The following is a 141,876-nucleotide window of genomic DNA, read 5'->3' on the forward strand; positions in this document are numbered from 1 at the left end:
GAATGATAACTTTCCCATCATTTTTTTTAAGTGGCAGGGCTATTTAACTCCACATTCCTGTGGCTCTGTGACATACAGGACTTTATTCCTCCTGCCCAAATTAGTTTATATAGGAGCATCTGGATGTGCTTCAGAGGCATATAAATTTATCTGCCTCCCCAAACATTTCAGAAGTCTCCATGGCAAAACTCCAAGGAGCCGCATAATTCACATTTGAGTTTTAGGGGATACTTGTCTCCCTCTGTTGTTTTAACAAAGATGACTGAGCTCTTAACAAAAGCAGGATCACACTAGGTTACTGTAAGGCGATGGTTCTGTGAGTGGATCCCACATCAACATCAATATTATCCGGGGCTTTGCTACAAAGGCAAATTACTGAGCCCTAACCCCAAGGTTACTGAATTACTAACTAGTGGCCAGGGCATCAGTGATCTGTGCTTTAACAAGCCCTTCAAACGTGGTTATCAGATGTAATCCCTGGTTCAATCACTGACATTATCATGATTATTCAGTTCACTAGTTTATCAAGTTACTTCTTGTCTATCACCACATCCAATTTTTCCTTTTTACTATGTTTTCTGAGGTTGATTGTGGCTCAGATTGTCTCAGGGCCTCCTGGACTACTGAAAACTAAAACAAAACAAAACAAAAACTGGCTTCTGGAGCAGGACTAAATCATCAGACTGATCTTTTCAAAGCAATACAGAACCCTGTATGTCACTTTCAGAGGTTTTCCAGTTCTTATCCTTTAGTCCCACATTATTGGAAGGCTATATTGTTATTTTTGTAGAGACAGAAAGATGGGCTACCTTTCCTCACCTATCATAAGGTTTACAGCTGACATTTCTGTAACCAAAGGTAGGCAAACAAGAGAAAAGCATAACAAATATATTTTATCAAATTTTAAGTGACATTAACAGCATTCAAAAATGAAGACAAAGGTCAAGGAAGAGTTTGTATTTATATTTCAATTCAATGAATAATGGACAAGCATCTAGAAATATGATGAGACTAAAGGATATGACTTAGTGATAGTAACTGAAAGAGAAAACCAGCAAGGCCTGTGTGTTCAGATTCTTCTAGGCCTCTTCCTCCTAGGTAGAGCAAAGAAACTATCAGAGTGACGGTCCTTAAGAGAGAAAGGAAAAAGGAGATGGTGAAGTTTGTAAAATTTATGTTGTGCTTTGGGGAAGAATTCTACTCTTTATTCACGACTGCACAATCTGCCCTAGGTGCTTTCCCCTTTCCTTTCAACACTTCCCATCCACAGGAACATTTGCTTATCTTTTTCTTCAATAAAATCTTTTTTAAGTGAACTTTTTCCAAATTTTTTATTGTGATTAAGTGGTTACATAATTTCCTAAATTTCATTCAATAAAATCTTGCCATTTTACTTCTCCTTGTGCTCCATGGACTCATTCTTCAAGGTCATGGAGACAAAAGACCCAATCCAGGTGTTGCAGTTTTTCAGTATCACTTTGAACTGATGGACAGTGAAGAGGACTTCAAAGTTTTTCTCTGACCGCTTGTCCCTGGTCTCCTCCTGCCCCTTCTTAAGAAACAAGAACTCCTCTTTCCCAAGGCAAGCAGGCCATAAAGTAGGCTCATGGTGATCATGCCTGCAATCCTAGCTATTTGGGAGATGATCAGGAGAATCATGGTTGGAGGACAACCTAGGCAAAAAGTTATTGAGTCTTTATCTCAACCCATAAAAAAGTTGGGTACGTAAGAACAGACCTCAGGACCAATGGAATAGAATTGAAAACCCAGAAATGAACCTACAGACCTATAGCCATCTAATCTTCAATAAGGGAGCTAAAACAATAGAATGGAAGAAAGACAGCCTCTTCAGTAAATGGTGCTGGCAAAACTGGTTAACTACATGTAGAAAACTAAAGCTAGATCCTTATATATCACCCTGCACCAGAATCAACTCCAAATGGATCAAAGACCTTGAACTCAAAGCAGACACTCTGAAAACATTACAGGATGGAATAGGAGAAACCCTGGGTCTCCTTGGCTCAGGCCGAAATTTTCTGAATAGAGACCCGGAAACACAACAAATCAAAGAAAGGTTGGACAAATGGGATTGTATAAGGTTGCAGAGCTTCTGCAGGGCAAATGACATAGCTAGCAAGATCAATAGAAAGCTCACGGACTGGGAGAAGATCTTTACTAGCCATACAACGGACAAGGGTCTCATATCTAAAATATACTTGGAACTCAAAAAATTAAACCACCCAACAACAAATCCTCAAAGAAACAACTGCCCAATAAGTAAGTGGGCGAAAGACTTAAAGAGAAGCTTCTCTGAAGAAGAAAGAAGGATGGCCAATAGACACATGAAGAAATGTTCAACATCCCTAGCCATAAAAGAAATGCAAATCAAAACAACATTGAGATATCACCTCACTCCAGTTAGAACAGTAAAAATCAAGAACTCTAACAACAACAGATGCTGGAGGGGATGTGGACAGAAAGGAACCTTACTTCATTGTTGGTGGGAATGTAAACTTGTTCAACCACTTTGGAAAGCAGTATGGAGGTTCCTCAAAAGACTTCACATAGAACTCCCCTATGACCCAGCAATCCCACTTTTGGGCATTTACCCTAATGTTTACAAAAAAGACCACACTAAAGCTACCAGCACAACTATGTTTATTGCAGCATTATTTACCATAGCTAAGATATGGAACCAACCCAGATGCCCCTCAGTAGACGAATGGATCAAGAAAATGTGATATATATACACAATGGAATTCTATGCCTCCATCAGAAAGAATGACATTTCCCCATTTGTTAGGAAATGGAAAGGCTTGGAAAAAATTATATTTAGTGAAGTAAGCCAGGCCCAAAGAAACGTAGGTCCCATGGTTTCCCTTATTTGCAATATCTAGTATAGGTATGAGTCAAGCGGAAAAAGTCAGAGAATGTGATGTTAGGAAAACGAACCCTCAAATATGTATTTTAATGTTTTTGTTTCTTTCATGCATGTGTTTCTAACGCATTTATAAGGTTATTTCTTTGTTGCTTTGTATGTCCCTCCCCCACAGTGTAACCCCCGCTTTCACTATATTTGATGTCAGTACAACATGTGGAGGAGATGGGGACAAACAAGTCGTTTAAGGATTCAGGTGGACCTGTTGCAACAATGAGAAGTACAAAATGTCATGTCAAAACCAGCTTTACAATGTCGGTGTGGGGGGGGAGGGGGGGTATGATTGGGTGGGGGGAGGGGGGAGGCTGGGAAGGGAGGTGAAGGGTAAACAAAGGAGGAGGCTGCAATGCTTGGTAAGAAATGTATGCATTATCCTGCCCATGTAATTGTAACCCCTCTGTACAGTATGTTCTCAAATAAAATAAAATAAAATTTAAAAAAAAAAAAAAAGTTGGGTATGGTGGTATGAGTCTGCTACCTCATCTGTTCATTGTTTTTTGTTTGGTTGGTTGGTCTTGCCATTCATGGGGCTTGAACTCAGGGCCTGGGCACTGTCCCTGAGTTTCTTTTGCTCAGGGCTAGCACTCTACTACTTGCGCCACCTCTGGTATTTTCTGTTTATATGGTACTAAGGAATCAAACTCAGGGCTTCATGCATGCTAGGCAAGCACTCTACCACTAAGCCACCAGATTGTTTCCTTCCCAGATTGTTTTTGAGGTCTGATTATTTACCTATGATTTGTACAAAATGTTTAGTTTCCTCCTTTATCTGGCTTTAATTCTCCAAACTAATACTTTCCAAACATTTTCAACTGTCTACTCTTTAGAAAAAGTTCCATCCTATTCTACAGAGCTGCTGTGATGGGAATCAAACCCAAGGCCTCACACCTAGCCCTAGCTCTATAGCTTTCTATTTTGTTACTAGTACCAGGGCTTGCTTTTCTTTTTTCTTTTTTTTTTAACTCATGGCTAGAACTCTATCACTTGAACCACACCTCTAGTCCAGATCTTTTTGCTCAGATGGAGTCTTGCAGACTTTTCTGACTGAGCTGGCTTTGAACCATGACCCTCATGAGATTTCAGCCTCCTGCATAGCTAGGATTATAAATTGACCAATACTGCCTGGCAGTTCTTAATAATCCTCTTCCTTCTAGGACTATGTATTTTAATCTCATTCTAGCCTGATGTTTTTGTTTGTCTTCCAGTCATGGGGCTTGAACTCTAGGCCTGGGCACTGTCCCTTGAGCTCTTCAGCTCAAGATGAGCACTCTACCACTCCAGCCACAGTGCTACTTCCAAGCCTGGTGGATTTTTGTTTTGGGTTTTTTTGTTTTTGTTATTCCAGTCATAGGGCCGGTGGGCTGTCACTGAGCTTTTTCTTTTTTTGTCAGTCATGGGCTTGAACTCTGGGCCTGAATGCTGTCCCTCAGCTCTTCAGCTCAAGGCAAGCGCTCTACCACTTGAGCCACAGCTCCACTTCCCATTTTCTGTTGGCTAATTGGAAATAAGAGTCTCAGAGAATTTCCTTCCTTGTCTGGCTTCAAACCTCAACCCTCAATTCTCAGGCTCCTGAGTCGCTAGGATTATAGGCATGAGCCACCATTGCCTGTTTGAACAGATACCTGCAAAAGACTCCCATGAGAACCATGTTAACCTTTCATGATTCAGGATTCACTAGAAAGTAGATCCAGTTTATTTTTGGGGGGGGGGGGCTGAACTCTGGGCCTGGGCGCTGTCCCTCAGCTCTTCAGCTCAAGGCTAGCGCTCTACTACTTGAGCCACAGCGCCACTTCCAGCTTTTTTCTTTTTGCTTATGTGGTACTGAGGAATTGAACCCAGGGCATCAGGCATGCAAGGCAAGCGCTCTACCACTGAGCCACCTTCCCAGACCCATAGATCCAGTTTAATCCCAAGAGTCCAGGTGGCCCTTATTAGCCAATGACTCTATTAACTTAACTGGTCACTACTCAGCCACCAAGATTCCAATTCAGGACTGGATGGGTCTAGAACAGGTAACCAAGTATACTGTTATCACCTTAAGTGCTCAGCAGTGCTGTCTGCCAACATTCTTTTTTTTTGTCGGTCGTGGGGCTTGAACTCTAGGCCTGGACGCTGTCCCTCAGCTCTTCAGCTCAAGGCTAGTGCTCTGCTATTTAAGCCACAGTGCCACTTCCAGCCTTTTCTGTTTATGTGGTGCCGAGGAATTGAACCCAGGGCATCATGCATGCGAGGCAAGCACTCTACTACTGAGCCATCTTCCCAGCCCCTGCTGACAGGTTTTGAGGCAGGATAGGTGAGTATATGTCACAAAATTGAGGAAACATTAAAAAAAATCAGAAAGGAATTAAGCCAGAATTAGGAACTAAGACTAAAAGTTAATACAGCAGCAAGGTTAATCTTGTTTAGTACTACTGGAGTTTGAACTCAGTGCCTAGTCCTTGCTTGGCAAGTACTCTGCCGCTGAGCCACACTTCCAGCTCTAAGGTTAATCTTTTTTTTTAAGTACATGAATAGATTCCTCTCATTATCCTCTTTTCCTTTTATTTTATTTCTGGAAGTACTGGAGTTTGAACTCACAATGTCACATTTGCTAGGCAACCGTTCTGCCATTGAGCCCATGCCTCCTCCAGCCTTTTAAAAATTTTATTGATTTCTCAACCTTTTAAAAATGGTTATTGTTATTTTAACACTACTGGGTTTTAACTTTGACACTCATGCTTGATCAATTTGCATGCCTGGCTGGCATTCTACCATTTAAGCCATGCCTCCAGCTCTGCTTTTTGGTGGTTATTTGCTCCAGATCTCAGCTTCCTGAGTAGCTAAGAATACAAGCATGAGCCACTGGCACCTTGCTTTGCTGGTTACTTTTTTAAAATGTTACTATAAAGATGATGTACAGTGGTGTTACAGTTACCTAAGTCTCATGATGAATACATTTCTTTTTTGACAGTGTCCCCGTTTTCCTCCATTTTCCTCTGTCTCTCCCAGGTTTTCACTCCCATCCCCACCCACAAGTTGTATTTTCAACATAGTGTCTAGTGAGTACCACTGCTGCATTTGTCCACCCTTTGACCCTGGACTGAGATCCATCTATTTTAGATTTCTTCTAATTAGTGGGCTGATAGGCATACACTATCACATTCAGCTTCCCTCTGTTGAGGGAAGGAGGCTTTCTGAGTTTTATGCTTGGCTGATCTAGAACTGCAATCCTCCCAATCTCAGTCTCCCATGTTAGCTTAGGATAACAGGTATACATCACCTCATGTAACTAGTGGTTGAATACGGTTCTTGTGAACTTTTCTTCTTGGGCTGGCCTTGAATCACGGTCCTCCCAGTCTCAGTCTTCCAAATACCTAGGATTCTAGGTGTGAGCCACCAGCACCTAGCTTTCCTTTCCTTTATATAGTAATATCCGTAAGTGAGTAATGAATTCTGAGAATTAAAAATATTTGAGGTAGTGATTCTTTAATCAGAAAGAATGCTAAAGTTATATGTGTGTGTGTGTATTTTTTTCAACTGATGCCTATGTCACACAGTCTTTTATTGTAAAGTCAACCAAGTTTCAATGTCTCTGTGCTTGGGTGATAACATCAGTATGTTAACATAGCAGGATAATTTTTTTTGGGGAGGGGGGGGTACGGTCGTGGGGCCTGAACTCTGGGCCTGGGCACTATCCCTCAGTTCTTCAGCTCAAGGCTAGCACTCTACCACCTGAGCCACAGTGCCACTTCCGGCTTTGATAATTTTTTTTTAAACTGGTGGATTACCATTTTTTTCCCCTGGGTCTGAGACTAAGACTCAAACTCAGTACCTGCTACTTTCGCTCACTGGGTAGCGCTCTACCAACTGAGCCATACCTCCAACCTAGATTATCAATTTTGTAGGAAAAGGTTAAAGGAATTCCCCATCTTATTTATAAATACTCCTTAAAAAAGGACTATGAAGCCTTTAGTTTTCTTCTCTTGCATGTCAGAGTGTTTGTTTTTTCCCTTTTTTTCCTCTCTCCTTGGTTAATTTTGCTTTGCTAATAATCTTTGATGGCCCTCTACCTTGCAAGTCTTTTACAAATGCCCTCAAAAGTCTTTCAGTAGTTACATCCAAGAACCTTGCATCTAGAGAAGAGATTTTTAATAGGGGAGTGGAGCTGAAGATCCCCCTCTTATACTGGGACACTTCTTCTCCCAAACTGTTTTTGGTGGCAGTTTCAGTCAACAGGGGGAGGGAAAGTAGAGGATGGAACTTTAATGAATGCTGGATTGCCTGGCACTGGTGGCTCACGCCTGCAATCCCAGCTACTCAGGAGGCTAAGATCTGAGGATCGTGGGTCAAAGCCAGCCCTGGGCAGGAAAGTCCATGGGACTTTTATCTCCAATAAGCCACCAGAAAACCAGAAGTGACGCTGTAGCTCAAGTGGTAGAGTACTCACCTTGAGCTGAAGAGCTCAGGGACAGCACCCAGCACTAGAGTTCAAGACCCATGATCAACAGAAAAAGAAAAGAAAGAAACACTGAATCTTCAAGAAGGGTTCTAAATGGCTAACTGGGGGCTGAGATCCTGGCTCAACTGCTTCTTTACCTACCATGTAGCTGACTGGGCCTAAATTCAAAATGGAGTCAAGTAGCTACCGGCCAACTAGGAGTTACACCTGTACTGTATTCCTGGAATAACCACAAGTTGAACTTTGCAGCTCTTCCCCAGGCAGGTTTTTCAACTAACACACTCTGGCGAAATCCCTTTTGCCACCTGTGGTCAAATTTATTTTGAAGTTTTTTTCCTTTATTGTGGTACTGGGAACTACAACCTCTATCACTTATGTATACCTCAAGCCCTGCAATCAAATTTAAATGTTAATGAATTAGGACTGAGTATTTTCTGGCTTTCCTCTTTCCTTTGGACCAGAATGGAAAGCCAGGCAAGGAATTTCTCTGTATAAGCCAGTCTTTTTCTTTTTTTCATACTTAGGAGCATACTTTTGTATGAAGGCTCTTTCTGATTTGCAAACTTAAAAAAAAATACAGCCTTCCTTTCTGTCAAATTGTTTCCTCATTAATTTTGTTAATAGTGTACTTTAAACTATCTTTTATGTTAAACATATAGGAAGGGGGTAAAGGAGTGCTGGGAGAGTGAGAGGGTGAGGCTGATTGGAATACATTGAGCACATGGGTGGAAATATCAGTGAGCCACTCCCTTCACTCCCTACTTGTATGATTAATATATGCTAATAAAAATGTAAAAACTCAATAAGCATAATGAAACCTCTTTCTCTGAGTTCTGTGAGCTGTTTCAGCAAATTAGTAGGAGTGGGGTTGAAACTTACAGCTGGCCTCCTAAGTTGCAGGTAGTCTTGTGGGACTGAGTTTTTAAGCTGTGGAATCTGACACTACTTCTGGATAGTGTCAGAACTAAATTACTTGTTGGTATGTAGCTAGAAAAGCTTCACATTTGGTTAGAAGAATGTTCTGAGTTGCGAGTTTAGGAGAAGAAACAAATTTGTTTACTTTTTCCTACTTCCTGTCTTTTTTTTTTTTTCCTTTTTGTCAGTCGTGGGGCTTGAACTCTGGGCTTGGGTGCTGTCCATGCGCTCTTCAGCTCAAGGCTAACACTCTACCGCTTGAGCCACAGCGCCACCTCCGGTTTTCTAGTGGTTTTATTGGAGATAAGAGTCTCACAGACTTTCCTGCCCGGGCTGGCTTTGAACCGTGATCCTCAGATCTCAACCTCCTGAGTAGCTAGGATTACAGGTGTGAGCCACCAGCGCCCGCCTACTCCCTGTCTTTATAAAAAATTAATAATTACCAAAGAATTGCCTTTCTTCTCCTACCATGGAAGACATCAGAATGCTCTGTCTGAAATGGACTGTCACTAGATGGACACTGCATCTACAGACACAGTGATAGCGGCATCCTGACCTTGGACTGACCAGCTTCCAGGTCTGTGAAAAATAAATATCTTAAGTTTTTCACATGGAAATTTCCTGACTGGGAACAGATTGGTATATTTGCTTTAAAAAGCTCAAGAGAATCTTCCTTTCTTTTGCACTGAAGCCTTGAACTTCCCCTCTTCTTTGTTAAGTTGGTATATAATAATTTTTTTTTTTTTTAGTCAATTGTGGGGCTTGAATTCAGGACCTAGAGGCTGTGTCCTTGAGTTCTTTCACTCAAGGCTAGTGATCTAACACTTTAAGCCACAGCTCCACATCTGGTTTTCTGGTGATTAATTGGAGATGTCTCATGGACTTTACTGCCCGGGCTGGCTTTGAACCACGATTCTCAGATCTCAGCATCCTAGGTAGCTAGGATTACAGGCATGAACCATTGCCCAGCTATAATACAGTTTTATCTTTGGCTATAAGACAGTTATTTATTGTTGAGAAACTCCAAGTTGGTAAGCAAACTTCTCTATTAAACTATCTATGATCAGTTAGTTCACAGACCTCTACCCACTAGAGTTACATGGCTAAGGAAAAGATTTCCTCCTAACAATGCTTACTCCTAGTAGCTCCTTAAAAGTAACTTGGTAGTGTTTTTTTTGTTTGTTTTTGTTTTTGTTGGTCATGGGGCTCGAACTCTGGGCGGGGGCGCTGTCCCTCAGCTCTTTAGCTCAAGGCTAGCGCTCTATCACTTGTGTCACAGCGCCACTTCTGGCTTCTTCTGCTTATGTGGTGCTGAGGAATTGAACCCAGGGCCTCATTCATGCAAGGGAAGCACCCTACCACTGAGCCACCTTCCCAGCAACTTGATATACTCATGTCCAGATATTCTTCTGATATAATTAGAAACATGGACCCAGGCAGAGACCTTAAAAATTCCACAGATGGGCTGGGAATGTGGCTTAGTGGTAGAGTGCTTGCCTAACATGCATGAAGCCCTGGGCTCCATTCCTCAGCACCACATAAGCAGTGATAGAGTGCTAGCTTTGAGCGAAAGAAGCTCAGCAACAGTGCCCAGGCCCCTAGTTCAAGCCCCAGGACTGGCCAAAGGAAAAAAAAAAGAAGAAAAGAAAAGAAAAAAGCTCCACAGACAATACTAGTTTGCAGCCAAGGTAGAGAATCCTATACTAGAAATGATCATTCAGGCCTCTCAAAGTTTAATGTCCAAGGAAACCATATGAGGATCTTTTTAAAACTCATATTCTAAGACTGGAAGTCTAGGTAAAACCCAAGGATAATTTTAAGCAGATGCTGCTCTACTCACCTGACTTTAGGCAGGATCCTTTCCCCTTCCCTTTTAAATCTTCAGACAAATAGTAACACTAGAGTGAAGTAAAGAGACTGGGTCTTAGCAATATGCCTTGAAGCAATATGCCTTGTCCTTATAGCCAACTTGGTGCCTGGCTGTGTGGAGGGGGTTTTCTATACAGCTCCGAAAAACCCTAGAGGTAATAGAGGACATTCTTTGGATTACAAATGTGTTTTAAGTTGTTGAGTTGTTAAGCTTTCTTCCCTTAGATTACTGGCACTTGATTTCCCCTGATTATTTCCTTAGATCGTTTGCTTTGCTTATATTTAATACCTTTATTAGATTTGTGTTGTCATTTGGTTTTCTTTGCTTATGTATAACACTTAGGTTAGGATAAATTCCTCACAGCTTATATGGTTTTGGCCTAAATAAGCTTTGTGCTAGCTGCATTCACAGCTGCTGGTCTTTGAGAAAAGAGTGCACCAGCAGTCTACCGGCTCTCCAATAGACTCCCAATTCAGCCTCTTAAGTGGTGAATTGTCTGTTTCTTATGAGTGAGTTCCCTTACAAGAGTGACTTCTTTCCTAGGCTATGCAGCTGTGGCTTGATCAAAATCATTAAGCTGACCTAAGATTGTTTACATTTTCAAGTTCTCTGCTCTGGGTAGAGCAAAGGGTAATTTGGGTGGACAAAAAAGGCCCAGTAGTAATGAAGGTCAGGCCTTTTTTTTTTTTTGGGTCCTGTCGTGGGGCCTGAACTCTGGGCCTGGGCGCTGTCCCTCAGCTCTTCAGCTCAAGGCTAGTGCTCTACCACAGCGCCACTTCCGGCTTTTTGCTTATGTGGTGCTGAGGAATCGAACCCAGGGCCTCAAGCATGCAAGGCAAGCACTCTACCACTGAGCCACCTTCCCAGCCCTGAAGGTCAGACTTTATTCACAGGTTTTTAGGGCCCCTGTCCTACAGTGGTGCATGCTATCATTAGGCTATCATTAGGCATCTGACTATGGCTTCAAGGTTACCTAAGGTAGCTCATGCATACGTGAGCTACAGTCACAGTTCTCAGGATATGCATCACCAGTGTCTTCAAAAGTTCCCCCTGACTGAACCTGAATCTATTTGTCAAATCTACCGTCACTAAGTTGGATCCATCTTTTCTTTCTTTTTTTTTTTTAATGCTGATCCTAGGTCTTGAACTCAGGGCCTTGCAATCTTGCTTGGCTTATTTGCTTAAGATTGGTGCTTTACCACTTAAGCCACAGTCACACTCCTGGTTTTTTGCTGGCTAATTGGGAATAAGAATCTCATGACTTTGTTGCTAGGGCTGGATTTGAATCATGATCCTCAAATCTCAGCTTCCTGAGTAGGTAGGATTACAGTGATGCCCAGTTATATCTTTTTATTGACACATTAAATAAGCAGATCTAGTGGAGGCTCAGTAATTGCTGCCATTTTGATGTAGTGCTGACTGGAAATGTCATTTTGAAATAACTGTAACAATTATTGTAAAATGAAAATATTGGTGTCTTCAGCCAGTGACAAAAAATTGCAAGAGTTTCTAATTTTGGTTTTCTGCATTCATATTCCAAAGAAATGTTAAATTTCAAGTAGAAGTTGATGACACTAAAAGATTCTCTCCATGAAGCTTAAGAATTCAAAGATTATAGGTTTTCACAAACCATTGACAGTATTTATTTTTGAGCGATGACACTATAGATGGCTAAAACCTCCTTCTTTCCTGTATTTTTCAGATTTTCTATAAGCAGATGTCACTTGTATAATTATAACAGACTTTAAGAGAAGTTTATTACTTGGCTAGATTCAAAACAGAAATAAAATAATACTTAAAAAATATTAGAGGGGGGCTGGGAAGGTGGCTCAGTGGTAGAGCGCTTGCCTTGCATGCTCAAGCCCCTGGGTTCGATTCCTCAGCACCACATAAGAAAAAAAGCCGGAAGTGGCACTGTAGCTCAAGTGGTAGAGCGCTAGCCTTGAGCTGAAGAGCTGAGGGACAGCACCCAGGCCCAGAGTTCAGGCCTCATGACTGGACCCCAAAAAAAAAATATTAGAGGGGAGGGATGAGGGTGGGAGAGATGGAAAGAGGGAGGAGCTACCTTTGTGAAAATAAAGAAACTGGGATCATCCCTCTAATGCTGCCTCAGAGCTAACTATCATGCAATCGTTTTAACCGACCACACATAGTTCTTAGGTCAGAAGTTGGAAGGGGAACCCTCAAGCTATAACTCACAGGTTTTATAACTTTATTGTCCACACCTTTGCATCTGTGGCTGTTGCTTCTGTCCCAGCCAGTACTTATCTGCTTACTCTATGATTCTATTTTTGGGTTGGGAGAGAGGCATAAAAACTCCAGGAGTTTACCCCTAACCTACCCACTGCAACTTACAATTTAAAACATGCACCAGCTTCTCTGCCTTTTGATTCCTCCAATAAGCCAACCTTGGTGTTTTGCTTTTCTTGGCACTTCTGGCAGAAAAACAAACAAAAAAGCCAGTCTGGGAATGTGGCTTAATGGTAGAGTGCTTGCCTAGCATGCATGAAACCATGGGCTCAATTCCTCAGTACCACATACACAGAAAAAGGCCAGAAGTGGTGCTGAGGCTCAAGTAGTAGAGTGCTAGCTTTGAACAACAGAAGCTCAGGAACAGTGCCCAGGCCCTGAGTTCAAGCCTCAGGACTGGCACGCGCGCGCGCGCGCGCGCGCACACACACACACACACACACACACACACACACACACAGCACCTCCCATGCCAGTATGGTGCCTCATCTCTGTAATTCCGGTGACCTCAGAGATTGACTGAAGTGTCCAGTCCATCCCGGCCAGACAGCTGATTATGGCCAAGAACAGTATTTTTATTTCCATATCGTTTCCCTCTACAAGAAAAAAAAACTACTTGAGGGCACAGACATTGTCAATATTCGCAGCACCTCAAACTCCCTTGCACAGTGGATGAGTGAAGGAAAAGTTTGGGGTTCGCGATGGCTTAGTAACAGAAATTAGTTTGTTGAGTGAAAGCATACTCCTTAGGAATCTCAGTAGATAATCACTGCCCCTGGTCCAGAAGAGCTCCCTAAGAACTTAATGCCCTAACGCCAAGCACAGCGCTCCGTGCGCTCCGTGCGCTCCGTGCGTGACTGCGGCTGCGCAGCCCGCAGTGTGGGCGGGGCCTACACCCTTCCGGAAGCGGGTCGGGAACCAGCGAGAGTAGGGCGGGAGTCGCGAGTGGGCTAGAGCGGCACGGGCACGGCGGGAGCCGGCCGGTCATGGAGGACGAGAAGAGCTTCACAGATCTTTGCGGCGGCCGCCTGGCCTTGCAGCGTCGTTACTACTCGCCGTACTGCCGGGAGTTCTGCCTCAGCTGCCCTCGGCTCTCGTTGCGCTCACTCACGGCTGTCACCTGCGCGGTGTGGTTGGTGGCCTACGGGCTCTTCAGCCTCTTTGAGGTAATGGCGGGCGGCCCCTGCTGGCTGGGCTCTGGAAGGTTCTCAGGTCTGAGCCTCTCATCGCCGTGGAGCCCGGGGGCGTGGCCTTGCGGGGGCGTGGCTTCGCCGGGCCCGGGGCGTGGCCTCGCGGTGTTGAGGGTCAGCGCTTGGCTCTGGAGTTAGAAGTGTTCCCTCCTGGACGTGCGTTCTCTCCGCGGGCCGCGGCCCCGCTCTGCGGCGCCAGCCGGAGCACATCTGGTTCCTGCTCCGGAGGACTCCGGAGACCTGCTCGTGCACCGTCCACCTCCAGCCCCTCCAGCACCTCCTTCCCCCACCCTGTCCCTGCGAACGAACCTACACCCTTCCAGAAACCGTTGTTGGTTTTTGCTTCCACAAGTGTGTGTGCATAGACACATTTGTATTTTTCTTCATCTGTCTTTTCGAGGCAGTTTAACTCTTCCCTCCTCTCAATCCCCTTTCCCAATTTCAAGCGAACTCTCGAAAAAAATTGGGAAATTTTATTTATATTTCTATTTTCTTTCTTTTTTTTTTTTTTGTGGGTTGTGGGGGCTTGAACTCAGGGTTCAAGCTGGGAACTGTACCACTTTGAGCCCCACTTCCCATTTCCTAGGGGTTAATTCCTGCCTGGGCTGGCTGCGAACCGCTATCCCCAGATCTCAGCTAGGATTACAGGCCTGAGCCACCAGCACCCGGCAGGAAATTTTTGACACGAGTGGTTTCTATGTTCATCTTCCAGAATCATTCCCATTTTCTCAGAGCCTCAATGTTCACATCCCTGAAAGATGGAATTAATGCTTTTAGGTTAACTGTCTTCGACATTTTATTATAGTATAGCTAACCCAGCAAGTCAGGTGCTTAGATACCCAGCGTGGGGATTCTCATTCTCATTCTAATTCAGCAAGTTTATTGCTATATACACCTGGCAGTGCAGGTCCAACAATGACAGACACCAAGGTGGTGGGCCAGAGGGCTTAGAGGAGTCTGACTAGAGTTAGATCAAGGAGATTCTCTGGTCAGTACAAAAAATAATGAAGGGAGAGGGAGGATTTGGGGAGGTAGTGAGGGAAGGGATGGTAGGGGAAAAACAAAGGAGGAGGTAACAATGCTCAATAGGAAATGTACTCATTACCTTACTCATATAACCATAACCCCTCTGTACAGTATCTTTACAATAAAACATATATACTAAAAAAAAAAAAACTAAAGAAAATAATATGAGACACCTCTTGGCTTCAAGAAATAAGGCCCAGAAATACTGAATTTTATGGATTCTGGGTCATTGATGATTTTTTTCTCTGTGTTAAACCTTCTAAATAACAGCTTCTCAAGAAAAGAAACACACCAATAAAATAACACATTTCAACTTTAGAAATGTTAAAAGGTTGTAAATACACCTTAGACTCAAGAGAATACATAATAACTACCATTGTCCTTGCCCATGTAATTGTAACCACTCTGTACGGTATTTTCACAATAAAAAAATAACTACCATTGTGTGTGTATGTATGCATGGACATATGTGTATTACATGCATTACAGGTATGTATACACATACGTGTAACTAAAACCAGGGCCCTTGCTAGGCAAGCCCTCTAACACTGATTCTACCTTCAACCTAGCCATCATTTTTTTTTTTTTTTTCTGTTCCTGAGCTTCTTTTGTTCAAGGCTAGAACTCTATCACTTGAGCCACAGCACCACTTCTGGCTTTTTCTGTTTATGTAGTACTGAGTAATTGAACCCAGGGCTTCATGCATGCTAGGCAAGCTCTCTACCACTAAGCCACATTACCAGCCCTTAGCTTCTGTTTTTTGTTTTTTTAAAGCCCTTAACACATCATTTCATCAATGTGATGAAGTTTGTCTCGTCTGCAGACCCTTCAACCACCACATCTTATTGGTTAGGGTTGTGTCATCTCCTTATTTCTGAGCCAATCAGGATTCATTCCAAGTGATTTAGGAAGAGGCAAACAGTAGCATCTGCTACTGTGCTAAATAAGCACATCACAATTGTTTGGCTTATGATTTTGTGCCGTAAGTTCTGTGAAAGGTGTATGTGAGGAAAAAATCTGAGACCTTAATTTGCAATTTTGGAAGAAAAATGTCTGAGACTGGTGTGATGGTAGACATTTTGCTGGAGCCTCTACCCAGATCTCCTTGTTAGTAGTATGTTTCCATTTCACTATATGCTTCCACAGCACTTAACCTGCCCAAGTAAAAGTGGTTTCTTCTTTTTCAATGCATGTTACCTTCACTTTAGCTCACAGCAGACCAGAGACCTTTTTCAGAATTGTTTAGTTGACTTAGCATACAGCACAAATACCTTAATGCTCATATCTGGCTCTTTTCAGAACAGCATGATCCTTTCCGCTGCCATCTTCATCACCCTCTTAGGCCTACTTGGTTACCTCCATTTTGTGAAGATTGATCAAGAGACTTTGTTAATCATTGGTTCCCTTGGCATCCAGATGACTTCATATTATGCCTCTGGCAAAGAAAGTACCACCTTCATAGAAATGGGCAAAGTCAAAGACATTGTCATTAACGAGGCTATTTACATGGTAAGTATTTAAGTGGTATGTATCTCAGGCCTTTATGAGGGGGCCCAAAGGGTGTTCCAGGATCTAAACTGAATCTAATACCTCAAGTATTTGATATCACAGGATTAAGTACTCAACCCACTGTTGCAGTACTTGTGTTTGTTTTTTGTTGGACATGTCTAAACTGTAACAAGTGAAACTTATGTTGAAAAGATAAGTCACTGTATAATTGTGCTTCACTTAGTGATAATATGTGTTCCAAGAAATACATTGTTGGCTAATTTCCTCATTATGTAGACATCATAGCACACACTGACAAAACAAAAGTCTTGGTGCATACATGAATCACTCAGCCGTGGCCTCTTGCAGTGTCTGAAGTTGCCACCATCATAGGATGGTGTAGGATGCCTCAAGCTTTCTATGTGGTCCAGGCTGGCTTCCAATTTGAGATTGTTCTATTCCGTCTCCTGGGTGCTGCAATTGCAGAAGTATGCTAACTTGCCTGGCTAACAAATATATAAACACACACATACATACACATATATATTTTGTGTGCTGGTACTGGACCTTGAACTCAAGACCTTCTGCTATTGTTTAGCTTTTTGTTTACATAAGGTGAGCAATCTACCACTTGAACTACACTTTCACTTACAACTTTGTAGTTGTTAATTGGAGATAAGAGTCTCATGGGCAGGCACTGGTGACTCACCCCTCTAATCCTGGCTACTCAAGAGGCTGAGATCTGAGGATTGTAGTTCAAAGCCAGGCCAGGCAGAAAAGCCCCTGTGAGACTTTTTTTTTTTGCCAGTCCTGGGGCTTGAACTCAGAGCCTGGGCACTGTCCCTGAGCATTTTTTTTTGGGGGGGGGGGGCGGGGTGTCAGTCATGGGACTTGAACTCTGGGCCTGAACACTGTCCCTCAGCTCTTTAGCTCAAGGCTAGGACTCTACCACTTGAGCCACTACGTCACTTCCAGTTTTCTGAGCGATATATTGGAGATCAGAGTCTCACAGACTTTCCTGCCCCTGGCTGGCTTTGACCTCGATCCTCAGATCTCAACCTCCTGAGTAGCTAAGATTACAGGTGTGAGCCACCAGCGCCTGGCTCCCTGAGCATTTTTTATTCAAGATTAGTACTCTACAACTTGAGTCTCAGCACCACGTCTAGCTTTTTCTGTTTGTGTAGTACTGAGGAATCAAACACAGGTCTTCATGCATGCTAGGCAAGCATCTACCACTAAGCCACATTCCCAGCCCCCTGTGAGATCTTCAAGAAACCACTCAGAAACCAAAAATTGTAGAACGCTAGCCTTGAGCACAAAGAGGCTCAGGTTACACCTAGGCCTTGAGTTCAAGACCTACAACTGACCAAAAAAAAAAAAAAAAAGAAGAGTTTCGTGGACTTTTCTGCACAGGCTAGCTTTGAACTGCTATTTTCATACCTCAGCCTTCTGAGTAGCTAGGATTATAGATGTGAGCCACTAGTGCCTGGTGGGCTTTGTGCTTTTGCATAGCTTTCTCTGCTCAAATCTGGCATGCTTTACCACTTGAGCTCCATTTCCACTTTTGGCTTTTTACTGGTTAATTGGAAATAAGAGTCCCACAAGGTTATCTTCCTAGGCTTTGAACTGTGATTCTCAGAACTCAGCCTTCTGAGTAGCTAGTATTACAGGCATGAATCATGAGCCACTGGTGGCTGGCTTCATATGTTCCACTTTTATATATAACATAGTTTAGTGGATTTTCCTTTTTTGTGTGGCTGTCCTAGGGTGTGAACTCAGGGCCTGGGAACTCAAGGTACTGTCCCTGAGCTTCTTCGCTCAAGGTTGGCACTCTAGTGTTGAGCCACAATTCCACTTCTGGTTTTCTTGTAGTTTAGTGGAGATAAGAGTCTCATGGACTTTCCTGTTGGGGCTGGCTTCAAACTCTGATTGTTAGATTTCAGCCTTTTGAATAGCTAGTATTACAGATGTGAGCCATTGGCACTCTACTCCAGGGTTTTTTGTTGTTGTTTTTTCTTTTTGGTGGTTAGAGATAGGAGTCTCATGGAATTTCCTGCTTGGGCTGGCTTCAAACCACAGTCCTCAGATCTTAGCCTCTTTAGTAGCTAGGGTTACAGGTGTGAGCCAGTAACACCTAGCTGCATAGTAGATTTATTATACCATCAATACAACATGCAAAATACATTGATACCTTGATACCACTAGACAATAATCATTCTTCAGCTTCATTCAGCTTGATTATAATCTCACAGGACACTAATATATGTAGTCAATCATTGACCAGAACATTGTTCAGCTGTATGCATGACTACTTTTAAAGAATTAGGTTTTCAAGGATAAGGAACAAGCATTGCAACTTTCTTTTCTTTCTTTCTTTTTTTTTTTTTCCAGTCATGGGGCCTGAACTCTGGGCCTGGGCACTGTCCCTCAGCTCTTCACCTCAAGGCTAGCGCTCTACCACTGGAGCCAAGCACCACTTCCAGCTTTTTCTGCTTATGTGGTGCTGAGGAATCGAACCCAGGGCCTCATGCATGCAAGGCAAGCACTCTACCACTGAGCCACCTTCCCAGCTCCTTTCTTTCTTTCTTTTTTTTTTTTGGGTCCAGTTGTGGGGCCTGAACTCTGGGCCTGGGCGCTGTCCCTCAGCTCTTCAGCTCAAGGCTAGCGCTCTACCACTTGAGCCACAGCGCCACTTCCGGCTTTTTTCTTTTTGCTTATGTGGAGCTGAGGAATCGAACCCAGGGCCTCAGGCATGCAAGGCAAGCACTCTACCACTGAGCCACCTTCCCAGCCCTTGCAACTTTATTTTCTAACCCAGCTTAAAAATCAACTGTTTTTACTCCTTTTCTCTTACTATTTTTGTTGTTGTTGTTTGTGCTGGTCCTGGGGCTTGCACTCAGGACCTGGATGCCATTCCTTTACTATATTAGCCAGAAAGTTCCACTTTTAGCTTTTTCTTGATTAGCTGGAGATGATAGTCTCACAGATCTCAGCCTCCTGAGTAGCTGGAATTACAAGCATGAGCCACCAGCACTCAGCTTTTTCTGTCTTGTAAAGGACAAGCCTATACTTCTCAATAGATTCAAGAGGTACTAAATACTAAGAATAAAATTTTAAAAAAGCAAAAAACCCAACTAACTATACTTCTCCTCTACTTCAAAATATCAAGTATTAGGCTGGGAATGTGGCTTAGTGGTACAGTGCTTGCCTAGCAGGCATAAAGCCATGGGTTTAATTCCTCAGTACCACATACACAAAAAAGGCCAGACGTGGTGCTGAGGCTCAAGTGGTAGAGTGCTAGCCTTGAGCTGAAGAGCTGAGGGACAGCATTCAGGCCCAGAGTTCAAGCCCCATGACTGACCAAAAAAAAAAAGAAAAAAATAATACAACTTGTGCTGGTGGCTCATGCCTAATAATTCTAGCTACTCAGGAGGCTAAGATGTGAGGATCAGAGCCATCCCCAGCAAACAAATCTGAGAGACTCTTACCTCCAGTTAACCAGCAAAATATGCTGGACTGAAGACATGGCTCAAGTGGTAGAGCACCAGCCATTAGCAATCAAGCTGAGTGGAAACTTGAGCTCCTTGAGTTCAGCCTCAGTACTGACCCTCTCTCCCTCTCTCTCCATCTCTCTCTCTCTTTCTCTTTCACACACACACAGAATGAAAAAAGAACAAAAGAAGTTTCACTTAGATCTGTTATTTTTTATTTATTTTTTTTTGCAGCAGAAGGTGATTTACTACCTTTGCATTTTATTGAAGGATCCTGTGGAACCACATAGAATATCCCAAGTAGTACCTGTCTTCCAGGTGAGCACAGAGTACTTTTTCCTTTCTCCAGGGAAATCTCTCCCTTTTCCTCTTGTGTATATCTACTGCCTCTATGATCAGTAGGAATGCAAACTTCTCCTTGTCAGAGTCTTGGAAGGTAACCTGACAATTTCTGTGAGCATTAGGATTTTAGCTATTTTAAGACAAGTTTCTCTGTAGTAAAGATAGGCTTTCAAATGTATTAGTGATATATGCAAATTTCAGAGAAGAAAATAGACATATAACAACTTCTGTCTACAAGTCATGTTCATCTGCTAGTCTTAACTGCCAGTCCACTAATATAGTTAGTTGGGCATGTATTATATGTTGTTTGTCTTGCATTTAAAACTATTTAACATGCATCTTTTACACCAAGACTGTTGTACTTACTATTATAATCACATTGTGTTTGACCCATATAAAAAGTAGTTATTTTTTTGGTTGGTCATGGGGCTTGAACTCTGGGCTTGGGCACTGTCCTTGAGCTCTTCAGCTCAAGGTGAGCACTCTACTGCTTGAGCCATAGCCCCACTTCCGGTTTTCTACTGAAGATAAGAGTCTCACGGACTTTGCTGCCTGGGCTGGCTTTGAACCTCGATCCTCAGATCTCAGCCTCCTGAGTAGTTAGGATTATATGCGTGAGCCACCTGTGCCTGGCTAAAAGTAGTCACTTTCTAAATCATGCCCAGGTTATTTTTCTGTTTAGCTCTTATGAAGAAACATTTGTGTAAACACATGGTTATAAATTTCTTTTTTATTGTAAAGGAGATGTACAGAGGGGTTTCAGTTAAATAAGTAAGGTAATGAGTACATTTCTTTCTTTTTGTTGGTTGTGGGGCTTGAACTGTGGGCCTGGGTGCTGTCCCTGAGTGCTTCAGTTCAAGGCGAGTACTCTAACCTTGAGCCACAGCACCACTTCCAGTTTTCTGGTGGTCAGTTGGAGATAAGAGTGTCACAGATAAGACTAGTTTTAGCCAGGTGCTGGTGGATCACACATGTAATCTTAGCTACTCAGGAGGCTGAGATCTGAGGATCACAATTCAAAGTCAGCCCAGTCAGGAAAGCCTATGAAACTTATCTTCAATAAATTACCCAAAGAAACCAGAAGTAGAGCTGTGGCTTAAGTGCTAAAAGCACCAGCCTTGAACAAAAGAAACTAAGGCCCTGAGTTCAAGTCCTACAACTGGCAAATAAATTAAATAGGTAAATATATAAATACTTTCCAGGTAGATAGTTGTTCACAAAAAATTTAGGATTTTGGGGCTGGGAAGGTAGCTCAGTGGTAGAGCACTTGCCTTGCATGCATGAGGCCCTGGGTTCGATTCCTCAGCACCACATAAGCAAAAAGAAAAAAAAGCCGGAAGTGGTGCTGTGGCTCAAGTGGTAGAGTGCTAGCCTTGAGCTGAAGAGCTGAGGGACAGCGCCCAGGCCCAGAGTTCAGGCCCCACGACCGGACCCCCCCAAAACAAAACAAAACAAAAGATTTAGGATTTTGAATTATGTTCATAAATAGATAGTTGTTCAAAAAGATTTAGGATTTTGAATTACGTTCATAAATACTTTGTTAAAGCTTATAGATTTCAATAGTGTATCAGATTGGGCTGTAGATCCTAGACAGCTTTAGCATCTCTGGGATTTGTTCTTGTTTTTCTGTAGTCTTCACTAATACTGGATTTAGCTATTTGTTTTGAAATTAGTATTTATCTTACTGATAAGCTTTTCATATTCCTTTGTAATCTATATTGTAACCCGTCAGTACTCCCTCGGGTTTTGCTATCCATCATCTTTATGTTACTCGTAAAAATTCTTTGTATATTTTGAGTAATAAATTTTTATTAAATGTATTTTCCAGATATAATTTCTATGGTGTTTCTTTTAATTTTGGTTATTTTTTTTTTTTTTTTTTTTGTCGGTTGTGGGGCTTGAACTCTGGGCCTGGGCGCTGTCCCTCAGCTCTTCAGCTCAAGGCGAGCACTCTACCACTTGAGCTACAGCGCCACTTCCGGTTTTCCGGTGGTTTATTGGAGATAGGAGTCTCACGGTCTCTCCTGCCCGGGCTAGCTTTGAACCGCGATCCTCAGATCTCAGCCTCTTCAGTAGCTAGGATTACAGGCGTGAGCCACCAGCGCCTGGCTGGTTAATTTTTTTTTAACTTATATATTAAACTCCCTGTCTCTAAGGTCTATCCACAACCTGTGGCACTTCTCAGGACTAAAAAGCTATCTTTTTTTTTTTTTTTTGCCAGTCCTGGGGCTTGAACTCAGGGCCTGGGTGCTGTCCCTGAGTTTCTTTTGCTCAAGGCTAGCATGATACCACTTGAGCCACAGTGCCACTTCCAGCTTTTTCTGTTTATGTGGTACTCAGGAATCGAATCCAGGGCTTCGTGCATGCTAGGCAAGCACTCTAAGCCATCCTAAGCCACATTCCCAGCCCCAAAAAGCTATCTTTTAATTTCCCATCTTCTGTAATTTATAGGCTGGGCCTGGTTGGGAGTCCTTCTAGCAGGTTGCTTTCTAGCTTGACTGCTTTGTCTCTAGTGAAATTTGTACCACGTAGGATGCCTTGATGTGGGCAAGAGATTGAGATTTCATGTGGGTGCAGCACCACTAAGCACTCTTACGTTCACCTTGATTCTGCATTTTTTCTTTTTGGAATTCAGAGTGCCAAGCCCCGGCTGGACTGCTTGATTGAAGTGTACAGAAGCTGCCAGGAGATTCTGGCACACCAGAAAGCCACACCAACAAGCCCATGAGTCCCAGCATGCAGAAGGCCAGTACTGTCTTCCATGGGGGATGTCTCCCAAGCCATGGTGGCTGGTTTGTTTTCTCTACAGTAAAGCAGTAGGTGGATGGGCCTAGGATCCACCATGCACTGGATCTCAGAGCTGTAGAGCAGGTGACTGGAATTTGATGCAAGTATTTCTGTGTACTCTGGTGTTCCCCCAGTAAAGGTGTACTTTACTAACCAATGAGAGAACTTGAGAATTTTGACATTTCGAAAGTGATGTTACAGCTGGGCACTGGTGGCTCACACCTATAATCCTAGCTACTCAGGAAGCTGATATCCGAGGACTGTGATTTCTTGCCCAGTGAGGGCAGGAAAGTCTGTGAGACTCTCATCTCCAGTTAACCACCAGAAGACTGGAAATGGAGCTGTGGCTCAAAGTGGTATAGTGCTAACCTCGAGCAAAAAGCTCAGGGACAGAGCCCAGGCCGAGTTCAAGCCCCACTACTGACCAAAAAAAAAAAAAAGTGGTGTCAGCAAAGAGCACTTTGTAAAATTTTGTAAGCGCATTGAACATTGTGTTGAAATTTGTGACAAACTGGTATCAAACCTCATGAGAAAGTTATGATTCCCCTCTATAATAGAATATACCTCTGTATAAAAAGGCAAAAAAGTCAAAGTTTCCAGGTGTGGGTTGACAGAATAAACAGCCTACAAAATACTAGCCTCTGCCCATGTGCTTCTTCCTTCCTGTACAGGGTTAACATAAAATGACTTTTGTTTTTTGGTGGCCATCCTAGGCTTGAACTCAGGGTTTACATGCTGTCCCTGAGCTGTTTTGTTCTACCACTTGAGCCACAGCTTTGCTCCCAGCTTTTTGGTTCTTAATTGCAGATAAAAGTCTCATGGAGGGACTGGGAAGGTGGCTCAGTGGTAGAGTGCTTGCCTGGCATGCCTGAGGCCCTGGGTTCGATTCCTCAGCACCACATAAGAAAAAGAAAAAAGCCGGAAGTGGCACTGTGGCTCAAGTGGTAGAGTGCTAGCCTTGAGCTGAAGAGCTGAGAGACAGCGCCCAGGCCCAGAGTTCAGGCCGCATGACTTGACCCCCCCAAAAAAAAAAAAGTCTCATGGACTTTCCTACTCTAGCTGGCTTTTAACCACAATTCTTAGCTTCCTGAGTAGCTAGGATTACAGGTGTGAGCCACTAGTATCCAGTAACTTTTTTTTTTTTTTTTTTTAAGTAGTGGTACAGGGATTTCAATTCAAAATACCAGTTTATAAGATGAAAACTTTTTTTTTTTTTTTTTTTTTTGGTCAGTCATGGGTTTTGAACTGGGGCCTGAGGGCTGTTCCTACCTTTTCAGCTCAAGGCTAGCACTCTACGACTTGAGCACAGTGCCACTTCCGGTTTTCTAGTGGTTAATTAGAGATAAGAGTCTCACGGACTTTGCTGCCCAGGCTGCTCTGAACTGAGATCCTCAGATCTCAGCCTCCTAAGTAGCCAGGATTACAGGTATAAGCCCGATGCCCGGCTGATGAAAACTCTATAATAAACTATTTATTTTCCTAAACACACACAATTATCTAGTTCATAGACAGGTGCTTTTTATTGACAAATATGATCACAGCATTTCAGTTATGGATATCAAGTACATTAATACTCTTCTGCTACTTAGCATTTTCTGTTATTTAAAATTTTGCTTTTGCCAAGAGGATAAAATAAAATTTGAGACAGAAATTTGGTTTCTGTTTCCAGACATGGAACCATCTTGTTAAAAGAGAAACTAAATTATAGAAACCTTTGTTCCTAAGGCAGTTTCTTCTATATTAAACTATTAAACTAAGAGAAGATTCCTGAAGCGTCAGGGAAAACAGAGATGGTGAGGGAAATAGCTTCACCCCAAATTCAGTGTAAACAGGCTCCATCCATACTCATTTCTTACAACTTTATTTTTAAGAAAAAATGCCTTGGCAGATATTATCCTTACTCAGAATATCAGCAGAGCTATGCAGTCTCTGCCTTGTCCATCAGTCCTGCAGAGGTTTATGGGAGTCCATGGTACTTTTGATGTGTGACTTGTTTGAGGTAGAATTGTCTCTGCCAGACCCCCTCTCCTTGGGAGATTGAGAAGTGGGGACAAATGGGAAAACCCAACTGCCTTGCAAAGTCAAGTTCCATTAAGAGGCTGGCTCACACCCCTTTCACCATGCTTGTCAGCTTTAAAGGGGAAGCTTATAGCAGCTGAAGTTTCAGGTAAACTAGTTCCAGCCTTGTAGTTTTTATAGACACATACACACACACGCACGCACGCACGCTCTCTCAAGTAAACTAGTTCTAGCCTTGTAGTTTTTGTAGACACACACGCACATGCACACACGTGCTCGCTCTCTCTCTCTCTCTCTCGCTCTCGCTCCCCCTCTCTCTCCTCTCCCTCAATTGGAGTTAAAGGCTTGGTTCTTGAATTCTCCTGCTAAGCCTACGTTTTTATCATAGTATTGATAAATGGTGACTGCCTTAGAGCTATGAAATAAAAACTCAAGTTTTTCAGTGTTGGAAAATCAGAGTTTGCACTCTTTTGTTCTTTTTTTGTAAAGGAGGGTAGAAGCAAAGTTCATTTCCTCCTACCCCTCCTCAATCAGAACGTCTGAGTGGATGAGGATACATTGTTTTCAGAAGGCAAGCATGAAACTAACTTTGTACTTCATAGACTATAACAGATATCACATACATATGTCCAACCTCATTCCCAGTGGAAGTTTTTCAGAAGTTCCAAGGGTCTCCTATATTTCTGTGTCTTCAGTGGCCTCATAGGAGCAAAAGACAGAGAGCATTTGCTTGATCTTCTAGACAGTGACCACCTCGTCCTTCAGTAGTAAGCACAGCCTTCATTAAGATGAGACAGAGCGACATCAGACTAGACCTATTCCTCCCTTGTCCAAGTAGAGTGTGGTGCTAGGTTCAGCTCACAGTCCAGTGTAAGCAAAGAGCATAAGTCTTAGGCAGGGATAGTATGTCCCTTGTAAAGATCAGCGCTGCTCCCAGAAGGGGCACTCACCCGTACAGGGGGAAGGGTAGGCCTTTTCCTCCAGTCTTGCCAGTATCTTTCCCACTTGGGAAAGGAAGTCCAGTTTTAGTGAGTTGAAGGCATTTGTCAGAGTTCAGGTGAGTTAGAAATTTCAGATCTTTTTCTGTTGGGATATTCAGAAAACTTCAAGTATAAATCCTCACATAAGGATCATATAAAAATTTATATATCTATATATGGGCTCCTCTGAGCATATCAGTGCCAAAGCCCCAAATGCAACCCTGCTACTCTTAGCAGTGCTGGGTCTTGTCTAAGTCAAGAAGCAGGGAGTGTCCAGAGTCAGATTTCTTGTGAAACAATTAGTGGTTTTTACACTGGGTCTGGAGTTTCATATATTGGGCTCTAAAACATAAGGTGCCTAGAGATAAAGGCTTCACAGACCCTACAATATACATTTTACACAGGGGGGTAAGTTAGATCCATTACAGTAGTAGTATATCCAGGACATACATCTCGATCCCAGAGACACCAGTGCTGGTGGAGAAATGGATTGGAGAAATCTTCATAGCAATGTTGGCCCTTTAGTAGTGCAGGAAACGGAAGCAAAGAACTGGCGTCCGTCTAGTTCCCATGGCTGGTGGGCTGTGGGTGGGTTGGCAGGTGGATTCACAGTTGCAGAGCAGTGATTCATATAACTAGCCATGATGAAAGTGGCTTCTGCAATCTAAGGAGGTCAGAGAAGAGCTAGCTTAGGTTCAAGCACTGGCTTTCCCACTGGCTCTTATATTGAGAACAGGATTGTTCTGGGCTTCAACTTCTTTCTCTTAAATACTCACCTGGCAGGCAATGTCCAAAGGAGATCACTGTGGGGATTCAGGGTCTCAGTGAAATGGGTCTCTCTTTTTTTTTTGGGTCCGGTTGTGGGGTCTGAACTCTGGGCCTGGGCGCTATCCCTCAGCTCTTCAGCTCAAGACTAGTGCTCTACCACTTGAGCCACAGCGCCACTTCCGGCTTTTATCTTTTTTGGTGCTGAGGAATCGAACCCAGGGCCTCAGGCTTGCAAGGCAAGCACTCTACCACTGAGCCACCTTCCCAGCCCCAAACGGGTCTCTTTTTATCTAGAGGCCCTCTGAAATGCATACTACCCTCCCAGGAAAAAAAGGAACAGCAGTGACTGTCCCAGAGTTAGTTTCCTCCCAGTGACACCGAGTTACTTTGCCACCTGAACCATTTGGGATGATTATAATATAAAGAGAAAGGTTTCATTTCGGGCCAAGTTTCTTCTAAGTTCATCACATCACACCAGAACACAGTAAAATGGCACACCTTGGGAGCAGCCATCCGAAAGATCAACTTCTCAATGTGGCCTTTTCCAGAGCTCTGGTCAGGTGCAGATCTAGTCACAAGCATGAAGTCGTCCCTGCAGCCGCCGAAGGTAGTCACAGAAGAATACGGGTAAGTGATGTGCACTTGCTGTGGAAAGAGAGAGTGAGCTCTGGGTAACTTCTGTCTCTTCTAAGCACAGGAGGCTTTAACCATGATGGGAGAACCCTGAAGTCATAGTTTGGGGATACACATTGTAAATGTTGGTAAGCTGTGTCTGGTCTAGAAGACAGCCCTCATTGGAAATGGGAACTAGGGTCACCTTGCTCAGGCCTTTGAGTCTAGAGAGGAGAGAGCACAATATCGTTCAGGAGGAGGAAGGGTGAGAGCCTTCCTTCCTCCTTCCATACCATAGTATGGTGGTCCAGGATGCTAACACTGTCCTCATTCACAGCAATCCACACCAGAGTGTTCTCCTTGGAAGACAGCTGGGCAGGCTGCAGAAATGGGCCAGAGAGATCAAAACAAAAGAATAACAACCAGGGTTGTAACAGCAATCTAAAAGACCTCTTCTCTACCCAAATGACTGGCAGGGAGAGAGTAGACAGGTCCTTTTCCTGAAGCTTCTCCTAAACTCCCGGACCAAGTGGTGCTCTACTTGGTAAGCACTCCTGTACTTTTTCTTCATAGCACTTTTTTTTTTTTTTTTAACGGTCCTGGGGCTTGAAATCTAGGCCTGGGCTTTGTCCCTCAGCTCTTCAGTTCAAGGCTAGCACTCTCTCACTTGACTACAGTGCCACTTCCAGCCTTTTCCATTTGTGTGGTGCTGAGGAATTCAACCCAGGGCCTCATGCATGCGAGGCAAGCACTCTACCACTGAGCCACCTTCCCAGCCCCTTCATAGCACTTGTGACTATTTAAAACATGCATATTAGAGCTGGGGAATAGCTTAGTGGAACACTATATGCTCAGCATACTCAAGGCTCCAGTTTGATCCCCAGCAACCCCCTAAAAAAAAAAAATGACAAAAATAACACATGTATGGTTAAGATTAATGAGCACCTCCTTGATTCAATAGGAAGTTACATGCAGATGGGTACTGGGTCTGGTTTGTTCACTTCTTATAACCTCAAACTAGCAGTAGACATAGTAGGAGCTCAACTGTTTGTTAGACGAATGAATGAATGTCCATTGCCTGATCTGCAGTTTCAGCAAACGAAACTATGACCCAGCTTAATGTCTGTGATTATAATGTCTGGTCACAGGATAATCTCTGTGATTATATGTAAAGTTCATGCATACCCAACACCTGTGAGGAAAAGTTCCAACTGAAATGACTATTGGTCTCCTGGCCTTCATGCAGAGGTGAAATTAACTCTTGCCTGAGTAGTTTGTGTGGCATGCTAAGTCAGCAGAAACGAATTTGTTTCAGTTATATATTGTTCAGTCTTTCAAAGTTTTTTAAAAAAAAGCACTGTTGGAAGGGTATTATTTCAAGTCTGAATCCCCATGTGTGAGTAAGCTGATCATCTCTTTTCAGGAATAGCACTAACAAGTCAATAAAAAGAAAACATGAAGATAATTAATGAATTACAACTCTGTTCTGGACCATAGAAATCTGGAGTAGGCCAGAAATGAATGGAGAGATGGCGACCCCTGGTGGTTGGTAGTGTGCATGTGACCAGCTGGAGAGGGAAAATTTAGGGCATTCTGAAGGCTCCTTCCACTGGCACTCACCTGAGCAGCAAAGAGCTTAGCACCAAAGAAAGGCCATTTCCGGGCCACAGTCAGGTAGATGCGGATGCACTCAGGAGAGGAGCAGCCTTGCAGTGCTGCCCACTTTGTGGTCAGCATATCTGCCAGGTGCCTGGCCGGGCAGATGGAGAGAAATGATGCCAGTGAAGTGCCAACATGTTTCCATGACATCTCTGAGGCTTCCCCATGAAGATTCCACCCAGACATTGCAGCCTACCTACCTCAGCTGTTCAGGGGGAGCCCCAAGTCTGTAGCGCCTTGGGTAGAACCTGTCTAGGACCTGGGAGAGGAGATGCTGAACCTTGGCAGGAGGTGTGCCCCCGGCACCTGGCAGGATAGGCTTCTCAAAGTCCCCATATTCTACCTGTGGTAGAAGCACATGAGAAGTCATGAGTCTGGGGGTTGATGGAACTGGTGGGTACAGTTGGGGAGGCGAATCAAACAGTTACTTTCTTTAAAAAAAAAAAACAACAACAGAGCACATCTTTATCCATAGTTTCTTTTTTCTTTTCTTTTTTGTCAATTATGAACTCTGGGCCTGGGCACTGCCCCTCAGCTTTTCAGCTCAAGGCTAGTGCTCTACCACTTGAGCCACAGCGCCACTTCTGGCCTTTTCTGTTTATGTGGTGCTGAGGAATCGAACCCAGGGCCTCATGCATGCAAGGCAAGCCCTCTACCACTGAGCCACCTTCCCAGCCCTTATCCCTAGTTTCATAGACATCAGAGAAAGAATCTTAGGGTCTTACAGTATTAGAAGGTTTAGACCAACTTCTATTTGCAGATGAAGACAAATCCTTATCTAAAGACAGTGTGGCAGATGAAGGAAATCAGTGGAACTTCTAGCTTCCAATCCAAAAACAAGCTGGGCGCTGGTGGCTCACGCCTGTAATCCTAGCTACTCAGGAGGCTGAGATCTGAGGATCGCGGTTCAAAGCCAGCCCGGGCAGGAGAGACCGTGAGACTCCTATCTCCAATAAACCACCAGAAAACTGGAAGTGGCGCTGTAGCTCAAGTGGTAGAGCGCTCGCCTTGAGCTGAAGAGCTGAGGGACAGCGCCCAGGCCCAGAGTTAAAGCCCCACAACCGACAAAAAAAAAACAAAAAACCAATCCAAAAACAGAGGCTACAGGATGGAAGAGGCCACAGGTCCAAGACAACAGCCTGGCATTTGTAGTCAGACACCTGGCTTGACCCCAGCTTTGCCATTTAGCAGCTTCTTTTCTGGTCAAGTTATTTAAATTCTGAGCTTCAGTTTTCCTCATCTAAGCTAGAGTGAAGGCTCCATGGGAAAAGATATATGAAATACTTCACACAGGGCCTACTATAGAGTATTCATGCTAATGATTATAATTATGAAGATCCACAATTACTATTTTTCCTCTCCAGCAGGTAGATCCAGACTCTTACGGGAATCATGGAGGTATCCCAAATACCTCTGGCAAGATGGCCAAGGCAAGTCGAAGTCTGATTATGTATTCCTCCTAACTCTGCTTAAAACGTTGGATGGTTCTTAAGTTTTATCACACAAGTTAAGGAATAAACGTTATCAAAGTATCCTTCTTATTACAACCTTCTGGAGGCAGGCAGGGAAGCAGTTTTCAGTACAAAGAAAACTAGATACAGCACAGTCAAGTGAAGTAACTTGGTTAAGACCTCATGTTAGAAAAAAGAACTCAAACCCAGATCTGGATTCTCAGTCTGATATTCTGCACACAGCCTATATCTGCAGTGGGTGAGGAGTTCTGCAGTGTGAGGAAGCAGTTGCTCTCTGTATAACAGGGACGCTGTATAACAGTAAGGACACCCTCTCCTGAGGACAGAGGATATGAAGAACTTCTGTTTCAGGCCAAAGGAGGAGTAGTTCTAACTGGAGTCCCACGAGGTCATCCTGACCCTCCCACTTCCTGCACAGACACAACCTTACCTGGGCCATCAGGGCAGCCATCTCTAGAGCCAGTTCCTTGTTCACTGGAAATCTCCCTGCTACAATCTCTCCATTGGTTTGAGAAGCAAGCAGCAGCCTCTCTCTTTCTGTTTCCCCTTTGATTTGACTCCGAAAGTACAGCCTTTAGGAAGAGAGCAAGAATAAGCTGTCTCAGCTGGGATTCCAGACAGCGATAGGTTTTTGATGGATAGCTATCTTAATTTCTAAAGAAACTAGTTTTTTATACCATTTGCAAACCTATTTTCTATCACCCTAGAAGCTTGTGACCAAGTGTGACACATAGCAGTTGCACATCATACGGATCTCATGTCCATAGCAACACGTGTCTAAGCCAGGCGCCAGTGGCTCACGCCTGTAATCCTAGCTACTCAGGAGGCTGAGATCTGAGGATCACGGTTCAAAGCCAGCCTGAGCAGCAAAGTCTGTGAGACTCTTTATCTCCAATAAACCACTAGAAAGCCAGAAGTGGCACTGTGGCTTAAGCGATAGAGCGTTTGCCTTGAGGTGAAGAGCTAAGGGATAGTGCCCAACCCCAGAGTTCAAGCCCCACGACCGACCAAAAAAAAAAAAAAAAAGTGTGTCTAAGCTGGACACTGGTGGCTCATGCCTGTAATCCTAGCTACTCAGAAGGGTGAGATCTGAGGATCTTAGTTTTTCAAAGCCAGCCCGGGCAAAAAACTCCATGAGACTTTAATCTCCAATAAACCACTCAGAAAACTGGAAGTGGTGCTGTGGCTCAAGTGGTAGAGTACTCGCCTTGAGCTGAAGAATTCCAGGTCAGCACCCAGGCCCCGAGTTCAAACCCCATGACGGACCAAAAAAAAAAGTGTGTCTACTTGTATATTTCTAAAATGGGTGCATAAGAGGTATTTATTCCTTAGCCTTGCACACTCAAAAATCGTATTCTTATGATAACATGCAGCCCTCCATGAGGCTTGTGTGTTTTCTTGGCAAGTGTCTATACACACTTGTACACACAGTGGATGCTAGGAGGCTAGACAGGAAGCCTAACTTGCCCAGTGTCTCAACAGAAGGTCAGGAGAGGTCAAGCAGGGCCAGCCAGGACCCCAGCTGATGGCCCCTATTCAGAGTGGCATTGATGAGCCCCTCTGCCATTCAGATAGGGGGGCAGTGAGATGGCACCCAGACAAACCCTCATTTTTGCCCCACCCCTGAAGCACACTAGACCTGTTCTTGTACATCAGCTTCACCACGCGTGTCCCACCCTCAGACTTTCCAGGGTGTAGCTCCTTCAGGGCCTGTTCCCACTTAGAGATGGCATCGCAGATCTTGAAGAAGAAAAGGAGAAAGTAAGGAAAGCCTCTCCGGAGGGGAGTAAGGCAGAGGCAAGCTGGACTTGGATGGTGGTGATTGTGGTTTCTCCTATTGGAAGACTGCCTTGCAGGGCCTCACACACCTGGGTCTCAAGATGACTACCACTCGCTCCCCCACAGATGGTAGGCAATGCCCTGAATGTAGTGAGCTGGAAAGCAGGGAATGCCCTGGGAGGAAGAGAAAAGGTAGCTGCCCCGGGGGACAGGAAGGCCCCAATGAAAATCTAAGGCCTCATATCACTGGTTCAATTCTACCAGCTACATTTCTCCTTTCAATACATATACCCAGAGGCCTACTGTGTAACAAAGCCTGACAGATGCCTAGACATTTACAAGACATACAGTACAGTTTTCCTAAACAATGGTGAAAGACTAGAAGCCTTTGTCTTGGTGCAGTAAAGAAAGCAGATACTAGAGCCTATGTGTCTATCAAATGGAGCACATTCCCAGACGCTTAACCCCTGTCGCACTAACCCAGACCACAATATATGTCAGGGCCTTCACTTACATAGGTACTATGAGGGCCTCCCTCCTAAACCATGGGTGGGCCTATAAGCAGAGCACAGGCCCTTGCGGATGGAGTGAAAAGTGGAGTGCTGGCGCGCATGGCACCATGGGTTTAGGCTGTAGCTGTCCACCTATGAATGGGAAGATGAAACTGGTGGCAGGCTCAGTGGGGCCTCCCTGTCCCTGTACTGAACTGGGAAGAAGCTCTATTGAATGCTGCAAACTGCAAGGAAGCAGGGCTGGGGAGATCACATGCAGCTTTGCTCTGCTTGTGCATACATTTTAGGATGGCCTGGTAAGTATCCTGCCTGGGCTTAGTGCCAATGCGGCTGCTGAACAGACAGGTACCTGCCAGATGGGCTTTGCCCCTACCACCTATATCCCTCAGCCAGGAGGCAGCCAAGCAGGCAGGCTGTCACCTTGACACTCCCCTGCAGGTAGTGTTCCAGGTCCCTGCCGGAAGGATCGTCTGTGAAGAGGGCAAAGCCAGAGTGGGATGACCTCCTCATGCCTGTCTCCTGGTTGAGCCGCTGGAGGAACTCATCAACTGTAGAAGAGCCATCAAAACCAACCACCTGGTGGGAAAGAGATGATCTGACCTGGAGCAAACTTCTTGGGGAACTCACTAGGGATCGGGGAGGGGTCTCAGTAGAGCAGGTAGAAAGATGCAAGGTGAATACAAACGAGAGAAAGACGACACTGGGCTTCTACACTGACATGCCAGGGCCAGTTCTAAGGAATCTGAGCCTGCCAGCTGTTACTGGAACCAGACAGAGGCTTGTCAATCATCTGGGGGCTCTGCCTTGTTCCACTTCCTTAGTGTTTCAAGCTCCCTTGTTCATGCACTGGGTTCAAAAGACTCACTTCCAAGGCATCAAACAGCAAAACATTTTTAGGACTCACGTTTCCTTCTCCCTACACAATTATACTACCTACTACCCCAATCCTAGGCTCATCCTTTTTGCTGATTTTCCTATTAAAAATCTGAAAGCTGGCCTAGTGTGGTGGTACATGCCTGTAATGTCAGCTACATGAGAGGCATAGGTCTGAGGGTAGGCCTGGGCAAAAAAGAAAAACAAAATAGCCAGGTGCTCATTACTGTAACCGTAGCTTCTCAGGGGGCTGACATCTGAGAACTGAGGTTCAAAGTCAGCCCAGGCAAGAAGTTCTTGAGAGTCTTATTTCCAATTAACCACCAAAAAGCCAGAAATGGAGCTGGAGTTCAAGTGGTAGAGTACTAGCTTTGAGCAAAAAAAATCTCAAGGCCCTGAGTTCAAGCCCCAAGACCAGCAAAAAATAAATAGAATCTAAGGTTGTATGCTAAAAATAAGCAAAAAGAGCTAGGGGTATGAACCTAAGTTCACACCTGTCTAGCAGGTGTGAGGCCCTGAGTTCAAGCCCCAGCACCACTAACAAAATAACCAAACCTCCTGTAAGCAACTGTTACCTGACTAAAGGTGTTCTCCTATGGACAATGACAGAAGACTTGGGCAGGGGACACTCCCCGCCTCCTTACTTGGTAAGTCCCGTTAGCAAAGTGCACAGGGATGCTGAAGGGCAACGAGTGGTGGAAGGGGTTCCGCAGCAGGATGGACACCACCTCCATGCGCGATGGCCTGGCCTCCCGCTCCCCGGTCTGCAGCGTCCGCTCCACTGCCCGCTGGCAGTAGGTGGCATACTGGCCAGTTTCGTTTCTAAGAAGACAGGAAGGAAGAAGGAAACCCCAGGGACTCTGCTCCTCCCCACCTCTTTAGTGTCTGGGATGTGCACCCAGACTTAGTGGGGCCTGAAACTAGCTGTGTGGTTGTAGGAAAAAGCCTTGAGTGTTCATTCATCACCATTGATGACCAATTGCAGCAGACTGCTGGCACAAAATGCCTTTCAGGAAGATAGGGCTGCAGAGAAGGAACATTGGGGGACAATTTGGGGGTAATATCCCTTCACATTAGAGCCCTCACAAAACACCCAAGGCTTAGGGTACACAGAAGCCGAAACATGTGCAGATCTCTACTTGCTCATACATGCACACAGTGTGTAATGAAGTCTCCCACCCTGAGCCATCTCAGAGGGGAGGAGCAGTCTACTCAATCCAACCCCTCTTTAAATCATGCCGCAATCAGCAGCACCAGAGGGGCAGAGGAAACGCGTTCACTCACCTGGGATCTGCGTGGCGTTGGAGCTGCTGTTTGACATACCAGAGGAAATGATGCTGAGGCAGGAAGAGTGGGGCACACAGCGCCAGAAGCTGCCAGCACTGCCAGGGGACACAGGCAGCGTGTCCTAAGTGCTGGGTCTGTACCCCTGCCCCTGCAGCTCTGAGCACACCAGAGCCCCCACCCAAGATGGCACCTTGCTCACGCTGTGTCCAGAAATAACCATCAGCCTGACTGTGCAGGGGCAGGTAGGCTGCGGCTGAACGAAGGCAGCTTGGAGTATGGAGACTGCCTGCTGGCTTGGCTCAGAATATAACCTGCTTAGGCACCTTCTTCTACCTTCCCTACCTCCTGGGCAGCCCTTGCCAATGGTTTTGTGTCGCTGTCCTGTCTCCAGGGAATGCCCACCTGCATGAGAGAGTACTTCTGAGGTGGGCGGCAGCTGATCTGCTTCATGAGCTGGCAGTAGATCTCGCTCTGCAGCTCAGCGTGAACCAGGCAGACCTGTAGCGCTGTCTGGGCCAGTGACACGTGGTAGTCCACGGAGGCAGCTTCCACAGGCACGTTGATGAAGAGCTGGCAGGACTGGGAGGAAAACCACAGTGGACACAGGCACACAGCCCTAGGCGATTACCCTGATGTGGAATGGGAATGGGGTCTTTGGCCCCAAGTGGAGCCTCAAAGCTGTTCACTGATGGGCAGTCCTTTCTAAGAGGAAGCACTGTGGCTACTTGTAAGACTAGAAGGGGTTACTTGGGGATAGACTCTTTCAGTTTTGTCCTCCTCACCACTTTAGGCCATACTGGAGTTTTGAACCTAGGTACAGGCATTTGAACTCAGGGACTTGCACATACTTGATAGGTACTGTGACCACGTGAGCATACCTCCAGCTCTACTTCTTGCTGATTATTTGGATATGGAATCTAGTGAGCTTTTCTGTTTGGACTGACCTTAAACTTACTATCCTCTAGATCTTAGCCTACATAGTAGCTAGGATTACAGATATAAACCAGCTGCACTGGGTTTTACTCCTCTTTAAATGTTCTGTTACATAAGCAAGACATAAGCTTGCCTATGAACAACCATTTTTTTTTCTTTTTAGACAAGGTCTTATTTTTAGCCCTGATTGGCCTGGTACTGCAATCCTCTTGCTTCAGTCTCATGAGTGCTGGGTTTCTAAGGCACGTGTCTCTAGAAAGTTTTTTTTTTTTTTTTTTTTGTCAGTCATGGGGCTTGAACTCTGGACCTGGACGCTGTCCCTCAGCTCTTCAGCTCAAGGCTACTGCTCTACCACTTGAGCCACAGCACCATTTCTGACTTTTTCTGCTTATGTGGTGCTAAGGAATCGAACCCAGGGCCTCATGCAATGCAAGGCAAGCGCTCTACCACTGAGCCACCTTCCCAGCCCAAAAGTTCATCTTAAAAAAAAAAAAAAAAAAATAGAAAAAAAAATTTTTTTTTTTGGATCCAGTCATGGGGCTGAACTCTGGGCCTGGGCGCTGCCCCTCAGCTCTTCAGCTCAAGGCTAGCGCTCTACCACTTGAGCCACAGCGCCACTTCCGGCTTTTTTCTTTTTGCTTATGTCGTGCTGAGGAATCGAACCCAGGGCCTCATGCATGCAAGGCAAGCACTCTACCACTGAGCCACCTTCCCAGCCCAGAAACAAAATTTTTTTAAGCACAAAGTAGATTCTAAAATAGACCAGAGTCTCTGGGGATGCAGAAGCAATATAAACCTGGCCTTTCCTACTATTATTTTAGGAGGAGGGCAACTCAGGGAAGAGTTTTCTCTGGCATTTCCCAGGGCAAGTGACAGCCTCTCCCTATCTGCAGGGATTTTACATTTCTGCCACAAGGAAGTTGTGGGGACCCCGTGGCTCTTCTCCCTTGCTCCCTGAGCCAGCCCTGTGTGCTTCTCCCTAGTTAGGTCTCTTTCACCCATGCATCACCATGGTAGGCTAAAACTGCTCCAGACAAAGCCTAGGCACATGGTGTGTGCGCCACCAGTGGGTGGGCCTGGGACCCTCTCCCACTTTACCTTGAAGAGCTTGAGGGCTTCCGTCTGCAGGGCCTCAGAGGGCAGGGTTGTGAGGGAGGTACAGAGCCCATCTCTGCTATAGCACAGCATGGGGTGCCTCCAGAGCGGGGAATCTACACAGAGCAGTGGGAGTTATTAGGAAGGAGGAGCTCACTTCCCACCCCCCACATCCCAACTTTGATTTGTGGGAGGGGCAGTGTTTAACCCCTGAGGAAACTGTGGGGTATCTGGTTGTGCAGTCACGGGTGTGACTGCGCAGGAAGGCAGCCACTGCTCTACAATGGAGCTGCAACAGCGGGTAAGTGAGCAAGGTTATGGGTGTGTGCATAAGGCCTTCCCTTACGGTGCCAGGTCTGGTTGGAGGAATATAAACATCAGCCTGCCTGAAACAGGGAAGCCTTGGAGCAGTAATAAAGTGTTGAGAGTGGTATGTGACTGTAGTTAGTTCCTGAGAACCCTGAGAATCAGCAGCAAAATAAATGACACCCCCCCCCCCCCCGAAAACAAAAAACAAAAAACAAAAACACCACAGGCTTAGGTTAGCCTTTGCAAACTTTGGCCTCCTTTATTGATTAACAAACTCTTAACTATAGATTAACCACATACCTTTTCCCCCTAGTCCTCTGCCCAGCCAGAAAAGCTGCTAGTTGAACAGAGTAAAACATTTACCCAGGTTGTGGGAAAAATCTGTTTCCCAGACAGACTCCCCCGATAACCGCGATCCCCTCAAGGTCGTGGCCAGGATAGAGGGGCCCAGAGTGGGATGGGAGCCCCCCTTTGCAGCTTAGATGTGTTTCACAGCTTCTGGTATAGTAGAGTTTCCTCCTGAAAGTCATGCAGCGATGGCCTTACCTGGGTTTCCCTCATCATCCATCAGTTTCCCAATGAGCTGCTCATAGACAGTGCCCACCTTGGCACTGCTGCCACCTGCAGCCACTGTGAGGTGGTACAGCCATGTTTCCTAGAGAAGGAAAAGCCGTCACGTGTGGGCGTGGGGAAAGGTAGAGGCAAGAGTAGGGATTGGGACTGGGGTGTAGCTCGGTGGTAGTGTGCCTGCATAGCATGTTCGTGGGCCTGGATTCTATCACAGCACTGAAAAAAAAAAAGTCTACAATCTTTTGTTTTTTTTGTCAGTTGTGGGGCTCGAACTCGGCCTGGACACTGTCCCTGAGCTCTTCAGCTCAAGGCTAGCACTCTGCCACTTAAGCCACAGTGCCACTTCCAGTTTTCTGGTGGTTAACTGAAGAGTCTCATGGACTTTCTTTCCCGGGAGGGCTTTGAAGCGTGACCTCAGATCTGACTCCTGAGTAGCTAGGATTATAGGCGTGAGCCAGGCTAAAGTCTAAATCTTAAGGTAGGTGTGGTGGTACATACCCTGTAATCCCAGCATTCCAGAAGCTGAGGCAGAAAAATCGTGAATTACAAGCTAGCAAGAAACTAACTCAAAACCAAAAAGGGTAAGTTTCAGCTAAGTTTTTCTTTCTTTCTTTTCTTTCCTTTTTTTTTGCCAGTCCTGGGGCTTGTACTCGGGGCCTGGGCACTGTCTGTGAGCTTCTTTTGTTTAAGGTTAGCACTCTACCACTTGAGCTACAATGCCACTTCCAGCCTTTTGTTTATGAGGAATTGAATTCAGGGCTTCATACATGCTAGGCAAGAATTCTACCACTAAGCCACATTCCTAGCCCATGGTTCAGCTAGTTTGATTGGCATAAGTCAATGCCACAGAATCTAAGGGGTAAGATTAGGGATCAATATGAACCCAATTTTCCAAGTTTTTGGCTTTATTTCATGGCCCCAGTGCAGGGATACTAGTCACCCAGGACTGAATTCAACAGAAGGAAATACTTCATTCAGTGAACATTAGCTAGTGTCCAAGAGGGGAATATATTTGTTAGGGAAGCTCAGAGGAAAGAGAGAAGGGAATTCCAGAACATTGGTCCAGGCCTGGCCAAGGAGACCCAGTGTCTTCCCTTACCTTTTCCTGCTTGGTGCCTATGAGGAGGTAGGTGGGGCTGTGCTCTGGGGGGTGGATCACCAGGGTGCAGTGGGAAGAGAGCAACCGCCCTGTTCCTCCAGCCTCATAGTCCTCGTCTGAGTCGCAAGATCGATCTACTTCCTCTATGCGAGCATCCCGCACCGGCAGCTGGCCCAGGGGTCGCTGTGGACATGAGCCTTCCATGAATGGGACAGCTAAGGGGTTAGGGGAGGCTTTATAGGGCTGGGGGTCATGGATGTAGCCAGAACACTGGATGAGGAGGTGGAGGCTATAGCATTGTGGCCAGACCAGGAGCAGAGTGAAGCCCTCTTGAGAAGCACCCACAAACCACATAGGCCATGCTCACTGACCTTGTGGGGTCTAGTAGAAGAGAAGGTGGAGCTGGGGACTGTCATCAGGACACAGAGCCACAGTGACAAGGTTTGGGGGAAGCAGAAAGGTGCAGTGAGGAAACTGAGGAAGTACCTTGTCTTCGTGGCTCCGGTAATAGTAGAAGGTTTTCCCCACCAGAGCACACCAGACCAGTTTAGAGTGGCCATGCTTTACCTGGAAGATAAGAAATGAACTAGAACCAGGAGTTTCCCAAAATAAATCTGAGGCTGGCAAAGAGAAGCCCTGGGAGATAGTCAAAACTCAGGTCCTTAGTAGAGATGCCATTCAAACTCCTTACCCAATGGAAGAACCCCTGTCGCAGACTGCTACAGTATCTGCAATATGGTACCCCAAAACCTTTGGGCTCTGTGGTGATCTGTTCATATTCCTAGAGGAGGACAATTGCATGCCTCTCGGGGAATATGAACATGTGAAGAACTTTCTAGCTGGCAGAGCCAGTTTCTGGGAGGCTGCCAGGTTCATCAGCGCTGTGGCTAGGTGACGTCCTTCAGCAACTATCCATTAAGAGGGCACGGAGACCACACATAGGCAGAGAAGAAGGTCGTGAACAGAATGAAGGAGGAAGCAGAGGCAGTGAGCACTGAGCCTGCACAGCACAAGTTGACTGTGGTCCTGATGGGGTGTGGTCTCATACATGTATTTCCTTGTTAACTTCCCTTTTTTGTACTCTGCAAGCAGAAGAGCCCTAACTAAAATGTCTGTGGGCTACTACATGTATTTGGATGGTGGGGAATACTGCTTGTATTTGAATGGCAGCGAGACTCACATCACCTGGGTCCCTTCTTTCTACTGCTAATCCTGAGAGGTGATGGTTCGATGTGGAAGTGATTCCTAATGACTATAAAGTGGGTAAAAAACGTTCGCTTCTCTTCTGCCTTGAGAACTGGGGTCCTGATCTGTGCTTATGGAATCTCCATCATCACCTTGCATGGTCAGACATGTGTGAGAAAGTTCCTGGAAGAAAGGGGCTAGCCCACTAGCCCTCAGCACTCCCATGTTGGCTCCCCACCCCCGCCCCAGTCCCCACTTCTACCCTGTACCTTGGTCAGCCAGCCCTTCACAGTGGGCTTAGTGCCCCGATGTGGCAGGGCCGCAGGCCCAGTGGCCTGAACCTTCAACAGGCTCTGGAGAACCCGGATCCATTCTTCCAACATGCTGGGTGAATCCGCCGTCAAGTAGAAGATTTTCTTTTCAGAGATGAGCTGTCCAGGGTCAGGGATTGGGGCCAGAGGCAGCAATCAGGCTCAGAGGTGCCACAAATCCCTACAGTCCTTAGGCCTTCCTTCCTCCTACCCCACTCTTCCCTCCCATCACTTCTTCCTTCGTTCCTCCCTTCACATTCAGTCTCCTCTCTTCCATGCGTGCGTGCACACACAGACACAGACACAGACACAGACACACACACACACACATCCTTTCCTGCACATTCATTTTTGGCCCGTCTTTGTCCCAGCCATAGTCATATCCAAACACCAGCACCTTATCTATCTAACAGCTAAGAGCAGACTCACCTGGAAAGTCTGAGCACCCTCCCCTCGAATGATCTGGCAATGGGAATTCAGATCCACTTGACCTTGAGGTTTCTTGATGACATCACTCTGTAAAGAAAGAAACGTGGAGGAAAGCCTTGGATGTGGCGGCTTCTCAAAGTCTCACCCTCCTGAGAGTAGTTTTTCACTGTTATTACTTTCCAGTATTACTGTAGACACCACTAATTGGTGATGACATTTTTCTCATGGAGGAATACAGATCTGGAATCCTTAACATGAAGTTGGAGACAGCTTGGGCAGAAAAGTTGATGAGATCCTTATCTCCAATTAGCCTCCAAGAAGCCTGGAAGTGGATCTGTGGCTCAAATAGCAGAACATTAGCCTTGAGCAAAAAAAAATAAGTGCCAATGCCCAGGCTGAGTTCGCTCTAGTATGGCACTAAATGGATGGAAGGATGGACAGATGGATAGCTAGCTAGCTAGATGGATGCATAAATAGGATACATGGATGGATGACTAGATGGATGGATGCATATATAGGATAGATGGATGGCTAGATAGATGGTAGATATGTAGATGGCTAGATAGATGGATGGATAGATACATGGATAGGATGGATAGAAGGTAGATAGATAGATAGTGACAGTTCTCCAGCTCTGTCAAAGCAGATCCAACAGGTAAGACTGAGAGATAGAGATAGATAGATAGATAGATAGATAGATAGATAGATAGATAGATAGATAGATAGACAGACAGACAGACAGATAGATACATAGATAGAGACAGTTCTTCAGCTCTGTCAAAGCAGATCTAACAGGTAAGATAGATAGACAGACAGACAGATAGATAGATAGAACGTGACAGTTCTTCAGCTCTATCTATCTTACCAACAGGTAAGATAGATAGACAGACAGACAGATAGATAGATAGATAGAACAAGGCAGTTCTTCAGCTCTGTCAAATCAGATTCAACAGGTAAGACTCCTTAATTTCAGAGAGGGGAGGAGGCCATGAAGTTGTCTGTTAGAACAATATAGATAAGGTGAGGACTGCCTGGGAACAATCTTTTTTTTTTTTTGGTCCAGTCGTGGGGCTTCAACTCTGGGCCTGGGCGCTGTCCCTCAGCTCTTCAGCTCAAGGCTAGCACTCTACCACTCAAGCCACAGCGCCACTTCCGGCTTTTTGCTTATGTGGTGCTGAGGAATCGAACCCAGGGCCTCCGGCTTGCAAGGCAAGCACTCTACCACTGAGCCACCTTCCCAGCCCATGGGAACAATCTTTTTTTAATATGAGCAAGCAGAAGAAGAAAATGGCTTCTGAAGGAAGAAAAAATGCCTAGAGCTGCCCTGACTGCCACTGCCTTATTTCACTGTGAGTCCATGAAATGTGAGGACGCAGTCAAATCCTGGGTGGCTCAGAGCCTCCAATCCAGTGAGGCTGCCTCTCACTTGTCATACTACCCCTCTCTCCCCCAACCTAGCCCCTGGCATGCAGTGCTGCATGCAGTGCTGGGCCTTCATGAAGACAGACTGGGAAGGGCGTGTCTCACCGGGGACTTGTAGTACAGAATCTGTCCCTGTCTCAGGACAAACCAGCGCCTCTTCCACGTCTTTACCCGGCTCCCCATTTTCAGCAGGTAGCCTGACTTCTCCAGTGACTCCTGAAGGATGAAGGGAATAGAAGAGGGAATAGAAAGGGGAAATCATCACAAAATGGCTGGGGAAAATAGCACCTCACCCACCATGAGTGGGTGGCAGATCAAGAGCTACAAGGGGACAGATTGGCTAGTGAGAGCATCAGGGAAGACGCAGAATTTGGTTGGTCTTTGACAGAAAGGTCAGCTTCTTCAAAGACCACCTTCAGGTGGGTGCTAGTGACTCCCGTCTGTAATCCTAGCTACTCAGGAAGCTGAGATCTGAGGATCGTGGTTCAAATGCCAGCCTGGGCAGGAAAGTTCTTGAGACTCTTATCTCTAATTAAGCCCCAGAAAACCGGAAGTGGTGCTGTGGCTTAAGTAGTAGAGCACTAGCCTTGAGCTGAAAAGCTCAGGCACAGCACCCAAGCCCAGAGTTCAAACTCTACAACCGACAAAAGAAAAAGTACACAGGGCAATAATCCCAAGAAGACCCAGAAGTACAGAAGTGCACCAAAGACAGCGCTTGGCACCATAAAGCTCAACTGTATGTGTTCCCTGTAAGCAGCAGCCAAAGGTCAGTGTGGCGATACACAAGGCAGCGGAGGCAAACCCCTCATGGGCTTCCTCTTTCCTCTCTCTGACAGCTGGGATACCCCAGCCATCATTTAGCCTCTCTGGCCACATCATCCCCTCCCCAGGTAGCCTCTGCCGCAGCTCTGCTTCCCCTGTACCCACTGCATCCTGCCCAGGCATGGAACCGTGTCCCTTGCTCACCGTGCCTAGGCCCAGCCCATCGGTGGAGTACGATGAGGTGCGCTGCAGTTTGTGCTCGGGCTCTGAGTAGTCACTGTCCAGGGAGCAGGCATCAGGGGGAATGGCATAGTCACCCTCGGAGCTCAGTGACGACATGGAGACCCCTGGCCACAGGAGAAGGAATCAAGGCCCAGGCCCTTTTTCACTTCTCGACTGCCACAGCCAGAGAGTAATGTAGGGCCTTCATCATCCACCCAGGATCCCTAAATCTGGCACTGCTGGGGATCATACAGGGGCCCCATCTACAAACGTCCACAATTCTGCTCCCCTTCCCTGTACCTCTTTTGATGGCCCGAGGGCTGCCGAGTCCGCTGGTCTTCTTGCACTCAGAGCAGGGGACAGACATCCGGAAACTCGCCTGAGAGCTGCAGTCATCGTCAGACCCAGAGGACTCATCCACAAAGGGTACACTGCTGATCTGCGTGGCTCTCTGCATGACAAGAACCCTCCCTACTGCAGCTCAGGCTGCAAAACAAATGCTCTGCCACCCAACCGTTTATCCCTGACTCCAAATTGCCAGGGTGTGGCCCACACAGCCTGTCTTAAACAGTGTACGTCCCTACGCAACCATCCATCAGTACCTTGGGCACCCCTCTCTGCCACAATCTTCTGTAGTGCTCAATGAGCTCTCCCATCTAGACTGAACCCTGGCCAGCTGTGACCCTTAACTCCCTCCACTCTAGAGGACCAGTCAGCCCTAACAGGGACCAAGTGTGAGACAGGAGCTTTTCACATGTGTGGGGACAGCCAGGTGCTGGTGGCTCAGAGCTGTAATCCTGGCTACTCAGCAGGCTGAGATCTGAGGAGCATGGTTAGAATCCAGCCCGACAGGAAAAGTCCATGAGACTCTTATTTCCAATTAACTACCAGAAAGCTGGAAGTGTGGAGCTGTGGCTCAAAGTGGTGGAGCGCTAGCCTTGAGTAAGGGTTTAGGGACACCATCTGGGCCCCAAGTTCAAGCCCTACAACTGACAAAAAAAAAAAAAAAATTGCAACTTGTAAACATATAAAAAGACTAATTATACAAAAGCTGGCGAGAGTACTGTGAGAGGGAAAGGGACCAAGTGCAGTGTGACTGTATGTATGTACGCATTTTGTATATTGCTGGAGAAAAAAATAGATAGGGTCTACTGAAACTACATTCCCAACCTACCAAGTGCTTTTAAAAAGTAATTTGGCAGGGGCTGGGAAGGTGGCTCAGTGGTAGAGCGCCTGCCTTGGCATGCCTGAAGCCCTGGGTTCAATTCCTTAGCACCACATAAGCAAAAAGAAAAAAAAAAAAAAGCCAGAAGTGGCACTGTGGCTCAAGTGGTAGAGTGCTAGCCTTGAGCTGAAGAGCTGAGGGACAGCGCCCAGGCCCAGAGTTCGGCAGTAGCTACATAACTCACCCAGAATTCCACCCCTAGAACAAGTACACGCACAATGATGCCCAACGCAACATTTATTTCTAAGAAAGGGACATAAACTATTATAAATCAGTAAAGGAATGTTTAAGGTAGCTAACTTACACTTGGGTACTATACAGTCAAGTGAGGAGGAGGAGGAAGAGGAGGAGGAGAAAGAGGAAGCACGGAAAACCTGACAACATACAGAATGATGCGTACATGGTCCCTTTGTATGCATGTGCATGTATCTACACGCGTGTGAGAGTAAGAAGGAAACAGAGGGAAGGAGGAAGGGGAGGGAGAGAGGAAAGGAGGGAAAAAGGAAGAGAGAGAGGAGTGGAAGAATGAGAACAAAGAGAAACTAGCACAAATGCATATTTTGTAAATGCATCTGTAGATGCATCGGAGGGTCTTATGGAATAAATAACAACCATTATGGCAATTGCTCTTGGAGTTAAGAATTAGGAAAAAGCAATGTAAAAGGAAATTTCATTTCTGATTTTTTCTTCTATGAAAAGTCCTTTCAGGGGCTGGGAAGGTGGCTCAGTGGTAGAGTGCTTGCCTTGAATGCCTGAGGCCCTGGGTTAGATTCCTCAGCACCACATAAGCAAAAAGAAAAAAGCCAGAAGTGGCGCCGTGGCTCAAGTGGTAGAGCGCTAGTCTTGAGCTGAGGGACAGTATCCAGGCCCAGAGTTCAGGCCCCACAACCAGATCCCCTCCCCCCCCAAAAAAAAAGAAAAGTTCTTTCAAGCTTTACTATTATGTTGTAAAAACCAGGAAGAAGATTAGATGTGTAGTTTAGGCCCTAGGTTTGATCTTTAGCACTGTAACGACAGAAACTAACAGAAAGAAAAAAGTATGAAAACATTATGTTGGGGGCTGGGAAGGTGGCTCAGTGGTAGAGCACTTGCCTTGCATGTATGAGGCCCTGGGTTCAATTCCTCAGCGCCACACAAGCAAAAAGAAAAAAGCCAGAAGTGGTGCTGTGGCTCAAGTGGTAGAGCACTAGCCTTGAGCTGAAGAGCTGAGGGATAGTGTCCAGGCCCAATTTCAGGCCCCTCAACCGGACCCCCACCCCCCCAACCCCAAAAAAGAAAACATTATGTTGCAATTCTATTTTAACTGAAAAAAAAAAATACAATGGGCCAGAGTGTAGTTCAAGTGGTAGAGTGCCTGCCTGGATAGCAAGAGGGCTTAAGGAATTCAAACCCCGACTTCTCCCCACAAAATAGCAATGCCAGTTATATGTGTGTGGTGGCGGGGGGGGGGGGGGGGGGGGAGGTTGTATGTGTTTAAACATAAGTAAACAATTCTGAAGAAAGGAGCTCCACCATAGAACCTGGGGGTATCAAGATAAAAGAAAGGATGGGGAGTTGAGGTAGAATAGGTATAGGTTTAATTTGGTTTCACCCATATTCATTCTGACTCAATTTTTTTTTTTCCTTTGCTGGTCCTGGGGCTTGAACTCAGGGACTGAGCGCTGTCCCTGAGCTCTTTTGCTCAAGGCTAGTGCTCCACCACTTGAGCTACAGCTCCACTTCTGGCTTGTTAGTGGTTAGACTTTTCTGCCTGGGTTGACTTTGAACTGCAATCCTCAGATCTGAGCCTCTTGAGTAGCTTTTTGTATGTGCAGGATATTTGCAATAAAAGCTAGAAATGATCAACAGAATGACACGTGGTAGACTGAGCTCCTGGATCAGGATCGCTGTGCCAGATGCCTTACCATCCTACCTCCACCCTGGTCACCGTGTGCTGGGTCAGGGGCCTTTTCTGATGGGGACATTCCCTCTTGGCATGGCAGTTTCTTACCCCTTTCAGTGCTGTGTAGACAGGCACAGTGACATTCTTGTAGACAAGGCCAGAGAAGGATCCAGGAGAAGCCAGGGCAGGAGGACTGGAAGCTGCGGGGGAAGGAGAGGGTGGCTTACCCCCCTCAGGAGAGGGTGTCAGGAGGCAGATGAAAAGTCTTCCTCCTTCCTCCCTCCTTTCTGGGTCCCCTTGACTGTGTGTGACCATGAAACCCATGCAGTAAAGGGCCCACTGCAACAGAACCTTGCCCTTTAACTACTTTCTCCGCTACGAGGCTTACACTGTGCCCCTCTTGCTGAGGTGCCCACAGGCTCCTGCCACCGTAGGGATACTGTGGCTGGCTGCTGACTTTATTTTCGTCAGTTGTGGGGCTTGAACTCTGGGCCTGGCACTGTCCCTCAGCTCTTCAGCTCAAGGTGAGCACTCTTACCACTTGAGCCACAGCACCACTTCCAGTTTTCTGAGTGGTTTATTGGAGATGAGAGTCTCATGGACTTTCCTGCCTGTGCTGGCTTTGAACTGTGATCCTAAGATCTCAGTCTTCTGAGTAGCTAGGATTACAGGTGTGAGCACTGGTACCTGGCTTGGTGACTTTTTCTTTATTGGTCATGGGGCTTGACCTCAGGGCCTAGGAGCTGTCCTTGAGCTCTTTTGCTTTGAGCCACAACTCCACTTCTGGTTTTTCTTTTTTTTTAGTGGTTTATTGGAAATAAGAGTCTCACAAGGACTTTTCTGCCCAGATTGGCTTCAAACCACAATCTTCAGATCTCAGCATCCTGAGTAGCTAGGATTACAGGCGTGAACCATGTCACCTGGCTTTTTTTTTTTAATAGGCAATGCTTCATGAATTTGTATATCCATCATGCACAGGGGCCATGCTCATCTTCTGTGTTGTTTCAGTTTTAGTATATGTGTTGCCAAAGTGAGCAGAAGGCTCTTGGCCACTGAGCAAGGTTCGTGTGAATCGGAGCACTTGGGGCTGCTCTCACGCACAGCCCTGGCCCTGCAGAAGGGACGCACACATGACCTTGCTTGGCAAGGTCCTTCTCCGCTCTGTGACTGGCTATAATCCCAATACTTCCCCTAAGCAAGAAAGATGAGCTGGCTGTGCACTACTTCCTTAATATTCCTAGAAAACTAAGGCAGCTTGAAGGCAGCTCTGGCTGTATTATTTTGCCTGAACTGCTCGCGCTGGGGAAGGGAACCAGTGCCAGGCCCACCACGGGTGGTCGGGCCCTTGGACTCACCACAGCAGGTGGCATTACTTCGAGGAGACACATCTGACAGCTGCATGCCTGATGTGGCCACTGCGTAGATCCGGCTCTCCTGGAATGAAAGGTGCCAGAAAGTCATGACCCAGGGCTGTACCCACACCCAAGATGGACCAGTTACTGGCTAGCAGACTTCAGGCAAGATCCTTCATTTCTAAGTCTGATTTTTCTCAGTGCTACAATAAAACTGACCTTTCAGTAGGCTGCTGTGGAATCAAATGAATTAACTAAAGTAAACATTAACACCTGGAGCTTAATCCACACCCAGCAGATACTCAGTCTCTCAGTAGCCTTCACTCTTTCCCTTGGGACAAAGGAAGTTGATAAGACAGTAATCTGTTTTTTTCCAAATCTTTCCCATTTTAGACCCCAGGTCTTAATCCTGAAGTTGGGAGTGGTGAGAATGAAGTCAGAGCCACAGGTGAGGTGTGTGTTCTTTTTTTTTTTTGGGGGGGGGGGGGAGGGAGGCGGGTGTGGTGGCTGTTGTGGGGCTTGAACTCTGGGCCTGGGTGCTGTCCCTCAGCTCTTCAGTTCAAGGTGAGCCACAGAGTTCATTTGAGCCACAGAGCCACTTCTGGTTTTCTAAGTGGTTTATTGGAGATAAACAGTCTCACGTACTTTCCTGCCCTTTTGAACCACGATCCTCAGATCTCAGCCTCCTGAGTAGCCCGGTGTGTGTTTTCTTTTATAAGCTATTTGGAAACCAGGATACACTGTCTTTTTTCTCTGTATCAGTCTTGGGGTTTGAACTCAGGGTCCCTGAGCTTCTTTTTGCTCAAGGCTAGCACTCTAGCACTGAGCTACATCTCCACTTCTGGCTTTTTTGGAGTAGTTTATGGGAGATAAGAGTCTCATGAACTTCTCAGCCCAGGCTGGCTTCAAACTGTGATCCTTAGATCTCAGTCTCCAGAGTACCTAGTATTACAGGGGTGAGCTACCAGTGCCCAGTTTACATTTATTTTTTATTTTTTGGTCGGTCATGGAGCTTGAACTCTGGTTTGGGTGCTGTCCCTCAGCACCCAAAGTTAGTACTCTACCACTTGAGCCACAGTGCCAATTCCAGTTTTCTGGTAGTTAATTGGAGATAAGAGTCTTATGGACTTTCCTGCCTAGGCTGGCTTTGAACCGCGATCCTAAGATCTTAGCCTCTTGAGTAGCTAGGATTACAGGCCTGAGCCACCAGCGCCTGGCTACGTTGTCTTTTTATGGTAACCACGTCACATCAATGTTAAGGTTTGGAGCTAACCTGCAAAGCCTGAGAGGAATCCAGAACTCCAGAGGTGAAAGACGCTTCTGCAGAGAATGCCAGACCCAAGCATATCCCCGGGAGCATTGCTCCAACAACCCAAAGGCTTCATCTAGACTGTTCCAGATCAGTTTGCTCTACTGAACCAACAGGGAAAACAAAGGCCCACTCAGGTGACTGCTGAGTCACAGGGCTGACTAGGTCAGCCAGGCTGGCCCAGGAAGGCAACTGGGGGTCAGCCAGGCTGGGACACAGGGATGGAAGGCAGTGGGGTGAGATCGTAGCAAGGGGATGCTCATAGCACTGAGACAGCCGGGGAAATAAATAATAAGAGGCAGAGATCACCAGATAGAGGGCAAGACAAGAGGGCAGAGACAGGGACAGGGGGTAGAGGCTGCTGTTGCTGCTGCTGCAGGACAGATCCATCCATGGAGTGTACACATAAAATAGATTATTTCTGCCCATCTCGGTCAGGGAATTAAACAAAGGCCAAGCTCCTAACTCCACGAAGGAAATGAATGAAACCCAAGCCTGAAGGACTGAGGTTAAACAAAAGATAGCACTGTTTGACAAAAGGGTATGAATGTCTATCACGCAAGGTGGTTTCAAGGATAAAGAGAAAGGCTGTACCAATCAGAATATCTGCCTCCCTCATTTCCCAGGTTGAAAAATATCCTTCTATGGATTTCTCAGGCTTTGTTTTTTTCCCCCTGATGGCTACAGGCCGGCCTTTCTGGCCCACTGCCTTCTCAAGGCTCCTGTTAGACAGGAGTGAATCTTCCCCAGGGGCCTTTAGATGAGCAGCAGTGTCTTTATTTCCCTCAGGAGGGGGGTTACAGAGTTGAAAACAAAGACAAATTCCCCTTAAACCACACTGGCTGATTGTTGGGGTACTTAGGACCCAGCTGACAGTAGAAAGACGTCATACCCCCATCTTCAGAGCACAGCTTATGTGTCACATGGCCTATCCTTTGAGACAATGTCTCATTATGTTGCCTGTAGCATTACTAGACCAAGTGATCCTCCCCCCTCAGCCTCCTGAGGGCCTGGGACTACAGGTACCCCCTAACAGCATGCCTGGCGGAAGCATTTTATCTGTGTAGCTTCTCAACTCTCCTGCCCACATACAACTTAAGAAACACAAACAATAGCCGGGCACCAGTGGCTCACTCCTGTAATCCTATCTACTCAGGAGGCTGAGATCTGGGGATCACGGTTCAAAGCCAGCCCGGGCAGGAAAGTCCGTGAGACTCTTATCTCCAATAAACCACTAGAAACCTGGAAGTGGCTCTGTGGCTCAAACAGTAGAGCGCTCGCCTTGAGCTGAAGAGCGCAGGGACAGCGCCCAAGCCCAGAGTTCAAGCCCCACGACCGATCAAAAAAAAAAAAAGATACACAAACAAAATGCCAGAGCCGCACTGTTACCACAGTGGATGGCTTTACTGGGGCAAAGTGGCAGATAAAAAGTTCACTTTTTGGCAAACAGATGCTGAGCCCCTTTCTGCTACAACTCTTATCCAAATGCGCCCTCACTCCACCTTGGCCTTGCAGCTCCAGAGCATGTGAAGAACACAGCAAGGAGCCATTGCCTGAAGGACGGCTGGTGTCAGGGGCACCGCTGTTTCCTGTCTAATCTTCCTTCCAGCCCAGCTCTACACTCCTCGGTCTCTAGCCTTACAGACAGTCTCATAGAGACCCAGAAGTTCCCCCCATGGGTGTAGCTCATGAGCCTAGGCTTGGAGCCTCCCTGAACCAACACTTCAAAGGGAGCCCCTGGAAGATGCTACTAAAGTCAGGAGTCTCCCAAGCCGTGCTGTGGGGAGGTAATCCCATCATGGGATGCCCCAGTCCCTCTGCTGTCAGAAGCAGTGCTGCATCGGTGCATGGCAGCATTCAATCTGACTTGAGTAAGAGAATGCCATCTGAGCCGGGTGCCGGTGGCTCATGCCTATAATCCAAGGTACTCAGGAGGCTGAGATCTGAAGATCAAGGTTCAAAGCCAGCTTGGAAAAAGTCCCTGAGACTCTTATCTCCAATTAGTCATCAAAAAGCCAGAAGTAAAGCTGTGGCTTAAGTAGAGCACGAGCCTTGAGCCTTGAGCCCTGAGCCCTGAGTTCAAAGCCCAGGATGGGGAGGGGTGGGGAAGGGAGGGAAAGAGGAAAAGGGAGGTAGGGAGGGGGAGGGAGAGAGAGAGAGAGAGAGAGATGCGATCTGCAGTGGCCATAACCCCATAAGCAAGGACACTAGAGCTGGGCTTCAAAGCAGCAGGACCTGAACTAGAAGCCACTAACTACTACAGAACCTTGGGCCAGAGGCTAAACTGTACAGGCAGCACAGCTGAGGGTCTTTGAGACGTGGTGGGCTCTGTGTGAAGCCCTTTGAACCCTCCCATCATCCTCACTGCTGTGGGATGTTGACATCCACCTCATTTTTATTCTAGCTTTTTTTTTTTAATCACAGAAAATATCAGGCCATAAGTAGAGAACAGTGCGGAGACTGACTGGACCCGTCTTGCAGCAAGCACTGTGCTCACATACCGTCCATGTGCTTCCATCTGCACCCCATCTCCTCCCTCCCATGTCATTCACTATGAAGCAGTCCCCCCAGACCTCACAGCACTTTATCATGTTATACGTAAATATATATTATATAATATATATATCCAACACTTATGTAGCATCTGCCACTTGCCACTAACCTATTTAATCATCCTAACAATCCAACTGTCACTAGGACCCTCATTTTACAGACTTGGAAACTGAGGCACAGAGGCTTAGTTACTTGCTCAGGGTCACAGAGTTAACAATTAAACCCAGTGACATGATCCTGGAACCTGTGTTCTTAACCCCTACACATACAAGAAAATGTCACAAGGCACTCAGCTTGGTGGGTGGTAAGCACTTAGACGTTTCAGTCAGCCACCATTTACACCTTCAGATTCTGGCTCTGCTCCTCACCAACAGGTGGGCTGGGCAGGCTCTATGGTACAGGCCTCTAAGACCCAAAGCCAGGCTGCCAGGCCCACCTAGGCTCAGCTCATGGATACTAGCAAGGGACCGTGTGCCCATCTTTGGTTCTGCTTCCAGCCCGGCCCCTGGTCACCTCTTACCCAGGATGGAAACCTATGCAGGGGGGGTGTGGGTGGTTTGTTCCTCAGCCCCCCTTCTTGTAGCTCAGCTCCAGTGGTCTTCAGGCTCTCTCTTTCTTTCTCCTTCCCTGCTGAAGTCGGTTCCTCCATCTCCATCTTCTCTGGTTCTTCCTGGAGCCGAGCTTGGGCCTCCAGCTTGGAAAGCCTAGAAGGGTGGAGAGCTGACAGGGCCCCGATCTCGATGCTCACCACCTGGTCAAAATGTCCAGGGCCCACCTGGGGCTGGCTATGGTGCCTTTTAGCCACCTGGATACTGTCTCGAGGGGTGCTAGGAGCCCGAACCTTTGGCAGTGTCAGGCTACTGCCAGGGCCTCCTTCCCTGGCCGAGTTCTTGGTGCCAGGAAGTGTCCCTCCTTGAGCAGTGACCAGAACCTCCCTCCAGAAGGCTGAGCCATGTCTGGGGGTGCTAGGCTTCATGCACAGCTGGCTGGGAGGTGCCTCTCTTCCCAGATGGAGTTGAAGGGTCTTGCTTTCTACTACTTCCCCAGGTTGGGCCACACTGGAGCTAGAATCCTCAGGGCTGCTGGTTTCAGACAAAGGGTCCTTGTTCTGCAAGGCTCCCGAAGAAGGTGCAGACACAGTTGCCTTTAAATCCTGGGCCTGGGGAACAATGTCCTGCCCCACAGGCTGGTCTCCTGGCCCTGAAGGGACAGAATCCTGCTCTGCAGTTCCTTCAGAGGCCCCTAGCAGCTTCCCCGTAGGTGCCATCCGAAGAGCTGTGATGGAGGAAAACACAGGCATACTGACATGCGACTCCACTGAGCCCCATTCCTGTTGTGTACACCTATATGTGGCCTGCTTACCTTCTAGATCATGCTGAAGTGCTCCCACCTGTTCTAGAAGGTGCTGATTACAGCTCTTGAGGTGCTGATTCTCCATCTCCAGCTGGACAAAAAGAAAATGAAGATTTAAGGGGCTGAGGATGGAGCTCAGTGGCAGAATGCTTGACTAGCCTGCCGGAGTCTGGATCTGATCTCCAACTTCAAAAACCAATAGCTCTGAGCTGGGAAGGTGGCTCAGTGGTAGACTGTTTGCCTCACTTGCATGAGGCCCTGGATTGATTCCTTAGCACCACATAAGCAGAAAAAGCTGGAAGTGGTGCTGTGCTAGCCTTGAGCTGAAGAGCTGAGGGACAGCGCCCAGGCCCAGAGTTCAGGCCCCACAACCAACAACAACAACAACAAAAAGAGAGGCGGGGAAGGGGGGGAGGAAAGACAAATGGACACCAGCAACACCAGAAGCTCACACCTGTAATCCTAGCTACTCAGGAGACTGGGATCTGAGGATCATGGTTCAAAGACAGCCTGAGCAGGAAAATCCACGCCCACAGGACTCTTATCTCCAATTAACCAGAAGAAAGAAGAAGAAAGAAGCAGCAGCAGCAGCAACAGCAGCTGGAAGTGGAGCTGTGGCTCAAGTAGTAGAGTGCTAGCTTTGAGCAAAAAAGTTCAGGGACGATGCCTGAGCTGTGATTTCAAGACTCAGGATTGGCGTAAGAATACAAAACAAAACAAAACAAAGAAACGTCAACAAATAGTCAGTTTAAAGTAACCTGTACCTGGATGTTCAGATACCTAACTCAAAACAAGCCTAAAACCCAAAAGTGTTTAACAAATAATACTTGGTACCCTCATCTCATCAATCCTAGTGCTAACCTTCCTGAGAAGTCCTGACCTTGTCTTCCTCGTTCTAGCTGGCACTGGCTGGCATAGAATCTTATTTGGCGTCCTGCACTTATTTTTCTAGTGGTTTTTTGTTTGTTTTTGGTCGTCCGTCATGGGTCTTGAACTCTGGACCTGAGCACTGTCCCTCAGCTCTTCAGCTTAAGGAGAGCGTTCTACCACTCCAGCCATAACACCACTTCCGGCTTTGTGGTGGTTTATTGGAGATAAGAGTTTCACAGCCTTTTCTGCCCGGGCTGGCTTTGAACTGTGATCCTCAGATCTCAGCCTCCTGAGTAGCTACAGCCGTTGGCACCCAGCTTAGTTATTAAAAAAAAAAAAAGGTATGTGTGTGTGTGAATGCCCCATGATTTGGATACATCTTTACTTTCAATCTTTTTTTTGGAAAATTGTGAAACATAACATGTATACAGAAAACTGCATCCCACACATCAACAAATGGCTTAACAAATGACTCTGAAATGACTACTCCCACGACCACCACCCAGGCTAGATAACAGCCCGCCAGTGCTCCAGGTAACGGGCTGACTCACCCTTCATAAGCACAGTTTGCCACTCACTTCCTTGTTTCCTGGGTCTTATCTCTCTGTTGTACATTGTTACATATTAATTTAATTGTGCCCACTTTTGAACTAGGTAAGTAGAATTACACAAAGTGTGCTTCTCTAAGTCTGGCTTCTTTCTCTTCACATAATGACCATGAGACCCATCTTTATAGCAGCTGTACGGGTTTAAACTAAACTCGTACACGTGTGTATGTGTGCGTGTGTGCGTGTGTGCGTGTGTGCGTGTGTGCGTGTGTGCGTGTGTGCGTGTGTGTGTGTGTGTGTGTGTGTGTGTGTGTGTGTGTGTGTGTGTGTGTGTGTGTGTGTGTACTCAGGGCCTGAGCACTGTCCCTGAGCTCTTGTGCTCCAGGCTAGTGCTCTACCACTTGACCCACAGCTCCACTTTCTAATAGATATCTGATAAAGATAACAGATAATTACAGATGAGAGTCTCAGCGACTTTACTGCCCAGGCTGGCTTTGAACCATGATCCTCAAGTCTCAGCCTCCTGAGGAACTAGGATAACAGGCGTGAGTCCTGGTGGCCAGCTACCCTAGCACACTTTTACTGAGCACCTTTTAACAAGGGCCCAATATAGCTGTGGGAAAATGGAGGAAAGGAAGTGGTGCTGTAGCTCAAGTGGTAGAGCGCTCGCCTTGAGCTGAAGAGCTGAGGGACAGCGCCCAGGCCCAGAGTTCAAGGCCCACGACCGACCAAAAAAAAAAAAGAAAAGAGGTGGGATGTGGCTCAAGTGATAGAGAACCTGCCTAGCAAGTGAAAATGGAGGTAAATGGTTAGTTCTATCCCTAGAAACATATAGTTTAGCAAGTGACCTGAGATATATATTTAAAGAAGGGGAGGCAAAATGAGCCAATACTCTCCTGCGGGAGTGAACTCAGAAGGCCAGAGTAAGAGCTGCATGTTTAACCTTTCCCAAACTACGACTCTCTTACTTTTAGTTTAGAAAGAGGCTGGCTTAGCAGTGATGAAGTACAAAAGTACATAGACAGAGAGGAAAGGGGGAACAGGGGCTACCTGGAACTGGCATGAGGGATGGACTGAGTCAGCATTGGACAGACAGTTTCTTCCGGGATGATGAAAAGCTATGAAAATAGTAGTGTGATAGTTGTATAACACTATGTGTGCATTTAGCAGCAATGACAGAACTGTACACTTGCCCTGGGTTCCATTCCTTAGTATGACATAAATAGAAAAAGGCACAAGTGGCGCCATGGCTCAAGTGGTAGAGTGCTAGCCTTGAGAAGCTCAAGAGAAGCTCAAGTTCAGTGCCTAGGCCCTGAATTCAAGCTCCAAACTGGCAATATATATATTAATTTGCAGGCTGGCTGCTGCTAGTGGCTCATGCCTGTGATCCTAGCTACTCTGAAGCCTAAATTTGAGGACTGTTGTTCAAAGCCAGCCCAGGCAGGAAAAATAGCTACAGTTGCAATGGCAGATTTCATGTATATTTTACTCAAATCCAGCACAAAGTTAGTCTGGAACTCAAGGAAACTGACCAAGTCAAAAGGAATGAGAAAGTAAAGCCAGGGGTATCAGTGAAGAACAAATATTAACAAAGTGAAGCCCAGCAAGTCCCTGGTATGGAAGAAGACAGGAAATTCTGGGGATCGGGGCAACCCAAGCAATACCCCAGGGCAGCACCCCCCAGAATAAGGCTTCAACTCACTTCTGCTAACTTCAGGGTCACCCACTCCTTGATCTTTGCAGCTTTTTCTTGAACAATTTTTGCTTCCTCAGCCCTCATCTGCTTCTGCAAGAAAGAGAAGGCCTTTAGTTAATTATAGCAGTCACTAGAAGAGTGAAGAATCAGAGGTGGGAAGCCAGAAAAAGGAACATCAAATGACTGAATGAGGGAGTCCCAATGGGGGGAAATCTTGCTGTGAATTAAATAATATTTTCTAAAACTATTATTGCCAGGTGGATGGTGCACACATCTGTAATCCTAGCACTCAAGAGACCAAGGCAGGAATTGCAGAGTTCAAGACAAGCCAGCTTCTGTGTCAAGAAAAAAATCAAAACAAAACAAAAAACCTTAAAAGAAACCAACAAAACACAGTTAAAAGTGAAAAGGGCATAATACAGATCCCCCGCAAAACATGAAGGAAAAGGTAATTAATCATCACTATCAATTACTGTATGATGCATACACACAAAAGAATTCATTAAACAAAATCAAAAGCTGGACATAGTGGTGTATGTTTGTAGTTCCAGTCACACAGGAGGCTGAGAGGGGAGGACCACTGAAGCCCAAGACCAGTCTGGGCAACAAAGGAAAAACCTGTTTCAAAAAAACACAAAAACAAAACAGTTGGTCCGGTAGCTCACACCTGTAATCCTAGCTACTCTGGATGCTGAGACCTGAGGATCACCACTCAAAGCCAGCCCAGGAAAGAAAGTCTATGAGAGGGGCTGGGAAGGTAGCTCAGTGGTAGAGAGCTTGCCTTGCATGCCTGAGTCCCTGGGTTCGATTCCTCAGCACCACATAAGCAAAAAATAAAAAAGCCGGAAGTGGCACTGTGGCTCAAGCGGTAAGCGCTAGCCTTGAGCTGAAGAGCTAAGGGACAGCACCCAGGCCCAGAGTTCAGGCCCCATGACCGGACCCCCCCCAAAAAAGAAAGTCTATGAGATTCTTATCTCCAATTAACCACTCAGAAAACCGAGAGCCACCGTGGCTCAAGTAGTAGAGCCCCAGCTTGAGCTGAAGAGCTCCCAAGCCCAAGCCCCACGACCGACAAACAAAAAAAAAAAAAAAACAAGGCTGGCGTGTGATTCAAGTGATAAGGCACTTGCCTAGTCAGCACAGGTCTTGAGAGTTCAAACCCCAGAAATGTTCTCTACCCTCCAACTGAAGAAGAATTTACAATACAAATGACACACATGCAAAGGGATATTTCAAATGAGCAACTGCTGAACATATGCAAAGGATATGAATCAACAATCAACAGGAAAAGAAGCCCATGAAAAGCTGAACAACCTCAATCCTAATTTTAAACAGACTGATAAAAACAAGACACCATTTCCCTCTAACAGCCTAACACAACTTCCAAGTTTGATATTATCCCAAACTGTCAAGAATGTGGAGAGTGAGTCCCCTTGTACAAAATGGCAAAGTCTTTGGGGGAAAGGATAGGTTGATAGCCACCAACATTTTTTGTTGTTGTTGTTGGTCATGGGGCTTGAACTCTGGGCCTGGGCGCTGTCCCTCAGCTCTTCAGCTCAAGGCTAGCGCTCTCCCACTTGAGCCACAGCACCACTTCTGGTTTTCTGGTGGTTCATTGGAGATAAAGAGTCTCATAGACTTTCCTGCCTGGATGGCTTTGAACCGTGATCCTCAGATCTCAGCCTCCTGAGTAGCTAGGATTATAGGCGTGAGCCACTGGTGCCGGCCCAACATTTTTTTTTTTAATTTAATTTTAATTTATTTTTTGTTGGTTGTGGGGCTTGAACTCTGGGCCTGGACACTGTCCCTCAGCAATTCAGCTCAAGGCTAGCACTCTACCATTTGAGCCACAGTGCCACTTCCGGCTTTTTTTTTCCTGCGTATGTGGTTCTGAGGAATCGAACCCAGAGCCTCATGCATGCAAGGCAAGCGCTCTACCACTGAGCCACCTTCCCAGCCCTAGTAGGTTTATATCTAAATAAAGCAAGGGCTGGAGGTATAGGTCCATGGTACAGCAACTGCCTAGCATGCTACCCCATCCGAGTGGCCTGGGATAAAATGAAATGGGCTTTGATCCTATACATGATGCTTATTTGCTGTGAGACATTAGTCAGGAAAGCTATTTCCTCTGTGTGCCTCTATAATGGGGAAAAAGGAAACCTCTTTGCTGAGCTATTCTGAAGAAGAAATGAGTGAACAGTGTACGCCTAACATCCAGGCATCAGCCAGCTCTACAAAAGCAGCTAGACTCTCAGGCTGAGGATGTTCCCAAAGTTCTCTTAGGAGCAAATTCCAATGCTGGACAGTGGGTTTTCCTAGGCTCTGACACACTCAGGAGGGTAAGTCTCAAATACCAGAAGGGGGCAACATTCATTTCTGCTTGTTCAGGTTCATTGAGAAACTTCGGCCAACCAGCTGACCAAGGAAGATCTTCCAGCCTTGCAGCTCCAGTCACACTACAGTCAAGTATCAAACAGCACATGCTGATGGGGCACAAGGCCAGCACAGAGAAAGAAAGGCTCTCCTTACAAAGCACCAACTATGGGCTGGGAAGGTGGCTCAGTGGTAGAGCGCTTGCCTTGCATGCATAAGGCCCTGGGTTCGATTCCTCAGCACCACATAAGCAGAAAAAATACAAAAGCTGGAAGTGGCGCTGTGGCTCAAGTGGTAGAGTGCTAGCCTTGAGCTGAAGTGCTGAGGGACAGCGCTCAGGCCCAGAGTTTAGACCCCATGACCGGACGCAAAAAAAAGCACCAACCATGTGTCTAATATTATATGCAGATTATCTATTAAATCCCCCCAATCAATAGATTTTTATAACCTCTATTGTATAGCTGTGTAAAATGATAACCAGCCATTTAAACAATGTGCCCAGTGAGAGAAGAGATAAAGGTAGGATTCAGACCCAGATCAGCCTGTCTCCAAGGTGCTTTACCTCTATAGCCCTTGTCTGGCTTCTAGTGAACAGATGTGAGGGAAAAAAGGCTTCTCACTAATCAAGACCCCATGTGAAAGAACAGGGTCATGGTAGTGAGCTCCCCACCACTTCAGGGCTCAAGCAGAGGGGCTTGAGAAGTGAGGTCAACTGGCGCCAATGCTGAAAGGGGATTGGTGCTCTATTGTACACATTAACCCTTACCTGTTTCTCCAGCTGTGCCTCCAGCTGGCAGATGAGCTCATCTTTGCTTTGCATGGCTTTCAGCAATTCTTGGTACTTGCAGTGCAGGCTGCCTGTGGAGTCCACGTTCTTTAGATTGGACAATTTTACCTTCTCTTCCATCATACCCACCTGAAAAGGACAGAGAGGTCTCACATCACTCATAAGGTGTATGCAATGGTCAGTAACAGAGGTGGGGCTGCCCCCAGATGTAACACACTATGACTTCCAGGCAGAGCACTTGTTCAGGGCAATCTGGGCCAATTGAAGGAAGCATTTATCTGGGCAAAAGGAACTGAAAACACAAAAACTCCTTTTGGCTATTCTGGGATGGAGGCACAGCTCAAGTGCACTTGGCTGGGAAGCACAAGACTCAAGTTCATACCTCAGTATCGCCAAATAATAATGATAATACGTTAACTATTCATCATTATTTTAATTAATATTAAAAATTCCTGCTTTGGCCTGCTGGCTTAGCTCTTGTTGATTATTCTAAGAAAGAGGAAATGCTTTAAGAGGAGGAATTTTTGAAATGCTAAGGTTTTGTCTAAACTGGTTGGTCCAAAGGGAAGAGAAATTAAGACTCACTTGAATTGTTCAACAAAGCAGAAGAGGGTGTGAGTATGTTTTGAAGAGGAATTAAGACACACCTCAGATTGTTCCAGTAGTACAGGGTGTGAGTTTTGTTTTGAGATTGCTTAAGTACTATTACTTTTATCTCAAAGTCTTTTAACAGTCACTTTATAATTACTTGAAACTGTTATCCCGTGCTGGGAAGGTGGTTCAGTGGTACAGTGCTTGCCTTGCATGCATGAGGCCCTCGGTTTGATTCCTCAGCACCACATAAGCAGAAAAAGCGGGAAGTAGGGCTGAGGTTCAAGTGGTAGAGCGCTGGTCTACAGCTGAAAAGCTGAGGGACAGCGCCCATGCCCAGAGTTGACGCCCCACAACCGACAAAAAAACAAAAAGTAAAACTGTTTATCAGTTTTTCCAGCTTCTTCAAACTTGCCAATCATGAGCAGATTGTGAACCTGAGCTCAGCCAATCCAAGCAGAAGGGTGGGGCCTGTTGTATTAGGGATAAAAAGGGAGCAGCCTGTCTGCTCTGTGTGCTCGCTTGCCAGATTTTTGGCAGATGGCACACTCTTCTGAAGTAAGTTTTGCCTTGCTGAGTTCCTTCCAGGACTGTTTCCTTATTCCATATGACACCCCAACATTCTGAGCCATTTCTAACATTAATATCATCATCAAGGCTAGGACTCTACCATTTTGAGCCATAGCACCACTTTTGGTTTTCTGGTGGTTAATTACAGATAAAATGTCACAGATTTTCCTGCCCAGGCTGGCTTTTGAACTGTGATCCTCAGATCTCAGCATTCCGAGTAGCTAGGATGTATAGGCATTAGCCACCAGAGCCTGGCAATTTAATATTTATTTGTTATTTTATTTTTTGTCAGTTGTGTGGCTTGAACTTGATGCCTGGGCATTGTCCCTAAGCTCTTTTGCTCAAGGCTACTATGTGTCCTATAGGTTCTAACTATAAGATAGGAGAGTCTTATTTATCATGGACCGGTGAATGGCTATGGAAGCACACTCACAGTTGAACCCTTCAATGGATGAGAACCATGCATGGAATCAAATGGGACTGCAGACCTAATTTGTTCCTGTAGCATAGCATGGCCCATTTGGACTAATGCACCCCCTCGTTAAACCAAGCCTACCCAAACATGCCTACATTGCCACAGAAAGCTCTTTGTACATCTACCTGTTCAGGTCTTACATGCAACTGATGGATTTCCTGGTCTCAGAAGACCAGATCATCTCCCCCTCCTCCCCATACTCTCTTGTCAATCTCCCACCCCCAGACCCTGTTACCTGGGTCTCTGCATTTTCTGCTCTCTGCTCCGCCTCCAGCAGCCTCTGCTCCAGCTCCTGCATCTGCTCAGCCGGGGAAGTAAAGATGTAGGTACCATAACCCAACTGTGACTACACCATAAGGGCCATCAAGCAAAGGGTCAGTCAGACTTTACACTCAAGCCAGGATTCCGCTTGTCAACACAACTGGCTCCAAGGTACCAGGGTAAAAGAATCTCATGGTGGCACTGGGAATGTGGCTTAGTGGTAGAGTGCTTGTCTAGCATGCATGAATCCTTGGGTTCAATTCCTCAGTACCACATAAACAGAAAAGCCAGAAGTGGCACTGTGGCTCAAATGGTAGAGTGCTAGCCTTGAGCAAAAGAAGCTCAGGTACAGTGCCCTGGCCCTGAGTTAAAACCCCAGGACTGGCAAAAAAAAAGAAGCAGCTGGGCACCGGTGGCTCACGCCTGTATTCCTAGCTACTCAGCAGGCTGAGATCTGAGGATCGTGGTTCAAAGCCAGCCTGGACAGGAAAGTCCATGAAACTCTTATCTCCAAAAAATCACTAGAAAACCAGAAGTGGTGCTGTGGCTCAAGTGGTAGAGCACTCGCCTTGAGCTGAAGAGCGCAAGGACAGCGCCCAAGTCCAGAGTTCAAGCCCCATGACCGAATAAAAAAAAAAAAAAGGATTCTCATGGTTATTTAATTCTCAGCTCCCTGATCCTGGGTTTATGAGTCAAGTGAAGAGCCATGGCTGCTGTCTTTGATGCTGATGAATGCAAGTCTAGGTTTTCTGTCCTTTTGTAGGATGGCTCTTGTTTACATACAAGCCTGCCTTGTATCATCCACACAGAATATCTCCCTGTTTGGGGACACATAACATTCATATCACCTTATTTAGTTTAATTTAAAAAAATAGAAAAAGAGACTGAAGTCTACTTTTTAGTGCCAGGAACCAAAGTGAACCTAAGGTCTTGAGCATACTAAGTATATTCTCTGTTACTAAACCATCCCTCGCTGCTACATTAAAAACAAACGAACAACCAACAACAACGACAAAAACCCAAGACAAGCACTGATGGCTCATGCCTATAATCCAGCTACTCAAGAGGTTTAGATCTGAGGGTTGTGGTTCAAAGCCAGCCCGTGCAAGAGAGTCCATGAGACTCTTATTTCCAATTATCCACCAGAAAACTGGAAACAGAGCTGTGGCTCAAAATGGTACAGCACTCACCTTGAGCAAAAGAGCTTGGGAACAGCACCCAGGCCCTAAATTCAACCCCACAACTGACCAAACAACAACAACAACAAAAAAAAACCCCACAATAACCCTGTCTTGGGGCTAGGTACAGCATATTGGCACAGCATTTGAATCCCTGGCACCACACATCTCTATCACCACAATCAAACAAAAAAAAACAAGCCAGGTGCTGGTGGCTCACACCTGTAATCCTAACTACCCAGTAGGCAGAGATCTGAGGACTGTGGTTCAAAGCCAGCCTGGCAGGAAAGTCCATGAGACTCTTATCTCCAATTAACCACCAGAAAACAGGAAGTGGCACTGTGGCTCAAGTGGCAGGATGCTAGCCTTGAGTTGAAGAGCTAAGGATCAGCGCCTAGGCCCAAAGTTCAAGCCCCATGACTGGAAAAAAGAAAATCAAATCTACCTAAGTGATATGGCAGCATATCACTTAGATCTAAGGAGCTAGGTAATTCTGGAATCTTACATCAAGTGGCTGAAGCAAAGGGACAGAGGCTCACAAAAGACAGTATAGGGCTGGGAAGGTGGCTCAGTGGTAGAGCGCTTGCCTCGCATGCATGAGGCCCTGGGTTCGATTCCTCAGCACCATATAACCAAAATAAAAAGCCGGAAGTGGCGCTGTGGCTCAAGTGGTAGAGTGCTAGTCTTGAGCTGAAGAACTGAGGCACAGAGCCCAGGCCCAGAGTTCAGGCCCCATGAACAGACCCAAAAAAAAAAGATCATATATAAGCTATAGCCTAAGGCTACATGGAGTATAGGTTAGAGATCGGCTCCCATCTTCCCCTGTCATGGCACCATTATTCCTTACCCAAACTGCACATCAGTAACTAAAGCTAAAGGCTCTGAATAGGCAGGGCAAATCCGCGTAGTCAGCTCTCAGGTGATGCTACATATTTCCTCACCTAACTCATCTTTTTTTTTTTTTTTTTCCCGTCAGTCCTGGGGCTTGAACTTAGGGCCTGGGCACTGTTCATGAGCTTCTTCTGCTCAAGGCTAGCATTCTACTACTTGAGCCACAGTACCACTTCTGGCTTTTTCTGTTTATGTGGTACTAAGGAATTGAACCCAGGGCTTCATGCATGTTAGGCAAGCGCTCTACCATTAAGCCACATTCCCAGATCTCCCCTAACTCATCTTATTCCTGGGAAACCTGTCTTCCCTATACATATACTTGAAGCATATCCCAATCTTATCTTCCAGAACGGGAGACAGGACCAGTCACCCCAACCCACACACTCTCCCTCAAATGGAATGGGTACTGAGAAGCTATGTGTCTCTCCAATCCTAGAAAGAAGAAAAAAAAATGGACAAGGAAAAGACGCCCTGATAAAAGACGCCCTAAATTATGAACTAGCTTCTGTGTAACATTCTTTTCACTGTCTAGCAGCAGCCTTGGGGCCCCTTCTCTTCTATCTTTTACCCAAGGAAAGCAAATTTCAACTAGGAAATTTAGACACTGGGACAGAAAAAGAACTGCTTAATACACTGTACATTTTTAGGCTAAAGAGAGATGGTTGAACAGTTGGAGAAAAAGCCAGATCCACACAGGACAAGTAGACAAGGGAGGGGCTAGCTACCACTAGAATATTTTCAAGTGTGTCCAAGCTGAAATGCTAGTTTTTGAGTGCTCAGCATTGTTTTTTCCTTCGGTGGTGGGGCTTGAACTCAGGGCCTGGGTGGCTGTCCCTGAGACTTCTGCTTAAGTTTAATGCTCTATTACTTTGAGCGTCAGCTCCACTTCTGGTTTTCAGGTGGATAATTGGAGATAAGAATCTCATGGACTTTCCTGCCAGGGCTGGTTTCAAACCAAGACTCTTAGATCTCAGCCTCCTGAGTAACTAGGATTATAGGCCTGAGCCTCTGATGCCCAGATCAACTTGTTCTTTTAATTCCAGCAGATACTGTTTTCACTTGAGTAGACCTTTCTTCTCCATACTTGCTTAAAGAGCCATTCATGGAGCTCTGAGAACTGGGACTACAGGCAGTCCATTCCTTACTTTTGTTCTGTTCCTCCTCTCAGAAAGTTCCCTAGGACCATGTCCTTAGCTGTTCTGTTAGTGCATGGGTCTGGAGCGACATGCCAGCCAAGGATTTCGGGCTCAGGCAGCTGACAATCTACTTTCACCCTGTTGAAAGTTGAGACTCATAAGTTGTCCTAGAACTGGCTGCAGCCACCTGATGAAAGGCCCTTGGCATGGATCTGGTATTCCACCTCCTTGTGTATGGCTCCTTGTTACAGGCAGTGAAGCTGTGAAATATCAGCCCTATATCAACAAGAGCAAAGGGCAGTCTCCTGCACCCTGGTACAACTCTGCTGGGCCCCGCAGCAGCCAGAGCTAAGAACTACATCATCCTGGGTCTCAAATGTTCCTTTGGAAAGAGGATTCAAGCCAGGCCTGGGGATCCACACCTATAATCCCAGCAATCAAAGCAGAGAATCATGAGTTTGATATTAGCTTGAGCTACAAAGCAAGAAGCTGTCTCAGAGCTCTAAGGGCTGGTAAGGTAGTTTAGTGGCAGAACACATGCCTAGAATGTGCAAGGCCTGTGTTCCATACTCAGTACCAAAAAAAAAAAAAAAAGAGAGGACTCAACATTCTTATCACTGCCTGGCATCTATTGGACAGAATGGTACAGGAAAGAGCCAAGCTTCTGAAGCCTGGCTAATTCCTCCACAGTGTGACTTCATACAAATTCCAGAATCTCTTCTGTTAGAGAAAACAACAGCCCTTACCTCCTAGGGTTGTTAAGGTTACCCAAGATGCCCACTAGTGTAATGTACATGACCTAGAATAGCAATGTAGATAGAAGTTGTTCGCTGGTGTTTCCTGATACAAAAGTTGTACTCAGGAGAGCAGTTTACCAGGACAGTATGACATTCACTTGTCCCAGCATCATTAGTAACAAAATTACTTTTTTCATCTTCTCTTCAGTTTACTGGTTAGAACTCACCTATATACAGAAAGAATGGCTTTAAGCCAGACGCTGTCAACTTTGAGCCTAGAGGGTTGTCTTATAAGACCTACATAGAGCCAGGTGCTGGCAGCTCATGCCTATAATCCTAGCTACTCAGGAGGCTGAGATCTGAGGATCATAGTTCAAAGCCAGCCCAGGCAGGAAAGTCCATGAGACTCTTATCTTCAATTAACTACCAGAAAACCAAAAGTGGTGCTGTGGCTCAAGTGGTAGAGCTCTGGTCTTGAGCTGAAGAGCTGAGGGACAGCACCTAGGCCCAGAGTTCAAGCCCCATGATGGACCAAAAAAAAAAAGGAGCAGGTAGCCTATACTTATAGCTATATGTCAGCTTTTAAGGAGCATTAACTCACTGAAAATTTCCTAACAAAGGGCATTATTATCGCTATTACAGAGATCAAGAAACTGAAGCAGGCTAGGCTCTGGTGGCTCATGCCTGTAATCCTAGCTACTCAGGAGGCTGAGATCTGAGGATTATGGTTCAAAGCCAGCCTGGGCATGAAAGTCTGTGAGACTCTTATCTCCAATTAACCACCAGAAAACCAGAAGTGGCACTCTGGCTCAAAGTGGTAAAGCCTTGAGCAAAAGAGCTCAGGGACAGTGCCCAGGCCTAGGCCCTGAGTTCAAGCCTTATAACTGACAAAACAAAAAGAAGGAAATTTAACTTTACTTGACTTACATAACTGTAACTTCTCTGTGTATCATCTTGATAACAACAATTAAAAAAAAAAGAGCAAGAGAGAAACTGAAGCAGACAGGAAAGGTAACCTGCTCAAGGTCATACAGCTAGTAAGATTCAGAGCCAGAGATGGATGCTTATGACTCACACCTGAAATCTTAGCTACTAAGAGTTGAGATCCAACAGATCAAAGTTGAAAGCCAGCACGGGAAAAAAAGTCTACAAGACTCCATCTATAAAATATGAACCAGAAAAGGCCAGGCTAGAGATGTGGCTCAAGTATTAAAGAGAACCCAGCAAAGCAAGCAAACCAAGAAAGCACGAGGCCCTTGAAATCAAACACTGGTACTTGCCCTCCCCCTCCCCCCCCAAAAAAGATTCAGAACTAGGATTCAAACTCAGATCAAAGAGTTCCAGACTCCATGCTATTTAGACACAAGCTATATTGTCTATCACGCCCAAATTTCACATGTCACATAAAAATCTACTCCATAAACATTACTCTCTGGAAGAATCTATTTACCTGATCACACTAGGGTTACATTTTCTCCTTCCAGTAAGTGGCTTCAGTATGTCCTCTCCAGTTTTCCTCTCAAGAAGCTCACTTGCCTATTTCCTATGAGCATTTTGAGTGTGCTGGATTCTAAATGGTTCTAACTCTGTTGAAATCAAAGACAATGGCTTTCTTTTCTTCTTTCAGTGGCGGTACTGAAGTCTGAGCTCAGGGTCTTACGTTTGCTGGCAGGTTTGCTCTACCAGTTGAACATATCCAGCCCCTTAAAAGTCAAGGGTTTTAATATTTGCTCTAGCAGACCTTCGGCTCACTTGAAATCACATACTCATTTTCAAATGGCAAAACACACAACTGTGGAACTGGAGTAAGAAATAACTGACTCTTCTAAACAACAGGAAATGCTGTTTTTGCAGGGTTTAAACAAACAAACAAACAAAACTACACACAGGCTGGGGGTTATACTTCAGTGGGAGAGAATTTGCTAGCACATGCAAAGCCCTAGGCTCCAGCCCACACACTGAAAAGAAGTTACATAAACTTAAATGTACTGGAAGTATTTTTTGACGTTTTCTTGTTAAAGGTTGTTTTTAAGACCACTTCACTAAATACTTAAAAAAAAAACAACTTTAATTCTCATTTCTTTAGACTTATAACAGCTGGCTGTTCCCCATGACGTATTCTCATCTTCTTGCTCATAAGCAGATCACCCATAGTGCAGCACGTAACTATTTAAAATAAAGATGACACTTCCCAACCTCCTTTGAAGCTAAGTATAACATGTGACTGAGATTGGGTCAGTGAGAACACAACCGAAGGAATATATGGTGCGTGTGGGTATGGATTTCAAGGGGGAAATGGTAATGTGGGTATCAAGGTGAACCATCTTCAGATACCGAGAACATCATCCTGGAGCCGGACTGATAAGACAGGAGCAGTTATAATAGAAAGAAAGAAACATCTACCTGGCAAAGCCGTTATTTTGGATTCTTTCCTACAACAGTAGCTGGGAACTACAAGCGGTGTGACATCACGCCCTTATATACCTTTTATTTAGGCTGGGCCCTTTAGTAGTCCTGCCTTCATACAGAAGATAGAGTTTCAACTCAGATCGCCATTTAGCCAAATGTTATATCTGACTTCACAACTGTAAAAGCTCCAACTTTATTCCTTGTATTAAAAGAAGGCGGGGCACAGCCCTTCCTCCCTCGGATTAGTCTCATTTTTCCCTCTTCAATTTGCCCTGAGAAATCCTCTGGCTTTTTTTTTCAACACTCATCTCTTCACTTAGAAGGATATTTTCTTTTTTTTTTTTTTTTTGTCGGTCATGGGGCTTGAACGCTGGGCCTGGGCTCTGTCCCTCAGCTCTTCAGCTCAAGGCGAGTGCTCTACCACTTGAGCCACAGTGCCACTTCCAGTTTTCTGGTGTTTTTTTTTTTTTTTATTGGAGATAGGAGTCTCACTGTCTCTCCTGCCCGGGCTGGCTTTGAACCTTGAGCCTCAGATCTCAGCCTCCTGAGTAGCTAGGATTACAGGCGTGAGCCACCAGCGCCCGGCTAGAAGGATATTTTAAATAACTAATTCCGGTTTTGTACAGAAGTCTGTCCCTTCATGTTTCAGACCACCTAGCCCAAATGGATTCCTTCCTTCCTTCCCTTTTCTTCCTTCACCGTGTCTCCCCCAATATCATAACTTACGGTATTAAGCTCAAACTTTATAGTGTACAAAATCATTCTCTGGGAGCTTGTTGTGCTTAGTGGCACCCAGTTATTTGCAGCACCCTGAAGATTTGGATCAAGAGGACTGGAGTAGCTCGGGAACATATACACACTTGAACAAGCAGCATGTCATGTGATTCTGAACACACTTTGACAACTGCAGCCCTTCTTCTAAGGTGGATGAATTCTTCCATTGTCACATATCCACAGGAACCCTGCACTGTCCAACACACTAAGAGAACAATGCCAACTGACTCAGGGGTCAAGAGTTCCTAGTTTAGGCTAGTCCACAGCCTTGCCCCAATTATTGAAACGGCCACTGACTTGCCTTCCTGATTTTGAGGTTGTACAACTGTCAATAAAACAGACTTTCTTAATGAACACATGAATTGGAAAGGAGCTGAGCTTTACCTTTGTACTGTGAGAGAAAAATTAACTGGGAAAAATAATAATATAATCAAAATGAGAGCGACCTGGGGGTGAGAATACCCTCATAAAATTCAATGTATATCCTACAAAATTAAGAATATTGAGCCAGGCGCCTATAATCCTAGCTACTCAGGAGGCTGAGATCTGAGGATCGTGGCTTGAAACCAGCCCAGGCAGAAAAGTCCCCATGAGACTCTTATCTCCAACTAACCACTCAAGAGCTGGAAGTGACACTGTGATTCAAGCGGTAGAGTGCTAGCCTGGAGTACAGAGAGGCTCAGGGGCAGCACCCAGGCCCCGAGTTCAAGCCCCACAACTGGCAAAAAAAGAAAATTGGGAGAAGGGGTGGGATTGGGATAGATGGGTGGAAATGATGAAAGGGGTAACACTGATCAAGATTCAATATATTCATACGTTGCTTTGTTCAATGGCAACTCCTTTGTACAACTACTTAATGTTTTAAAACAAATTAAAATAAAAGGTTGAGTTACTCAAAGTAAACATATATACATATGTGCGTGCGCGCGCGCACGCGCACACACACACACACACACACACACAAATATACTTTATCTCAAAGGCAAAACAAGCAAGACAGGTGCTGGTGTCTAACATTTGTAACCCTAAACTACTCAGAAGGCTGAGATCTGAGGATCATGGTTTGAAGCCAAACTAGGCAAGGAAGGCTATGAGACTCTTAGCTCCAATTAACCACTAAAAAGCAAGAAATGGAGCTATGGCTCAAGTGGTAGAACCTAGGCCCTGTGTTTAAGCCCCCCAAATGGCAGACACATTAAAAAAGAAAAAAAGAAAACAAAAACAAAAGAGGAGGGCTGGGGGTATAGAGTTCAGCCCTAAAAAGGTAACATAGGGCCAAGATTGATACCATTCTTTGATTTGGCATATGAAAAGCAGAACAGACAGAAATGCCAAATTAAAGCTTAGTAAGTTGTTCAGAATTTAATCCTTAAACCAAGAATCTACCTTGTGTTTCATGCCACATGAAACCACGGAAAATTATCTCATTGAAAGTTTACTTTCCCCAGCTCTGCCTCCCTGACTGCAGCCTGCTGCTAACTCCTGCAATGATCCTTGCTACTCACCTTGTCAGCCAGCAGCTCCCTAATCTTGCTGGCCTGCAGACGGAACCGGAAGAGCTGTGTTTCCAGGGTCAGGCAGCGTTTCTGCCAGTCTACACTGGCCCGGGTCTCTACCTGGACTTCCGCCATGATGGAATCAACTTCTGGATATTGCTCTAAACTCTAAGAATCAGCACACAGAGGGAGGAAAAGATAAATCAGTGTGTGTGGAGCAATTATTTGGGGAAAACAGGAAGAGGAGGAGACCAAAGAAGGACCTAGAAAGCAGTTGGGGAAAGGAGGAAGTCACTGTTCTCTCCAGGTGGTCTTCCATCTTTCTCAGCCCAGTGTGTTCCGTTCCTACAGTAAGTAGCTGAATAAGCTCAGGAAGTTGGTCTCCTTTGCAGACTGGAGAAGGGCTCGTGCCTATAATTCTAGCCACTCAGGAGACTGAGATCTGAGAATCAAGGTTCAAAGCTAGCTCTGGAAAGAAGGTCCATGAGCCTATTATTTCCAATTAACCACCTAAAGGCTGGAAGTAGAGTTGTGCCTCAAGTGGTACAACATTAGCTTGGAGCAAAAAGCTATGCAAGAGCCCTGAGTTCAAGCCCCAGTACTGGAACCAAAAAAAAAAAAAGTAGGACTTGTTTTCCATTCAATTATCCACTCAACAACAATTTATATACCACTGTGTAAACACTAGAGATGCAAATGTAGAGAGGTCCCACCTTTGAGTTCTCAAGGAATTTTAATGTCCTTTGCTAGAGATACATATGATGTATAGGCAAAATGATAAACTGTCTGAGATCTGCTTATTCTATGGTAAAAAAAGGGAAAATACGTATCAACTAAGATTTGTCAAACTGTTGGGTTAGAGGATACATATGAGATACACTTAGCACTGAAAATTTTATAGACAAAAAGGGAAGCATTCAAATTCCACAAAGAATGAGGTAAATTATTAAGAATGAGAAAAAATATATATAAAAATTTTAAGCCAGGCGTTGGTGGCTCACGCCTGCACTAGCTACTCCTAGCTACTCAGGAGGCTGAGATCTGAGGATTGCAGTTCAAAGCCAGTTCAAAGCCAGCCTGGGCAGGAAAGTCCATGAGACTTTTTTTTTTTTGGGTCGGTCGTGGGGCCTGAACTCTGGGCCTGGGTGCTGTCCCTGAGCTCTTCAGCTCAAGGCTAGCACTCTACCACTTAAGCCACAGTGCCACTTCTGGCCTTTTCTGTTTATGTGGTGCTGAGGAATCGAACCCAGGGCCTCATGTATGTGAGGCAAGCATTCTACCTCTTAGCTACCTTCCCAGCCCTCCATGAGACTCATCTCCAATTAAGCACCAGAAACCCGGAAGTGGTGCTGTGGCTCAAGTGGTAGAGTGCTTGCTTTGAGCTAAAGAGCTCAGGGACAGTGCCCAGGCCCCACAAATGAAAAAAAAAAATTTAAGAAACTTTAACATTGGGGCTGGGAAGTTGGCTCAGTGGTAGAGCGCTTGCCTTGCATGCCTGAGGCCCTGGGTTCGATTCCTCAGCACCACATAAGCAAAAAGAAAAAAGCCGGAAGTGGTGCTGTGGCTCAAGTGGTAGAGCGCTAGCCTTGAGCTGAAGAGCTGAGGGACAGTGCCCAGGCCCAGAGTTCAGGCCCCACGACCGGACCCAAAAACAAAAACAAAAAACAAAAAAAAGAAACTTTAACATTAAAGTAAATCTATATCTCACATTTTCTAAGGCATCCAGGGCTCAAATATTCTGTCACTACAAACAATAAGCACAGACACTTAATATGTGTCCTGTTTTTTGTCTTCCTTTAAAAATAGTCAGTAGACCTGGCCCAACAATTAAACTACTGATGGGTCTAGTGTCTGATTCTTTCAACTCTGAGCTCCTCAGAAAACTGGGTACATGATCTCAGTCCAGAACCATCATCCTGAACAATGCAAGCATTGTGACCTCTCAGCCATCCCTACCTCAAAAAGACTGGGACCAACTGGAACGGGAAGGAAGACAAAGACTAAAACAAAACATGACCTTCTCTGAGCTAAGATCACAGCTGAGAAGACAAAACAGAACCTTGTAGGGCTTCCACAGAAGCTGGGAGGCTTCACGTTTGACTTTCTTTGTCTTCTGGGCAAACTTCTGCTTTTCCTCCCATCCTCCCATCAATAGAAAAAGTAGCACACCAGAGACTGGGATTTGAAACCCAACTCAAGCTAAGAATTAACCAATAAAAGCACCCAAAGTAAAACCAAAGGCTGGGGAAAAGAAACACATTTGAGTTTCATTAATTTCGTTTTTCTTTCCCTCTTACTGATTGAGATTCCCCCGGACAGAGCAAAACCTCAAATTATTAAAACTTCCAGGGATTTTGGAAATAAAACATTTTTTTTTTTTTTGATCGGTCGTGGGGCTTGAACTCTGGGCCTGGGCGCTGTCCCTCAGCTCTTCAGCTCAAGGCGAGCGCTCTACCACTTGAGCTACAGCGCCACTTCCGGTTTTCTGGTAGTTTATTGGAGATAGGAGTCTCTCAGTCTTTCCTGCACGGGCTGGCTTTGAACCGCGATCCTCAGATCTCAGCCTCCTGAGTAGCTAGGATTACAGGCGTGAGCTACCAACGCCCGGCTTTATTTTTATTTCTGATATCAGAAATGTTATTTGGTATTTGAGCTTACACCTAGACTTCAGGTGTAAGGAAGTGATATCATGGTTCTGGACTAACCAGTGGGCGGGCTAATCCTATCCCTGCCTCTGCTTCAGGCATGTTGGCAAGCTCCTCAGGAGGCTGAGACTGGTGCTAGGCTTGCCTCAGCTTGTAAGGGGAGCTAAGAGGTTTGGAAGAAGATCTAGAGCAAGGTGCATACTGCCAAACCTCAGGCCCCGAGGCCATTCCGGCAGAAGCAGGTGTTTGGAGCAACATGAATGTTAAAGGAAGGTACTAGTAAACTGAACCTCATTACTTAAGTGATCTTGCACTTGTTCCTCCCCAAACCAAGATGTGCAAGGATGAGCACAAATGAATGCCTGACTCTTAACGTTCCAAAGCAAGGCAACAAGTGTCATTATCCTCTAGACAGAAGACAGGGCAGTTATTTGCAATAATCAGATGAGATAACTCATCGTGTGTGTGTGTGTGTGTGTGTGTGTGTGTGTGTGTGTGTGTGTGTGTGTGTGTGTGTGTGTGTGTGAGAGAGAGAGAGAGAGAGAGCAAGCGAGCGAGAGAGAGCTGAAGTATAGCAGGGCTAAATCAAGAACCTTGACCTCCTAACATCTAGGAGAATCCTGTTTCCCTGGAGGCTTCAGTTGTAGTGGTAGATCTCTCAGTCTACCAGGCCTGCCTAACACAAATACATCATTAATGGGAAAAATAGATGGGGCAGGCTGGGGATGTGGCCCAGTGGTGGAGCCCTTACTTATGCACACAAAGCCCCAGGTATGATCCCCAACACAGGGGAGGAAACAAAGTTATGGGGTCTCTTACTATCTGATTCTCTGGCACCGTTATATCCATGTGATGAGAATGTTTGTAACTCCCACTTGCTAAGGATGGACCATCGCTTCGTCTGCTTTGTGTGTGTGTGTTTGTGTGCACGTGCGCGTGGGCCCAGCATGCACCAGGCCTAGGACTTGACCTGGGACTTGAGTGTTGTCCCTGAGTTTTTCTTTTTTTTCCTCAAAGCTAGTGCGCTACCACTTTAGACACAGCTCCACTCCTAGCTTTTGGGTGGTTAATTGGAGGAAATAATCTCATGGATAGCTGAGGAATGGCTCAGGCCTATAATCTTAAGTACTCAGAGGCTGAGATTTGAGGATCATGGTTCAAAGCCAGCCCAGGCAGGAAAGTCTCTGAGACTCTTATCTCCAATTAACCACCAGAAAACCGGAAGTGGTGCTGTGGCTCAAAGTGGTAAAGCACTAGCCTTGAGCTGAAGAGCTCAGGACCAGCACCCAGGCCCAGAGTTCAAGCCCCACGACCAACAGAAAAAAAAAAAAAAAAAGAGACAGTCTCATGGACTTTCTGCCCAGACTGGCTTGGAACCATGACCCTCAAATCTCAGCCTCCTGAGTAGCTAGGATTATAGACATATGCCATCGCTGCCCGGCTGCGACCTCATCTTAATGCTGGCTCTTCTAAAAGGAGACTGACCATCTGGCCAATTGTTGGAAAGAAACAGCTCTGGGCATTCCTTCTGGAGCTGGAGCTGGAGCTGGGAGGAGGGTACACGCACACATAGGGGTACAACTCATCTCCCTTCAATCTCAGCACCATCATCTGATCAAGCCGATGACATGGACTTCACCTCTACTCAGTGTGAGCATCAGAGCTAAGAAAAAGTGGGCATGGTTCAGGCCTTGGGAGGACCCAAATACCAAAAGAAGGGGCCAGGACAGCAAGGTATAGCACACCTGAACAATGAAAACAAGAAAGAATAACAGCGTTAACAATTAAGATCTGGCACCAAACATCTTGGGCTTGAACCCTGGCTAAGGCACTATATAAAAATAACCTTATGCCCTAAAATGATTTGTTTAACTTGTCTGGTCCTCTGTTGCATCTTGAAATTAAGATAAATAATACTTGAAAGATGAAGGCAATAATATCAGGTTAATCCATATGACAATTAACTGTTTTTGTTGTTTTGTTTTACTTTCAAAAATGGCACTTTCAGAGCTAATAATATAAGCTCAGTGCTTGTATAGCACACATGCATCAGGTTCAAGCCCAGCACAGTAAAAGAAAAAAGAAAAAGGAAGGAAGGAAGGAAAGAAAGAAGGAAGGAAGGAAGGTAGGTAGGAAGATAAGTTGGGGGGAAGGGGAAGAAAGAGAAGAGAGAGAAAGAGAAAAGGAAGGGAAGAGAAGAGAAGGAAGATGGGAGTAAGGAGAGAACAGTGTGTGGTAGTATACACTGTAATCTCAGCATTGGGGAGGCTAAGGTAGGATCAAGACTTTAAGCCTGGAACACAAAGTAAACTTGAGCTCAGCCCTGCTGCACAACAAGACCTCTCAAGATAAGTAAATTAACTTAAAAAGGGGAAAAAAGAAAGAAACAAGAGAGAGAAAAAAGATAAGGAAGTTAGTTCACAGATCACACCATACATATTTCCTTGAACATTAGAGATATTACAAAACCCTGGTCCCTAGTAAGCAGGGAATGTGACCACTACTATTACATCAACAAATAATCATAGTAGTACCCCAGACCTATGACTCACAGATGTGTGCTCACCATGAACTCCACCTTAGAGAGAAGCAAATGTTAAAAATAACATATATTTACTTTTGACTATTGAATGAAAGGATATAAGGTTCAAAACTCCTTCCTATCTCGTACTAAAGCCATAGCTCTCCTGGGGTGGGGGTTGTGTCTTTTCTGAGAGATGGAATGTAAACATTCAAACACATCACACATACACAGACAGACACACACACACACACACAATGAGACACTACACAAACTGACACTACAAAAATAGGGCTTAAAGATCTTCCTAGTAAATACCTATCTTTGCCACACTTTCCCTCCAAGGTTTTGTTTTGTTTTTTGTCGGTCGTGGGGCCTGAACTCTGGGCCTGGGTGCTGTCCCTCAGCTCTTCAGCTCAAGGCCAGTGCTCCACCACTTGAGCCACAGAGCCACTTCTGGCTTTTTCTGTTTATGTGGTGCTAAGGAATAGAACTCAGGGCCTCCTGCATGTGAGGCAAGCACTCTACCACTGAGCCACTTCCCCCAGCCCGCTCCAAGGTTTTTAAGAACTCTATTTTATTATGTGGCTATTACGCGATCTGACTCAAGGATCCAGTATATTGGTAATAATTGAGTCGTTTCCATTTCCATCCTTTTGCTAAGACGAACAATGCCGCAATGAATATTTAATGAAAATACATACTTCATATACATAAGAGTATACCTGAAGGATAGCCCTGAAATGGAATTGTAGGGTTAAGTGAGACAGATTTTTTTTTTAAGTAACCTCCCCTGAGGCTATCCTAATTCCCACTTCAACCTGCCCAGAGAGCCTACTTCTCCACCTCAGAGGTCACTTTTGACCTAGCTTTTGATAGAAGACATGACAGCCCACGGGCCTGCAAGAGGGTGAAGGAACACCAGCCTGCCGTGAAGTTGCCCAAGACTCGGGCAAAGGAATCCTGGCAGCTTAACATCACAGTGAATAAAGCATTGTCCAATCACTAAGGACCACAGAGTACAGCACGCGGATAAACAGCCTGGTAAAGATAAGAAGAATAGAAAGAGGATTGCACGGAGGGTGAGGGAAATGGGAGGGACCCGCTTCCTTTCCATATTTGGTGACGTCTGAAGAGGGTAGAAGGGGCACCCCGGTTTTGTTTTGTTTTTTTCTTTTTCAGCTCAACTGTCAGTTTTAACAAGCTGGGGCTCATACATAAGGTGCGCTTCCTTCTAATCCGGGCCCAGTAGGTCCTCTCTGGGCCGATGGAAGGTGGACAGAACCCATTAGGAATTCCGAAGGTTTACTTGGGAGACTAGCCTCTTCCACTCTGCCTCCATGACCTTGGGCAAGTCACAACTCTTCAGTCCTACGTTCCTCCTTCGTAAGGTGGAGATCATACGAATAATAGGAATGTGGCCCGGCACACTAGCCAGTGAATGCAGTGTAAAGTGATGTTAGCAGTCGGGTACATGACCAATCTTCCACCGAAAAAAGAATCCAGACACTGGGGGGGGGGGGGGGGGGGGTTGGGGGGGTTACTACAGAGACTAACAGTAAAAGCTTAGGAAGACAACCTGACGAAGAGGGGGGAAGGGGGGCCTTAGCTCCTCGAGGCGGGGCCGGGTCTTCACAGCCTCTACCACCACAGCCTGCCCCCCACCACCACCCCAGGGGCCCAGGGAGCGGTCCCGGGCCCTTGGGGACCGAGTCCTCTCCAGGGCTCCTAGGTGGTCACTGGGCTCCCGATCTGTTTCTTTTTCTGCTCGCCTGACCCACAAGGGCTCCTGAGAGAAACATCCAGAAAACTCCGTAGACACAAGCTAGGATAAAGTGGGGAGGGGGGAGGGCAGAGGCAGCCGGGACGAGGTGGCCGCCGGCACGTCCGTCCCGTCCGTCCCCGGGGCTCTTCCCGACTGGATCGAGCCGGTCCCCAAGGGCAGGTCCTCCCCGGGAAGGCAGGCGCGGCTCGCGGTCGGTGCGGGGCGCCCGGGGCCCCCGGCTCCCCAAGCCCGCCCCGCGGCTCGCCCGCGATCGCCCACTTCCAGATGGGTCGGCACCTGTTGGAGGTGCGGGGCGGAGACTCGGTCTCCGGGTCACCCTGCCGAACGCCCTCTCTCGCGTCCCCCAGCTGCTCACCTTCCGCGAGCTTCGGGGGTCCCCAGGGCGCCCCGCGCGCGCCGCCTTCGCCGCCGTCCCGGGCGGCCGCTGGGTCTCGGCTCCCCGGCCGCCGGGGTCGCGGTGGGCGGGGCGGGAGCAGCTGCAGCCCCGGAGCGGGGGCGGGGTGGGGGGCGCGCGCTGCGGGCACAAAGCGCAGCCCCGCCGGCGGCGCCCGCCTCCCCGCCGCGCTCCGCCCGCCTCCCCGCCCCGCCGCTCCCGCCCGCTCCTTAAAGGCCGAGCCCCGGGCGCCGCTCCGCGGGCAGCGCACCGCCAGGCGCAGGAAATGACCTCAGCGGGCCCCGGCCGCCCTCATCTGCGCACCGCGGGGCTCCGGCCCCAGCCGGCCGGACGGCTGCGGGGGATCGGGCGGGCGGGGGGCCGGGGGGGATGGTGGTGGAGGCGTTCCCCGGGCTCAGCCGCCCCCCTTGCTGCCGCGGGAAGCGGTGGGGGATTCTCCCCCCAGTCCCTCCCCCTGAAGATGGTTCCGCCTTTGGCCACCTGTAGGAATGTAACGCCCGGACCTTTGCAGCCAAGCTCTGGCCCGGCGTGGGGAGCTCCGAGGAGAAACGAAAAGGGAAAAAACCCACACGCAGAAAGTGAGCCTGGAATCCTAGCTACTCGGGAGGCTGAAATCTGAGGATCGCGGTTCAAAGCCAGCCCGGGCAGTAGAGTCCTTGAGACTCTTATCCCCAGCAAGCCGGAAGTGGTGCTGTGCTAGCTTTGAGCAGAAAAGCTCAGGGACAGCGTCCAGGCCCTGAGTTCCAGCCCCAGGACTCATGCATCTGCGGGATGCGTGCACACACACGTACCCAGCACACACAAATTCAGAAAAGGAAAAGCAGCTCTTTGCCTCAGTTCTGTAGGCTTAACTAACAGTCAGGACCTGTACAGAGGCAAACACAAGGCCACTTTCTCTGTGGGAGTTGAAAGATTAACTCCAGGCACTAGAGAAAAGTCCCTGGACCCACCCCAGGTTTGACTCCGAATTTCTGGGGGCGGGGCTTGGAAATTACCTGAGAACAAGCTCCCCAGGCCATCCTCATGCACAAAATTGAGAACCCACAGCTCTGAGGAAAGCTCTCAGACTGGGCCACATCCAAAGACTGAACTTGGGAATGGCTTGATGGCTCCCCATTCTTTGGGACACTGCCCTCAGCCACCCATCTGTCCTCTTGAACCGTTGAAAAGCAACCTCTGGAAGCCCAAAGGTAAATCCTCCAGATTCTTTTAAGGGGAGAGGTTCATTCATTCACTTTGAATGTCAAGTAACCATGATCACAGTATAAACTTCACATAATAGTGAAAAAGAAGTCTCTTTCCAGTTTTGTCCCTCTTCCAAGGTTTTGTTTGTTTGTTTTGGTCAGTCATGGGGCTTGAACTCAGGGCCTGGGCGCTGTCCCTGAGCCTCATTGTGCTCAAGGCTAGCGCTCTACCACTTGAGCCACCGCACCAGCCCTTTCTGTGTATAAGGTACTGAAGAATTGACCCCAGGGCTTCATGCATGCTAGGCAAGCACCCTTCCATTAAGCTACATTCCCAACCCTCTTCCAGTTTTTGTGTGTATTCTTTCAAGTTATCTTATATATACATAAGTATATGTGTGTGTGTTCATGTTTGTGTATTTACATCTACCCTTGTACCCTTAAGTAATCGGCCCCAGCTTTTTTTCTAAACATTAGCATTCGTTAACTCTGTATCTAATGACATATTACTGCACTTGCTTTTTAAAATGTTTGAAATAATATTTAAGATGTTTCTAGACTTAGCCTCTTCTATATCTTGATATGATGACTACCTTTCTACATACTTCTTGGTCCATATGTGTCACTGCCTTCATTGCTAGCTCAAAATCAATGCAAATTTTCAATTCCTATAGAAGCTACCACTTAGCCCTCACCAACCTACACTTGTATCATGTGTTCTAATACCCTTTGCTTGCAATCTAGCCCAAGGAAGTGATTGAGCACAAAGAACAAACCTTTTAAAAGGGAAAGCCAAATAAATGAATGTGTGAGAGGATTTTAAAACATAAAGTATGCAGAAAGCCCCTGTCTTGGACTGTTGGTGTGTCTCAATAGTGCCTCTCCAGGAGACCTTGGTTCCAGTTCTGTAACTTGGGCAAGTTTTCTTACCCTAGGACTTCTTACTCTAGGACTGAGTTCCTGTGATCTCTTCCCTCCCTTCCTTTTCCCTTCTCTTCCCTCCACTGTTTGAGACAGGGCTTCTCTGTGTTTCCCCAGCTGGCTTTGATCTTGCTAAGCCCAGGCTGGCCTGGAACTCCAGATTTTCTGGCCTGAGTGCTGAGATTACACATGTGCTCCACCACACCAGCTGATTCCCTGTCTTTAATGTGAGAATCACAGTCATCTCTGCGACTGAAGATTAATCAGATCATAGTTACATAAATTTTAGGATCCAATAACTGCTTAATAAGTGGTACCTATTTTTCTCCTTTCAACTTTTTCACTTTGAAATTTACAAAAGTTGAAAAAATGACCTATTAAGCACATTTAACATTTTCCCACATTTCTACTTCCTCCCACGTGTGCTCATATACATGTATATTTCCTGGGCTACTTTAAAATTAATTGTTCACATCATGCTGAATATTTCATCACATGCTTCCCAGGAACAAGGAGGATCCTTGTATATTACCACAGTTAGGAAGTTTAACATCTAGTATTACAGGAGTCGTACTCAAACTTCCCCAGTTTCCACCAGTGAATGAATGGCTAGAGAAGAATGGGCTCATCAGGGTTCCAGGGAAGGGTGATTCTCAAAGTCAGGACTACTTCAGGGCAGAATAGTTTGTAATCTAACATAGGGGTTGTCCCACCAGCCATGTTTGCGGAGACTGCCTCCTTTATCTGATTCCAGTCACCCTCTAATGGCATCAAATGGAATGGTCCTGCTGCTTCCTTTCCAAGGGTCCTCTGATTGGGTTTCTGATGTTCCACATGTTCCATTGGTCCCAACAAACAGAAGCAGTTTTCTGGCATTACGGAGGCCTATATCCTGGGTCACGCATTACCACGAGCCCCCACCCCAACCCATCCCAGCAATAACTCTGTGGGCGTGGACGCTGTCCCTGAGCTCTTCAGCTCAAAGCCAGTGCTCTACTGCTTGAGCCAAGCGCCACTTCCAGTTTTGTGAGTGGTTTATTGGAGATAAGAGTCTCACGGCCTTTCTTACCTGGGCTGGCTTTGAATTGAGATCCTCAGATCTCAGTCTCCTGAGTAGGATTACAGGTGTGAGCCACTAGCACCTGGCTTCAGACATTGTCTTCTTTCCACAATTTTCCCTTTTTTTTTTTTTTTTTTTTAATGCTATTGGAGTTTGAACTCAGCGCTTCATGATTGCTAAGCAACCACTCTACTGCTTGAGCCATATTCCCAACCCATTTTGCTTGGTTATTTTTGAGATGGGTTTTTTGTTTCATTTTGTTAGTCAGGTACTAGCCTATTTATGCTTCCTATGTAGCTAGAATGACAGGCACCCCATAGCTATTGGTTGATGGAGGGTCCCACAAAAATTTTGCCTGTTTCAAACTTTGGCCCTTTAGTTCTCTACCTTCTGAGGGAAGGGAGAGGAAGATTACAGGTGTGGGAGTCACTACACCTGCCAATCTTTAGGTCTTAAGGCATAAGGTTTCAATTGATCTGAGACTAAGGATCCAACTTTGGTCACCGGCCAGATTCAGACAAGAACATCAGGTGACATTGTTGCTCACTCCTCAGATTCTCCTTCATCTATCCACCCATCCATGGTAACTGACTGTTTTTTTTTGTTTTTCGGTCTGGTCGTAGGGCCTGAACTCTGGGCCTGGGTGCTGTCCCTCAGCTCTTCAGCTCAAGGCTAGCGCTCTACCACTTGAGCCACAGTGCCACTTCCGGCTTTTTTCTTTTTGCTTATGTGGTGCTGAGGAATTGAACCCAGGGTCTCAGGCATGCAAGGCAAGCACTCTACCACTGAGCCATCTTCCCAGCCCCGATGGTAACTGACTTTGAAGTTGTTCCAAGTACTCTGCAAGATGCCCCTGCCTATCAGTTTAGAAGAGCTTCATGCTGCCCCCTGCCTCAGTTTATCCTATTATAAAATGGAAGGGTAGCACAGCTACCCTTGAGGACAGAATAATAGTTCGAAGTTGGAGAAACATGCAGGATCATGAGGGAATCACTACAGGCCAAGAGGATTATGTTAATATGAAATAAAGAAAAACACCATGTTGGATACTCTCTCAGTCTCTTACTGTGGTAGGAGAGGGAGGAAAGCAAGTATTGATGGGTGAAAGCTGAGATCCTCAGAAGTTTGCTGGAAAGGCCCCACCAGAACCCTCAAAGAATCTGTGGAGAAGCCATTGGCTCACACTTGTTGTCCTAGCTACTCAGGAGGCTGAGATCTGAGGACTGGGGTTTGAAGCCAGCCAGGGCAGGAAAGCTCCTGAGATTCTTATCTCTAATTAACCATGGTAGAACAGTAGTCTAGTGGGTTCTTTTATTAGCAGCTACAGGACAGGAAAGAGAATTTGTTATTTTTCTAACCTCCTTCAGGTGGGATATTGAAAATGGCTAAGGCCAAATTGTGCCAAATATATCTATATTGGCAAGCAAGCACAATAAGCCACCTAACCTACTTTGTGAAGGGTGGGCTGTTGGCCTGGTCTGGATCTTAACCCTCATTCATGCAAGGATAGCAGGGCTCAGGTAATCTTCCTGAGCCAACTCCATATTATGAAAACTACTGACTTCACCAGTGAAAGATGATTTCTAATATCACTCTAACCCATTAAGCCCTTGGGTATAGATTTTGATGGCTTTTTTTTTTTTTTTTAAATTTTGTTGATCTTGGGGCTTGCATTCTGTCCCTGAGCTCTTCAGCTCAAGGAACGTACTCTATCATTTGAGCCACAGCACCACTTCCAGCTTTTTCTGCTTATATGGTGCTATGGAATCAAACGCAGGTCCTCATATATGCAAGGCAAGCACTCTACCACTGAGCCATCTTTCCAGCCCCGTGTCTGGTGATTTTGATGGCTTTTGAAGCACTTCTATAACCATGCTGTGGTGTACAGATTCCTGAGTAGGCCACTTCAGATCCTAACTTACTCTTCTAGGAGTTAGAGGAGGATCAAGATGCATTCTATTGATAAACTGATTTGTTAAATGGCACCTCCTTTGAACAGTAACAAAGATAATATTAAAAAAAGTAAATCTGTACAGTCAATATGACAGTGAGGTAGTTTGAAGGTAGTGTCAGGACTGGGCAGGACTCTAAGAAAGAAAGGAACCTGGGAACTGGCAAGACCAGTTCTCATCCCAGCTTTATCAGGAAGGTGAGAAAATGACCTTCAGGCAGGGACTTAACTTTTCCGAGTTAATCCTTCATTTGGAAAATGGTGATAATTATAATTCTTGCCACTTAGGACTATTGAAAGAATTGACGGAAAAAGGATAGTGTCTGAATGTGGTGGCAGATCTATAAATGGTTGCTTCAGTAATTCAGTTTTTGAACAATCTATGGGGGAGAGGGAGGGCAGGGCAAATGTTTGCCAGATTGTCTACTAGGTCTCTGTGGAATCTAAAGAGAGTCTAGACTTGATCGCTGCTCTCAAGGAGAGCTTTTTGTTATGAGACTGTAATAGTAGATAGGTAGACAGATGGCTGGATAGACAGGAATAATTCCAGGAGACCTGTGAAATGTTCACCAATTTAGTTTTCCATTCAGTCCCACTTTCTGATCCCACCTGTTTTCCCCAAGCGAATCTCTGTGCTCCAAAAAGACCCCATTCCTGTTTCACCAAAACCCTCCCAAATCAAAATGGCCTTTTCTTCCCACAGGACCTAGCTCTGGTAGAAAGAGAAGAAAAGGAGAATCAAGTGAGTAAGGAGAAGAAAGGAGAGGAGAGGGAAGTCCCAGATTCCAAGGAACCCATAGACTAACTATAGTGAATAGTATGGAATACTGACATAGTGTGTTATTGAATACTGACATGGTGTGTTATTGAATAGGAATATACTGAGTGTATGTGTGCTGTGAAATAGTATGGAACATTAGCTGTAAAATTAGGAGTTAGAACTATGGAATATAGAAATAAGGACACACCCAAGGAGCCAACAGTGCTTACAGATCCCACAGTGAAAACCAGACAGGACTAGAAGTGAAGCCATCACCAAGGCAACCAGCTAGCAGTGATAACCAGACATGGCCAGAAGCAAAGAAGCCCAGCCTAAAACATATTAAAAACCCAGGGCAGCAGAGACCCAGTGAGACGGTCTCCCCAAATGACCAAGCGAGACCACTCCACATCGGACCAGCCCTCCACGGGAGCACCGTGCAAGGCAGCTGCTACTCCCTCCAGTGATTCGGAGCAGTGTTGAGGACACCCTTGGCAGACTCCCCTCGACCTCTGGACTGAGTGACATGCCATGTGAACTCCCCTGGGTGTGAGACACGCTTAGTAGAATTAGGCATAAGAGTTAGTTATTGGTGTAGATAAATATATGAAGTGTTTGAAGACATTGAGTGAAACTAATTAGTCTAAGTGTGATGCTATATGCATCCTCGGCACACTAACCCTCGGCTAGACTCTGCTCAGAGGGGGCTGGGTCGAGGCAGAACTTGGCAGTCCTTGGATTATGGAAAAGTTAGGAGGTTATTTATGGCTGACTCTTTGGAAGAAGCTGGGTTAACCATGGGTTGGATTGGAGAATCTTAGGATTGCCATCTAAATCGTACTAGGAGGGCAGTGATTGCATATGTAGAAATACTGAGTAGGAATACAAAGAAGTAGCCCAGAGTCAAAATCATATGGTGGGGGGGGGGGAGTGGAGTGAGTGAGTTGGGGAAAAGGTGTCCTAACTCTTCTCTTGGCATGTACTTTTCTTCCCCTTATTCGATCAAGGCCAGCATAGCAAATGTGACCCAATGAAGGGTAAGCCTAGGCCTCAGAACTAATTGAACTTGCCCTGGAATCCTGACTCTTCCTTCCCATGCATAGAACAGATGCAGCAAGCACACATATCACTGCACACGACCTGGCCTACATGCTGTAGAATGGAGAGCCATGCTCTTCTTCGAGGATGGGGATGTCAGGATTGTCTTCTGTAAAGCACAAATCAGAATTCTTTCCTTAGTGGAGTGTTAAAATTTAAGGATAGCTGGGTGCCAGTGGCTCATTCCTGTAAGCCTAGCTTCTCGATGATCACCTTGAGCAAGAGAAGCTCAGAGACAGTACCCAAGTTCAGAGTTCAAGTTCCAGGGCCAGCACACACACACACACACACACACACACACACACACACACACACAAAGTGAGGGTAAAGATTTTGCCTCAGTGTCTGGCACATTATAGGTATCTAATAACTATTATTAAGTAAGGGAGAAATCTTGGCAGAATAAAGGTATAAAAAAACTAACAAAGGGGCTGGGAAGGTGGCTCAGTGGTAGAGTGCTTGCCTTGCATGCATGAGGCCCTGGGTTCGATTCCTCAGCACCACATAAGCAAAAAGAAAAAAGCCGGAAGTGGCGTTGTGGCTGAAGTGGTAGAGCGCTAAGCCTTGAGCTGAAGAGCTGAGGGACAGCGCCCAGGCCCAGAGTTCAGGCCCCACGACTGGACCCAAAAAAAACAACAAAACAACAAAACAAAAAACTAACAAAGTACCCAAAGACTGGGAACTTAGAAATTACCTAAAAGGAGTGGGGTAAAAGGAGGGTCTAGTCAAGAAGTTTTCCAGTGAGAGGGAAGAGAGAGAGTGATCCTAAATCTAACCTCACATCATAAAATCCTGAGGGAATTGACTAAAAATATAGATTCCAGGTCCCACCCCCTGAACATTTGCACGAGCAAGCCCTGGGGGTCTGAGCTGTACGTTCTGTCCCTGAGGGCCCACTGGGTGTCAGCGTTGACTGGTAGGCCCCACAGCATACTGTGACACTTCTGTGATCTTCTCAGAGAACACAAGCCCCAGAGGGGAACTCAGGGTAGAACTGCTGTAGTTATAGCATATGTCAGTGCAAAATGAGCTGTCCAATCCAGCTGCGGGTTCTGTAGGAAAAAATGAGCCTGGGGGAAGGCAGCTCTGTGAGATGCGGATGAGCGATGAGGTAGGAGGGAGCTGAATCCGGGCCTGTAGAGCTTAGGGAATGAGGATCAGGGAAATCTAAAATTCTAGATCATTTTAGAGCTTGCAACATCATAGTTTAATACTGGCTATCTTATTTCTCCTTCAGATTTCATCAAAGGTGAAAACAATGGCTGCTTACACCCAGCAGAAGAGGGAAGAGCTCCAAGGAGGTGGTAGGTTCTCCAGCAGTCTGAGAACTGAGATTACAAGCGTGAGCCACCAGCCTGAAGCTACTGTTATCTCCATTGTGTAAATGCATAAACTGAGGCTCTTGAAGACCTAGTGACAAGACTAAACTCAGATAGCGAGGAAACGATGAGGTCCAGACTCAATTTCTCCTATTCCTAACTCCAAAGACTATAGTGTTACCTAATGTTTCCAGCTTGCTTCAGAGAGCATGGCCTGCAGAAAGCATCCTGTAGGGCGCCGTCCAGGCTGAGTGGTTGCAGTAAGTGTGAGCCAAGTGCCCTGGATTGAAAGAAAAGGGAAAATTCCCCCACCGGCCCTGCTTCAGTGTTAGAATCAGTCAAGACTTTATCTATTACATTTCATTGTGCTCAGGCTCAGGGATTTTTAGGAAGACTCTCAGGGTTCACACCCTCATGGGCACTCTCCCTTACCCCTATTGGTTGTGGATGACGGAGATGTTAGTTTAGATTTTACCTGTCCTCCCTTTCCCAAGGTTCTGGGCATGATCTGCAGAGATAGAGGCTACCTCTCAGCGCCATCTGCTGGTCAGGGTGTATTGTTTTGCTTTTGTTTTTATTTTTGTGCTGTTCTTGAGGCTTGAACTCAAGGCCTGGGCACTGTCCCCCCCCCCCCCCCCCCCCCCAGCTTTTGTGCTTAAGGCTAGCATTCTACTACTTGAGCACAGCTCTACTTCTAGCTTTTTAATGGTTAATTGGAGATATAAATATCATAGATTTCAGATCTCAGCCTCTTGATTAGCTAGGACTATAGGCATAATCTACCTCTGCCTGCCTGCCTTGCTTCCTTTCCCTCCTTTCCTCCCTCCCTCCCTCTTTCCCTCCCTCCCCCCTCTGTCTCTCTGTCTCTGTCTCTGTCTCTCTCTCTCTTTCTTTCCTTCTTATAGTTGTGGGGCTTAAATCAGGACCTGGGCACTGTCTCTGAGCTTTTGTTTTCAAGGCTAGTGCTATACTACTTTGAGCCACAGCACCACTTCCAATTTTCGGGTGGTTAATTGGAGACAAGAGTCCCATGGACTTTCCTGCCTGGGTTGGCTCTGAACAACGATTCTCAGATCTCAGCTTCCTGAGTAGTTAGGATTACAGATGTGAGCCACTGGCACCTGGCTGAGTTTTTGAAAGACCTTGTGACCCATCATTCTGACTCCCAGTTATGAATAAGGGTAGGTCCCTTCCCTTCTGATCTGACCACTATATAGTTTGATTGCCTTTAAATGTAGGTATTAATGGGGCTTTCAGCTCTGCTTGAAGTGGAGGTTTTAAACTCTGTATGCTTTGTTCCTCTTCTTCTTCTTCTTCTTCTTCTTCTTCTTCTTTTCCCATGCTGTGGATCAAATCCAAGGCATCACAAATGCCTTATCTCTCCTGTTCCACAGGGAAAGAGGCAGTAAAACTTAAGGATATTCAAAGGCTAGAGTGGAACTGAGGATCTGGCTTAGTAATAGAGTACTTGCCAGGTCCTGGTTTGGAATTCCAGCACCAGAGAGTGGGTGGTCTGGGGATAAGACTAGTGTGTAAGAAAGATAAAAAGAACACTCCCTTCTTAGGTCAAGAATCTGGCTCCAGCTGGGCATTGGTGATTCATGCAAGGCTGAGATCTGAGGATCACCTTTCAAAGCCAGAGTGGGCAGGAAAGACCATGAGACTTGTATGTCTTAACCACCAGGAAACCAGAAGTGGCGCTGTGGCTCAAAGTAGTAGTAGAGTGCTAGCTTTGAGTGAAAAAGTTCAGGGACAGTGCCCAAGCCCTGAACTCAAGCCCCACGACCCACAGAAATAAATGAATAAATGAAATAAAATATTTTTACAAAGATAGTTTTGTTTTTCATTTCTAGATTTCAAACTTTCTGGTCCAGATCTATAAGTGGAATACTGGTTTGTGACCTCCTTATAAGACTGACCTAGCCAAAGGGATCAGATAGCGATGAAAGACAGGTGTCATACAGAAGAAGAGAGATTGGGGATGGAGCAGAACAGGCAGGTTCCTAGAATAGAACTCCAAGAAGTATCGTTCAGGGGGTGACATAAGGCAGATGCTCCTTCTAAATACCACTGACCAATGGGGAGACTCACATGGCATGGTCTGATTGATCCTGAAAGCATAAATTTCCTTGGCACAGGGATTCATACTTGCTCTGGCCCAGGATCTCCAGAACAAAACCCACTCCTGAGAAAAGTGTGGTTCTTTTGGGGAGCACAATTTTTAGATAAATCCACTGCAACACTGAAATTGTTTCCCTAAATATGTTTGTCACTTAAGCCTGCGAAATAGTAATGCATATGTAGTGTATAATATTGGATGTTCTTTTTGTCAGTCATGGGACTTGAACTCAGAGCCTGGGTATGTCCCTGAGCTTTTGTGCTCATGGCTAGTACTCTACCACTATGAGCCACAGCTCCACTGCTATCTTTAAGGTGGTTAATTAGAGATAAGAGTCTCATGGCCTTTCCTGCCTGGCTGGCTTTGAACCACAATCCTCAGATCTCAGCCATCTGAGTAGCTGGGATTACAAGCATGAGCCACCAGCACCCTTTTTGGACCAGAAGTTCTCTATATAGGTGAGAATCACTGAAAATTTTCTAGAATCTTCTCCACTCCAAATCTGTGTTTCGCTGACATAGCATTTTATGATCTTTGAATTTATTCTTGAGTTACATCATTGAATATTTCTCATGTCACGTTAGGAGAAGAATGAGGGGATTTTCACAATGGTTATAGCAGCAACAAAACCAAAATAAAGGCTGTGTTTTGAGTGTCCATCAATTGGGCCCTAGTAAGTAAAGCAGTATTATGGTGACTCATCCAGAGAACAAAATACTGTGCAGCCATAAAAATTTAAGGTGAGGAATTCTACTTATTGACATGGAAGATGCAGTATATCAATATAGTTTATTTTACATAAAAATATACGCATATAACTATATGTATAGAAAAGTGGGTAGAAGATTTTTCTTCCCCAGACAAACAGTGACTATATTTGGGTCTAGAAATTTGATATACTATTTTTTAGTTCCTGCTTTTTTCTTTTAAATATTATATGAACATTTTTTTTTCGAGGAATATGAATCATTTTCCTAATAAAGCTATTAAAATGTTTTAAAAGTATTGATCTCATGAGTAAAGGAGCAAGCTGAGATTCAGGAGAGTTGATAACCAACTCAATAAAGCCACAAGCTGCCAGTCTAAGTGCCAAAATGTGCCCCCACAACCACCATCCTTCAAGTTCAGTGCTAGCCCTTTGTGTCCTGGATGTGAACCTGGAGAGGATATGGCAGTGGAGGCCTGGGGGAGTTGGGGATCAAATTCAGATCAAAGGGGACCCACATGCTTCTGATATTGTCTGTATCCCTATTATCTCTTCAAAGCAATTAAGTGATGACCACAACAGCATTACCGGATTCCTATTATACAGTATGTTCTTGTGGTCTGGCAGTTGTTCAAGCCTTGGAGGAGCAGACACAAGTCTGGGGACGGAGTTAAGTTGGGTTTCAACTTCTAATCCAAGCCCATTTCACATCCTGCCAGGGAAATGACGTTTTCAGGCATTTTCTCCACTGGAGAAAAGAAGGAACGAGAAGCTCCTTGGGTGTGGCCCAGAGGCCTGGCTGCATGCAGATCTGGGGGGAACACTGTGGCCAGTGGTTACAGGAGGAAGAAGTCCTGAGTCTTGCTTCTCTCCCTCACTTCTCACCCTTCCATAACCACCCACCTTCATCCACATTCCTAACTACAGCACCAAAGACTGTCATGGCCTTTCCTTCGACATTCACCTCACTTTAGCCTGGGAAAAATAGCAATTAGGGCAGGGATGAGGGCCCAGTGCACCTAATAGCTTGCTAGAACTTAAAGTTGGGAGGTATGTGGCTCAAATGGTAGAGTGATCACCTTGAGCTGAGCTGAAGAACTCAGGGACAGTGCCTAAGCCCAGAGTTCAAATCCCACAACACACACACACACACACACACACACACACACACACACACGAACCTAAATGTGGATTTAAGCAGTAGAAGATCAATGGCTAGACCATTAATCTCCTATCATACAACTTATAGGGCACTTAGGGGGTCAAAATGGGCCCCTAAACAACCAGTTCCATTTGAAACTTCTCTTTTGTATATAGTCATGCAGATCTACAACCAAGGGCCTGTCCTTTCTGAATTCTTGCTTTGTATCCCTAAAAACCCACCCTTCTTCCCTCCCAGATCACAGACCTTGTTATTGTATTCCCTGGGGAGGTCATAGCACTATGTACCTGCCATTATCATTCATGAATATGGAGGGGGGGGGGGAAGGGGGGGAGGAGTTTTCACTAGAGCTGTTACTGTTCCAGTTTCTTTCCCACATCTGTCCTTTGCTGAAAGACACAGCTGTTCTTGACCTAAGCTGTGGGCAAGAAACAGGGCAGCAGTCTTTTGACAGAAAGAAGTGTGTGCCGATTTAAAATATCCGGTCAATTTTGAGGCCAAAGCAGAGTTTACTTTGCAAATCAAATGTGGTAGAGATAAAGGTAAGCCATGGACTCAGCCCCATTGTAGGACATAAATGCCCACAGACCTTGAGCTGTATAGGAAGCACAGAAGTTAAAGCAGTCACTTGGAGTGTGGGATGATGCTTACAAACCATCCTGTAATACTTTCATCTTCCATATTTGTAGATGTAAAGCTCTGTTACCTGTAGGATCTGAATCCTTAGCACAGTGCACGATACATTAGTGATGGCTGAATGGAACAAGCTCCTTGAAGTCAGGAGTCTGGCCTACAAAACAGCACAGTCTTAGGCAAGACACTAAATAGACATATATTAATTAATTAGTATCTAAGGATAATAGACTACTTCAGCTGAATGAATCTGCAAAAATCGATTCCATGGATTATCAATCCCTCAGGCTTCCACAACCTTTTGAAGGTGGGGGAGTTCTAAAAGGCAGGGATAAGGAGGTTAAGAGTAGAGATAAAATTTACCTCTACCTATGATGCAATCCGCACACTCTTGTGCTTCAGGCCAGCCTGTCACTTAGCCAGGGTCTATGAGAAAAACCTTTTGACTCAAATCTACAAAAAGAAAGATTCCTCGCCCCAACGTTACCCCATCCCAGGACCTAGTGGGGCCAGATGTGGGGCTTGTATGAGATGTTGGGATCAAAATTCTTAACCTATGAATGTTGCCAAGTCCTAAGACATTCTCCTGCAATCACTGCGCCTGGCTGAATTTCCTCTTTGAACTGATATGGTGGAGTTGGGACAGGCACACAGCACCCCCTTTCCCCCTGGGGAGCGGCGAGGGGGTTAGAGAATGGCTTAGATAGCAGCATAAAAGCTCTTAGTTGCAAAGCCTTCTTGTAACTAGGCTCCTTTTAACAATACTTCTTTGTCCCTCCTCAGGCAACTAAACTCCTTGTATCCTGGCAAAGAGAGGCACAAAGGGGAGGTGACTGGCCTGGAGTTTATTTTTTAATCTCTAGGGCAGAAATTCTTTTAAATATGCTGAGAACTTGGTGGGATAGGAGAGCAGCAGAGTAGGAGTGAAGCGAAGGTGTATGGGTACAGGGAGTGGGGTGTTCCCCGTGATTCCCAGGGTTCCTAGTCAACTCCATCTTCCAAATCCTAACAATGCTCACAGTTAAATCCACACTTAGAAGTATGCAGCCATGTGGTTTCATTGGTGTAGTTTCCAATGTGCGTTCAAACTCACACTTTGATTTTGTTTAGCTTTGGCCTTTTCCTCTCTTAATTTACTCTGTGTGTGTGTGTGTGTGTGTGTGTGTGTGTGTGTGTGTGTGTGTGTGTGTGTGCGCGCGCGCGTGTGCGCGCGCTCTAGTAATCGGGTTTGATCTTAGGGCCTGGACACTGCCTCTTAGCTTTTTTGCTCAAGGTTGATGTTCTACCACTTGAACCTCAGATCCATTTCTGGCTTTTTTGGTGGTTAATTGGAGATAAGAGTCTCATGGACTTTCCTTCCCAGTCTGTCTTTGAACTGTGATCCTCAGATCTCAGCTTCTTGAGTAGCTAGGATTATAGCTGTGAGCCACTGGTACCTGGCTAAGTTTTTGCTAGCCTTGTGAACCTGCCCTAGTTTTCATGAAGGAGAACTAAAGGCACACATTAATGTCATATTGCTTTATGGACGAATTCCCATTATCACAGAAACATGAGTTCTTGATTTTTAAAGGTGTTCACACTATTTCATAGTCCTTACCCACTGCCCTTCTCTTTTGATGATGAAGGGAAAGGACCTATCTTTTAAATCCATAAGACTTTTATCCACCAAAAATCTGGAAGTGGAGTTGGTAGAGCAACTGCCTAGCAAGTAGTAGAGCATCTGCCTAGCAAGGGCCTTGAGTCCAATCCCCAGTACCACAAAAAGAACTCTCATCCATTGCTAATGGTAATGTGAAATTGTCTAGCCACTTTAGAGGGCAGTTTGGAGATTTCTTTTTCTTTTCTTTTTTTTGGTCCAGTCATGGGGCCTGAACTCTGGGCCTGGGTGCTGTCCCTCAGCTCTTCAGCTCAAGGCTAGCACTCTACCACTTGAGCCACAGCGCCACTTCTGGCTTTTTTCTTATGTGGTGCTGAGGAATCGAACCCAGGGCCTTGAGCATGCAAGGCAAGTGCTCTACCACTGAGCCACCTTCCCAGCCCCAGGAGATTTCTTATAAAACTGAACCAAGTAGTGATGTAGTACCATCTGACTCAGCTATGATGCTCCTTGGTATTTTCCCAAACAATTGAAAATTTATATTCACACCAAAACCTGCACACAGTTTAAAACATCTTTATTCCTTTTTCTTTTCATTTGTGTGTTTATTTTGTGCTGGCCCTGGGGCTTGAACTCAGGGCCTGGGCTCTGTCCCTGAGTTTCTTTTGCTCAAGGTTAGCACTCTACCACTTGAGCCAGAGCTCCACTTCTAGCTTTTTTGATAGTTAATTGGAGATATGAATCTCATGGGTTTTCTTGTTCGGGCTGGCTTTGAACCATGATCCTCAGATTTCAGCTTCCTGAGTAGCTAGGATTACAGGCATGAGCCACCAGCATGCAGCTATGGTTTTTTTTTTTTTTTGAGTCTGGTTGTGGGGCCTGTACTCTGGGCCTGGGCGCTGTCCCTCAGCTCTTCAGCTCAAGGCTAGCGCGCTACCAATTGAGCCACAGCACCACTTCTGGCTTTTTTTTCTGCTTATGTGGTGCTGAGGAATCGAACTCAGGGCCTCATGCATGCAAGGCAAGCACTCTACCACTGAGCCACCTTCCCAGCCCCTGTTTTTTGTTTTTGACACAGCCTTACAGTATGCAGCACAGGCTGGCCTTGAATTCTTGATCCTTCTATCTCCCCTGTTGAATGCTGGGATTACAGGTGTGTTGAGAATCAAACCAAAAGTAGGACCTTGCTCATGCAACGCATACATTCTTACTACTGCTCTACATCATCAACAGCAGCAGTTTTGCTCTTAATTTGGTCTTCACTGATCATATTAATTGATCAAGATGTTCTTCAGTGGGTGAATGATTAAATAAACAGTGGTATATCCAGAAAATGGAATATTATTCGTGTTTAAAAATGCATGAAATAAACTGGATAGCTCAATAACGAAATAAAAACTTATATATACATCTAGATGTGTCTTTAAAATCTAACTTATGAAGTCTATAAGATAATATTTTGAAAACAAACTTTATGTCTTAGTGGGGGAGGGAGAAGTTGGGGAGGTAGGAAGGGAAGGGATGATATGGGAAAAACAAAGGAGGGGTAACAATGCTCGATAGGAAGTATACTCATTACCTTACTCATGTAACTGTAACTCTTTTGTACAGTATCTTTACAATAAAAATATATATTAAAAATGCATGAAATAGGAGCTGGGAAGATGGCTCAGTGGTAGAGTGCTTGTCTCGCATGCATGAGGTTCTGGGTTCAATTCCTCAGCACCACATAAACAGAAAAGGCTGGAAGTGGCGCTGTGGCTCAAGAGATAGAGCCTTAGCCTGGAGTTGAAGAGCTCAAGGATAGTGCCCAAGCCTAGAGTTCAAGCTCCACAACCCACCAAAAAAAGAAAAAAAAATGCATGAAATAACATGGAAGAGACCTAAAGGCATATTACTGAATGAAAGAAACCAATCTGAAAAGACTTACAAATGTTATGATTTCAACCATATGGCAGTCTGGAAAAGACAAAACTATGGAGAGAGTGAAAAGTTCAATGGTTGCCAAGGGTTCAGAGGGAAAGAGATGAATCAGCAGAGCACAGAGGATTTTTATGGCAGTGAAAATATTCTGTATGGTACTATATGGTGGATACATTTGTCCAGACCCATAAAATATATAACACCAAAGGAACTCAAGTGTGCACTGGGGACTTTGGGTGATAATGTTGTGTCAGTGTAGGTCCATGGACTGTGATACTCAGGGAGAGTAGGATGTAGACGATAGGGAATGTGTTTAGTCAGGGGTGGGTTATTCTCTGTGCCTTCTGCTCAGTTTTGTTGTGAGCCTAAAATGCTCCAAGAAATAAAGTCTAGGGTATGGGTTATAGCTCAGAGGCACCTAGACTAGAGTACTTGCTGCCTAGCTTATTTGAGGCTCTGAGTTCACTTCCTAATATGCCTGCCCCCCCTCCACACACACACAAAGGTATGTCACGGCATATGCCTGTAATCTCAGTATTAGAGAACCTGGAGTATTCGAGAGCTGGAGGCAAGAAGATTTCAAGTTTGAGGCCAGCCTGGACTACACAGTGAGTTTAAAGCCAACGTAGCCTACACAGCAAGTTCAGGGCAGCTATGGCTACATAGCAAGACCCTGTCTCAACAAAACAAAACGATCCAAAACAGAGGCCAGAGCCATACTTTATGCATGTAGTCCACGCTATCCCAGAGGCTGAGGCAGGAGATCACTTGAGCCTAGGAGTTTGGGATCAGCCTGAATAACATAGTGAGACTCTGTCTCTTAAAATAAAATAGAGATAAAATTAAAATAAACAAAACAAGCCAGGCACTGGCAGCTCATGCCTGTAATCCTAACTACTCAGAAGGCTGAGATCTGAGGATTGTGGTTCAAAGCCAGCCCAGGCAGGAAAGTCCATGAGACTGTTATCTCCAATTAATTACCTGAAAACAGGAAGTGGAGCTGTGGCTCAAAGCTGTTAGAGCACTAGCCTTGAGCAAAAAAAGTCTCAAGGACAGTGCGCAGGCCCTGAGTTCAAGCCCCATGACTGACCAAAAAAATAAAATAAAATTTAAAAATAAAATAATAACAACAACAAAAACTCACCAGGACCCTGCGGTATAAATTTTCTGTGCCGCTTGCTTCCTTGGTCCTGGACATTGCTGTTTGGAGTTGATTTGGCAGCTTTCACTTTTCCCTTCCTTTTATATAGTGCCTTGACTTCTCTTTCCTGCTTACCTCTTACAGTGTGTAGCGCTAGAATGGCTGTTACCCCAGGGGGTTCCTGCAGAGCCTTTGCTGGCCTAGTGGGAAGGTACATGTATAACTCAAAGGAAATTTGATTCCGTACATAGGAACAGAGTGATCAAAAGACTGGAGGTTTTCTGGTGGCAGAAATCCTTGGGGATTCTCTCTATTAATTCTCATAACCTAGACTCTTAAAGCTTACCTGCTCCCACCTAGTCTTCTCAAGTTCCTTTTAATCAGCATTCCCTTGAAATAAATGAGCTTCCTGATCACATATCTATCCTTCCAATAGCTTCTTTTAGATTAAGATAACAAATGTCAGCCAGGCATTGGTGGCTCATACCTGTAATCCTAGTTACTCAGAAGGCTAAGATCTGAGAATCACTGTTCAAAGCCAGCCTGGACAGGAATGTCCGTGAGACTCTTTATCTCCAATTAACTACTAAAAAGCTGGAAATGGAGCCACAGCTCAAAGTGGTAGAGTGTTAGCCTTGAGCACAAAAGCTCAGGGACAGTGCCCAGGCCCTGAGTTCAAGTCCTAGGACCGGCACAGGCGCACACACACGCTCGATAACTCAAATCAGTTTCTGTTGCTTGCACAGAGTCCTAATTATGTTTCTATTTCTTCCTATTTCAAGTAGAGGCTGGTACAGAGATTTCTCCTATTTTCAAATGCCAGTGTGCTAGCTTGGCTATGAGCTAAGACCACAACCACACACCCCGTCCCTCTCCTTCTCTCTCACCCGGCTTGTTTTCCTGTAAAGCCAATCCAAATGCTTTCAAAGTCAAGATTGCCTTAGACTTTGATGCTCTTTGTGCTTCTAGCTCACTGCTCTTTTCTTGTCACAGCATCTGAGACAGACTATATGTGGTCATCTCTTGATCTCCAATTTCTGCACTCAGCCTCCCTCCCCGACCCTTTCTCATCTGGCCATGGGCCAGTTCCTCACTGAAATTACTCTCTTGAGCCACATCTCTCCTGACTAGTGGTCAGAGGGCAACCCCTAGGGAACCAATCCTCTGTAACAAGCATAAAGAAATCTTTCTGATTCCTTTCAAAAGTCATCAAGAACATTCCTTATGGTGGAGACAAGAGCAAGACCTTTCTGGATGGTTTGCTTTACAGGAAAGGCAGAAAATTCTTGTCCTTCAAAAAAAATTTGCCTAATGCTGGGCACCAGGGGCTCATGCTTATAATCCTAGCTACTAAAGAGGCTGAGATCTGAGGATCACAGTTCAAACCCAGCCTGGGCAGGAAAGTCCATGAGACTCTTATCTCCGATTAATCACCAGAAAACCCAAAGTGGTGCTGTGGCTCAAGTGATAGAGCTCTAGCCTTGAGCTGAAGAACTCAAGGACAGTGCCCAGGCCCAGAGTTCAAGCTCCACGATCGACAAAAAAAAAAAAAAAAAGCCAGGTGCCAGTGGCTCATGCCTGTGAGTGACTACCCAGGAGGCTGAGCTCTGAGGATCGAGGTTCAAAGCCTGCCCAGGCAGGAAAGTCTATGAGACTCTTATCTTCAATAAACCACCAGAAAACCAGAAGTGGCTCAAGCGGTAGAGCGCTTCCCTTGAACTGAAGAGCACAAGGACAGGACCCAAGCCCTGAGTTCAAGCCCCATGACCAACAAAAAAAAAAAAAAAATCTCTCTCTCTCTAATATATATATATATATGCCTAAGAACTTAACTTATTCAAGTCATTTTAGAGATGACAAAGATACTTAAAAGACTACTTTCCGCTGCTAGGTAGTAGAAGACAGATGTAAAGGGAATTCACATTAATTTACCCACTGTGGCAGGGACTTTCCATGACAGTATGGAGCTACTACCCTTCTTACCTATGTACTATGTGCCTAGCACTATGCAAAATACTTTCTACACATTGTCTTATTCTCACAACACTCTAGGGGTGAGTATTACTATCTCATTTTGCAGATGAGGAAATGGGCTGAGAAAAGTTAGATAAATTGTTTTAAAATATCTAGCCAGGCAATGTTGGTACATGCCTGTAAGCCTAGCTACCCAGGAGGCTGAGATCTGAGGATTGAGATTCAGAGCAGGAAGTCCATGAACTTAGGATCTTGGATTCAGTGTTGCAGCAGAATGCTTTGCCCTGTACATGACTGATTTTATTCAAAATCGTCTCAATGCAGATGAAAACGACCTTGGATAGGATGCCGAAAGTCCTAACTTTGAACCATATTTTGTTTTTATTAACAATGTAACCTTGACTAAAGTATACAAGCCCTCTGAGCCTTGATTTTCTCATTTATATAACTGGAGATAGAATTAGCTGCACAGCCCTAAAGAGAAAAGTCACTGCATTCCTAAGACATTATGTAAATTATTGTTAGATGATTGCTCATAGAGGAATGAGGAAAAATCCTGATCTTATTGTCAGGCCTGCATGAGAGCTGGAGAGACACTGATGCTGTCAAACCTATGTCTCAGTTCCAAACTCCTCTCTCTCTTTCCCTCCTTTTCTCCCTCCCTCCCCTTCCTTTCTCTCTTACTTTGTCCAGTCCTTGCCTGAACTCAGGGCCTGGACACTGGCCCTGTCAAGGTGAGCACTTTACCACTCGAACCACAGCTCCAATTTCAATTTTTTGGTGATTAATTGGAGATAAGAGTCTCATGGACTTTCATGCCTGGGCTGGTTTCCAACCTTGATCTTCAGATCTCAGACTTCTGAGTAGCTAGGATTACAGGGTGAGCCACCAGCATCCCACAAACTCTTTTTTCTTTTAACTGTCATCTTGGTTTCTAGACTAAGGGAGAATATCGTATTACATATATATGTATATATATATTATATAATACTTTTTCCTTTGGCTTCAGGTTTATTTTTCTGCTTCTAATTTGAAAAGAGATTCATTTTTTATGGGCTCCTAAAAATATTGTTGATACCTGGTAGTGTGCCTACTGAGCCTAATGGATAAGCTGTGGTGAATTCAGATCTTGCTGTCTTGCCAGCCCATTATGGTTTTATCTGCTCAATGCTGCCCCCTAGAGTCTGGAAAGGAACAGTGCATCTTCCAAGGCCACAAAGGAGAATGGGAGACTGCTCTACACAGGACATCTTCTCCCCTCAACATTTGGACCTTGATGCTAGACATAGTGATGTTGCTTCTTGTCAAGATGTCCCTGAAAGGAGGCTTTGTTCTATCTCTCTGATGGTCACAGGCACAACCTACATGCTTGCCTTTATCCCTGACCTTTTCTTCCTTCTCCTTCTTACCCCTAGTAGAAAACAGTTCCCTTTTACTGAAAGGCTCCTAAGTGCTGAGGACTTACGTACAGTATGACACTGGGATCGCAGTGTACTTAGGGAATATGTGATATTTCTACTACATAGAGAAAGGATGATGAAGGTCAAGAGCTGTTGTCAAGAGCTGGGGGTATGGCTTAGTAGTAGGGTACTTGTTCAGCATTCATGGGACCCTTGGATTCAATCATCAGCACCAGAGAGGAAACAAACAAACAAACAATCAAAAAAACAACCTTTTGTGGATGGCACTTCATAGCCTTGAACTTCATATACTGGTTTGAAGAAGTCAAGATAACTCCTCTGTCTCTATTGGAAAAGGCTTGCTGTTTGCTTGCTTGCTTTTCCCCACAGTGTGTTGCTGAGGATCATATCCAGAGGCCTTGTGACTATTAGGCCAGTATCTTACCACTGAGTTCCATCCCAGCCCCATGCCAGTGTTTTTCTTAGAAAAGAATGGATTGGCTGCAGGGCTGTAATCTTAGTTCAGGCCTGTAATCTTAGCTACTTAGAAGGCTGAGATTTGAGGATTACGGTTTGAAGCCAGTCAGGGCAGGAACGTCCATAATACTATCTCTAATTAAACACCAGAAAACCAGAAGTGGAGCTCTGACTCAGGTGGTAGAGTACTAGCTTTGAGTAGAAAAGCGCAGGCCCTGAGTTCAAGCCCCATAACCAAACCAAACCAAAACAAACCAAAACAAAAACCAGAATAATTGACCAGTGGAAGAACAGTATGTACATGGGGATGGATTCAGAACTCCCGGTCAATCCTAGTTTGGGGATACAAGTTTATTAAAACAGATTAGGTTCAAAAAGAGGAAAATAGCTTACCTTCTTAACCAGAGCAGGATAAGATGGGCTCAGCAAACCTCCAGTTTTCTTTTCTAAGAGATTGATGCTGCTTTGGACCTCTGAGTTCTTTTTTTTTTTTTTTTCCCCAGAGCTAAGGACCAAACTCAGTGCCTAGTGCTCTTCCACTGTCCCGACCCGCAGGACTTCAACCAGGGCAATGAACCTAAGCGAGAAGGAATGAAGGGACAAGAGACACGAAGAAGGACAGCAAGACAAGGATTCTGATCAAGCTGCCAATTTTTATTTTTCACACAAGGGTATTTAGATGCTTGGACTTAGGGCGTGGTGAAAAGGTGGGATTCTGTAAACTCAGCCTCAGGTTGTTCCAGTGAGATAGTTAAGCCTATCATGTTTGAGAGACTTAACTTTTGGCTCCCAACATCCCACTAAGCTAAATCCCCAACCCCCCCCCCCCCTCCCCATGAGCTCTTTGTCCCCAGGGCATGTTATTAAAATGGGAAAAGGCTTCAATCTCTTTTATCACCCCTGTCCCTGTTTCTCTTTCTGTAGGTTGGTGTGTGTGTGTGTGTGTGTGTGTGTGTGTGTGTGTTGGTGTTGAACCCAAATCCTCCTGAAAGCTAAGTACTTCCTTTTCTATTGAACTGTACCCCAACCCCTAGAGAAACAGCCTTCAAGACCCCTCAGATCAGACTAGCCTGGGGTGTGCGTGTGTGAGAATTGGAAGAGAGCACAGGTCAGTGACTCTAGCCCCCAACTGATGGAGAAAGACCCCGAGTTTAAGGAGGCCTACCAGAGTTACACAGCTACAGAATTCTAAGCTAGCATCTGGCCAACTAGGAGATATGACTTAAAACAGAGCAAACAAACAAAAACCTCCTCCCCACTAGTGATATTACACATTTTTAAATGTCTCTTCTTCTTGACTGAGGTAGCCAGCTCCTCCAGGATAGGAGTGGGGATGGGGAATTTCGTTCTCACTGTCTCTGCCCATGCATGCACGAAGCCTTTTCCAGGACAGTATGAGGGGCCTGTTTCAAGTCAGCCCCCACTGATCTCCTACTTTCCATATACTGGAATTTCCAGGATTTCAGGTGCAGCCATTATTTTCCATCACCTAGTGAAAGACTGATCCCAGAAAGAACATATTCATTTTCATCTTTCACAGTATATGCTTTTCATCTTTGTGGACCTTGGAGGTTCCGGCCTTTGCTATAGGCGAACAGGCCTCAGTTTATTCATCTTGGAAATGGAAAGAAACGAATGAACTGCTGGGGCTGTTGCAATGAACGAGCTGCATAGGAGACAATAATGGTACCCCATGTTGTACACGCGTCCATCCGCACAACTCCTACAAGCGGGGACGCGGTTGGGGTGGGGGGATGGCTCAGACACCTCGAAAGCAGGAGGGGTGGGAGAGGAGGGGGCCGAGGGGCCGGTCAGGGAGGGCCCGGGAGTCTGCACTGTAGTCACCTGCGCCAACCCAGGCTGGGGATGCGCTGTGCGGGGGGCGCCCCGGGCAGGACTGACTCCTAGCTCGGGAAGGTAGCCGGGGGTCAGGGCGAGCAGCGGGCCCTGCGGGCAGGCGGGCGCACAAGGAGTTAATCAGGGCCGGGGGCAGAGCGCCTGTCAGACGCGAGCATGTGCAGTTTGCACCGCATCCGTACTACGGGTGAGTGCCGCCGCCGCCGCCGGGGGCTCCGTTCCGCCCGGGCAGCGGCGGCCGCAGCCCCCGGCGCCCCCACCCCCACCCCGCACCCGCCGCACCCGGGCGCCAACAGGCGATGCGGGACTGAGCACGGCGCGCGGGTCGGCCGGCGGCGCGGGGGGAGGCACCGCGGGCCGCCGGGCGTGGGGGGCGGGGAGCAGGCGGCGCCGGCGAGCGCCGCGAGTCCCGGCGCGGGCGGAGGAGCGGGAGCCAAGCCTGGAGTGTATGGGGAGGGGGGGGACGTGGGGGGGGGGGGGACGGCGCTTCAGGCAGCACCTGCGTCCGGCCGGCCCTGCCCGGGCTCTGCCGGCGGCCCCGGCCGGCCCCGCACCGGTAGGTGCCCGCGATGCCCGCCCGCAGACAGGCCTTCCCACGGCGGGGAGCGGTGGCCGCGCGGGGCGGGCGGGCAGCGGCGCGCGCGCGGGCCCCGGGGCGCGCGGAGGTGGGGGGGGCGGCCCCGCGGGGGAGACCCCGGCCGGACCCCGCCTCTGCTTTGCTTTCGGTTTCGAGGCGGTCGCCCGGGGGGCTTGGACGCCGCGAGCGGGCGGCAGATTGGAGGGCGCTCGGGGCTGGGGTTCCCGGAGGGGAGGTGGGGGGGGGTGGGCGCACAGGGGGGCGTGTTGGGCAAAGGGGCGCGCATGCACTGGCAACTTTCCCCGCGGGGAACAAAGAGGTGCCAGGCTGAGACGAGGGTGAAGATCCAGTGGAGTGGCGGGAAGTGTGTGTGTGTGTGTGTGTGTGTGTGTGTGTGTGTGTGTGTGTGTGTGTGTTTGGGGGGGGGGTGTTCAGGTTGCCATCTCTTCCTCCCCTCCCCCGCCCCCCTGCAAAGAGCACCCCCGAGTCCGCCTCGGGAGGACAGAGTGGGACGCCAGGCTGGGCAGGGGCTGAGAAGCCATGGATCCTCTTTTGAGTTTGAGACTGGGGACTTCTCCCCAGTGTGCATGGAAAAAAAGTGGGTGAGGGTGGGTCGCACACCTGGGCATTCTCTTCCTCCCAGGTCTGTGCCCAGCCTGCAGTCAGGGGCCCAGCCCGGTCCCTGGCTGCCAGCTCCCCGATCTGTGGTCCTTGGTGAGAGATGCAGGGGGCCGGGATGCTCATGGCAAGGGCAGGGAGACTCTGGCATCCTTCCCAGGTGTGTCTTCCTTTCCTCTTTCTATGTCCAGTCAGAAACTGACCCCTTTGCCTTCTTTTCCTGTCTTCATTTTTTTTTTTTTAAATTGGGGTGTCTTAGAGTGGAAAGGGTATGTTTGGTTTCCATTGAGACTGTGGCAGGTTGCTTTGATGCTGCTTCAAGATTCTTTCAGGAGGAAAAGAGGGACTCTGAGAAGCTGTCTGCCAGGGTAACCTTGGTGGTGGTGGCATGTGTGTGTGTTTGTGAGGGTGTTGTTCAGTTCATCCACAGACCACCCCAGTAAAAAAAAAAACTGCTATTCCATCTGGAAGCCTAGGTTTTTTTCTGTGCTGTACCTGGGAAAGGGTCAAAGGGAGATCTGAAAGATGTGCTCTGGGGGTGGCGTGGGGGGGGTAATACAGTTTCTTTCTTAGTAGAAAACAAATCAGATCCCAGCACCCCAGTTCCCATCTTTGTGTCTGCAGGAGCAAGGTGCCTTTAGCTTGCTGCTGGTGTGCATGTGACCAGTGTGGCTCCTGTCCTGTGGCAGGACAGCCCTCCCATAGCTGATCTCCACCCCCTCCCCCTTCTTTATGGTTGGAAAGAGCTACATCTTCTGACCTATGGACACAGAAGGCACTGGAGGCTCTGGACTTCTGGGGACTGGCTGGCCTCTCCTGTGAGTGAGCTGATGATACAAGTGGTTGTAGGGATGGGGCCTTCAGGGACAACTAGAGCTAGAGGCATGGAAGGGTGGGCTGAGATGAAGCTTCCTCCCTACCCCTGAGAATTTGTATTTAGAGAAAGAGATGAGCCATGGAGGATGGGTCTGGGTGGGGTGTGGGTGGGGTGTCTGGTCCTAGAAAAAAGTTGACCACTGAAAGATACAGGACCATTAAGGGATCGTAGAGAATGAAATGCCTTGAAGTTTAGATCTGTCACCCTGAACGTATTGCTAGAGTCAGGGTCCCCATACAGGCGCCGAGCCAGCCAGGTCCACTTCTGTGGACCTTTCCACTCTGAGTAGGGTTGATTATTGCTCAGATCCTCTACTGGATTTACCCCAAGCTGTTTATTCCTAGCCGAGGATAATGATATGGAGGCCTGACTGCCCCACTCCCAGGGGTGAAAGAGCTGGCTTTTCATGGACTGACTGTTACTCAAATGTACGGGCTATAAGATGGGAAATTGATACTCCCTTGACTCCGTCTTTGAAAGTGATGAGGCATGAATTCTTACATTTACAAAGTGATTTAAGAGCCTCAGGTCTTTGGAATGAAAGATATTAAATGAGTTAGTGAGCCTTATACTGTATTTAGTTCGGTTGTATCAGACTTGCATATTGTGTCTAAAGGGAAAGGTGTCATTTTACAGGAAAAGGCTAAATTACAGCTTTTGTGATAGGGAAAGCCAACACTGGTTGGCTTCAAAAGTGTAGTTGTTATCAGAAAAGCTGTTGCCTCAGGTATACAGGCAGCAAATGTTTGTTGTTGGTTTTTGTTTGTTTTTCTGTCAGCCTCTGTTCTCAGGATGTGTTAGAGCTCCTTCCTGGTTGGGATTTCCCTGGGAAACATCAGGCCAGGATGTCATCCTCCAAGGTCTGAGAAGGGTCTTTGATGATGTCAGCAGGGGTGGGGTGGGGTCTGATGTCATATGGATACTTTTGAGGCAGCCTGGCCCTATCAACAGTCCTATCAGATCTGGCTGTCCTTGAAGAAGAAAAGGGATAGCTAACCCTCCCCCAACCAGAGGGCTCTCAAATTTGTGTCCTTCTGACTCTCCTTCCTCTTCTCTCCACCCCTGAATTACAGACAAGGTGTTTTGAGTATTAGTTTTTTGTATTTCAGGAACATTCCTTGTAAGATGTGGATAATTTCTCTCTTGGTTAACTCTTAGCTCCCTTTGTGTTAATTCCTTGGCCAAGCAGTGGTGGTGGGGATATGGGGAAGGATTCCTATAAACCAAACTTTCTGCTTCTCTCTGCCCCTCCCCCTTACATTTCTCAGACGTAAAAAGTAAAGCATAAACTGATTCAGGAGGAAAGGGAAGAGAGGTCATTTTCTTTTTTAACTTGTAGTTCCTCTTGAGGGAAACTGAGTCATACTGAGAGTCAGCACATTGGCTGTGGCATATGTGAACAGGCATGCTGGGTGGATTTGAGAGTCATACCATGAGATAAAGAATCATGGAGAGAAATTAGGTACCTGTGTTTGGTTTAAGATGTACACCTGCCTGAGGCTTTGAGCTGTGGGATGCTCCAGCTGCTACCATCCAAGGAAAAGGAAGTGGTTTCTGGCCTTGATACACACATCCATAGATAGACCAGAGGTTAAGTGAGTAACTCAGCTGGTTCCCAAGATAGAAAGGAAGGCCTTTCTGTCTGCTCCCTTCCCTTTGCTGGCACACACCAAGCTGCAGGGGTCATCTCTCAACGTCTACAACTCTTATGGTCCAACTCAAGGTTCACTTTAACATAAGTTCCTGGGCTAGGAAGGTGGCTCAGTGGTAGAGTCCTTGCCTTGCATGCATGAGGCCCTGGGTTTGATTCCTCAGCACCACATGAGCAGAAAAAGCCAGAAGTGGCACTATGGCTTAGGTGGTAGAGTGCTAGCCTTGAGCTGCAGAGCTGAGGGACAGAGTCCAGGCCCAGAGTTCAGGACCTACGAACGACCAAAACAAACAAACAAACAACAAACCCCAAACCAAGAGAAAAACAAAAACCATCAGTTCCCCTGGTGTATAAACTTAATGGGGTCAAGGGTGCATAGTGATACTGGTCTCCTTGCTCCTTTGAAGGATGGTTCTAAAAAGAAACCCTGTCATCTTGGTGCTTCTGTGCTAGCGTCAGGCACAAATCAGTTTGGCAATCAGAAGAATAACCACAGTCGTTACTAACTCTAACCACTCCCCTCCTTCCCCCTCTCCAAGATCCTTTACTCTGCTGGCTTCCAGGGAGTTTGAGATCCTCTCAGGGCTCCTGTTTGCGATTGTGATGTTGTAGAAGGGATAACATCACTAAAATTAGGGCACCCAGGCAGGACTTGGGTCTTCAGATTGCTTCTATCTTTGAAAGTATGGCAGTATTCAGGACTTCACCTACCAATTAATATAGGCATATCTACTAGATAATAACACACACACACACACACAAATATAGAGAGAGAGCACTTTCTGCCACTCCTTCCAAAAGCCACACACTTAGAACATACTGAGAAATTATCTATTTCTGACTGCTCTCGAAGTTGGGCTTGAGTGATGAAAGCCTTCTTGCTTCATTCATTATTTTAGTTTGTAAGAAGCACCTCTGCCATGTGAACTTCTGGAATGAACCGTTCCATCAGAAAAAAAAATCACTCACCTTGAGTTTCAGTAAGGCCTTGACACCTGCTGGGAGGACTAGGAATACCATCCAAGAAAGAGATCCAAAGTTTACCAAGAGACAATTCTCTTCTAGACTTTCTGAGAGACATTGTGGCTTTGAGCCACAGGGCACTTCCTGGGGCTCTGTGGTTTCATGGCTTGCACAGTTAGCACAGGGACAGACTCTGGAGAAGTCTTTGTAGATAATACAGGAAGCCCATTTTGTACATAACAACTGCCATTCTGTGGAGCAATGATGGGAACTTGATTTTAGCTCACTGGCAATCCTTATTCTTTCCCACTATTGTCTTTGGCCAAACTCAATCTTTGTCCCTAGTCCTTAGGTCTTCTTCCCTCTTATGCATCATCCTCATCCTCATCTATCATCATAATACTAATAATATTAAGCCAGGCACTGGCTACTCAGAAGGCTGAGATCTGAGGATTGCAGTTTGAAGCCAGCCTAGGCAGGAAAGTCTCTGAGACTCTTGATCTCCAGTTAACCACCAGAAAACCGGAAGTGGAGTTGTGGAGCAAAAGACCTTAGGGACAGCAGTGTAGGCCTTGAGTTTAAACCCCATGACTGACAAAAAATTAATAAAAAATGTTTTCCATAGCCAGGAATAAGGCATCCAGTGTATAAATCATATTTTCATCTACAGTTTAAAATAAATAAGGACAAGAAATATAGCAACACATGCAATTATTCTGGATTTTTGTCTTTTATTTTCTTGCCAAAAGCAATGAGATGACCTTTTTATACTGACCTGTAGATGCTGTCAAGCTTTCTTATTCCTGCACAGTGTCTAGCATATGTGAGTGCTTCTTCAACCATCGGCAATGGCTCTTGAATGTGATCAGATGCCCAGATTTGTAGGTCATTGGGCATTGAATCTGCTTATGTGGGAGCTAGTGACAGACACATTTCAGAAATCAAGCTGGGCACTAGTGGCTTGTGCATGTAGTCCTAGCTGCTCAGGAGGCTGAGATCTGAGAATTATTCAAAGCTAGTCTAGGTAGCAAAGTCCATGAGACTCTCATTTCCAATTAACCATCAAATAGCTAGAAGTGGATCTGTGGCTCAAGTGGTAGCACATTAGCTTTGAGCTCCAAAAAATAAAAATAAAAAGCTTAGAGACATTAGGGACAGTGTACCATCACTGAGTTCAAGCCCCAGGACTGGTGTGTTTATGCACGCAAGCGCTCTGCAGGACGTTTGGGGTTCCCTCCTGACTCACTTAATTGATGTTGCATAGCCCATTTCAGCCCCAGACTCTAAGAGTTGACCACCATCATTTATTGAATGCTTATTAAATACCAGACATTGGGTTAAATTATATATGTATATATATATATATATATATATGTATGTATGTATGTATGTATGTATAGTCTTTCTGTTGCAGCAAAGAGCAAGCTATCATTGATGTTCCTCACTTTACAGTTGGAAACACTGAGCCTTTGCAAGGTAAAGTGACTGCACAAATCACCCAGCTGAATTAGGATTTGAACAGAGAGCTATCGGATTCTATTGTGTATTGTGAGTGTTGAATTGAGCGGGTGATGAAACAAATGTTGAGGAAAGGATCAAAACATAAGTACCACTAGTAAACATATAAGAAAAGTCGATGTGGCTTAAACCCAGCCAGGTAGAGGGAGATGGAAGTACAGATTTTTATTTGAAAACAGCTTCCTGATGAATGTTCAGGAAAGGTCTGTAGCCTGCAGCAGGGAAGTAGGCCAGATGGCCTGGGAGCTCTTTTTTTTTTTTTTTTTTTATAAGGGGAACAGGATTTTTGCTTGGCATAGGAATGTATCATATAAACCCTATTTCATTGTGATGCCAAAATTTTCTTCTTGCTGGCCAATTTTCCTCTTCTTCTTCTTGGGTAGCATTTTCCTCTCTGTTACCCTGTTGCCGCTAGTCCTAACAACTTAGCTTTTCAGATTTCTGACTCTAATCTTCATTTTCCAGCTTAGTTTCTGGGGCATCCTTTTGCCTGTCATTATCATACAGCTGGGAAGGCTGATTATGATGCCAATCCCAGGTATACTCTGCAAAGTACAGAAAGAATTAGACTATTCTCCAGGAAAGTATTTCTGGCCACTGAGTAGTCCATTTAGAGATGACTAGTTCATTGAGATCCATTCATTTTTTGTTCAAGGCAAGTTAGCTATATACCTCTTCTAGTATTTTGAGGTGTTTGTAGGGGAGGAATGAGAGTTGAGGGGTATCATGGAGGAGGAGATGAACTATCTTCTCTTAGAGTTACCAAGATGCTGCATGATAGAGCATGTGATAGGAACCAGGAGACAAGTCTCCTGCCAAAAACCCAAGCCTCTTCAAGATAACATAAGCACACAGATCATGTAGCTAATAAGTGGCCTAGCTCTGCCCAGTTCTAACAACTCTAGGCATGCGACATGAATTCATTGGCTTTTAGTTTCCTTACCTATAAGTATTGAAAGAGATGTTCTGTAGCCACTCTTTTAAGTAGTTAATTCTGGATGGTCCAGTTGAATCTGGATGGTTCTGGCTTTTCTCATGGAAGAATTCACTCAATAGGGAACTGTAAGAAAGAGCTGGGAGAGAAAAAGTAGAGTTGAATGAGAAGGGAAAGGGACAGAGTCAGAGCTAGAGTAAGAAGCTTCTTGTGAAGAGGAACTGGGTTCTCTCCTTCCTTTTTCCAGTAGTACTGTAGAGAGGTGGCATTTGCTTACCTTTCTACGCACTATTTCTTAACCACAAAGAACACTCTCCTATTTTATTTTAAACGTCACTTCCCCTTCCTCTTCTCACTGTCCCTTGGGGAGAAGCCCTTAAGTGAAGGCAAAAGTAAAATGGTACATTTGGGCTATGTTTCACATTCTGCACTTGAATTTGGTAGACTCCAAGGCCTGGAGTAACCCAAGCTTCTAACTCTCCCCCTACTCCCCTGTCACCAGTCAGGTCTCTAGGACTTGAAGACTTCAGTTGATGCTTTCTGGGTGATTTGGTGTTAGTGAGAACATACCTCTTTTGCTACCCTGCCTCTACCTGAAAATGAAGATCAAGCCATAAACTCAGCTCAGGAGTCCAGGAACCATGAGTCTTTGTTCATGGAATAGGGCAATTTGGAATTCCCTTTGAAAAAGCATTTGGCCCAGGGATTCTCTCAGTTATCAATAGTACCTTCTGTTTTCATTTCATCATACTCAGTGTTGAAGAGCAAACAAGTTCCCATCAAAACCACCAAATCAATCCGAATCAATCATTTCTGTCCCTGTCCATCTCTTTTTTTTTTTTTTTTTTTTTTTTTTGTCGGTCGTGGGGCTTGAACTCTGGGCCTGGGCGTTGTCCCTCAGCTCTTCAACTCAAGGCGAGCGCTCTACCACTTGAGCTACAGCGCCACTCATCGTATCTCTTTATTGTTATACCAGTAATTTCTAATGGTGATTGCTGTACCCCTAGGTGTATGAAGGACAGACTTCATTGGTGTGGGAACAAACATTTTGCAATAACTATATTTCTGAGTAAAAAGAAACATGACTCATTGGCATGTACTCATGATGCAACTTAATTTTGTGTCCCGCTATCACTTTATGCTTATTTAGTGGAATTAGTTCTTCCTTTGTCCTGGGATGTCCTGTTTATTTGCAGGCAGTAGAAGGTATGGCAGTTACCTTAAGTCACAAACATGGTCTCTATTCAGTACTTCACACACACCCAAGCCTTTGTCATCGGACTGGGAGTGATGGGAAAAGGCTCAGGGGCCAGTATTGGCTCCTGGTTCTCAGTTTCCTGGACCTGGCAGGTATTTAATGCTGACTCTCTTGAGGCTCTGCACATGGATTTTTCCAAGATCCTTCTTCCCCCAACTGTGAGAATATTCACTCTCCATTGTCTTGGGGAAAAAATACTCCTTTGGTTTCCTTTCCCTTTTTCCCTTCCCTCCTTCCCTGTCTCCCTGCCTCCCTCCCTCCCTCCCTCCCTACCTCCCTCCCTCCCTTCCTCCCTCACCTACCTACCTTCCTTCCTTCCTCCTTCCCTCCCTCCTTCTCTCCCTCCTTTCCTTCCTTCCTTCCTTCCTTCGTTCCTTCCTTCCTTCCATGTTGTGCCAGTCCTGGGGCTTAGATTCAGGGCCTGGGCTCTGTCTCTGAGTTTTTTTTTTCTGAAGACTAGCACTCTACCACTTGAGCTACAGCTCCACTTCTGGCTTTTTGGTGATTACTATAGCAAAGAGTCTCATGGAATTTTCTGCTCAGGTTGGCTTTGGACTGTGATCCTCAGATTTCAGGATCCTGAGTAGCTTGGATGACAGATGTGAGCCACTGGCACCTGGAAAATTTTTTTTTCTCTATTCTACATCATTGTTCCTTCCTCAATACTTAAAATCCAGGAATTTACCTGTAGCCTTTTCCCATTAAGGTCCTTTAGTCTGTCTGAGTAAAGGACAACTGCAACTTTGACCTGTGTATGGCCCACATTAGTCCCAGGCTGCAATGGTACAATGACCCTGGAATGGCAGGGCCATAGACATCAGTACTCCCTGTCCACCAGCTGGACCTCAGGGCAAATTCTCTATGGTGAACTCACACCCACCAGCAGCACTGCCTAACTTTCTTTGCAAAGATGCCCTCCAATGTCTATTGATTTCCACTTATCAATACCATTGCTTGAAGGTTCAGGACTCTTTGCATAGATTTTGCAAATAATCTTAGTTGGCTGGAGGAGAATAATGTATGCAATATGTCTGTCTGTGTGTGAACTTGACTTTTAGAAATCACCCTCTTGCTGCATGATCATCAGCAAGAACTTCACATTTCTTCACTTTTCATCATGAAGTATAAAACACTTTGAGTCCAGTCTGCTGCCTTTTTTCTTTAAGAGACCTAATATTTGCTTAGCAAGTCTATTCTTAAATCTAAACCTTGCATTTAACCAGTGTTAGTAAAGGTTGACTTAGACTAATAAGGCCATCTAAGGCTAGTTACATGTCATGTGTTAATAGATGTCACCACAGAAATGTTCGTTTGTTAACTTAGGAGACTCTGCTGTGGGAATTATGTACTTTACAATATGTGCTCTATATTACTTTCGTGTGTGTGTGTGTGTGTGTGTGTGTGTGTGTGTGTGTGTGTATGCTGGTACTGGGGCTTGAATTTAGGGCCAGGGTGCTGTCCCTTAGCTTTTTCCTTCAAGGCTGGTGCTCTACCATACACTAGTACTTGCAGGTTTTTTTTTTTTTTTTTCCTAGTCCTGGGGCTTGAACTCAGGGCCTGGGCACTGTCCCTGAGCTACTTTTGCTCAAGGCTAGCACTCTATCACTTGAGCCACAGCACCACTTCCAGTTTTTTCTGCTTATGTGGTACTGAGGAATCCAACCCAGAGCTTCATGCATACTAGGCAAGCACTCTACCAACTGAGCCACATTCCCAGCCCCACTTGCAGCTCTTTTGCTGGTCAATTGGTGATAAAAGTCTTATTGACTTTCTTGCCTGAGCTAGCTTTGAACCTTGATTGTCACATTTCAACCTCCTGCCTAGCACCAGTCTACATGATAAAATTCTAAAATATTCTGAATTCTAAGGACTCAGGATAAAGGTTATGATGCTATATAACATTTCTTATCAGAGCTGTTGTTGGTATGGGAGTGGGTAAGGTTTTTGGACAACATGGAACTTTACATGGAACTTGCCTCATTAATATCCCTTTGATCACAGCCCTGGTTTTTACATAGTTATAGCCCTTGGCTATGGTTTGATTTTTTTGAAATGTTGCATTAAAATATGATTTCTTTTGATTCCTAAGTTTCTTTTGACACCTGATTAAGTTTTGGACTGAAAATGAATGCTTTTTCTTTTTTTTTTTTTTTTAAAGTCTGAGCTTGACCTTAGGATTCTCAGTCTTCTTGCTTCAGTCTTTCAAGTTTGGGATTACAGGTTTGAGCCACTAATCCCAGCTGCAAATGTCTTTTTTTTTTTTTTGTCGGTTGCGGGGCTTGAATTCTGGGCCTAGACACCATCCCTCAGCTCTTCAGCTAAAGGGTAGTACTCTACCACTTGAACCACAGCACCACTTCTAGTTTTCTGAGTGTTTTATTGGAGATAAGAGTTCTCCTGGACTTTTCCTGCCCGGGCTGGCTTTGAACCTCCATCCTCAGATCTCAGCCTCCTGAGTAGCTAGGATTATAAGCATGAGCCACCCGTGCCTGGCCAAATGTCTTTTGTTGTTGGTGGTGATGGTGGTTGTGGGGCTTGAACTCAGGGCCTGGAGGCTGTCCTTGAACTTTTCTGCTCAAGGCTAGCTAGCACTCTATCACTTGCCCGGTGATGCACTTCTGGCTTTCTGGTCATTAATTGGAGATAAGAGTCTCATTACTTTCCTGCCCTGGCTGATTGGTTGATTGATTGATTTGACTGATTGATCCTCAGATCTCAGTCTCCTAAGTATCTAGGATTATAGGCAGGAGCCACTAGCACTTGGTAGACCAGTGTCTTTCTTGCCTCACAAAAAGGCATTGACTGCCTTGTGGCTTAGTCCCAACAGGATGCCTCACCCCCCCCCCCCCAGTCTTGGGGTTTGAACTCAGGGCCTGGGCTCTGTCCCTGAGCTTCTTTTGCTCAAGGCTAGCGCTCTACCACTTGAGCCATAGCGCCACTTCCAGTTTTCTGAGTGGTTTGTTAGAGATAGGATTTTCGTGCCTGGGCTTTGAACCGGGATCCTTAGATCTCAGCCTCCTGAGTCAGCTAGGATTACAGGCGAGAGCCACTGGCTCCTGGCTTGCAACAGGATTCTTTTTTTTGGGGGGGGGGCGGGGTCTAGTCGTGGAGCCTGGACTCTGGGCCTGGGCACTGTCCCTCAGCTCTTCAGCTCAAGGCTAGCACTCTACCACTTGAGCCACAGCACCACTTCCAGCTTTTTTTCTTTTTGTTTATGTGGTGCTGAGGAATCGAACCCAGGGCCTCAGGCATGCAAGGCAAGCGCTCTACCACTGAGCCACCTTCCCAGCCCTCAACAGGATTCTTAAACCACAGAGCTTTCCTCCTTTCCTTGGCTGTGATTCTGTGATAAACTGGTGCGTCCTTAAAGGAGTAGGGGCTTACTTCTCAGCAGGTTTAACACAGAGGAAAGTTTGGAAACAATACAGATATGTAATGATGAAATCTAAGGTATTCTATTGTGTTTAATTTTATGTTTAGTTATTTGAGGAAACTAATAGTAGCAGTGACACAGAGTTGCATATTTGAGTAGATAGGCTAGGCTAGGAGGCCCTGTTTATATGCAGACCTTGCATGAGGTAGGACTCTGTTCCTTTTCTTTCTCTCCAGTCCACCTCCATGTCTCCTCAGATTTGGAGAACCTACCAGTCACCTGTCCCTTCCTGAGCAAAAGGCCCATCTTTTTTTGGTTTTGACTTTTTTTGTTTAAAAAATGATAGCCAGAACTGGACACCAGTGATGCTTGTATTCCTAGTGACACAGTATGATCATGATCAAGGCCAACTTGGGCATGAAGTTTACAAAACTTCATCACTAATTTACCACAAAAAGCTTGCTGGAGGTGTGGCTCAAGTGGTTGAGTGTGACTCAATTGGTTGAGTGTCAGCCATGAGCAAGAAAGCCAAACCAAAGTTTGAGGCCTCAGGTACCTACACACACACACACACACACACACACACACACACACACACACACACACACACACACACACACACACACACACACACACACACACACACACACACACACACACACACACACACACACACACACACACACACACACACACACCCCTACACAGAATAATGGCCAGGCCTGTGGAGTTTAGGCTACCTTTCTGTCATTAAATAGCCAGGCCAACTCTGAATCTGAGCCTTGACTATTTACTTCAACCTATTGGAGGTCCTCTGGGGTGCTTACTTCTCTATCCTTATTCCTGTTCACGATTCCTCACAACATAGCCTTTTCCATAAATATCCTTAAGCATCCTCTTACATACTGTTTACTCGTCTTCTCATGCATTAAGGAGGATATGCCATAGATAGAGCCTGGCACCTGGTTCTTTAACGTCTTCTAAACACATCTCTGTGTCCAGATATTGAACCATTTATCATTTCCCTGGTCCCTCAGGTGACTTGGGATTTTCTTTCTATTATTGTTATCCTGGAAAAAATGCTGCAATATGGTAATCATTTGAATTAAACCAGGAAAATGGAATTTCACAAAGGCAGACAGTTGAATAGTTTTTCATAAGCCCCATAGTTTGACCACATTATCTGTGTACTTATCATTTGGGAGCTTCTTATTGGTGTCAATGAAAGACCATTGTCTTCATTGATCATTGAGCAGTCAAATCCATCTTGATTTTGCTCAGCCTCGAGTCCCTCTTTGCACTGCAGTTTTCCTTGCTTCCAGAGGCATATGATCTACATTGGTACCTTCATTTTATTTAGCAAACAAATTTGTAATGCCTCATAAGTACCCTGAAAAACAGATACTATGTGTGCCTATATACATTCACTTTATTTTTTTTATTAATTTTTGTAATACTTAAGATCAAACTCAGCACTCACATGCTAGAAAAATACTCTACCATTAAGCTACATCCTCAACCCGTATGTGTGTAAATGTGTGTGAGAGACACACATTTAGCCCAGGCTCGAATTGAAGTGTCCATCATCCTGCCTCTGCCTCTCAAGGTGCTCGGATTGCAGGCATGTACCACCAATATAACCAAAAAGTCTCATGTATTCTAATATGCTATTGCTTGGACATAACCACACAGAAGCTAGAAGGATACAGTCAGGTGCCTGAACCTTTACAAAGTCACTGAGAATGTAATAATCACAAATACTCATGAGATACAGGTTATTTGTGTGGGTGACTCAAATTCCAAATGTGCTGCTGGTGGTTTTGTCATTCTCCAAATTGATGTACCTTTCTTGTAAAGTGCCCAAGAACATAGAGTACAATATTTCCTCAATTTACCTACTAATTCAGCCCCTATAAAAACCATGCACAATACAGGCCTGAAGTCACATCACTGGAGGAGGCTCTCAAGTTCAAGGCCAGACTCAGCTATATGCAAGACTCTATCTCAGAAATCAATGACAAGGACTGAAAGAGTAGTTCAAGTGGTAGAGCACTTGTCTAATAAGCATGAGCCTCTGCGCTCCAACCTCAATACTGCTAAAAACAAAAATAAAAAACAAGGGGGCTAGGAAGGTGGCTCAGTGGTAGAGCTTGCCTTGCATGCCTGAGGCCTTGGGTTTGATTCCTCAGCACCACATAAGCAAAAAGAAAAAAGCTGGAAGTGGCGCTGTGGCTCAAGTGATAGAGTGCTAGCCTTGAGCTGAAGAGCTGAGGGACAGCGCCCAGGCCCAGAGCTCAGGCCCCATGACCAGACCCCCCCCCAAAAAAAAAAAATAAAAAACAAAAGAATGACAAAATGTATCAAAGGGACTGGGGCTCTAACTCCAGTGTAGAGTGTTTACCTAATGTGAATGAGGCTCTAGTTTCAAATCCTAGCTCTGCAAAGCAAAACCACTTAAAGTAAAAAGGTTGTTGGCACAGATAATAATGGATAGGCTTTTTGATTACTTGTTGCCCAGTGCACCATTCTCCACCGATGCAGGCCCCATGTGAGAACTACAGAATACCAGGCATTGCTCCTCTGGGTACCTGTAGAACTCCCCACCTACTGTGGGGTTGACAGAGCTGCCCCCAGTCTTCTCTACTGGCCTTGAATAGCCAAAGACTCTGGGAGTTTGTATTCTAGGCCTGGCTTACAGTAATACAATGTTTGTGTGACCTTAGTTAGGTTACATTTCATTTCATATGCCTGGGTCTCTTCTCTGTGAAGGAGATTAACATGACAATGTGGGTTGGGGATGCAGCTCAGTGGAAGAACCCTCGCCTGGCATGGGTGGTGTCTTATGTTTGATCAACAAAACTGCACAATTAAAAAACATTAATTAAAAAATGTAAGCCAACAAAGGAGGAGGCTACAATGCTTGATAAGAAATGTACTTATTATCTTGCCCATGTAATTGTAACCCCTCTGAACAGTATTTATTTTCACAATAATAAAAAAAAAGTAAGCCAGGCTGGGAAGGTGGTTCAGTGGTAGAGTGCTTGCCTTGCATGCATGAGGCCCTGGGTTCGATTCCTCAGCACCACACAAGCAGAAAAAGCCAGAAGTAGCTCTGTGGCCCAAGTGGTAGAGCGCTAGCCTTGAGCTAAAGAGCTGAGATTTAGTGCCCAGGCCCAGAGTTCAAGCCCCATAACTCCCTTTCTCCCCCCAAAAACCTCCAAAAAACAAAAACAAAAACTGTAACCCAGGCATTGGTGGCTCACACCTGTAATCCTAGCTACTCAGGAAGCTGGGATCAGCAAAAGTTGAAAGTGGAGGTATGACTCAAGTTGTAGAAAGCCATCCTTGATTTTAAAACAAAAGAAAAACAATTAAAAAAAACCCAGTGAAACAAAACAAGCAAGAGCACGAGGTCCTGAGTTCAGGCCCTAGTACTGGCACAGGAAAAAGAAAAGTGCCTTAGGATTATTGGAGTGTGGCTCACTGTGTTCCCCGCAAACTCAGAACAACACGGAATATCCTGCGTGTCCACAGTGGACAGGCCATTCACAAGCTCTTCTTGCTGTGATTTCTTCTTTAGCCCTTAAGCATCTTAGATCTCTTCAAAGAGAAAGAAAGGAAAAGAGAGGGAAGGAAGAGAGGGAAGGCGAAGGAAAAAGGGAAGAAGAAAGGAAGGAAAAGGGAGAGAGGACACCTCTTTCATGTCTGCTTGTCCAGCTATTTTTCTTCCTTCTCTTCACAAGCTCATTTCTCACGTCCCCTCTACACACTAGCCCAGTGACCTCCTTCCTCCATGGTCACCAGTGCCTCTGTGTTGCCAAGTCTTTTCCATCTCTGTGTAACCTGCCTCTTTAACTGACCCTCCCCTGGGTCATTCTCCTACTTCTGCTTCCTGGTTGTTCCAGGGCTCTTTCCCAGGGTTCCTCCAGCCTTTCTTATCCTTCCTTAGGCCCTTTCAGACCACTTCATCTTCTACCAGCACTGGATGTCACCCCTGTACCCTCTCCCCCCACAATGTTCCTCCTTCTGCAGTGCTCCATCCAGCTGGAATCCCAAACCTATCCAGTCCACACTTAGTGCATCTGAAATGCAGTTTATTGTGGCTCCCAGACTCCCATCTCCCCACCCCTTCTGTCTTCTCTTATAATGGCATGACATTGCCCAAGGCAGTTGTCTGTATGTCATCCTTAACTCATTCCCCTCTCCTCCCAATAGAGCACTCATGGAGTCCTATCAGTCATGCTTTCCTAATAGCCTTGCACTAATTTATTGTGTTTCTTAATAGTTGTCACTAATTCGTGGTGTCTGCTAAACTCCTAATTTTCTACTTGGACTGGAAGAAGACCCTGAATTAGGGTCTTAAAAGTAACTAAATATTATTCTAAATTGTAAGTTTTGAGAAACAATAAAGTTTATATGGTTGCTATGCCCTAATTGCTTCTTCTTGATTCATGCTCATTTTTTTTTCTTTTCTTTTCTTTCCCCTCAGTGCTGAGGATAGAAACCAAGACCCCAAATGTGCTAGGCAAGCCCTGGACCACTTAGCTAACCCTCCTTTCCTTTTAAAAATAATTTTTTTCGGTGCCCTATCATAGATGGGACCCTGGTGTGTATAGTGTGCCAGCAGCCAATCAGGACCATGTAATGTGGGTTAGCTGCCTTTGGCCTGGATTGAGGTCTTTGAATCTATACGCTTTGTACATACCTGGGAACACAAACTAGATACTGAATGAGTAATTACTTATGAATGAATATGTAGATGTAGGTATGAATAATAAGATGAACTTGGAAAGCCTTGTTTAGGTAAAAAGCACTGTGAGAATGTAAGTCATTGGCAGTTTTCCAAGTATTTGATATTACAATAGAATTACCAAGATTTTGGCACAGTGGGTGAATCAGGTGGCAGAGCACCTGCCTAGCAAGTGTAGAGTCTTAAGTTCAAACCCCATATTATGCACATACACTCACACACACTAGTAGCAACACAGTTGGAGCAGTGAACTGAGGAGGGGCACAGTGCTTGTGTCAGAGGGAGAGTTATTCTGGAGTTTGCTCATGGGGATGCCAGTGGGGTGCTGGAAATGGGGCATCTGCCCTAGAAAGCCTGAGTGACATCTCAAAGACAGAAACGTGGCCTGGACCATTTTTTAAAAAGCCAATAGCATATAAAACCCTGAAGCTGTGGTTTAACAAGTATACCCTGATACATGAGAGCTTAGGGCAAAACAGGTGTCAATACTTGGAGAATACATTAAGTAGGGATGGTTCTCAAAGTTTAACCCTGTTTTCTGACATTAGGATGGAGGCCTCCTGCAACACTGCTGATCTTGGGAAAAGAAAGGAATAAAACGATGGAGAAGCAAGAAAAGGGAGGAAGGAACTATGTCTTTGAGGAACTTTTTTTTTTTTTTTTTGCCAATCCGGAGGCGTGAACTCAGGGCCTGGGCACTGTCCCTTAGCTTCTTTTTTACTCAAGGCTATCACTCTACCATTGAGCCACAGCACCACTTCTGGCTTTTTCTGTTTGAATCGAACCCAGGGCTTCATGCACACTAGGCAAGCACTGTACCACTAAGCCACATTCCCAGCCCTTTGAGGAACATTTTGACAGGTAGAGGTCCCATAGCTGAAACGTTTGTACCCACTGAAGACATCTGATAAGTACTATTGTTTTGCCTGGATTTGCCCTTCATATGTCTATATCTTCCCCATTCCCACTATCCACTTTGTTTCCTTGGTTGTGGGATTTGAACTCAGAACCTGGGCGATATTCCTAAGCATTTTTGTTCAAAGCTAGTGCTGTACCACTTTGAGCCATAGCACCACTTCCAGTTTTCTGGTGGTTAATTAGAGGTAAGAGTGTCATGGGCTTTCCTGCCTGGGCTGGCTTTGATCTCAGCTTCCTGAGTAGCTAGGATTACAGGTGTGTGTTGGGGTATACTGGGGTTTTTAATGTACAGTCTTGTGCTTGTTAGGCAGGTGCTCTACCACTTGAGCCATGCTTCAGTTAGTCCTTTTTTTTTTTAACCAGTCCTGGGCTTGAACTCAGGGCCTGGGCGCTGTCCCTGAGCTTCTTTGTGCTCAAGGCTAATACTATACCACCACTTGAGCCACAGTATTACTTCCAGCTTTTTCTGAGTAGATTACTGGAGATAAAAGTCTCATAGAAATTCCTGCCCGGGCTGGTTTCCAATGCAACCCTCAGATCTCAGCTTCCTAAGCAGTTCAGATTATACAGGTGTGAGCCACTGGCACTGAATCCCTTTTTTGCTTTCATTTGTTTTAGCAGTACTGGGGTTTGAACTTTTAGGCAGGCAAGTCCATTTGGGGGAACACCACCCATGTGGAAGAACCTGCATGTGTTGAGCTCAACTCAGTTGAGTCACCACTTCACAATTATTTTCTGCTGACTGGTCATGAGAAACAAATGCTTATTTGTCATGCATGCAAATAATATAGAAGAATGTTATTGCGCAGGCTACTCAGCTTTATTGTATATTGCAGAGGTATAAAAAGGAGCTTCGTGTCTTCTCTGCCTCTTGAAGCTGCCTGCAATAGAGCAGGGGGAGACAAGACTTGGACTCACTGAAAGGTAAAGGGCAATATACTGTGACTGCACAGGGAAGTCCCCTAGAGCTGGGCCACAACCCTGGAGGAGAGATGCCTCTTAAGCAGCTGAGGAAAGGTGTCTTAGGAGTGTGCAGGACGAGGGATAAGGGGGATTGTGGGTGTTAAGTTAGGTGCCAGTAATTTTTTTCTTTTTCAGTTTTCATCTCACTGGAGGGTAATTGTTGAGGGCTTGAAGGTCAGGTTGATGCAGGTCAACGTAGAGGAGAGAGCAGGGCATTGCAGGTGGAGGGAATTCTAAGCAGAGAAGAGACAAGTGTGTATGCTTGGGTACCATCAAATTATGGTCCACATGGACCAGTCTTGGTAAGAATAGAGGACAGGATTCACCGCCTTTGGCTGTGTGTGTGTGTGTGTGTGTATGTGTGTGTGTGTGTGTGTGTGTGTGTGTGTATGTGTGTGTGTGTGTGTGTGTGTGTGTGTGTGTGTGTGTGTGTATGCACCTATATGTACGAATGTGCCAGTAATGGGGCTTGAAGTCAGGCCTTGTGCTTTTGCTTAGCCTTTTCACTCAAAGCTGGCACTCTACCATCTGAACCACACCTCTAGTTCTAGGGGTTTTTTGCTGTTTAATTGGAGAAAACGGACTCTTGGATTTGTCTGTCTAGGCTGGCTTGGAACCTGAACCTTCAGATCTCGGCCTCTTGAGTAGCGAGGATTACAGTGTAAGCCACCAACCTTTGGCTTTACAACATGGTTTATTCACCAAAACCTTACGAATACCTATTTGTACTAGGCATAAAAAAAGAAAAATAACCAACTTCCTCCTATGCTTGACTTCCAGCTAAAAGAAAATAAATAAAAATAATAACCTATCTTGGGGCTGGGAAGGTGGCTCAGTGGTAGAGCGCTTGCCTTGCATGCCTGAGGCCCTGGGTTCGATTCCTCAGCACCACATAAGCAAAAAGAAAAAAGCCGGAAGTGGTGCTGTGGCTCAAGTGGTAGAGCGCTAGCCTTGAACTGAAGAGCTGAGGGACAGCGCCCAGGCCCAGAGTTCAGGCCCCACGACTGGACCCCCCCAAAAATAATAATAATAACTTTTCTAATACTGAAGAGAAATTTATTTCATTTCTAAACTATTTAGCTTAATTTAACAGCCTTGTTTGCCCTGGTAGTCCTGCTTGTTCCTCAGGATATGAGAAATACTTTTTTTTTTTTTTTGGTTGGTTGTGGAGCTTGAACTCGGGGCCTCAGCAGTGTTCCTGCCTCAGCTCTTTTGCTCAAGGCTAGTGGTCTACCATTTTTACCCATAGCTTCACTTCCAGTTTTCTGGTTGTTAATTGGAGATAAGAGTTTGATGGACTTTCCTGCCTGGGTTGTCTTTGAACCACAATCTTCAGATCTCAGCCTCTTGAATAGTTGGGATTACAGGCATGAGCCACACACCCCTGGCATGAATAATACTTAAAAAAAACACATTTCATTCTGTTGTCACTGTTAATTGTGTTGTTGTTTTTTTCCTAACGAGAACTTCTATTTTTAAACTCTGTCCTTGTTTAACAGCTCTGGTTTCTGCCTGGTGTTGGGTAAGCCCTGTGAACTGCGTTCCTTGTATCTTTGGGGTTTTCTGGTTATCTCTCTAATCATGAGAACTAGTTCCAGTTACCCCTGGTTGTAGACAAGTAGGTGGATGTGTCTGCTGGGTAGTGGCAGAGGGATCATCTATCAGATGATCCCTTGCCTCTCTCCTCTAGTGACTGGGTTTGAATCTTAGCCCGCACACTTATTAGCCCTGTGACACTGAGAAAGAATGCAACCATTTTGAGTCTTACTGACACAGTAAGGTAATAATAATGTCCAACTGAAAACATTTTTGTAAGAGCTAAATGAGATAATAGAGCAGATTTTTTGGAACAAGATCACATATGTGTATGTGAGGTCAGTACTATTATTGTTATTTTTATCATTTTATAGTTCTCCTCTATGTTTTCCCATCTGCCTTCTGGATTCAGGGAGCCCTTATAATTCCTTGTAGTTTTCTGGTGCTACAATAGATTGATTCTTCCTCGATGATGTGTTTTCTGTCATTTCTAGGGCTTTGGGGGAAGCAAATGCATGCCCGTGGCCATTGTGACACGGACCAGCATTTCCTTCCAGTTGTTTTTCTCCATGCTATATGTGTATGTGTTAATATTATCTGTAATAGATACACCAAGGTGTGTCACATGCATCAGCTGGTCCACCAGCCTGGTCCACCCAGGGCTAGTCTGCGTCACCAAGTGTGCTGTGTCACCTGCCAGACTGAAAGGTGATGAGTTCTCAGCCTTCCTCAGGCTGGTGAGGCTGTCCTAATGAATGTAATGGGTCCTCTGCTTCCTTTGTCAAGAGGAATGTTAATTATTTTCAGCAGTCTAATTATGTGGCTAATGAGAGACTGACTGAGATAACATTCCCTTTAATTACTCTTGCCTAACTGCTGTTTGGAGCCATAATTTGAGAATGTTGCAGGGCTGGGTGTTTTCTAGGTAGATGGAGCTGTCCAGCAAATGACTGAGTGGGGAGCAGGATTGTTGGGCTTAGTGCCTGATATGGCTGGAGTTAGGGTTCAGCCCAGGGCATGCTAATCTTTCCTATGGGCCTTATTTATAGGAAAGGGACTGTTTGGGTGGGTCAGGTGGAGCCTTCACACCTCCCACAGCTGAACTCTCATTCTTCAATCTTCCCCAGAGAACACCTGCCCTTCAGTCAAGTATTATCCAGGACATAGATATGCATAGATAAGGAGGGCCTGGTCCAGATGGCTTTCTAAAATACATTTTGTATTACACCCTTCCTCTCATTGCCTAGGAAGAATGCCATACATTTGGGTTCTGATTCCTACCACACTCCCAGGTGTATCTCATGTACTATAGTCTTCCTGTAGCACCCTCTAAGCTGAGCTGTGGTGGTTACATCTTTAGGTATACCCCAGCCCGTGGGTGATCTCCAAAAGACTCTAAGGGGACAGATTGTGTGAGGAACAGTTGTCAACTGTAAGTGGCCCATTACCATAGGCAAATCCAGTCCCTCTAGTTCCTGCCTCTACTTCCCTATCTGTCATGGTTACTGTAAGGGGGAAAAAGCACTGGTAAAGGTCTTGGCCCGGTCATTTCCTAGCTGTCCCTTAATTTCTGAGCTTCACTTGTAAATTGGGATTTCGGTCTCATCTACTTGTGGAGCTTGGCGAGAAGCCCATTTTTGAAAAGCTGTCTGGTCAGCAATAGATATTGTAGAGTTGTTAGTTTTAGTCCCTCTTTAAAAAAAAAAATTGAGACAGGTGCTAGTGGTTCATGCCTGTAATCCTAGCTACTTAGGAGGCTGAGATCTGAGGATTGTGGTTTAGAGCCAGCCCTGGCAGGAAAGTCTGTGATACTCTTTTCTCCAATTAAACCACAAAAAGCTAGAAGTAGATGTGTGGTTCAAGTATGAAGCCCTTGGGTTTGATCTTCAGAATCACAAAATAAATTAATAAAAATCTAGCAGCCAATGCTCCCAGTTTACTAATACTCTACAGTTCAGGTAAGGATTGACTACCTGGAAACTGTTGGGTCTTGGGATTTTTATCCCATGGGGGAGGACGGGGAGGAGGGATAAAATAAAAAGCATATGGCCCTCCTTTGTGGCCATTGCACAGAGGTTGCACAGGTAGGGAAAGGCATTACCTGTGAAGTTGGTCCTCTTTGCCTTTCCCATTGTATCTTGTTTACGCTTCACATTTTAACCTTGAGATGACATGGGGAGTGGGCTCTATAAAGATTGAGGGCCAGAATTCCTCCCCCCATCCCAGGTAACTTTATATATATATATATATATATATATATTTTTTTTTTTTTTTTTCCAGTGGTGGGGCCTGAACTCTGGGCCTGGGCACTGTCCCTCAGCTCTTCAGCTCAAGGCTAGCGCTCTACCACTTGAGCCACAGCGCCACTTCCGGCTTTTCTTTTTGCTTATGTGGTGCTGAGGAATCAAACCCAGGGCCTCAGGCTTGCAAAGCAAGTGCTCTACCACTGAGCCACCTTCATAGCCTCTGCTTTAATATTTTAATTAAAGAAGTTACCTGCGGGGCTGGGAAGGTGGCTCAGTGGTAGAGCGCTTGCCTTGCATGCTCGAGGCACTGGGTTCGATTCCTCAGCACCACATAAGCAAAAAGAAAAAAGCCGGAAGTGGCGCTGTGGCTCAAGTGGTAGAGCGCTAGCCTTGAGCTGAAGAGCTGAGGGACAGCGCCCAGGCCCAGAGTTCAGGCCCCACACTTGACCCCCCCCCAAAAAAAATTAAAGCAGAGGGGACTCCATTGTGTTAACTGAAATGGCCTATTTGTGGGTGAAGCTGGGGTTGGAACCCCAACACAGCAGAAGACAAAACAAAACAGAAATAAAAACCCAGAACAAAACAAAATCAACAAAAATGAAACTTGACTAGGTGAGAAATTTGACTATTATCTCTAATCCTGATTTATCTGAAGTTCCTATAAGCAGTTTAATTTCTGCTTGGTAGTGAGGAACTTTGGCTTTTAGCCTACCATGTTGGATCTAGTGCTGGGTTTAGTTACAGCAGTAGCCTCTTGTAGCATTCTTTTTCATTCATTCCAACCAGAATCTCAGGATTGGCTCCTATTGGAGCATATATCCATCCCTAGCCAATCATGGAGCCAGGATGATCTGATGTTTTACCATGATGGTGCACCCATTCCTTGCCCTTGAACCATACCGATACCAACTGCTCTGGCCTTCCTATTTTCCTTCCTTCCTTCCTTCCTTCCTTCCTTCCTTCCTTCCTTCCTTCCTTCCTTCCTTCCTTCTCTTTATTTTTTCTTTGATCCTTTTAAAGCTAGGGCCTTACACTTAGCACACAGTCTTATCACTTGGCCTTAATATTTCTCAAACTATTTACCTTGCACTGATGTAAGATTCTCTTCACCTACTATTCCCTCTCCCTAAGCTCCTTGAGTGATTTCTTCTCATCTTTCCTATCTATGCCTGAATGCTACCAATATCTTTCTCCCTAGCTAGATATGATGGAACACTTACCTATAATCCAAGGTACTCACTAGGTAGAGTAGCTGAGCTGAAAGTTCTAGGTCAGTTCTGGGAAAAATTAGCAGAACCTTCAAATAGGGTTTGGAGCATGGCTCAAGTGGTTGGAGCAACTGCCTAGCCATTGTGAGCCCCTGGGTTTAAGTAGTCAATGGAGAAAGAAAAGAAAAGAAAGAAGGGAGGGGAGAAAGACTAGCTTTCTAGAATCTAGCCTTTTCCCTTCTTCACAGCAGAATATGAGTGATAGATTGTTTACTCATTCATCATGTTTCCATCCATCGGAGGGAGGGGAGGGTCAGGGCAGGAGCACTGTCTTATCCATACCTTGTACTGTGTCTGTCCTTCCACAAGTACTGCTGGAACTCAACACCTTGAATAACAGGTTCTTGAACTGAGTGGCTTAGTTGTAGAAGCAGAGCATTAGTGCCCCACTGGTGGACCAGTCTAGCCTTATACTCCAAAAGACCCTCCGACTTTCTGCCTGCTCTGATGAGGTGACAAAGGGCAAAGTCCTTGTTCCTAAAGGACATGGACAGTCATAGGAAGAACCCAGATAAACTCCAGGTCACGTTGTCAATGAGAGGCTGTTCTCTCTTGTTTTCTGGCTGACAGGAGAAGGTTTGCTGGCCTCATGTGACAAGGCTTCTAGCCCCCTGGCTGTGGCCTGATGGGATCTGCATGGGGGATTATGGCTGAAGGGCGGGAAGGAAGCTCTTTACTGTAACACATGCCTAGCTCTGGGAAAGTGGCCAGGCAGCTAATTAGAGAGCCTAGCAGCTGGCCCGCCTATCAGACAGCAAGCAAGAGCAACTCAGTGCCAGGGAGTAGGATGAGGTGGGGGAAGGAAAGAGGCCAGTGACCAATCTCCCAGGTATAGGAGTTGGCCCTTCAGGGTTTGCTCAGAGAGGGACTTGGAAGAAGCAGGTAAGGTACAATAAGCTACATGGGGAGGAAGAAGGAAGGAGAGGAAGGTTGATAGACAAGGTGGCCTCCAAATGAAGGAGAAGACAGAGGTATGGTGTAGAGTAGGCAGGGAGATCCATGGTCCAATCCTAGAGTGAGGGGACAAGGACAAGTACAGTGGGACCCCAACTGCCATTTCTACCCACTTCCCTGTCTCTTCCTTGCTTCTAAGGGGCCAAATACCACTTGTCCTTTGGAGGACTGAAAGACCAATTGCATTTGCAGCTGTGCATGGTCACTTTGTGGTTTGCGAAGTTGCCAATTCCATTAGTCTTCAGGGTTGGTTTTACTACCAGGATGAGTAAAAGCAATTGCTCTGGGTTATCTGAGAAGAACTAAGGGCTTGGAGGAACCAGAGGGCTCCCTAATGGGTCTTTGGGAATTTTCTCTTTACTTTGTGACACCTGGGTAAGGAAGCATATATTATAAGAGACCTAGTTGTTATTTGTCCAGGTTCCTGTCAAAGACTCCTGTGTTATTGATAATGGGAACTTTTGGTGGCACCCGAGTTTTTATGAATAAAGCCCTTATGTTGGAACCCTCAACTAGCCTGGCCTGGGCCGTACACCAAAAGACCAAAGGATGAGATTAGAGGGTTGGACCATCTAGCCCCATCTACCCACCTCTAAGGATAGGAACTCTCGGACATCAATATTTGCTGTGCTCCCAGTGGCTGAACATAGAGGTACTGGGAGGTAGCCAAGTGTAAATCCTGTCCCTGTATTTTTCTACATTCATTTCTTTCATATGGTTGTCCCAGGAACCAGACAACCAAATAGGGATCAAATAAGGGTCTTGGGAACTGATTTGCACTCAGCCTATCAGAAATACACGTGATAACTTGTTACTGCTTGTGATTGGCATCTGGAGGGGCAGTATTATGGGACTGAGCCCTCAAAAGCAAGCATCTGGTATTATCTTGTGGTGGGAGCATCCGTCATGATGAATTCTGGAATAAGCAGCTGTCTTCTTGGAGAGCTACTGGGTGGAAGTATGTGGGAAGTCCCATACATTTGAGAAAGATTCTGTGTTGTGAAGGAGAGTGCTTTATCTTTTTCTGGGAGGTTTGAGAAGAGGAGAATGGGAAGGTAAATGGGATGGTGTTTGCTTGCCTGTATCCATTCTGGCTCCAGTCTTGGGTTCAGGACATGGAGATGGGGGCTGGGGAAGATGTAAGTTCCGGTCAGAGAACTGGACTGAATCCTGCAAGCCCAGCTTACCCTAAATAGTTACAGAGGAGAAAAAAATGATACAGAGGAATTTCCTGCCAGCAGCTGCTGGTTAAACCTCTTTGGGAAATCAATCCTTGTGAGTGAAAACTGGCTGTGCCTTTTGAGATTGCCTGCTCATTGTAGAAATAAGAAAATAGGCACTATTATTTTTCAGTCTGAGCTAGTCTGGACCCCTGACAATCTAGGAACCTGTCTGGGGTGCTCTGCTATTTGAGCCACACCTCCAGGTCTCCCTGTGTATTTTTTTTCATGTACCCCCCAACCCATCTACTCAATCTCTCTTCACCTCAGCCAGTGTGATGGAATTTTCAGAGACAGCCTTGGTTATTGTAAGTATGTTTCTGGGAGACAGCTCTTCCATGATGCTTTAGAAATTAGAGACTAATTCCAGTCATTACTAGGAGCGGTTATCACTCAAGAATTTAGCTGGGCCCTGTCTACCCTGCTTATCTGCCCATTCAACAGAAATTCTGTGGCCTCCAGGAATTCATCACATGGTGGGGAGACAGACACATGGAGTGATTTTCAGATGGGTGAGTGGAAGCATGGTTCATATCCTATGGGAACACTTTGAAGGGGTTCTGTACAGGGCTCCAGAGAGGCACATGGAACCTGAGGAATGGGATCTGCATTGAACGTGTATACTTAGCCAGATCCCTTACTCTCCTGAGCCTGTGTTTTTGTTCCTAAAGTGGAACACAAACAAATATCAAGTCTTGGAGATATTATTGTCACTCTCATGTGAGTGCTGAGCGTGAGATGATGCACTAGAAAAGCTCAAGTTCCACAACAGGCTCCTTGCTTAAAGGGCCCTTCCCACATTCCTATTCCCTACAGACCTTTAGCTGGGGTCCTGTAATCTACCAGGAGCTTGGTGAGCTCTGTCCACTGGCACTTTCTCTAGAAGGACAGGGAGAGTCAGAGGGAGGTAGGGATGGCTTGTGCTCTACCAGGAAGAGGTGGTAATCCTGTTAAACTAGCATCTCATCCACTCCTTGGGCAAAGGCTTGCAGACCAGGAAGCAGAGCAAGTCTCCAGCCAGAGGCTGGCTCCTGGAGGGACCTGCTCTAACCACTGTGTCTTCATCTTTCAGGACAGCAGTTCAGTCAACAGCAGGCTTCCAGGCCTGACTGTAGCACCACCAGATTCCACTGGCAGGATGTGGTCTTTGGTTTCCGTTTCTGTTTTGTCTCCTGCTCTGCTGTGGTCTTTTGAAGGCCCCGGGGAAGGGGAAGGGCTCATGAGTAAGACTAAACATCTTAGGCCATGTGTCACAGTGGTGCTGGTTGTAGAGGTTATCAGGCATACTTCGTTAAGGCCCTTTCTTCCAGCTGATAGGTACGTGCCAGGGTAACCCCTGCCCCTCATCTGGCAGACTGGGAGAGGGGAGGAGGATGTACAGTGGGGGTGAGCTGGAGGTTCCTGTTTGTGGAAGGGCTGGGGAGGGCCAGGGCCAGGCAAGGCCAAGCACAGACACCACTGCACTTCATACCTGACTTTCACTTTTCTCGGCACAGAGGCCCCAAGGGGAGGCCCAGGGGCACCCCCAAATATACCTGATATAGTAAGATTTAAGTCCTGAACCCTTTTCCTTTTACTTCTTTGCTCTCCTCCCATGCAAGTTATCAGCTTAGGGGACAAAGGGAGAGAAAGGATTTGTATCTGTTAAAAGTCTGGAGGGGGGAGAGGGAAGGAGCTGGATGTGGGCATTGGCACTAGCTGGCACCTCTGTGGCCTACCCTTCTTGAGTGGGCTGGAGAGGAGGATGGGGCTGTCATCAGCCACATACTGTTCTCACTGAAGTCACCTTGCTGGGCTGAGCCCTCCTCTTGGGTTGTGCAAGCTCTGTGTCAAGGGGGTTCCAAAGGGAAGTCTGCATCTGTGTACACGATGCAACAAAATATGTTGACCTCTCTAGCAAATGGTCAAATCAGCTGGCACTGGTGGCTTACGCCTGTAATCTTAGCTACTTAGGAGGCTGAGATCCCAGGATTTGTGATTTGGAGCCAGTCTGGGCAGGAAAACCCACGAGACTCGTCTCTAATGAACTACCAAAAAAGCCTAAGTGAAGCTGTGGTTCAAGTGGTAGAGAGCTGGCCTTGAGCACAAATGCTCAGGGACATTACACAGGTCCTGAGTTCAAATTCCAAGGCCTGCACCAAAAAACCAAAAACAAATGGTCAAATCTTGGGGGTATTATTAAAAACATGTATGTAGTAAAACTATGCAGTAAGATTTATATCAGTTTAGAGCCAGTTGTTAATATAAATAGTAAGGGCCTTAGCAATAATCATGGTTAAAAATATATATAAAGAGATAAATATTAGGATGGTGGATTGCAGGTAAAGGGTTTTAGCACATCTTTTGTTTGCCTTTTATTTTTCTGTGTGTGATTATATTTGATTCCCCAAATTCTAAAACAGATGTCCTACAATGTGTGCCTTCTATGGGGTTCTCAATTGCCCTTGATAACAGATGTGCCCACTGCGAGGTAAAAGTGTCATTTGAAGCTAAGAATGAAGCTAGATTTTAAAATTATATTCTGTCTCAGGTTTACAAGTGTGTACACACTCATTCACTCATGACACAAGAGGTCCTAAGTCCTGACCCCATGTGTGGACTGGCCAAGAACCAGCTCAGGCTCTCATGGCATGATTATCACCAATCATGAGCAGACAGGACAGCAGAGACGAGATGGCAGGTTCCAGGAGAGGAAGGGAACTGGTGGGCTGCTGCAGAACCCTGGGCCTTGCACCTGAATCTCTGGCTGGTGTAGTGGCTCAGGGCTGGGGAAGATTAAGCTTACAAAGGCCTCTTCTTTTGTTCCCAGGGGCACATGGAAGCCAAGGATCAGCTGAGCCCTGGGGCTGATACTTGCCCACATTGCTGATCCCTGGTGTGGCACCAAGACAAAGGTTAAGCCAGAGCTCGCCTACACAGTGATCCTGATGTCAGTTCTGAACCACTCACTCAAGGCTGAGATAAGTGAGTATGTTTTGGCACCAAAACATGAAAAAAATGCCCCTGCCTGTTTGTGTATCCAGTGTCCCATCTGAAATGGCATGAGTCCAGGGATTTCAGTTCTGAGTCTGTCCAAGGGCTTGTCATGTGGCTACAGTTCTAGAACGGCTAGGCAGAATGGAACATTTCAGGCCATGTCACTGTTGGAGCCATCTTGCAGCCACCTGACATCTAAAAACTGGGTCAGACCCAGACTGGCTGACATAAGTGAAGCCAGGCACTAGCACCTGGGAGAGGCCATTCCTGCATTCTTTCTTAGCAATAGGCTCTTGTGGACTTAGGGTATCAGGTTTTACTTCTGTGCAGTGGGATGTGTGCCTATCCTTGAATGGAGATTCTTTCCAATACCATAAGCAATTCTTTCTTTTTTTCTTTTTGTATTTGCCAATCCTGGGGCTTGAACTCGGGGCCTGGGTACTGTCCCTGAGCTTCTTTTGCCATGAGCAATTCTTACAGTACAGTCCAAGAGACCTTGAGTAGAACATCTAGGGTCCCTCCTAGAGAAGGGAATTTGTGGAGTAAACTTAGCTACCAAAAATGTGACCCCCATACTGCCAAAAAGATGGCTTCTGCACAAGGGCTGTGGCATGGTTTAAGTGGCAGAGCATCTATCTAGCAAGAAAGAGGCCCTGAAAGCCAGCCAGGGTAGAAGAGACTGTGAGACTCCTATCTCCAATAAACCACCAGAAAACCGGAAGTGGCACTGTAGCTCAAGTGGTAGAGTGCTTGCCTTGAGCTGAAGAGCTGAGGGACAGCTCCCAGGCCCAGAGTTCAAGCCCCACGACCGACAAAAAAAAAAGAAAAAAAAAAAAAGAGGCCCTGAGTCCAAACTCCAGAACTGCAAAAAATAAAATAAAATGAAAATGACCTCTCAGGAAGCCAGGAGGAGCAAGTCCTTTTGCTCTTCAGCAGCACCTCTTTCTAAAACCAGAGAAACCCCATGTAGGGTGACAGACCTCTGACCAAGGAACCATTTCTGTCTTCATCTGGCCCTTCTTCTCCTCCACCCCACCCCCACCCCCAGCCTCTGCCTCTAACGTTTCTTTTCTTATCTTTTCTTTTTCTTTTTTTCTTTTTTTTGTCAGTCATGGGGCCTGAACTCAGGGTCTGGGCGCTATCCCTCAGCTCTTCAGCTCAAGGCTAGTGCTCTACCACTTGAGCCACAGCGCCACTTCCAGCTTTTTCTGCTTATGTGGTGCTAAGGAATGGAATCCAGGGCCTCATGTATGCAAGGCAAGCACTCAACCACTGATCCACCTTCCTAGCCCCTCTAACTTTTCCTTGGTGCTTAAAAAAATAACAATTGGCTGTAGTCCCAAGCCCCAACAAAGTCCATCTGGCCTGAAGTCCAACAGTGGGGTCTAAGACCAGTAGGAAAAGAGCTCCTTGCAAGGTAGGGAAAACAGAGCTAGTGCTTTGGTGGTCTTATGCGGACAGGCTTTTGGGAGCTTGTGGGCTGGTCCATGGGAGCTCAGAGCCTCTGTGCAGGAGTCTGCAGGGAGATGGAAAAGGGGTCACTGGGTTATTTCTCAGCTGTGGGCAGATCTTGACTCTCCAGATACGTGTTTGCAGCTCAGGACCAGAAGCATTTTCACGCTCAGCTTTGGGCTTTCAAGACCAGGTTGTGATTAACAGGTCTTTCAAACAGTCCTCTTGTGTATATTTGTAGCCTGAGTGGTATGAACCAGTATGGACTTGAGGGGGATTGGGAGTAGGGAGTCAGCCATGAGGCCATTAAGGGAATGGAATGTAGTGACTCAGATGTAAGGTCTATTCCCTCCCCCCCACCCCGAACACCCCCCCCTCCACAGTGACGGAGGTCCTTTGAGAAATCTATAGCATTGTCCTTAAGATTGTTGTACACCTTGATCTAGTGATTCCACACCTGAACTAACTCATTAAAAATATTTCAATAGGGCCAGGAGTGGTGTGGTACGTACCTGTAATCTCAGCACTTGGGGAAGCTCAGGCAAGCAGATGGTAATTTTGAGGTCAGCCTGTGCTACATAATGATGTACTGTCTAAAAATGAAAAAAAAAATAGAAATCTTTCATTAGGAAATAGTCCCCCAAAAGCAAATGGCTCTTGCAGAAATACAAGGAATTTCTGGGGTGTCATCTCTAATAGTGGAAATAGTGGAATGGTGGAAATGGGAAATAATGATTTCGTTTGAGTATCTTGGCTAATTACAGTTTTCAACTTGGTAGAATATCACATAGTCATTTTGATAATGAGCACGCAGGCTCTATTACAACTTTGAAAAAGTTCTAAGTAAAAATGGCAGGTTATAGAGAACAAGCATGTTTTGAGAACTGTGAAGCTCATACGTGAGGAGGAATTGTACAGAGGAAATGATGGTGGCTATTAGTTTGGTGTTGTGATGAGTGCTTTGCCTTTCAATGGTGCATGGATTGAATCCTTTTAAAGTTATTTAATGGGATCGACTATAGACATTAAAAGTGGCTTTCTCTAAGATGTGGGATTGAAGAGGCTTTTGCTTGCTAAGTCATTCCTTTTTATAATATTTAAATTTCAGCTGTGAACTCATGTTGTTTTAGTAATTGAAAAATAACAATAAAGCTATTTTTAAATGCTAGAATTAAAAATTTAAGGGCTATATTCTTCAAGATGAGGAGAGGAGAAAAGCTGAGCCAGCTAGTGGTTTACAACTGCCTAATCAGTATTTAAGGGTTTGGGCCTGTTTAGGCCCAACCATCCATCCATCTATTCCACAAGTATTTTTGAAGTTACCCCAAGTGAAGAAAACAAAGCCCCGTCCTCCATTGCAATTTGGGACATACTATAAATAAGCAGCAAAATGCTGTGAAGAAAATAAGGTGGTAGGGAATAACTGGACATGGTGGTACATACCGGTAATCCCAGCCCTCAGGTAATCCCATAGCAAGAAGATGGCAAGTTCCAGGTCAGCTAGGGATAAGAGTGAGACCCTGTCTCCAAAAACGAATAAAAAGATGGGAAGACGTGAGCTATGTTGGATTGGGGAGCCAGAGAAGGCCTCAGGGGTGACAGCTGAGCTGAGACAGACGAACAACAGAGAGGAAGTCATATGGAGGTCTGAGAAGAGCAGTCTAATCTATACTCAGATGCTCAGCCTGTGGATCCCACCTGAAGGGTGCCCTTTGTGCCCTGAGGCTTGTGGACCTCTAGGCTAGCATTGGCTCCACTCACCAAGCCCACTTGCCCCCTTTGCCCATGCTCCAGGTAGGAATTTGGTTATTCTCTGAGTCCCTCTAAAATCCTGTGTGGAACAGTTGTCTTTGATACTCTGGGCAGATGGCTCCTCTAGGCAGCTGCACACAGGCCATTGCTCCTGGCTGGCATTTCCACAGCAGGGCTGGCAGTAAGGAAAGCTCTGGGTAATGCGCCCCCTGGCAAGAATGGTTCTTACACTGAGGCTCTGAGGGCTGCCATGGTCCTGTGAGGGTCAGCTTTTTACTTTTTGCGGGGGAGGGGGGGGGCTGGGGGTGATGGGAGCTTAAACTCTGGGCCTGGGCGCTGTCCTTCAGCTCAGGTGAGCCTTCTACCACTTGAGCCATAGTACCACTTCCGGCCTGTTCTGGTAGTTTATTGAAGAGTCTCATGGACTTTCCTCCTCAAATCTGTCCTGAGCAATACCCATAGCAAGCATACCCAGCTAGTGGTCACAGGTTCCCCACCCCTCTTGCTTCCTTTCTGGCCCTAGAGAAAAGCTGTTTTCCTCCTCACACTACCTTTGCTACAAGTTTAGCTCAGAATTTTTTTTTTTTTTTGGGGTCCGGTCGTGGGGCCTGAACTCCGGGCCTGGGCGCTGTCCCTCAGCTCTTCAGCTCAAGGCTAGCGCTCTACCACTTGAGCCACAGCGCCACTTCCGGTTTTTTTTTTTTTGTTTATGTGGTGCTGAGGAATTGAACCCAGGGCCTCATGCATGCAAGGCAAGCGCTCTACCACTGAGCCATCTTCCCAGCCCCCTAGCTCAGAATTAGTTCAGAACTTTTCCTTCCTTCCTTCCTTCCTTTTCCTTCCTTCCTTCCTTCCCTTTTTTCTTTTTCTATCTTTCTTTTCTCTTTCTTTTTTTCATTCTTTTGTTTGTTTCTTGAGGCTTCTTCCTTCCTTCCTTCCTTTTTTTCTTTTTCTCTTTCTTTTCTTTCTTTTTTTCATTCTTTTGTTTGTTTCTTGAGGCTAACACTCTACCACTTGAACCATAGTTCTACTTCTTAGTTTTTGGTGGTTAATTGGAGATAAGAGTCTCACAAACTTTCCTGCCTATCCTGGCTTTGAACCATGATCCTAATATCTCAGCCTCTTGAGTAGCTAGGGTTACAGGCCTGAGCCACTGGCACCCAACAATTTTAGAACTTTTAACTTACCCCAGATATGGAATAATTGTCCTTTTCTTGTTGACTCTCCTCTCCCCAAGCACAGACCTAGCTAGGGACTGACTTGAGGTCTCTAAAGCTGAATCTCACTGCCTTGTCCCCAGGGCCTCTTAGGAGTGCTGTGTGTCTCCCTAGAACATGGAAATGTAGGGGCTGGGGGTTTAGCCCAGCGGAAGGGTGCCCGCCTGGCGCACGCAAGGCCCTGGGTTCGGTTCTCAGCCCTGGGGAAAAAAAAACAAAAACATGGAAATGTAGTGGATTGAGAGGGAAGTGAATGGTGTGGCCAGCCTAATTGCATGCAGGCAAGTCTATTTTTCCAGGAAGATGCATCTTGGGACAAAAGTTCCCAGAGTCATTGTGTTGTGGGCACTCAGCTTCCTGGAACAAGATGAGAGTTTTTGGCAAAACCGAAGGCAGTCATTCCATCTGGCTTTGCCTACAGCTTGTCGTGGTCTTTTAAGGCCGTCTCCTTGCCAGTCTCTGCTGCTCACGCTGCTCTCACTTTGCTCGCCACACTGTGGCAGAGCTTAGCAGGCTCTAAGAGGAGCAGGTAAGATTCTCCTAGGGACTTCTCCACTTTGCCACAATAGGTAGTTCTCTGACAAGTCGCCTGGAGCTCCGGCCCTTCACGGGATTCCCTGTTCTCAGGCTCTTCATTAGCAAGGGCTTCTCAGAATCATTATTTCCCAAACTTCTGCGTGTTAAGTCATCACTGCTCTCCAAAAGCTTTTTTCCTGCTTCCAGCCCTTCTCACGCATGCCTACACACTTGAACTTTCTTTTCTGGGCTGTTCACTCCTTGTATCACAGTCCTCAGGATGGCTGTTTGTCACCAGGAGAAAGAAGCCAACACCCACCAAGCTGCAGGTTCCTCTTGCGCAGGATTTCCCAGGACTCTGATTCCTAGGCTGAGTAAGGAAGTATTGGAAGGGGTCCAAGGGAAAGGGGGTCAGGTTAAGGAGACTGGAGCCCAGAAGAGGGTGGTGAGCCTGTCCTCGCTCAGGGTCTAGCCACGGCTTCTGTGATTGTCAGAAATAAGATTGGCTAGCTGGGCACAGCTGAGATCTGAAGTTCACAGTTTGAAGCCAACAATTCCTGTCAGGAATGTGTGTGAGACTCATCTCCAACAAACCAACAAAAAGCTGAAAATGGAGCTGTGGCTCAAGTGGTAGAGAGCTAGTATTGCGCAAAAAAGAAGTTTACGGACAGCACTCAGACTCTGAGTTCAAGCCTCAGGTTTTTTTGAATTTGTGATCCTCCTGCCTCATCCTCCTCTCTGATTACCAGTGTGCACCACCATGGCTGGCTAGTTCGAGCCTCAGAACTAGCACAAAAGAAAGAGAGAGAGAGAGAGAGAGAGAGAGGAAGGAAGGAAGGGAGGGAGGGAGGGAGGGAGGGAGGGAGGGAAAAGAAAATAGATTTGGGAGTTGAATTCTGAACATACTCCCAAGCCAGAGCCTCAGCTCTAATCTTAGTATCTTCCATCCCCCCACCCCCTACCCCAAGCATCCAAGCCCCAAACACTGTCTCATGTTCCTTTGTCTGAAGTCCCATCTTCTTTCCCCAGCCAGGTCTTTCAGTTGACCTCATTCTTCTTGAGAGCACCAACTGTGTTTTCCTGGCACAACCCCTCAGACAAGATCTGACCTTGCCTAGGTATGGTTCTGTCTCATCTTTACAAGTACTTCCTGCTGTCCAGAAAAAGAACCCAGGCCTGGGGCTCCCCCTGTTTTTCTTCTTGTTCTGAGTTTGCCCCTTTTCACACTTTCATCTTACTTCTGCTGAGGGTTTTGGAATCTAGCTCTTCCAGATCACCTGGGAAAGACTGGAGCCTGTGGTTTCCACCAGCTAGGAAACCATTCTTGACCTCCCAAGGAAGATGAGATCAGAGGCAAGAGAGCAGGGTTCAAAATCAGCATCAAGATGAGGGGGCTGGCTTGAGTAAGATCCATGCAGTCATATCAGGCTGCTGTAGGAGAACGCTGACTGGAAAACCCCTTTCTCAGCCCAGGATCCCGGGAGCACATCTCCCTTGCCCAGGGAGGGCCAGGGATGGTATGCAGGGCAGGCAGGCAGCTCTAAGTTCCAAGGAGCCAAGTCATAGCAGAAGGTCGAGTGGTCTCTGTATCCCTGGGCCTGGGCCACAGGTCTCAGGGGCTGTCAGCCTCTTCTGCATTTCCTTGGAGTCAATCTCTTTGCCTAAAGAGGGGTTTCAGGATAAAGTGAGCATTTGAGAAGCTGTTCTTGGCATGCCCACTCTTTTATTCTACCTTCTTTCCAAGCCTGATCCTCAGGGCTGGCCCTTCACCTCAATTCAATCACAGGGAAGTGGGCAGTTCTCCTAGACTGTGTGTGAGGTTACTGTTTCGTCAGTGTTGCCTGGCTGACTGGCTTGGCACTCTGGGTAGGGTAAAGACCTTGCAGCTGGTAGGGAAAGCGGTCCTGAGACTGGTGAGGGACAAGAGCACTGTGATTCTTCCTCAGGTAGGACATGGCCCTTGAACCAAGGGAGGCTATATAGGGCTGGGAAGGTGGCTCAGTGGTAGAGTTCTTGCCTTGCATGCATGAGACCCTGGGTTCAATTCCTCAGCACCACATGAGCAAAAAGAAAAAAAATCTGGAAGTGGCGCTGTGGCTCAAGTGGTAGCGTGCTAGCCTTGAGCTGAAGAGCTGAGGGACAGTAACCAGTTCCAGAGATCAGGCCCCATGACCGGCACCCCCCCCCCCCCCCCCAAAAAAAAAAAAGAACGAAAGGCTATATAGATGCCTGGCTCTGGGCCAGGAAGGACAGTACCCATTGGGGAACAGTTGCTATATTGAATAGTACATGCCTATGAGTTCATTCAGCCTCACAAAACCCTGGAGGTAGTTATTCCTATTGTTCTTCTCCTGTAGGGAAACAGAGGTTTGGGGCATTTGGGTAACTCCCCAAAAGATTCCACAGAGGTAGCCTATCAGGCCAGACTCTAGCCCGGGCAGTTAGGATCTGGGCCGCTGAGCCCAGAGGCTCCATATCTATCCCTTGGTGATGGTTTGCTGTTGGGGGTGCATTCAAGGAGTTCAGTACAACCTGACACTCTGTCTCAAACAACAACAGAAGGAATTATTTCTAAAATGCCACTATGATTATTTCTCCCACGTAAAGCCCATTAGTGGGCTTTTAACACCTACACTTCTAGGGAGAGTTGGCAAAGCCATTCCAGACTCTTCTGCCTCAGAACCTGTCCTCTGGATCTTGACATTGCTATCTTTAGTCCTTGGGATAACCTTTCCACCTTGTCACAAACCCCAATGACCCATGACCCCATTGCCCTCTGTGTGACACATAGTACTGACTTTGCTATGATTTATCTGAAGCTAGCATTAGCAGCTGCTAGGATATTTCATATAATGGTAAGAGAAAGGAGACTCCAAACACATGACTGATTTTACAAAGGTGCGCATCTATGTAAAGATACAGAAAAGTTTAGCAACAACTACATCTAGCTGCTTATATCACACACCCTAAATTTGCCACACACACACAGACCTAAAGAGACCTCAAGTCCTGTAAAACGAATGCACATACCATATGCTGAGTATGCCGGATGTACTGAGTGTATCTATGGAACAGAGGGACAGACCCCAGCTCAACTTCCCCAGCCAAGCATAGAACAGAGCTTCTGATGACTCACACCCTCACAATCATGCCAGGCAAGATCTAATCCATACACATGTGAACTGAGTAGTAAATAATAGGTGATTCAGGTCACCAAGTTTTGGGCTGATTTGTCAGTGGCATTTAGTAACTGCTTGAGAAACATCTTCATTCCTTTGCTGAATGCGTATGTGTGTGCTGGGCACAGTGCCAGGCATTGAGATTCAGCACTGAACCAGACAGACAGGTCCTTACTCTCTGCAACCCTGGGTAGTGTGGGGAAATGACAGGACATGCTGGAGTTATTCACGGCCTCTGGTTTCTCAGTGCTTGGTGGTACCATTAGTCAGGATGGAATGGGAGGGAGAAAGATTGAGTTTGATTGGAAAGGAGTTTGAGGTGCCTGTGGGACATTTCAGGTGGAGATGTACAAAGAAAAGTATGTTGTAGGTACAGAAAAGAAAGGTCTGGCTTGGGACTGGAAGTTAGCAATATAACAAAATACTCTGTACCAAAGAAAAAGGGCTGGGAAGATGGTTCAGTGGTAGAGTGCTTGCCTTGCATGCATGAGGCCCTGGGTTTGATTCCTCAGCACTACATAAGCAGAAAAAGCTGGAAGTGGCACTTTGGCTCAAGTGGTAGAGTGCTAACCTTGAGCTGAAGAGCTGAGGGACAGTGACCAGGCCCAGAGTTCAGGCCCCATGACTGAGAAAGAAAGAAAGAAAGAAAGAAGACAGAGGAAGTGCTGTAGAAATTTAGAAGAGGAGATTTTTTTTTTTTTTTTTTTGTCGGTCGTGGGGCTTGAACTCTGGGCCTGGGCGCTGTCCCTCAGCTCTATCAGCTCAAGGCAAGTGCTCTACCACTTGAGCTACAGCGCCACTTCCGGTTTTCTGGTGGTTTATTGGAGATAGGAGTCTCATGGTCTCTCCTGCCCGGGCTGGCTTTGAACCGCGATCCTCAGATCTCAGCCTCCTGAGTAGCTAGGATTACAGGCGTGAGCCACCAGCGCCCGGCTGATATTTTGTTTTGAAGATCAACTGGACACTGAGTTTGAACCTGTAGAGGTAAGAGGAGAGGGCACATCACACAGAATGAACAGGACGCACATCAGCATAGGGAAAGATCATAAAGTTTTGAATGTCAGACCAAGAATGCTGTAGTGCTTCATTAGGAGGTGGGCAGCCATCTGAGTAAGTGACATGATGCATACTTGGTTTGGAGATGGGTAGTTATGTGCAACAAGATGAGTTTTGAAGTAGAAATCAGGAGATATTGGTTCTAAGTAGCCAAGTATGTTTGCAACATGACTTTAACTCTAGTAACTGAAAGGCTGAGGCAGGAGAATTGAGAGTTCAAGGCTAGGCTGAGCTACACAGTGAGAACTTGTTTAAACACAGAGAGAAAGAGAGAGAGAGAGAGAGAGAGAGAGAGAGAGAGAGAGAGAGAGAGAGAGAAATCTGCCCTAGTCTCAGCTCTTCCATTTACTGGATGTAAGACAAATCATTACTCTTCTCTAAGCCACACTGCTTCACTCACAAAGTAGGAATAAAACTACCTGTGTTTCACATGAATCCTAATTAAGAGCTAGTGAAAACAAGTATAATTAAAGTGCTAGGAAGAATGTAAATGCTGCACAACGGTGAGTTAGCTATTGTGACAATGAGGCTTGTATTAGCCAAAAGATGATGCCAGGATCCCCAGGTGGTAGGTAAATTACAGGTGTCTTCTTCTTCTTCTTTTTTTTTTCTGTCAGTCATGGGGCCTGAACTCTGGGCCTGGGTGCTGTCCCTCAGCTCTTCAACTAAAGGCTAGTACTCTACTACTTGAGCCACAGCACCACTTCTGGATTTTTCTGCTTATGTGGTCCTAAGGAATCAAACCCAGGGCCTCATGCATGCATACTACCACTAAGCCACCTTCCCAGTCCACAGGTGTCTTCTTAACCTTTGTCCTTACCCCCATCTTGGAGAGGAGATTGACAGATATCAAGCCAAGTGTCCTCTGGCAGCTGGCAGACCATCCTGTTCTTGATGCAACCCTTGAACTCTCCCACATCTTTCTCTGCATAAAAAGGCCATGTTATTTAGGCTCATGTTCAGCAGAGGGCTATGCCAGCAGCTACAAAACAAGGCTATAAACTAATGTGCCCTCAAGGAGTTCGCAGGCTAGTTGGGTCATAAAGGCTTGTACATCAAAAAAACAAAAGTAGAAACTGCACAGTTATAATCCCAGCACTCAGAAGCCAGCTTGGTAATGAGACCCTGTCCTTAAAACAAACAAAACCCCCAACAGTATAGCCAGGTATGAACCAGTTGCTCACACCTATAATCCTAGCTACTCAGGAGGCTGAGATCTGAGGATTTTGCTTGGAAGTCAGCCAGGGCAGGAAAGTCTATGAGACTCTTATCTCCAATTGACCATCAAAAAGGCAGAAGTGGAGTGCTAGCCTTGAGCAAAAAAGCTCAGAGACTGTGATCAGTCCCTGTGTTCAAGCCCTGGGACCAGCACAAAAACAACAACAATAAATACATTTCAGTACGTATGGTAGCATCTGATAATGAGCCAAATGAGTGGTCAAGACCCTGTCTGGTATACGACAAAAAAGCTAGAGGCCAGTTGTCCAGGACAGACTTCAGGGAAGCAGGAAAAGATGGGAGCAAGACCATGCAAACTAATGAGGTTTGAAAAGGAGGGGGAAGGAGAGAAAGGTCTGTCAGCCCACTGCTTCCCCTCGACACTCAAAACTTAACACTAAGACTTCACCCAATGTAGCAGTGAAAAACAAATGTGAAATGCCAGCTTCAGGTAACTGCATCTATAATCCTAGCTATCACAAGGCCGAGATCTGAGGATCATGGTTTAAAGCCAGCCTGACAGGAAAATCCATGAGACTCTTATCTCTAATTAACTACCAGAAAACCAGAAGTGGCACCGTGCCTCAAAGTGGTAGGGTGCTAGCCTTAAGCACAAAAGCTCAGGGACAGCACCCAAGCCCTGAGTTCAAGCCCCATGACCGACCAAAAACAACAACAAAAACAACAAAAAGTGAAGAAAAGGAGATACAACTTTAGGTGTTTCATTAGGATGGTCATTGTCAAGAAAATAGAAAAAAAATGTTGGCAAAGATGCGGAGGAAACAGGAACATTTGTGCATTGGTCCTAGAATGTCAACTGTGGAAAGCAGTATGTTAGTTCTTCAAAAAGGCAACCGTAGAATAACCTTAGAATTTATCATGTAATTCCACTTCTGGAATAGAACAAAAGATCTAGGTGTGGAGGAGATGTTTGTACACTCATAATCACAGTACCATTATTCCCAGCAGTTCACAGGTGGAAGCAACCCAAGGTATTTATGAACAGATAGGTGGATAAACAAAATATCCCAGCTGGTGGAATTTATTCAGCCTTCTAAAGGAAGGGAGCCAGGTGCTAGTGGCTCACACCTGCAATTCTAACTTCTCTAGAAGCTGAGTAGTTTGTAGTTTGAAACCAGCTGGGGCAGAAAAGTCTGTGAAACTGGTAGATGCAGTTAACCAGTAAAAAAGCCAGAAGTGGAGATGTAGCTCAGTGGTAGAGCACTAGCCTTGACTGAGAAAGGCCAGGGAGAGGATGAGGCTCTGAGTTCAAGCCCCAGTACTATACAAAAAAATAAAAAGAAGGAGAAGGAGGAAGAGAAGGAGGAGGAGGGGGTTTATTCAGACACAGGGCTACAACATGGAGGATCCTCTGGCACATGGTACTCGATAGATAGATAGATAGATAGATAGATAGATAGATAGATAGATAGATAGATAGATAGATAGATAGATAGATAGATAGATAGATAGATAGATATCTGGGGTACTCAGATGGAAAGAATGGTGGGCAGGACTGGGGGGAAGAGGGTGTGGGGGAGTTAGAGCTCCTGTTTGGGATGATGGAAAGGGAAAGGTGGGTTTGCAATCTCCAGGCACTGCCTAGGGAGGACAACCAGGTGACGCCCTCCCTCATGTCTTCCCGTGTCACCAGCAACAGGCCTCACTTGGCGCCATGGCTTCTGCAGAGCCCCTGACCGCGCTGTCCCGCTGGTACCTGTACGCCATCCACGGCTACTTCTGCGAGGTGATGTTTACCGCGGCCTGGGAGTTCGTGGTGAATTTTAACTGGAAGTTTCCGGGCGTCACGAGCGTCTGGGCCCTGTTCATCTACGGCACCTCCATCCTCATCGTGGAGCGCATGTACCTGCGCCTGCGCGCACGCTGCCCGCTGCTGGTGCGCTGCCTCATCTACACGCTCTGGACCTACCTGTGGGAGTTCACCACGGGCCTCCTCCTGCGCCAGTTCAACGCCTGCCCTTGGGACTACTCCCAGTTCGACTTTGACTTCATGGGCCTCATCACCCTGGAATACGCGGTGCCCTGGTTCTGTGGGGCCCTCATCATGGAGCAGTTCATCATTCGCAACACCCTCCGCCTGCGCTTTGACAAGGACGCGGAGCCTGGGGAGCCCAGTGGCCCTCCAGCCCTGGCCAATGGCCACATCAAGACTGACTGACGGGGGCGGGGCCTGGAGAGGGGTGGGGGTGGGCTCCCTCATGGAACTCGTGGACAGAGAGGCCAAGCTGTTCAGCACAAGCCCTGGGCCTCCCCTTGGTAGAGCAAACGGCCGGCCCCCGTATTCTCTATGGAAGGATGATCTTGGGGCCACAGAAGGACTTTGGAGAAGGGCCACGAATCTCAGCCCAGCTCAGCCCACCATGGGGCTGCCAGCCAGAGGTTTGTGGCTGAGCAACGGCGGAACTACAAGGATGGACTTTGGAAGCAGCGGGCCTGTTACTGGCTAAGAAACATTGAGACTGGGGTTGCAGGTGGGAGGCAAGCCAAGGAGGCTATGGCTACCTCTGTAGCACCTGCCCACCTCCCGTATGGATTTCGCTGGGCTTTGGCTGGTTCCATTAGGCAATATTCAGGTGCTTGCTTGCAACCAATACCTCCCTGGGGGCCTCTACGCTGCAGCCTCAGACTGACTGGGCGGCCAGGAGGCTGCTTGGTGGTTGAGATGGTGTGCAAAGGCTGGGGAACCATCTTCTGCTCCTCTCTCCTCCCCCAGGGCCCCATGCTGCTCCCTTGGCCCT

The 141,876-nt window shown here is 46.0% G+C and overlaps 3 protein-coding genes, 1 long non-coding RNA gene and 1 other non-coding gene across 11 annotated transcripts in view; 3 read left to right on the forward strand and 2 right to left on the reverse strand.

Annotated features, from left to right (window-relative positions):
* Positions 1 to 13,324: 13,324 nt before the first annotated feature.
* Pigh (phosphatidylinositol glycan anchor biosynthesis class H) lies at positions 13,325 to 23,083 on the forward strand. 2 transcript variants are annotated; one of them, XM_042691833.1, is made up of 4 exons: positions 13,325 to 13,577; positions 15,927 to 16,136; positions 19,841 to 19,924; positions 22,584 to 23,083. In XM_042691833.1, exons 1-4 carry the CDS (start codon positions 13,398 to 13,400, stop codon positions 22,674 to 22,676), a joined length of 567 nt encoding a protein of 188 aa, XP_042547767.1. In that variant the 5' UTR covers positions 13,325 to 13,397; the 3' UTR covers positions 22,677 to 23,083. The 2 variants fall into 2 exon arrangements, with proteins under 2 accessions (XP_042547767.1, XP_042547768.1); XM_042691834.1 differs by having other exon boundaries at positions 19,844 to 19,924.
* Positions 23,084 to 24,233: 1,150 nt separating this feature from the next.
* On the reverse strand, positions 24,234 to 76,862 carry Plekhh1 (pleckstrin homology, MyTH4 and FERM domain containing H1). Its single transcript, XM_042691825.1, has 29 exons — positions 76,807 to 76,862; positions 69,509 to 69,667; positions 60,853 to 60,915; positions 58,961 to 59,110; positions 55,828 to 55,911; positions 52,717 to 52,798; positions 51,875 to 52,629; positions 47,496 to 47,574; positions 46,249 to 46,340; positions 43,334 to 43,484; positions 43,016 to 43,158; positions 42,155 to 42,265; positions 40,628 to 40,714; positions 40,157 to 40,318; positions 39,189 to 39,269; positions 38,703 to 38,885; positions 37,580 to 37,688; positions 36,728 to 36,840; positions 35,099 to 35,275; positions 34,694 to 34,791; positions 34,054 to 34,231; positions 32,957 to 33,112; positions 31,885 to 31,985; positions 30,676 to 30,817; positions 28,974 to 29,116; positions 28,735 to 28,864; positions 27,408 to 27,494; positions 27,001 to 27,147; positions 24,234 to 26,398 (listed from the first exon to the last, which is right to left on the reverse strand). Exons 2-29 carry the CDS (start codon positions 69,632 to 69,634, stop codon positions 26,237 to 26,239), a joined length of 4,092 nt encoding a protein of 1,363 aa, XP_042547759.1. The 5' UTR covers positions 69,635 to 69,667; positions 76,807 to 76,862; the 3' UTR covers positions 24,234 to 26,236.
* On the forward strand, positions 38,103 to 52,806 carry LOC122117978. The gene is made up of 3 exons (XR_006149277.1): positions 38,103 to 38,184; positions 47,886 to 47,945; positions 52,724 to 52,806. It is a non-coding gene; the product is annotated as an uncharacterized LOC122117978 (long non-coding RNA).
* Positions 47,074 to 47,178, reverse strand: LOC122118000. The gene has a single exon (XR_006149280.1). It is a non-coding gene; the product is annotated as a U6 spliceosomal RNA (small nuclear RNA).
* A 23,395-nt stretch (positions 76,863 to 100,257) lies between the features above and the next one.
* The window catches only part of Tmem229b (transmembrane protein 229B), a 42,600-nt gene continuing 981 nt past the window's right edge, over positions 100,258 to 141,876 (forward strand). Inside the window, exons 1-4 of one of the 6 annotated variants that reach the window (XM_042691815.1) lie at positions 127,001 to 127,068; positions 128,561 to 128,715; positions 134,694 to 134,782; positions 140,772 to 141,876. The exon at positions 140,772 to 141,876 is cut by the window's right edge and continues 981 nt beyond it. In XM_042691815.1, the coding sequence (XP_042547749.1) occupies positions 140,793 to 141,296 (504 nt within the window). In that variant the 5' untranslated portion in view covers positions 127,001 to 127,068; positions 128,561 to 128,715; positions 134,694 to 134,782; positions 140,772 to 140,792 and the 3' untranslated portion in view covers positions 141,297 to 141,876. Of the gene's footprint in view, positions 100,315 to 100,606; positions 100,684 to 102,068; positions 102,141 to 127,000; positions 127,069 to 128,560; positions 128,716 to 134,693; positions 134,783 to 140,771 lie in introns of those variants that run through there. The other 5 variants (XM_042691816.1, XM_042691811.1, XM_042691813.1 and 2 more) reach the window with 5 other exon arrangements.

Source organism: Dipodomys spectabilis, unplaced genomic scaffold (assembly GCF_019054845.1).
Source record: "Dipodomys spectabilis isolate Male_0828 unplaced genomic scaffold, ASM1905484v1 ptg000146l, whole genome shotgun sequence".
Lineage (NCBI taxonomy): Eukaryota > Metazoa > Chordata > Mammalia > Rodentia > Heteromyidae > Dipodomys > Dipodomys spectabilis.

Coding starts and splice junctions, on each gene's coding strand:
- Pigh (XM_042691833.1), top strand. CDS start 13,398: ATGGAGGACGAGAAGAGCTTCACAGATCTTTGCGGCGGCCGCCTGGCC. Junction 16,137..19,840: donor TTAACGAGGCTATTTACATG/GTAAGTATTTAA, acceptor TTTTTTTTGCAG/CAGAAGGTGATTTACTACCT. Junction 19,925..22,583: donor AAGTAGTACCTGTCTTCCAG/GTGAGCACAGAG, acceptor TTTGGAATTCAG/AGTGCCAAGCCCCGGCTGGA.
- Plekhh1 (XM_042691825.1), bottom strand. CDS start 69,634: ATGGCGGAAGTCCAGGTAGAGACCCGGGCCAGTGTAGACTGGCAGAAA. Junction 39,270..40,156: donor TGAAGGGCTGGCTGACCAAG/GTACAGGGTAGA, acceptor CTTATCTTCCAG/GTAAAGCATGGCCACTCTAA. Junction 38,886..39,188: donor ACCGGAGCCACGAAGACAAG/GTACTTCCTCAG, acceptor TCATGTCCACAG/CGACCCCTGGGCCAGCTGCC.